Here is a 144,179-nt window from a genome sequence, read left to right on the forward strand (position 1 = left end):
ATTTAAATTTTTTTTTTTTTAGTCTATTTCACTACATGATTGATTGATAGGAGTCATAGGATAGCACGTTTTTTGCACATAGGACAGGCTGGATAGCACATTTTTTGCACAGTTACACACTACACAGCAGCACATGCTGCACAGTTGCACACTGCACGGCCTACAGTCATAGGACAGCACGTTTTCTTACTTTATCAATTATTATAAATTATCATACCAATTATTAATTTGATGTGTATCATATCAACTCATTTATATTATAGTGACACTAATTTATTGAACTATGTAATAAATTAATTTTTATTTGTGCAGGTTTAGACTTTAAAGTGGTCACGACTTTAGAAAAATTGCAACAACTAGGTCCTATTATTCTGTACTTAAAATTTTATTAATATTTAAATATAAAAAAATACCCCACTTAAAATTTTCAACTAAGACCTCCAAAGTTGTTGAGTCGGCCCTGACTATAAGACATTTGAATGACAATAACTTGACCCACATCTTGTTTTCTCTCACCATATACTCAACCTAATTTTTTTGTGAGGGCATTATTCATTTGTGACATTCTTCTTATACTGAAGACCTCCCACACATTTTGGTTTGCAAATATCATCTCATGCCCATACGTACGTTGGTTTTTCTCCTCTTTCTTGCCTCATAACAAGTCTTTAAGGAGAGTCAATTTTATTTCATGTTTTTTTTGTGGAAATTGAGAGGTGAGTCAGGTGACATTGCCTATAAGGGAGTCAGGGACGGAGCCAGGACTTTGAGTTAAGGGGGGTAACCTTGACCTCTAGCTCAACGGCTTCTTAGCCGTTGAGGTTTTTTTTTTTTTTTTTTTTTTTATGAGTTTTTGATGTGTGCACCTGCTGGGTAAAGGAAAAATTATTTTATTTAAAACTTTTTAAAGGGTCAGTTGTTTGTTTGAATAAAATTTGTTAATTGGACTTAATTTTTTTTTAGCTTTACTATTGGTGATTTTTGTTGTTGCACAAATGTTTTTGGGCCAGTATATGTTGTTTTAAATTTTAGATCTATAAATTTTTTAATGGCCTTTAAAATGAGAAAAGTGCTAAAGGTATATTGTTGATATAGTGAGTGATTATTGGTAAGTAAAAAAGTGATGTAAATGATAGGTTCATATGCGAACCAATAAGAATTTGTACCTCAACAGTATATAAAAATGTTATAGATAAGTTTGTAACTATAATATTACTCTAAAAAAAATTAAAGATATTGTTAAAGGGGCAAAACGTAATTTTATAGAACAAAATTGCTAAATTTAATGCATATATATACACTAATATATTTATAAAAAAAATTAGGGGGGGCGGGGGGGGGGGGGGGGGGGGGGGGCAATTGCCCCCTAAGTCAATTAATGCCTCCATCCCTGATGGGAGTTGTTGTAGCTGTTATTTTGATAAGACAAGTCCTTGAAGAATGGGAGAGAATTTTTTGTTTCCAACCTTGAACTTTTTGTTGTATCTTTTGAACCACTTGTTCCAAGGTTTTGCTTCTTGACACATTTTTACTTAATAGAAGGCCCAAATATTTCGAATGCATATCCATTGATTTTTTTTTTTTTTGAGAGAGTTTCAACCTATAGCGTTCACTCCTAATGATATCCATTAATTTGAGTTTGAAGTCTAGCTCTTAATTGTAAGGGTGGTGCGCTTTTATTAAACATTATGGTAGATTTCTTAAATTCATGGGTTGCCTAGACCAATACTTGTATTTAGAGAGAATCCCGCACCTCATTCTCATTTTCTTAGTAGGCTTTCACAAAGTTTATTTTATTTTATTTTATTTTTTTAAGTCATCTGTAAAATTACAAATGGCTTACATTAGGGCAACCATAGGCTAGACTAAATCCCTTTATGCTATCATCCATTTTACCCATGGTCTACTTGTTAACTAGTTGTCATGAATTGTTTATGTTGGCCAATAGACATAATAGATTCTCAACTCCCATAATCACTATTGAAAGATCTTAAAACTCATGAACCGCTTAGAGGTTAGATGCATATCAATATTCCTCAAACCTCTCCAAAAAAAAAAAAAAAGAATGGATAATTGTCCCACATTTCTTAAGAGACTGTGTTGTGTACGGTATAACTTGTCTCGCCCTCCCTTAAAAGTTACCATGGCTTTTAAATGGAGTTGTGGTGTACATTTGTATTGGAACCCCTTTTTCTCTCCCTTGTATGTGTATGTTTGTTTCTAAAAAAAGAAAGTATAATTTTTTTTTCTCACTAAGTTTTATCATCTAGTGCTATATGATTAGTATACTATCACATTTCAAAATGGAAGATTTGAAGTTCTACCCATGGTTATCAGTATCACGATCCACATCTTAAGATCCTACGATCCACATCACTATGATCTTTATTGAAGTGGGAGGTATATGGGATTCTGTTTCGAATCTTAGGATCTTATAGGATCCTAATCTCATAGTGATACTAAAGATTAGGGGTGTCCAGGCAAACCGGTGACCTGCCCAACTTGTCCGACCTATTGTTGTCCGACCAGTCGCCACCCGATCCGACAACTCCAGCAGTCGGACACGGTTTCCGACTTTGCTAACCCGACACCTAGCGGGTCGGTTATCGGTATTTCAATTCAAAACTCATGAAACCCGACTCGAACTGAAGTCCATTCAATATCTGGCCATTTTTTCTAGATTCCGGCCACCTTTTTTCTAGATTTTGGCCCCTTTTTGCTAGATTTCGACCCCTTTTTCACTTAAATCCGTCGATTTCTGGCACAATAAACACCAGATCTAGCCGAACCAGTGATTTTTCATCACGATTGGGCAGAAATCTCGCCGAATTCGACGGGATCTCACCAGATCTTGGATGGATCTGGCAAGATCTCGTCGGATTTGGCGAGATCTCGCCGCGTTTCAAAGGATTCCGGTGAGATCGGTTTCACCCGAAACCGACCACCACTCGCCGGCGACTCGAACCAACGAATTCGGTACTGTTACGGGTTGGTTGCGGGTTGAAAAACTACCCATCCGAACTGTTACTGGTCGGTTACAGGTTGGGCAAAAACCCAACCCGCCTGACCTATGGACAGCCCTACTAAAGATCTTGTGTTATGAAGGTTTTTTTTTTTTTTTTGTGCTTGTCTTAGACCTCCAAATGGAGCTTAAAGGCCCCACACTAATTTTATTATTAAAAAAAAAAAAAACCGAAATAAACAGGTTAACCTAACGACCCCAACCCAAATTGATAATTTTTTTTTTAAATGCAATAAAAAAAAAAAAAAAAAAAACCCTAAGTCTCACATCATCTTAACGACTTAACCTAATTAGAAAAATCACAAAAAAAGAGAGAGAGTGGTAATAAACAGGTTAACCTAGCGACCCCAACCCAAATTGATAATTTTTTTTTTAAATGCAATAAAAAATAAAAAATAAAACCCTAAGTCTCACATCATCTTAACGACTTAACCTAATTAGAAAAATCACAAAAAAAGAGAGAGAGTGGAGAGCGAGTGTGAGTATGGTGGCGCCGTTGTGAGAGACAATTAACTGTACTAATGGTGATTTTTTTTTTTTTTTTGGTAATTTCAATGTTGATTAGTTACTTAGTTGTCTAAGAGACACTCGTTGATTATAATTTCCCAACGTTAGAAAGATTATTTAATAAATCTTGCTATCTTAGTAATTGTTTAATGGAATTGTTATTTGCTTCTTTTATTTACATGAGACGTTATGTATTGCTATTTGTTTTGAATTGTTTATGTGATATATTATGTATGTTTGTGGTTTTAGAAATTAGAAATTGGTATTTGTGAGTTATAACTTTTAAATTTTGAACTTTATTTATGTATTTGTAATTTAGTACTTTGCATTTTATTAGTAATTTGTGTCCAAAAAAAAAAAAACTTTTTTTTATGTTTCTTTAATATGTATTATGAATTATAATATAGGTATTTTTTAATATATTTTTTTTAAAGACAAAGTTTAGTTACAAAATTGATTGTAGCCATAAACTACAACCTTACTCAATATCATTTTATTGAAGGTGAATTTTGACAAATCTACCATTAGATTACATCTTCTACTTATATCCTCCATGCTTGCAAAATTTATAGAAAATTAACCTTCTAATTATATCCTCCATACTTGCAAAATTTCTAGAAAATTAAAGATTAATAGCTATGTCATCAATAAATTGTTTAAATTGTAAGTTTTTGTAGTTTAAAATTATGCATAAAATATAAGCTTATAGATCATATAGTAAATAATATCTGATTGACACAAAATTTGACAAGTGTATTATGAGCATAAAGAACAAACAATTCAACAATTGAATTTTCAAAATATGTAGTAATATTTACTTTATTGAGTAAGGTTGTAGCCTCAGGCTACAACTATTTTGTAATTAAATTGTCATTTTTTTAATAAAAAAGTAGGATCTTACAGTCCTTAGGCCAATCTTGCAATTCGATCTTCAAACCCTCTCACTGATCTCGTGTAGGACCTCTATCTAAAATCATGATTAAAATAAGAAGGGATTTCAAATTTATTTTTACTGATTTTGGGCATTTTTTATATAAATAATGTTAGTTTAAAACTTATTTGGTAACAATTTTAGGTGAACTTAATAATACCCCAAACGTTATGGAAAGCTCTCGCTCTCTCGTGCTCTCAATGGAAGAACAAGATGAACTTTCTCGTAGTAATAAAAAAGTTAAGAAAATTGAACATGCAGGGTATCAGGATGGGCAGAATGGGCAGGACGTTCCATCTTCTCCATTGAGGTATGGCAATGGCTTTTGGAATCAAGCTGGGTCTTTCAAGGACAGACTGGTCAGTGAGGTATCGGGTGCTTACACCCAGGCCTTTAGCTTTGAAGACCACATGGAGGATGATGTACAATCAGATGAGGAGGTAGAATCTCTCCGGGAAGGCCTGGTGGCAGTGAGATTCTCCAAAAACTTCAAACACCAGATTCGAAACCCATGGACCAGAGCTCTCATTGTTAAAGTTTTTGGTCGTTCAGTTGGGTTTAATTATATTCAAAGCAAGCTCTTAGCTTTATGGAAACCTGCTGGGAGATTGGATTGCGTACCCCTTGGACAGGGCTTCTTCCTCATACGGCTATCGCTTAAGGAGGATTATGAGACTATCCTTAGAAAGGGGCCATGGTTTATTGGAGGGCATTTTCTTTCCATTAGACCGTGGGAGCCTGATTTCCGACCGACGACAGCCAATGTATCATCGGTGGCAGTATGGATTCGTCTAAATAAGTTACCAATCGAGTATTATAATGCGGAAGCGCTGCATCAGATTGGCAAATCGATTGGTAACGTGGTACGAGTTGACACTCACGGCCACTGAAACCAAAGGAAAGTTTGCTAGATTATGTGTACAGATTGATGTCAACAAACCATTGATCACGGCTATCCTAATAGGGAAGTTTGAGCAACCTGTATGTTATGAGGGTATTCAAACACTCTGCTTTGGATGTGGTAGAGTGGGACATCGAAAAGAGTTATGTCCATACACTATCCAGCAAGAATCACCTCGTGGAAGGATGGAGAAGACAATGGAAGGGAGCGTGGATTCATTCCCATGCGATTTGCATGCAGATGACAGGGTGGAGAAAGGACAAGGGACTAGTGAGGAAGGACAAGGGATTAGTGAGAGTGTGAAGGGTAGTGCTAAGAAGGAGGTTGCAAATAGTACGTACGGTCCGTGGGTAGTATTTACTCGTAGGAGGCAAGAGACAAGAAAACAGAGAAGTGGTAGGACCTCAGTGGATCAGGTGCGTGACTAACCAATTCAAGGTCTGGTACGGAATGAAATGGAGAAAGCAACGAAAATGGGGAAGCTGCAGACCGGGTCCAGTAATGGACCTGTAAAGGAAGTGAAAAGGAAATGGGCGCCCATCAGGGATATTAATGGGCCTATGTTGGCAAACTCTCTCCAACGTTTAGTGAAAACGCCTAGTAATGGGGCTGTTAAGGAGTTTAAGGAAAGCCCAAAAAACATGGGCCTGAAGAAAGTCACTAACCGGGATGGGCTTAGGAAAGAAAATGGAGATTTAAAGCCTAGTGTGAAGAACTTAGTGAAAGGTAAGAAAGCACTTGCGCGTGCTAGGGCTGGCCAAAGTAGCTCTTTAGGTTCTGCAAGAATAGATGAAGCGAAAACTCGGCCAACAACACAAGGTAGAGATGAGCTTCCAGAGTTGCGTGACTCACCGGTTTTTCTTCTCACATCCGCGCCGTGGCTAGAGATGGGGTATCAGTTTAGAGGAGGAGAACAACGAGATTCCGGGAAGCAACCTTGCGACGGTGCAAGCAAAGCTGAACCAAACTGTGGGTTCGGTCTGTGTAAAGCTCCGGCGAGTATGGAATTGCAATGGTCAATTGAAGAAGGTAATTGCAAGGGAAGGCTTCCCAGCAATGCCAAAATCAGTTTGGATGGATGTAAAGTTCATGTAGTGGATTGTATTGAAGGATATTCAGCCAATGGAAGCAGAGCGGTGCTGGAGGCTGTTAACACAGCTGGTTTCCACAAGACTCAGGGGGAAAATAGTGCACCAACAATCCAAGATGTTCAAGCTCTTCAGGGCATTGAAGAAAAGGGGTTTGGGAGTGCGGCACCTCAGAAAGGTATTGGTGTGGATCGAATGGAGCTAGAGGGAGGAGGCAGAGATGCTGTCTCAATCTGAGTTTGCCCCACCCTTGATTATTTTTGTCCTCATGAATATAATTGTTTGGAATTGTAGAGGTGCTCTTAAGCCCTCATTTCAGAAGCATGTTGGTGAGTTGGTTCGGAATCATAATCCAGTGATGTTGGTTGTAATGGAGACTCATGTTGGGGGCAATAGGGCAAAGAAGATTATTGACAGATTACCTTTTGATGGTTCAGTGTATACGGATACCATTGGATATTCCGGTGGGCTTTGGTTGTTGTGGGATTCAGATAGAGTGGATGTCACGCCTTTGGCAAATACCGAGCAGGAAATTCATGCTACAGTTAAGGTACAAAACTCTAATTCTAGCTGGCTATTTACTGTTGTGTATGCTAGTCCTAGATCTGCTGAAAGATTTATTTTATGGAATAACCTTATTAAAACTGCTGAGCTGCATGATATGTCGTGGATTTTGGCGGGTGATTTCAATGAACCTCTTTCGGATGAGGATAAATTCGGGGGAAGAGCAGTGAGTGTTAATAGGTCGCTTTTATTTAAAGAGTGCTTGGATAAATGTAACATGATTGACATAGGGTTTTCAAGGCCCCGGTTTACCTAGACAAATAGAAGGGAGTTCCAAGCATTAATCTAGGAAAGAATAGACAGGGTTTTTGTGAATCCTAGCTAGTGTGTATTGTATCTGGAAGCTAGAGTTGTTCATCTCACCCATTGTCATTCTGACCATTGCCCCATCCTCTTGGAGATGCAGTCGAGAACAAGCTTGGGGAAAAAAGGGCCTTTTAGATTTCAGACATGTTGGTTGTCTGAGCCATCCTTCCCATTTATTTGAATCATGCTTGGAGAGACTCTCCCACCCTAGGGGATGCAATGAATAGGTTTACTCAAGTAGCAATAAGGTGGAATGGTTCCCACTTTGGGAATATTTTTACAAGGAAAAAGAATCTGTTGGCTAGGATTAATGGTATTCAGCGGGCCTTATCAGTGAAACCTTCTGTTTTCCTGGTTAATTTGGAGAATGAGCTTCTTAAGGAGTTAGACCGAATGCTTAATCAAGAAGAGGAGCTTTGGGCTTTAAAGTCCCGTGTTAACTGGATGATTCAAGGTGACCGAAATACTAATTTCTATCATGTGTCTACACTTGTTCAAAGGAAGAGGAATCAGATCTTAGCCATCAAGGATCATATGGGGGAGTGGATACATGAAGAAAGTGTTGTTAAGGAGTTGTTTAGGAGTGGTTACAATAGTATTTACACCTCTTCTTTTACATCGAGCTCTTGGGCTGCACCCGTTGTATCCCAATGGCAGGCTAGGTTATCTGAGGAGGAGAAGGAGAGTATTGGTGGGATTGCTTCGGAGGAAGAGATAAAATCTGCCCTATGGTCCTTGAAAGCTTTTAAAGCTCCGGGTCCAGATGGATTGCATGCTGGATTCTTTCAAAGGTTTTGGTTGATTGTGGGCAAATCGGTAATTGATGTGATCAAAAAGATCTTTACAGAGAAAACTTTTCTGGATTATTTGAACCGAACTCTTATTACCTTAATTCCAAAGATTCAAAGTCCTGAGACGTTGAGCAACTATAGACCTATTAGTTTGTGCAATACGGTATACAAGATTGTGACAAAGATTATTGTGGCCAGACTTAGACCGTACTTGGACAAGCTTATCTCTCCTCTCCAAACAGCTTTTGTTCCGGAAAGAAAGGGCATTGATAATGCGATCATAGAGCAGGAAGTCGTTCATACCTTCAGTAAGAAGAAAGGAAGGGTGGGGTACATGGCCCTAAAGATTGATCTAGAAAAGGCGTACGATAAACTTGAGTGGAGCTTCTTAAGGGATATGCTGATTAGGGCCAATTTACCATCTGATTTGATTGCTATTATTATGAGTTGTATATCCATGGTCTCTACGTCTATTTTGTTCAATGGTGAAGCTCTTGATCCGATATATCCAACTAGAGGGATTAGGCAAGGTGACCTACTTTCGCCTTATTTATTCATTCTTTGTATGGAGTTTCTTGGGCATCTCATTGAGGAGAAGTGTAATGCCAAGCTCTGGCAGCCCGTGAAGGCTTCGAACAGTGGGCCGACTTTTTGACACTTATTTTTTGCAGATGATTTGGTGTTGTTTGCCAAAGCTGACCACACCAATTGTTCGGCTATTAGGGATGTTCTTGATGAATTTTGCAGCTTATCGGGTCAGTCTATAAGTGATGCTAAATCAAGAGTTTATTTCTCGCCTAATGTGGATAGGGATGCTAGGGAATCCTTTTGTGATATTCTTGGCTTTGCCTCCACCCCTTCCCTTGGAAAGTACCTTGGAATCCCTATTAAACATCCTGGATCTTCAGCTTAAGATTTTAATTTCATCCTCGATAGGGTGAAAAATAAGTTAGCTGGGTGGAAAGCTAATTTACTCTCTTTGGCTGGTCGAGCGGTCTTAATTCAAGTTTCTTCAGCAGCTATTCCCGCGTATGTTATGCAATGCACTCATGTTTCGAACAAAATGCTTGAGGGAATAGATCGGGTGAATAGAAATTTTCTTTGGGGGTCATCAAAATCATCCAAAAAAATCCATTGGGTTGGGTGGCAAAAGGTAGCGAAATTGAAGAAGGAAGGTGGGCTTGGGTTGCAAACCGCCAAGGGTAGAAACATTGCCTTGCTAGCTAAACTTAATTGGAGGCTACATGTAGAGAAAGAAGTCGTTTGGGCTAAAGTTCTAAGGCAGAAATATTGTAACCACAGAAGGTTAAATTCTACCAATGCTGATAGTCTTCCGTGTTCGCAGATTTGGAAAGGTATGAAAAAGGGAAGGGCGACCTTCAATGAGGGCAGTATGTGGACAGTTGGCAGAGACAGTAAGGTCAGTTTTTGGTGGGAAAATTGGACGGGTAAAGGTGCTCTTCGCTACATGATCCAAGGTCCTTTAACCCAAGGAGCTGATAAGTGGAAGGTGGGTGATATTCTTTCAGATAGGGGCTGGGATTGGGATCGGCTTCCTTTTGATTTTCCCTCTCAGGTCAAATCCTTAATCCAAGCAACACCCATTCCCTTCACGAGTAGAGGTCAAGACAATCTAGCATGGACAGGAAATCCGAGGGGAATTTTTGATCTTAGAAGTGCCTACTCTATTGCTACAAAGGAGGAATCAGCCCCTCCCTGCAACTATGACTGGATTTGGAAGCTTCAAACGCTACCTAGAATCAAAACCTTCCTATGGTTGTGTACACACAATAGCATAGGTGTTAAGGTGTGTCTTGCTAAAAGAGGGGTAGTGGTTGATGATCTCTGTCCTATATGTCAAAGAGAGCCTGAATCGATCATTCATGCCATGAGAGATTGTGCTTGGGTCATAGCTGTGTGGATTCAGTTGGGAGTGAGCATATCCAAACAGGAATTTTGGACAAGAAATCTCCAAGAGTGGATCACTTTCAATGGGAAAACAAACTTCAGCTCTGATCAGGGTAACCTCCCTTGGAATTCTATCTTTTCTTTTGCTGTATGGTGTATTTGGAAATGTTGAAACTCTTTTGTCTTCAATAGGAAAGTGCAAAACCAAAAGCTATCTAAGGAGATTATGAACCAAACTATGGAATTCTTCTGCTGTGTTCTTTCTCCTAGAAACCCAAGTCACAAAGCCTTAAGGGCTAGTAGATGGGAGAGACCCCCAGCTGGTTGGAAGAAGCTCAATACTGATGGGTCTTGCGTTGGTGGATCGGACAGAGCTGGATGTGGAGGTTTGGTGAGGGACGAGTACGACAATTGGGTTGGGGGCTTTACTAGACATATTGGATCAACTAATAGTTTCATTGCAGAACTTTGGGGTCTTAGAGAGGGGCTGCTACTCTGCTGCAACTTAAACATTGATTCTCTTGTTGTTGAAATGGATGCTCAAGCTGCGGTGGAGGTTTTTAAGAATGCTAATTATGTTAACAATGCCATTTCCCCTATGTTGGATGATTGTAGACACTTGACAGGTTGCTTTCATCACATTTGCTTCAACCATTGTTACCGCCAAGCCAATAGGTGTGCAGATTTGCTGGCTAGGATGGGTGCTATCCAAGATGTAGAGTTCATTTCTTCTAGTAGTCCTCCTATGGACATTTGTAATGCTTTTGAGGATGACTACAATGGTGTGTCATTCAACAGGATGTGTCATGTTCTTGCTATAGTTGTTTAGCTGTTTAATGCATCGTCTTTTACCAAAAAAAAACTTATTTGGTACGTATTGTTTTAAACTTAAAAGTTCAAGCACTATAAATCCACTGTCACTACTCAATATGTTGATATGACTACATGACGGCGATGACGCAATATTTTTCATGTTTTGAGTAGAACTCATGGGTAGCTCCACTTGAAGCACAAGTTCAAATGAACCTCTTGAACGGGTAAAAAATATATAATATAACCCTTTTTTTTTAATCCTTAAAATAAAATTTTAAAAAGCTTGATCCTCTATATATATATATATATATTTAAATTCAGCTAAACAAACTTGAATATGACTATCTTAACAATATCTTGATCTTTTTAAATACACACACAAAAACCCAATAACAAACCAATTTAATATAAAATTTGGAAAAATAAAATAAAATAAAAAGTCCAATAACAAAATAGAAATTCGTTAATCTTAAAGCTTAGAAAAAACTCTTTTAGATATTAAAAAATTTGAAATAAATCAATCAAATAAGAAATTAATGGATGAATAATTGTTTGGCTATGTACATAAAGAAGATGTAGATCGTAGGAATGATAATAAAAATATTATGCAATGATTTTAAGATATAAAACCTCATGAATTTGGGTTTTTTTTTTTTTTTTTTTTTTTTGTGACGTCAATATATTCAAGTTTTCTTTCATTTTAGATTTTGTATCATTTATGTTTTTTTATTGATCTTCTAGAAAATAATCTCAGAGCCATGAGACTCATATTTCCCTACGTAAAGTATACATGGACTCACGTCTAATTAGCATGTTGTGTTCGTACATGTGGTTCGCAAAAAACATTTTTAAAAAATAACTTACAATATTACTATTTGTTCATGATTTTTTTTTTCATGGATATAATTTGAATACATGTTCTTATTATATCATGTCCCGTGCACAAATGCAATAGACACAATTTCACCTTTTTTTTTTTGTTTCTTGTTTTTTTTTTTTCATAAGCCACATGAGTACATGACATGATCTCATTCGACAAATAATGAAATGCTTGTAGCCAAAGGAAAAACAATTATGACAAGCTAGCAAAAGAGTCGAATAGGAGGAAAATATAAGAAATGGGGGCCATTCATCTGTGACATTACATGTGACATCGCAGTAAATAAATTAAAAAAAGCCAATTATACTTTGTTGACTAATATTTATTTAAATTATTATTTTTAAACAAAAAACAAACAAACAAAAAGGACCTATTGGTTTTTGCTTTTGAATATTTTATTTTCACATATATTGTCTTAACTCTTAAGAGAAATTATAGTATCACGTAAAATGTCACAATTTTTGCCACAATTATTATATGTATCAGGTGATTGATTATTTGTTATTTTCATATATTTATCATTTTTTGTCTATCACTTACAATTTGTCATGTGAACAATTCTGACACAAATCATTGCATTTTATATGATTTTTAAAATTTTTGGTATACTAATAAAGTAATTATATATTGGCTCAATAAAATTATATATATAAAAATGGGTTTTTGGTGTACTAGCAGGTTCTGGAATGATGGTCGGCACTCCGCCTGCCCTAACCGCCCACGCAACCACATAGTCGCCCCGCTGACGTGGAAAATACACGAATTGAATAGACACGTCGAAAAGACCCAAAAATCCAGACTTGGACAGCTGCTTATCAGATAGGAGGCCTTTGTCGGATTCCATTCCAATTCCCACTTCAGACAAGATTCTTTTTCTTGGTCCCGTATTCCCTATTCCCTATTCTTAACCTAAAACCAAGAAAAGGATATAATATATATATATATATATATATATGTGACCAAACAAAAGCAATCCCAGAGTTCTCTGTTTGGGGATTTCCTTGTTTCATTTTGTATAGGTTTCATGAATTATGTATTGTACTCTTAATTTTGTTTTTCAATTATATTGATTTTATTAATTTCTTCTTTACAATTTTGAAATTACTTAATATTATTTATACCCTTATTATCATAAGTATACATCATTTAAAATCTTCTCCATTTCAAATTCTTTGACCTCCATCATTCATATATATATATATATATATATGTGTGTGTGTTAAAGTACTCAAAGCTGAGAAAAATATCAATAAATAACCCGAATTAGGTTATAATTGAACTTTAATTTTGTGCTAAGTGCCTTTTAATTGTTTAATAATTTGATGCCAAATGTCTCTATATTTTAAATAAGCTTTCAATTTATATCAAATGTCATTTCATCTCTCATTTTGTGCCAAATGTGAGATTTATGAATCTAAATTTAAAAATAAAAAAGACAATTAAAAAAATATTATATTTCATTGTTAAACTATTTTAAGTTTATCTAAAACTACTTTAGACTTATTCTTTTTTTTTTTTAATTTAGGAAAAAATTTCAAATTTTATTAAATAGAAATTAGGCTAAACAAAGCAATTGGAATGACAGAACTTGAGAGTTTTTCCATCCAAACTAACAATTTGTCTAAATTGCGAGCAAAATGAGCAAGAGCATGAACCATTTTATTGCATTCTAACTTCAAGCAAGAGGAGGGCACTGTACCTAATGTCAAGTACAAGATGACTAGTGGAGGCAAGATTATTTTTATTTTTATTTTGAATAGATGCTGGATGTTATCATTAAACTGAAAAGTTACACCAAAGAGAAAAGACAAAGATACAAGGAACCCATAAGGTTCTTAGCATATTGACCTATCAACTAGGAGTAGATTGTGGAGCCAAGGAGGATCAACCCCTATGCAAGTCCGTGATGTCTCTGTGCTTCTTGTGACTTGGGCTAACTCATGTGCTACCTTGTCAAGGAGGCAAGATTGACATTTATGGTTTGTTTGGAAGTTTAAAAAATGAGGGGGAGTAGAGTAGAGGGAGGGATAATAATTTAATTACCTTATTTGGAAGTTTTTTAAGGAAGGAGAGGGAGGAGTTTAGAGGGGTTTGGACGGGTTTCAACCACCTCTAACCCCTCATTTTTAATTTCCCAAAATTGGAGAGAGTTGGAGGGAGAGTAGAGTAGATAAATTATTAACTAGGTAAATTTCCTAATTTACCCATTCTAAATTAATAATAGACCAATGTTGCAAGTCCATTTTCAAATAGGAGTAAATTTGTCTATTTTAATCATTTCCTCTCCTCTCCATCCTAATTTTTAAAACATCCAAACAAGGGGAAGGGCTAATTACTCCCTTCCCCCTTACTAATTTTAAAAACATCCAAACAATGTGGAGGGAAACCATTCCCCTCTACTCTCATCCCTACTACTCTCCTCCCCTCTACTCCCCTCTACTCTCCTCCCTCTTTAAACTTCCAATCAGGCCATTAGAGATTGTAGATTATGTATAAGCTGCTGAGAGTCCCTTCAAAATCAACTTCTTGAATCCCAAATTTTGTGCAAAGACCACAACAAGAAGGCTTCTGTGGGGTCAAAGAATTTGACAACCCCAACCCACCTCATACTAAGCCCAAGGCTCACGCCGAGGAGAAAGAAATGGCCGAGGACGATTAAAGAAAGTCCAAGTGGCCCAGAAACGTAGCCGAGGACAATCCTGTCCTCGGCCAACCCATATCCTAGTAGGGAAGAACGGCCCGCCATCAACGACAGCCTCTTAGAGCGTCCCAAGAAAAATGACAAGTATTATAGGACAGCCACATAAGCATGGTGTAGGAACAGTTCAAGGAAAAACTGTCACCTCCGCATTAAATGCCCATAGCTAACGTTCTGGCTGCATTAATGAGGAAATGACCCCTGAACAGCGCGGTCTTGGTTGCCGCAACTCACTGGAGGTTTGGGAAGGTGGCTGATGGGACAAGCACTCGAGTAGTGACTTGCATGATCAACAAATGGAGGGCCAAAATCGACTGGGGAGGGATATATAATGTGAGAAATCTTCCAAAAAAGGGGGCGGAGAAAAAAAAGAATACGGGAGCAATTTGTAGGATTTTGTAAACCTTTGTAACCTAGTACTGAAGAAAGAAGAAGAACACTAAATCCCTCGGATGAAATGCCTGAGAACAGACTTTCATACTTTAATCCATGTCCTTACTGTTCAATTCATTCAAATCGTGTCTAGTTGTTGTAATCCTCACTAAAACCTAGTTCTTGAACCCATTCTCTATAAATTTATTGTATTGGGTTAGTTGGGTTTGAGTCTACTCATCCAATAGAGGAAGTATTCGAACCAGACCCTACAGCTTCTATTTAGATTCCAATTGAATCCACTTCTAATCTATTTAAAACCAATTCAATTTCATCACAAAGAAATTATTATTTGCTCAAATATAAATGTCAATGAATGTTCATATGTTATTTGAAAAATGCAAACATTAAATTAATTTATTATATCAAAATAACAAAATTTAAGTTACATCATAATATTTTTTTATTTTTTTATCAAATAAAATAAACAAGAATGGATAATTTGCATGTTCTATCAAATAATATTCATACAATTTTTTTTTTAAGAGTTGACAAAATATAAGAATGGTCATAAATATATTTAATTTATGTTATAATTTTAATTTGCATCTAATTATATTTATTTTTAAATGTTATGGGATTACGAGCTAGTACTAATAAAGATAAGGGTATAAATAATAAACAAAATAATATAGACAAAAATACAATTATTTAGACTATATATCATATTTCTCAATTATATTCAAATAAATAATTTCATTTAGTTTAACATTGTTTTGGAAGATAGCATTGTTTTGTACTGCATTGTAGGAACATATTGTACTACATCTAAGGAGTTATACATAAGTTTTACTAAATAATATTACAAAATTAATCAATTTATATGTAAAAAGAAACAAGATTAAAGTTAGGGACATTCTCCAATCCACACATTGTTTATGTGTCAACTTTTGATTGAATTTCAGCAATTTCACATAAGTCGATCTTATGTACTTAAAGATAGTGAAATTCAATTAAGAATTTACACACAAGCCGGATATGAACTTAGCACTTAGGTATGAAAAATGATGTGTCTCTAGCATTACTAAAAAATGGGAAAAAGTGAAGTTTTTAAAAAACTTTATGTATAAAAGTTAAAAACTAAAAATTAAACTTATAAAAGCTAATACCAAACACATCGTTAATGTTTCCAACCCCTATCTAGGGTCAGTTGGTTCTTCTCCCATTGTGATAATTATTGAATTATAAAAATAAAAAATAAGAAAAAAGCTTAACCTGGTTAACTTTGTCCCATAATTTAATAGCCTTACCCAGGCTAACTTCCCCCTAGGAACCAAACAGACCTGAAGCAGTAACTTGGGGTTTATAAAGGTCACTCATCAGTCATCAGTACCCAATTTCTCTTCCATTTTCAGCTCAACTCCCAATCTCTCTTCCTCAAAGCCAAAGCTTTTGTGTAAACAAACAAGGTACGTGTAGATCTATGTCTTTTGGGATTTTTCTATATTCTCTGATCTACAAAATTTTGTTAGCTTTGCATATTTGAAATCAGATTCTGACTGATCTATGTATGTATGGACATATGTACATGTGTCTACTAAGTAGATGTTTGCTTTTTTTGTCTTTGAAATTCTGTGTACAATTAAGAAAGAATTATTATTATAAAAAAAAAGAGAAAAATTTGTTGTTTTTTTTTTTAAAGGAGCTTGTGGGTTAGTGCTATTTATAAGATTTTTTAAATATTAAAATATTTATACATAGAGACTGGTATATTTGAAATCAGTGAATTTTCAATTTTGTGATTAGGTGAAGAAAAAAGCATTCAGTGGTGTGTTTGCTTGAAATTATTCTTAGAAATACTGTGAATGAAAATGAAAAACTAGGTAGCACGGACACTTCATTTAGGGTGCCGTACCATGTTGTTCCTGTGTCATACTGGTGTTGTACGGCCGTCAGAAATTGCTACTGTCACTGTATCGTACCTGTGTCCGTATCTGAACCCATGTCTATGACCGTGCTTCCTAGGTGAAACATACCCCGTTTTGAGGTTGAAACATGAAGCAGATTGTGATGGTTGTTTTCGTTTTTAAAGAAAATTGACATCTCAGAGAGTGATATATGTTATTCCGAAAAGTTATTGTTGTTCACTTGTATTTGTTGTGTTTCTGTTGCGTCTGACTTTATTTTAAAAAGCATCTGTTATGATCATTGACAGTGTTACTAACTGTTCTTTTGGAGGTTGGTTGAGAGAGTTTTGCTTTTTGTGCACCACATTTGGTGTAAAAGAATTACTGTTAGAAGCAGTTTTTTTTTAAAAGATTTGTTCCTCTATTTTCAATTGTAAATTTTTTTTTTTTGGGTAAAAATAAGTCCTTTTTTGGGGGGGGGGGGGGGGGGGGGGTTTACTAGTGTATCTATCTCTGGATCTAAAAAAAAGATGGGGCAATTATAAGGAAAATGCTCACTATTAAAAAAATACATAGAAAAAAAAGGGGTGAGGAAAATGCTCAAAAGATGCTTTCATTCACAATCATTTTTGGCATATTCTTTTTGCTCTTTTCTTTTAGAGATCCAAAAGGAGGCATAAGCTTGTTAATGCTGTTATGTGAACTTTGTATTATGGTTCGTGTCATTTGGACTGCTGTTAGTCGGACCTTGCATAGTAGTTTCCTTCTACCTCATACCATTTTCTTTGCACAGGGTTATCATAAAAGATGGCTGATGAGGATATTCAACCTCTTGTCTGTGACAATGGAACTGGAATGGTTAAGGTTAGTGCATTTTTCTTGTGCAGTTTATAGAGTTCATTTGTTTTATCTGTAACAATAAATCAAAATGAGGGTTTTACATCGCCTTGCATCATTTTGGTAATAGTTCCATTTTCTGCAATGGCTAGTGCTTTATATAAAGCTACTGAGTATGGAGTGCACTGTACTTATTAAAAAGAACAAAAGAAAGAAAAGAAGAAAAGAGTATGGAGAGCACTGTACTATGATGGTTGAATATTTTGCTTAATAAGTTCTTTGGCAACTTTTGCTTTTTAGAACGCAGTTATTCATTTCTACTGCCTTCTGATATGTGCAGGCTGGATTTGCTGGTGATGATGCTCCTAGGGCAGTGTTCCCAAGTATTGTTGGGCGACCTCGTCATACCGGTGTCATGGTTGGGATGGGTCAGAAAGATGCTTATGTTGGTGATGAAGCCCAGTCTAAGAGGGGTATCCTCACCTTGAAGTATCCTATAGAGCATGGCATTGTTAGCAATTGGGATGACATGGAGAAGATTTGGCATCACACTTTCTACAATGAGCTTCGTGTTGCCCCTGAAGAGCACCCAGTACTTCTTACTGAGGCACCACTCAACCCTAAGGCCAACAGGGAGAAGATGACCCAGATCATGTTTGAAACTTTCAATGTGCCTGCTATGTACGTTGCTATCCAGGCTGTTCTGTCTCTTTATGCCAGTGGACGTACAACAGGTTCGCATCTGTAGTTGTAGATGTCAAGTTCTGGTAATATTTTCAATCATGAACATTGGCAAGCTCAATTTAATTTTATCACTTAAGTGGAACACATGGATATATGGCTTATAGAGATCTTAATCTTTCTCAATCTTGGGCAGTGTGTGCCCATAAAAATTTGGAGTAGTGTTTCCTGGAGCAAATCTGGTAGCTAGCTTGAAAAAGTTGGAGGCCAAATGGAGTTTGATTGGAATTTAAAAAGTTTTGGAAGTGGGGAACAATATTAAAATTTTTGTTATAATGTGAAATATGTTGTTGTAATATAAGATAGAATATTAATAAACTAAATAGGGGATAAAGAAATATAGTACTAGTGGGTGAATTATTGTGCCATATGCAGTGAATTTGGTTTGTTTCTTGTCATTTTGTAATATTTTCAAGTTTTGGGAGATACTAGAATTCTTTACTAGGTTTGTGAACCCCCCTGGGCAGTCTTTAGTTTCTCTACTGTTTAATTGAATGCTCACTGGATTTTTGGTCTTGGATAGGTATTGTCTTGGATTCTGGTGATGGTGTGAGCCACACGGTGCCAATTTATGAAGGATATGCCCTTCCCCATGCAATTCTTAGGTTGGACCTTGCTGGTCGTGATCTAACTGATGCCTTGATGAAAATCCTCACTGAGAGAGGTTACTCTTTCACTACCACTGCTGAGCGGGAAATTGTTCGTGACATAAAAGAGAAACTTGCCTATGTTGCCCTGGATTATGAGCAGGAGTTGGAGACTGCAAAGACCAGCTCTGCAATTGAGAAGAGCTATGAGTTACCTGATGGGCAGGTTATCACAATTGGTGCTGAGAGGTTCCGTTGCCCAGAAGTACTCTTCCAGCCATCTCTCATTGGTATGGAAGCTCCGGGTATCCATGAAACTACCTACAACTCCATTATGAAGTGTGATGTTGATATCAGGAAGGATTTATATGGCAACATTGTGCTTAGTGGTGGGTCAACCATGTTCCCTGGAATTGCTGATCGGATGAGCAAGGAAATTACGGCTCTTGCTCCCAGCAGCATGAAGATCAAGGTGGTTGCACCTCCCGAAAGAAAGTACAGTGTCTGGATTGGAGGATCAATCTTGGCATCTCTGAGTACTTTCCAACAGGTAAACAATATGCTATCACATTTTGCTTTTCTAAAAGAATTGTTAAAGGTTTTTTGTTTGCTCCATTTGATTTGGTGATGGGGAGAATTGAGTGAGTGAGTGAGTTTGCAAATCTTACTTGGTTGCCTTGTTGATTTTTTCATTTCCTATGTTGCAGATGTGGATATCCAAGGGTGAATATGATGAATCTGGCCCAGCTATTGTTCACCGGAAATGCTTCTGAGTTGGTGAGGGAGAGATTGGCGGTGAATCAAGAGTCTACTTCACTTAGTCTTGTGTCATATGTGAGTTAAGTTTGGTTGACTTTTGAAGCTCTGGTTTTATTAATAGAGAAGGGATATTAGTGTATTGGATGCTTGGGGTTGTAAGCTTGGAACATGTTATGTGCTGTCTCGCTGAGTCTTAGAAGCCAACTTATTATTGGCAAAAGGTGGCTAGTCTTGGAACCTAGCTGGTAGTAGTCTTGTTTGCGCCTTTTTTTTCCTTTCATTTTTTATGTTTTAGCCATGAACTGAGTTGCCTTGAGTTAGAAACTGGTAAGTTTTATCATCTTTCCTCCCATGGTGGGATTTTTGAGTCTTATCTGTTTATATCTATTGTTGTAAGCCTAGTACAATTTTTATGTCAGTTTGCAAAGAACTTTTCCAGAGAACAGTTGCAGGGGTGATCATCTCTCTCTCTTTCTCTCTCCCCTTTTTATCTTTTTGGGCATTGGATCAGTTGCTTCTCTTTTAAGGGGCATTTGTTCCATTATTCTTTCTGGCCATATATAAATTTATGGATAAATCTGCATCATTGAGGATTTTTTAATCGCTGACGTTCTGCACGGGTCAGCAGTGTGGAGGAATGAGGACTAAACTTCATGCTGCATTTCATGCATTGCAGCCAAAGCCAATATTGTTGGAATTGGAGTTACTAGTGGGGAACAATGCTTATTCTCTAGGAAGTGTAGCTCCTGGAACTTCTGAATCTTCAGCTTCACACTGGAACTAACCACAGTATTTAGTGCGATAACGGATTTAGCTTCAATTTCTCATGAACGCGTGTATACTTGTCAAGATGGCTTGTGTTGATAATTATGTTGCTATTCTAATTCCAAAAACTGTTTTCAATTACTTAGCTAAAAGTCGATTCATACGCTGTGGATATTGTCCTACAATTCAAGTACGCAATTCATTCGTTATTTCCTCTTTAGGTTCTTTAAGAGTTCATGCTTCCATATGGTATGGAGATGAGGTTACACCAAGCATTATTTTTTAATGAAGCTTTTTAGTGACCAAATCTGTAAATTACAATGTAGTAATGTGTGGAGTAGACAAGGGCTTTGTAGCTATTTTGGTAGGTTTTAGTGTTTTCAACGGAGATTTCCTATGTTCAAATGCACCCTCCTTCGATTATTAAATTATCAACAAACAAAAAAAATATAGTCAATATAATATTCATAGAGTGGTGTTACGTGTACTACAAATTTTATCATACAACATGTATTAATTGATATGTCAACTTTTAAAGTGCATAATAAAATACTAATTAAGATATTTATTTATTATGTTGTTAATGTGGTATAATCATATTCATTATTGTAAGGATTGAATTTGAATTGGACCCAATATAGGATTAGGTTTTAGCCCAACAAGCCCAAACAATGAATTTGTAGAGCGTAGGTGAAAGAATTAGTTCTATTCGGTAAGTAAGACAATAACAGTTGTTTATTTAAGAGAATCAAACACAAGTAAAGTGAGAAAATTTGTCATCGGCATAGTCCGAGGAGCTATGTTATAATGTCAAGTTAATAATCAAGGTTACGAGAGTTCAAAGGATTATTACAAAGATTTCTTAGTTTTTCGATCCCCCTCTTTTAGGCCACCTCTCCGTGCTATATATTATAATTTTGGTATCATCCTTACTATACATGTGTAGGTTGGGTTCTAGAAACTCCTTCCTGTCCCATTCAACACCTCCTAGAACCTTCAACTAGCAGCTGTAAGGCTGCTTCACCACTGTTCAGGTATCACTTCCACATTAATGCGGCCAGAGAGTTAGCTAAAATGCATTTAATATGGAGGTAGCAACTTTTGTAGATATTTGTTACCTCCCTCTACTCCTCCCTTATCCAATGTTTGACTTCTAACTGTAATGCAACTTTGAATGATGTTTAGGATGACAAGGCATTTCTACTGACCTCGAATCTCTATTTCCGAGATAGCTTTTCTCCTCGGACATATTTTGAACTATCATATACAATCCTTATTTCTTCTTCTTCTACCATTCCCATAATAACTTTATTTGACCATCCTTGGACTAGAAAATATCCTCGGATTGGGCCATAGGCCCAATTCATATAATTTTAATAGTACCTTCTTGCTAACTGGCCTCCACAATAGCCCCTAAAAATCTTGCTTTTCGACTCCTCGGGAGGAAAGAAGGATTTTGATATCCTTAGCCCATCCCGTTTATGGTTATACCCTGTCTACTCGAACTCCCAAATGCCTTTTTACCTGCTCAAGGTACGCTCCTGACGCTTCGGCATCCAGAGCATGTCATCATTAAATTTTGGCGGCACTCTTGTACCCCACGTTCAACGGCAGGATGCAAATCCAACGGTGGAGGATTTCCTGGGTTTACAAGCAGGAATTTTCCCGCTTGTAACTTCTATGCCACTATAAATAACTTTTCAAATCAATTCTCTTTCCTACTTTCAACAATCACAGAGTCTTAGAGCTCATACACAAAACCTGTCACTTTCTCTCATTTCCCTGTGCGTCTACAAATACTAAAAATTTGTCCGAGAATCTTCTTTTCAAACCTGTAAGTTTCCTTGAACCCTCTTAGTTTTAATTTCAAACTTGTTAATTTCTCTTCAAAACTTCTTAAAAAATGGGTAAGTTCAAGCGTTTAGTTGAATTCGAGGAGGATAGAGAAAGGTTTAGGGCTAAGTACAGGATCCCACCAACAGTGGACATGAGACACGTTGCCCAAGGGGAATGGGTAGACGCTAGGAAAGAAGGAGAGGTGGTCATCCCAATGATCGCCTTCATAGAGGGAGGGATGACCATTCCCATGGGTAACATCACGAGGAACTATCTTCGGTTCTTTAGACTATCTCCCACACAATGCACCCCAAATATGTTCAGGGTATTAGGGAGTATAAAAGTCCTAAATGAGAGAATGAACTTGAATTTGACCCACCATGATGTGAACTGGGTATATAACCTACACCATTTGACGGGGTAGGGATACTACCTTAAGTCAAGGTATCTCGAAGTAAGGTTAATCCAATGCCTCCCTACATCAAACAAAGGGCTAAAGGAGGATTTTTAATCTTTTTTGGGGAATGACATGATGGCCTACCCTGTCTGACTAAGGAGGGAACACCAGGTGGGGGTACAGTCGTAAATTTATGCACCTTGGCTCATATTTCTCTTTTATTTCACACTATCTCTACTTCCGACAAAATTTCCTTCCATTTTAATGATTTGCAAACAAACGTTCTATCAAACCTCAACTCGACTTAGTGAACAGAGAGAGCCTAGATAGAATTCTACGATTTGAGGTGTTCGTAAATGAAGCCGACAATCAATTACGAGCAGCGCACGTAATCCTTGGGTACACACCTATTTCCTTTGCATTTCAAGCCCCCAAGTGCGTGATAAAAGCCAACGATCCTCGTCTCCTTCATATCAATGTAGCCTATGAAGGATTCATCGTTCCTGAGGGTATTCCAATTCCTGAGGGTACACCCTTTACCCAACCACTCTTTGTGGGCATCCCTTCAATAGGAGCATCATCATCCCAACCTGTTCCTAAGGAAAAGGAGGAAGAAAGAGAAAGAGAAGAAGAAGAAAACCCAGAGGGGATTGTAACTTTGTCAGACTCCTCGAACGAATTTGAGGTGTTCAACCAACCTCTATCTCCCAAGAGTACATCGGCTGACGTTGACTACTAGCAACAAGTAGACGTCATCACTTCGGACGAAATGGGTATCCAAAGGAAATCCCAAAGAAGTTTGTTGGACTTAATAGAGTCTCAGCTCGGAAAAGATGCCCCGGAGAAATCCACTTAGCCCAAACTTCCCCCTCCTCCTCCTTAATTGTCTTTGCCATCCAGACCTGAACTTGCTGACCCGAAAAGAAAGAGAGAGCAGAAAGGTAAGGAGGTAGTGGAGGCAAGGAGGTCTCGCCCTGTGCACGAAGACGAGACCCAAAGAGTTGCAAAGCAGCAAAAGACTGGCCAAACATGGCAGAAAGGCCTGGAGAGGGGAGATAAATAGCCACCTAAGCCTCAGGCTTGGCTTCCAGCTCCAATAATTAATGGTGAACCCTTGAGGGATAATGCATCCATCAGGGATTTCCATGGAGGTGCTGGGTGCCATGTGGCCTTGGCTTTGGAGGAGGCTTTTTTACTCCCCACTGATATGGCCGAGCTATGGTCTATCAGGAAGAATGAGGTTTTCCTTAACCTCAAAAGGTATCTAGGCATGGTATGATGCTATCACCCTTTTTATTTTTTTATTTTTTATCTTTATTGTTATTTATAAGGTTACTAACCCTTTTCTTTCATGCTGTCCAAGCCACTTTCAGGGTTGAAGAGATAACCAATTCCTGCTATCGACAGTTGGACGACGAGAGGAATAGGTGCGTAGTAGCTGTGGAGTTGTTCAACATCGCCGATCATTCCAATAAAGATTTAAGGAATAAGCTGAATGAGGAGGAAAGGGCCAAAAAAAGTGCTGAATCGGCTCTGGAGGGCGCTCAAAAGCAGGCTGAGGATCAAAGGCAGCTCCTGCATGATGCCAAGGAACAGTTGGCTTCTTTTAAAGAGCAAATAGCCACCCTCCGAAAGAAATTAGAAGAAGCCCAGAAGCTTAAAGATCAAACCGAAAGGTTGAAAGATGAGGCTGAGAAGGCAAAAATGGAGGCTGAGAAGGCTCGGGATGAGGCTGAACAACATGGTTACGACGTCGGCATAGCCGAGACTGAGGAAACCCTTAAGGTAGAGGTCCTTGCCGTCTGTCGAACCTATTGTGCTCAGACTTGGGATGAAGCCCTCAACCGAGCTGGGGTTGAGGCTTCTTTTAAGTTAAGAATACCAAAAAACATCTACTACCCAACAGCCATACGAGCCTCGGACCTTCCTTTCATTCAAGGTGAAGCAGCCTCTACAGTTGCTAACCCTACTAAAGAAACACAGCCTCAGGATCCTTTTCCTCCTAGTTAGCAGGAGCAAGCAAAAGAACCTGAAGCTTCCAAGGAAATACCCTCGGATAAGGCTGCAGAGGTTCCACAAGATAGGGCAGCTTCCCAAGGTTTTGAACAGGCCTTAGCTTCAGTTGCCATGCCTGTCGAGGAAGCCCCCAAAGAGAAAGAAAAAGTGATTCCTACTGAAGCAGCTAAACAAGCTAGCAAGACCTCAAAGGATAAGCTTCAAATAAAATTGAAACAATGAATCTTCATTTTTGTAATGTAGTTACAATTTATATAATGAAATTTCTTTTTCCTAAGACATGTTTTAATGAAATAGGCATTTTACTTTCTCAAATTTGTATGGGTTATTTTCTTCATTTATGCAATTTTTATTTTGACTGTTCTTTGTTTGAACATAACCATGTGCCATAAAAGTGCAAAGTTGTTTACACAAGGGAAAACAAAGTTTATACATATTTTTAATTGGTAATCGGAGTGGATCAAAACTATTAAATCCGTAGTACTATTAAGACATACTTTGAATTTATCAATTCTAACAAGTTTTTCAACTTTAAGAAAATATTCAAACGTTTGACCAAACAACAGCCAAGTCCAAGGCACCCTAAAATGCTTTAAATGATGCTCATGGGCTTACTTCGGTTTACATCTTTACTGGGTGATAACAAACCTTGTGATCCAAGAAAGGAAATCAGGAGTTTGCTTCTTTTAAATGCTTGAGTTAATGTTTGACTAACACTTTAATAGGTGTCATAGTGTATTAAGTTCCACTGAGTCTATGGTCCGAGGAACCTAACATGATTTAATTTCTATTTAATACTTCAATAGATGTCAAAGGGTATTAATTTCCACTAAGTCTGTGGTCCGAGGAACTTGACATGACTTAGTTTCTGTTTAATACTTCAATAAATGTCAAAGGGTATTAATTTCCACTAAGTCTGTGGTCCGAGGAACTTGACATGACTTAGTTTCTGTTTAATACTTCAATAGATAGGGAAACATATGATACATGATTGGAATGAATTAAAAAGGAACTAAACAGGGTTGTTTTTATTAATAATAATACCTCTTTAAGTTGTTTACATTCCAAGGATGGAGTATAGTTTTTTCATCTAGATCCTCCAAATAGTTTGCCCCTATTCCTACCACTGAAGTGATGCGATACGGTCCTTCCCAATTTGGTCCTAATTTTCCCCAGGCTGGATTCTTGGTAGTACCCAAAACTTTTCTTAATACCAAATCTTTTGGGGCTAACGGCATTAGCTTTACATTGGTATCATAACCTTGCTTGAGCTTGTGCTGGTAGTAGGCCAGTTGGACCATTGCATTCTTTCTTCGTTCTTCAATCAAATCTAGACTCTTTTCTAGCAGCTCATCATTGCCGTCTGAAGTGAATGAATTTGTTTTCAGCGTTGGGAAATTAGTTTCCAAAGGAATTATAGCCTCGGCACCATACGTCATTGAAAAGGGGGTTTCTCCGGTTGACCGGCAAGGTGTTGTTCGATACGTCCAAAGGACATGTGGTAATTCCTCCACCCATTTTCCCTTTGCATCGTCTAACCTCTTTTTAAGTCAGTTCACTATAACCTTATTAACAGCTTCAGCTTGCCCATTTCCTTGTGGATAGGCTAGAGTGGAATATCTATTCTTTATCCCCAAATCATAACAGTTCTTCCTGAAAGCTTTGCTATCAAATTTAAGGCCATTGTTTGAGATGAGAGTATGGGGAACTCCGAATCGAGTAAGGATATTCTTCCAGATAAGCCTCTTGACATCCATATCTTTGATATTAGCCAAAGGTTTAGCTTCGACCCATTTGGTGAAATAGTCTGTGCCAACCAGCATATATTTTTTATTCCCTACTGCCTTAGGGAAATGACCTACAATATCCAAGCCCCACTGAGCAAAAGGCCAAGGGCTAGAAAGAGGATTAAGAACTCCTCCAGGTTGATAAATGTTTGGCGCGAATCTCTAACACTGATCACATTTTTTAACATACTCTTGTGCTTCCTTTTGCATTCCTGACCACTAGTATCCTTGAGTAATGGCTCGGTGAGATAAAGATCTTCCTCCTGTGTGACTTCCACAAATTCCTTCATGTAGTTCTTCTAGGAGTAATTCTGACGCATCGAAATGTACACAAAGCAAATGTGGTCCAGAAAAAGAGCTTTTGTACAACTTTTTGTCCTTGGATAGCCAAAACCGAGGAGCTTTTTTTCATACTTTCTCAGCTTCTGACTTCTCCTCAGGCAATATGTCCTTTTCTAGGAATAGTAGTATAGGATCCATCCAGCTCGGCCCTATCCTGATTTGATGGACTTGGAGCAGGTCTCTCTTCATTGGGGCAGGGGTGCATAGGTCTTCGACAAGTATTACTCGAGGCAAATCTTATGCTAAGGAAGTGGCAAGGGTAGCCAGGGAATCTGCATCGGTATTTCCATTTCTAGGGATATGAGATAAGTTGAAAAATTCAAATTCTATTTGTATGCGCCTAACTTGACCCAAATATTCCTGCATTCTTGCATCTCGGGCTTCCAATTCCCCTTTTACCTGGGCTACGACCAATCTTGAATCTGAAAACATTTCCACTGCCTTTCCACCCATTTTCTGGACCATCGTCATTCCCATCAACAAAGCTTCATATTTTGCTTCATTGTTTGTAGCCGAGAATCCCAACCTCAATGATTTTTCAATGGTGATCTTCTCAGGAGATACTAGAACCAGCCCCACTCCTGATCCCCGCTGATTTACTGCTCCATCCATATATACTTTCCAAGGTGAGGGGTATTGTGTGAAGATCAGGCCAACTGATTTTTCATCTATGCCATGCTGCTTTACATCTACTTCTTCAGGAAGTTCAGCAAATTCGGCTACTAGGTCGGCGAGGGCTTGGCCTTTTACAGAGGTACGAGGCATATACTTGATATCAAAAGCTCCTAGAATCGTGCCCCATTTGGCAATCCTCCCGGTATAATCCGCGCTTCGAAGTATTGACTTGAGTGGAAACTGAGTTAGGATAACCACGGTGTATGCCTGGAAGTAATGGGGAAGTTTTTGTGTAGCATGCACTACCGCCAAGATAGCCTTCTCCAATGGTAAATACCGCACCTCGGCTTCATGAAGTGACTTGCTTACATAATAGACTGGCTGTTGTATGCCACTGTCTACTTGTATCAAAACAAAACTTAATGCATGAGAGGCTACTGCCAAGTAGGCAAACAGAACCTCATCCACCTTAGGACTGGACATGATGGGCCGTTGAGATAAGTACTCTTTAAGCTATTGAAATACTACAGCACACTCCTTGGTCCATTCAAATCCCTTCCATTTATGCAGCAAAAGGAAGAAGGGTTTGCACCTATCTACTGACCTGGATATAAATCGATTCAAAGCAGCAATCATCCCGGTCAGTTTCTAGACCTCCTTGGGATTCCAAGGTGATTGCAAGCCGTTAATGGCCTTAATCTGATCAGGGTTCACCTCAATTCTCCTGTGAGTCACCACGTAGCCCAAATACTTTCCCGAGCCCACACCAAACGAACACTTGGAAACATTCAAACGCAACTTTGTGAGAGACCGTGTCCCTGGCCCATTTTATAGGATGTTGGGCCAAACCCACTTGAATGGGTGGAGTCGTGTTATTGCCTCTCAAAATGGAGGTTCGACTAGTTATATTTTCCCCTTTAGATTAAAAGTTTTACAATGGAGTCGCCACTTATTTAATTATTGGAATAAATAAGAAAACTAAAATTGAAAAATTCCTCATTTATTAATCTGTAATTCAATTTACATTGATCATAGGAAAATTACATGGTTTTGGTCCTAGATACAATCTAAGATAAAGTATATGGCTTTGTTTCCTAGTTACAATCTAAAAATCAAAAATTATATGGATAAGCATTTGATTTACTAACCCTTGATCTAAGCTCGGAGGTTATGTTACAAGGTGGGAAAGTGTTAGGCACCCACCTTGCTCAGTGAAACCGGTTTTCTAGACTATGGTAGCCAACATTCATATCACATCATTCAATATGTTATCAATTAATTTTCATGTTGAATTTAAAGTGTGTGCATGTGATAAACCCTAATTCAATTTATTAAGCATGACATTTGGATTGAAAAATAAACTCTAGTGAATGTGTGTAGATAGTGATATTCTAGATTCAAGAATTTAAAAGAATTATTAAACAAACATCTTTTTCATATTTTTTGATATCGATTTAAGATTAAAGCTAGTGTTATACATGAACATATGATGAACAACCAAAAACATATGAAGAACACATAAGAACATTTAAGAACATTCAAATATATTCAAGAGAATTTAAATAGTTACTATCATGCCTTAATCCTAAATTTTCATCATGGCAACACAAAAAAGAAGTCAAGGAAAGGGATTATACCTTCATGCAAGATCGATATGGTGGAAGAGGAGATTCTTGGTAGAGGTCCTAAGGGTGGAGGAAAAAAAGAGTTAGGAGAGGGAGAGTGAGAGTAAGTCTCACTCAATACCTTGAGTCTCAGATGACCAAGATATGACAAGACTACTCAAAAAATATAGTAGTGGTGGAGGAAATATGAATGAAAAACCATTTAATGAGGGTTGACAAAGAATCATGAACCTAGACCTCATTTTAGCCTTTGGGGAAATCTGGTGCATTAAATGTGGAGATTGATGAGAGTGAGGAGCAAGCAAAGTTTGGTTTTCCCATAGCTGCTGTAACAGCCTGTAGAGCAAACTTTGAAAAATCATATCTAACTTAATTCTGATCGGAATTATCTCATTCTTGTGCTCAAATTGAAGCCCTAGATGTCTAGTTTCTGGGAAAATTAACCTCATTCACAGATTCAAAATATTCTGAGAGATATAGATGAAATGGTGAGCAGAGATCATTTGTTAGAAAATGGTTTTAGCACAATTAACATTAATAGGTCCCAAATTAGCTCCCAATTAATATTAAATGGCTCCAGTCACTCCCATTTCAGACTTAATTGGTTCCAAATTTACTCTAATTAAAAGATAATTACATAAATTACTCATTGAATAATTAGTGTTTAACTATCTAATTAATTAGGTGTATGCAACCTCACCATAAAATGTAGTCCTAACCAATCAAATTATGACACATCATTGATTTCAAATTGATTACACTTATAACCAATTGAAATCAATTATTTATAATCACATATAGTCAGACTCAATTTGTGATAGTGCATCTCAGCCATTAAAACTTGATTTGATGATAACTTTCAATCTGTTGGTCCGATTAGGGCTTATGACCAGTCGATTTGACCATTACAACATCAAGATCATTTTGGTGAAATGAGATTAAGGATCTAATGGCCAGAATCAAGATGTATATTTTCAAGGTGAAATTACCCTTTTGCCCTTCATGTGAGGTTAAATACGGATTGCAAAATAGGATTTCAACAAACTTATGCTTCCTCAGAATTTCAAAAATGTTCGTAAGGTCTCCCACATGCTTAGACACCACCTTACTCTTTACAACCATATCATCAATATAGACTTCAATACTCTTGCCCAATTGTGGTTCGAACATTTTAGTCATCATCCGTTGATAAGTAGACCCTGCATTTTTCAAACTAAAAGGCACCACTTTGTAATGATAGTTTCCAGTGGGAGTGACAAAAGCTGTCTTTTCTTGATCGTCCAGTGCTAGTGGTATCTAGTGATATCCTTAAAAGGCATCCAAGAAACTCATCTAAGGATGACTTACCGTCGCATCCACCAACTAGTTTATCCAAGGCATAGGGAAAGGATCTTTTGGACAAGCCTTATTGAGATCTATGAAGTCTACACACACACGCCATTTCCCATTTTTCTTTTTCACCACCACTGTGTTAGCTAGCCACTGAGGATAGAAAACTTCCTTGATAGTCCCTGCCTGTTTGAGCTTTGTTACCTCATTTCTGACAGCCTCGGCATGCTTTTTGGATAGACGCTGAGGTGGTTGTCTCTTCGGAGTGATGAAAGGGTTAGCATTCAAATAATGACAAATGAAACTTGGATCTACACCCGGGGCTTCGTACGTGCTCCACGCGAACACATCAACGTTTTCTCTAAGAAATTCAACCAATTGCTCCCTCTCTTGTAGAGGTAATTGAGCCCCAACCTGAAAGAACTTCTCTGGATCATCATCAATAATTACTTTTTCTAGATCTTCACATTTCGCTTCATTGGCTGGTCTATTGAAGAGTAACGCTAGAGTTTCTAATTGCTATAAACCATTCTCAGCAGTTGCCGAGATTTCAACCTCAAGCCGATATTAGATGGCCGCTACTAGGCATTGTCTGGCCGTAGATTGACTTCCTAATATTTCCAAAACTTGGCCTCCAGAGGGATATTTCACCGTTTGGTGAAGAGTAGAGGAGACAACTCCTAGGGTATGAAGCCAGGGTCTGCCCATAATGACCATATTTGGAGAGAAAGCATCTACAACAATGCCACCTCCACCACATCCGAGCCACTCTGCACGGACATTCTGATTTGTCCCTTCGGAATGACCATATTACCTTCAAAACTCACTAGAGGAGAATTGTAAGTTGTTAAATTCTTAGTTTCAAATTTAGCCCCTTATATAGGTCAGGATACATTATCTCAACTCCACTGCCTTGATCGATCATCACCCTTTTCACATTGTACCCACCAATTCTAAGTGTAACCACCAAAGCATCATCGTGAGGCTGTATGGTTCCAAGTTTGTCCTCATTTAAAAAACCTAACACCAGTGGGATGCCCATCTTGACTCTCTTCGGTATTGAACTGAATTCCTCAACTGGGTAACGAGATACTGACATGACTCTGGAGGGGCAAGATCCAGTCCTCCTTAAGGCAACAAATATGACATTGATCGTGCCTAGAGGAAGTTTCGAAGAAGCATTTCCCCAAAACTTTGAACCCGTTTGGCTCCCCCGGCCACTGGAATGATGCAAGAGTTGCTTTAATTTCCCTTCCCAGACCAGTTGGTCTAAATGGTCCCACAAGCTTCTGCAATCCTCGGTAGTGTGTCCATGGTCCTGATGGTATTGGCAATAAAGGTTTTGATTATGCCTTATAGGATCTTCTGCCATCTTGTTCAGCCATTTAAAGAACAGCTCGTTTTTAATCTTCTTCAAAACCTGTTGTACTGGTTCTCAAAACACAGCATTAACCACCTGGGTGTTGGCAAATCCTGGCTACCCAACAAAGTCTTTCCGAGGTCGGTTATTATTGTACCGGTTCGACCTGAAATCCCTCTTCTCTTGAGGGATCATCTTAGCCTTTCCTTTCCCCTGCAGTTGGTCTTCTTTTACCCTTCTGTACTTGTCAATCTGATCCATAAGTTAATGCACACTGGTAACAGGTTTACCAGTTAGAGATTTCCTCAAATCATGCTCGGTTGGAAGGCCAGCCTTAAAAGTACTAATGGCTACATCGTCATAGTCCCCGTCTATTTCGTTAAACATCTCCCAATATCTATCCGAGTAGGTCTTTAGAGTCTCCTCCTCTCGCATAGACATAGATAATAAAGAACCCAAAGGCCAAAGAACCCTGCTACAAGTGATAAAGCGAGCGCCAAAGGCCTGAGTAGGCTTCTTAAAGGAGTCAATGGAATTCGCCCTTAAACCATTGAACCACCTCATCGCCACAGGACCCAACCTAGATGGAAAGGCCTTACACATCAAAGCCTCATCTTTGGAATGAACAACCATCCTTTGATTGAAGTGACTGACATGTTCCACCGGATCTGTTCGACCATTATAAATGGTGAATGTGGGTTGATGGAATCGCCAAGGAAGACTCCCGCCTTCTATGTTTCATGTGAAGGGTGATTTAGAGATTTGACTCAACGCCTTGTTCATGGCATCATTCCCCAAGCCTTTGCCAGGCGGGCTCTTATATCTACATCTATGGTGGTATTCCTCGTCATAGGAGAAAGACTCGCTGGGTGGAGTTCTGGATCTCCGTCTATAACTAGCACCATCTGTCTCCTCGGAGGACAACTCGGAGTTCGGCGATGAACATCTTCGCCGTGCGTGGCGCAATTCCCTTTTCAACTCATCGATTTCACGTTGCATATCTCTATCGTTCTTTGCATGGGAAACACGGCTCTTCCCTCAAGACTGGCTTTTACTAGTATGAGCTGCCCTCACGATCTCCTCTCCGTTTGAGGCTCCTAAACGGATTGTTATGTTGAGACCTTCTTGATTCTGCTTGGTGTAGATTCATATCCACCTGGTGTGGACCTGTCACTACTTGGTGTGGACTTGCTTCTTCCATCTTAAACGTTGCACCTGAAATACTTTCAAAATAGACCAAGTTATTCCCACAGACGGTGCCAATTGTAAGGACTGAATTTGGATTGGACCCAATATAGGATTGGGTTTTAGCCCAACAAGCCCAAACAACGAATTTGTAGAGCATGGGTGAAAGAACTAGTTTTATTCGGTAAGTAAGACAATAACAGTTGTTTATTTAAGAGAATCAAACACAAGTAAAGTGAGAAAATCTGTCATCGGCACATGTGCTTAGTAGTGGTACACTCATGGTCGCTCCAGAAACTTATAAACCATGCGTGGGAAGGTTACTTAGGCGATGTGGGACTCGGGTGAGCCTAGGTGTCAATCACTTCATGGCAAAAATCCTTAGCTCCCACCCCTTCGTGACAAAACCGTGAGGGACTAGCTCCCCAAAGCGGACAAACACCGATTAATGGGGGGCAGGTACCCATAGTAATATTGTTATTAAATGATTTCATTCATTTTCCTCTATATTAATCCCAAACAAGGTTACTTACATTATGTTAATTTTCTTCTAAAAAAGATACATTATATTCATTTTCATTCATTTATTTTAAAACATTCAAATAAGATTACTTAATTTTATTTCATTCTTTTTCTGTACCATTATTTTCTCTTATTTAAATACATTTCACTCCGTTTCTTTGATAATTGATATTAAGTTTGTTTTTTTTTTTTTTAATTCAATCAACTTTGATTCTTACGTTTTCTTTCCTTCTTTTTTATTTATTTGTAGGTTTTGTTGATATCAACTTCTTTATTTTTTTTATGTTTTCATTATATAGACTCACAGTTGGGAAACTAATTTCGTATAAAAGATAAAATTTTACCATATAAGTTAAGTCTTTATGAGATAAAATGGTATGATACATATACAAGTGACTTTGCTTGGTTTTACTTAAAAATTTTTTTATTTTACTCCTACAAATTATTAATTAAAAAATAAGGACTTATATTTGCCACAGAATCCTACTACAAAAAGAATTTTTCTTCGTATTGATTTCAAAATGTCTCCTCCAAAAATAAAAGATAAAAATATAGAACAAATTTGGTGTTGGTAAGCACGAAATTTCACAAATAAAACAAAATGTCAAAACCTGGGCAGAGCATAGGCTTAATTAAACAGCCTAAAACATAAAACAAAGAAGAGGCCCAAGGCTCAATTTCAACCATTCACCCACTTCACATGTTTACCTTCAACGGTTCGACCCTTATTCACGTTTTTTACATATTCTTTGTTGGTTTTTTTATTTTATTTTTTATTATTTTTTACCTTTTCTTTGATAATAATGTAATGCATTACACATGCATAAATGAAATAATTTTTTTTTTTCCTTATTAGCGTGAACTATAAGAATTGTATTTGGAATTTTGAATGTAAGGATTAAATTTATTAAATTTGAAAATAGTAGAGCATGATTGTTTCAAAAATATTCATATTTCTAAATTTCATAATCAATTAATCATCTTTTTTGAAATAAAGTCTATTTTTTCTCTAAATTTTATTTTTTCAGTTTAAATAGAAAATTTTCTTACTAATACAAATCCAATCAATAGTCAAAGACCACTTCTAGGAAAAATTTTATTTTTATAAATGTGGGGACTATGGCCCAAAGTAACAAGTTGGGCCTTGGGCCCGTCCGAGGACACTGGCCCGTCCAAGGAGACGATGTGGCATAAGCGATTTATGTTAAGCCTATCATTTGAAATAAAGAAAAAAATGGTCCGAGGAGGAATTTCTTCTTGGACACTGAAAGTCCGGAGCGGACATACGTCCAAGCCATTGAAACTCATCCCCTAAATACGTACAAAGGAAGGAAACACAAAATATCTAAGCAAAAGCTGCCACCACCACATTGAATGCACTACAACTATTTTCCTGACCGCATTAATGTGGAGAAGACCCCTGAACAGTGTTACCTTGGCTACCACAACTCACAAATGACTGAAAGAGGTGTCTGATGGGATGGGTGCTCAAGTGGGAGCTTGGATGATCAACAAGTGTAAAGCCCAAATGATAAGGAATGGCCTATATAATGTATAGAAACACTCATAAAAAGGGACGAAAAAATAGGGAAGAGAATACTGTAGCATGCAAAGGAACCCTAATGTACTGGTCTGTATTCATAAATAAAATCTTTAGTCTCCTCGGACCACAAGATATTCCAGCATAATGGTTTTTGTCCTTGTCTATGTGTTCCTTTATCCCATGCAAGCCTCAGTTTAACTTATCTAGACCTAGTTCTTTAATCCATACTCTACAAAATTCATTGTGTTGGGCTTTTTTGGGCCAAAACTTCATAAGCTAAGGGTTCGGGCTCCAAATCATCTCCCTACAATAAATATGAACTAAGATGATTGAGCTTTGAAGCATTCAACAATGTTGTGGGAAAGCCATATATTCCAACTGCATTCTTTCATTATATTCAAGTTCTCCTCCCTTGGAATGAAGGGTTCCTCTTTTTAAAAATACTTAAATTCAAGATATAAGAAAAGTGTTAGCACATATGTTAGTCTAGCCCACTGGACTTAAGGCCAGAGTATTGTACTTGTACTTCACACATATTGTACTTATATAAAACTCAGTGTTACACAAACAGAACATATATCAATATATAGACTATTCACAGTCCCTCTCTTTTTATATTCTTCACACAATTTAACTTCCTCTTGTTAGAAACAAGAGTGTTCAACAGACACGCATTCAAAATACTTCCTAGACTGAAAAACAAAAATAGAATTGGACTCTAAATCATACTAATAGAATATAGAAAGTTTATATTTGATAGCCTTTTCTAATTTGGTTTCAACAACGTTCTAGATGATTGACAACGACAAATTCCCCTTCCCAAGAGTAATTTTGTATCAAAAGAAGTCTTCTCTTGCATCATGTAGAAGATTTCATTTAGCAAGCTCTTCATCGCATTTGGATCAAATTTATCTACCTAGTTTTCACTTTTCAAACTTCAAATCTTTCATTTCTATGAATCTTCAAAGTCAAAGAAGATATCGGAATCCAATTGCTTTCTAGTAGTCTTAGGATCATACTATGGTTTAGGAAAGCCATAATAAGGGAGGTCTTCTCTTTCCTTAGTAACTTTCTATTAAGGGTCAGGGTGCATGACTTCATTTGTACAACAAAGTCATAAGGAAACTTATTGGTCTTAGCCGAGCCTCAATCTTTGGCTCTTTGCTCTTTCTCGGAGAGATTTTCATGTGGCTTTATGATCCAATTCTAAAAGGAGGGGCTATCAATGGATAATTAGGAAATTCTAAGACCCATTGATCCTTCTTTCCCAAGCCCATTCCAAGAAAGTAAGGCATTATCTTCATCATTCATGGTGGCCACACAAGTGTTGTTGTAGGGGATCATAATACATCCTCTTGAAAAGTGTTCATCCAAGCTCATTCCAAAAGGCTTTATCAATCATTTCCATCCCAAAGTCCTTACCTTCTCTTTCATTTATTCACGTGAACTTTAGGCTCTTTTCAAAGAGTTCAATTACTCATGATTAAGCTACTAAATCTAGGAATAATGCATTCCTTGAAAGAATGCATGTCTATTCTAGATCTAGCACTTGATTAAAATCTTCAACATAACCAACTCTTTGGACCTTTTCTACCTAGGTCTTCCAAAGTTGCCAAACTTCCTCTCCCTTTGAGTCCTCTAGGTGGCCATAAACGGAAGAGCAAGATAGATCTTCCTTTTTTTTTTTTTTTTTTTTCTCCATCAAACACATCCATATGAATTAGATTGTTATTTCTTTCCAGAATGTTTACCTCTAACCCTGTATTCCAACCCAAAGTTAGTCCACCACTTAGACCCCATTCTTTGAACTTCAAAACATTCTTCAAATTCCCAAATTTTGAAAATCTTGCCAATGTTAATTTCCTTTTTCGCCTCAATTAGGAAACACAAAGAAGGCTTGAGTTCCATGACAATCTTTTTATCATTATGAAACTATAAAGGGGTTGCTCAATTCTGTGTAGTTCCAACGCAAGAGTTTCATGTTGACTTAAGTTGTGAGACAATTTTCCTAAATCTCTCACCGTGAGATGAACCAATAAAGTGACTGGAAAGTCTGAGATGTGATGTGAGTGTCCTCCAATTCTTTACCATCTCCGATCAATCTGTAACTTGTCATTCATCTTCCTCAACTAAATCACCACCCAATAATACATCGGCCAGGACCCTCATTGAAGTCGTGGCATCTCTTGATTCTTTTCACTTCTTCCAACATATCAATTCTTCATTTCTGTTTATTTCTATTTCCAACCTCACAATAACATGGAAACAGATCTTGCTCAATGTTCTGATTTTTCACCTGATTTAGTGGCCTTATGTTCCGAGGCATGTAATTCTTTCCAATTGTGGTGCAAAGCTGGGTAATTGGTACTCAAAAGGCACATAATGGAGTTGGACCTAAATGAAGTGATAATTTTAGTTGTAGCTCAGTAGTTTCCACAACTAGTCTGTGTCTAGCTTCATGGTGCTCTTCATTTCTGTTACTTGTTTAAGAGTTTTTCTTGTATTCAAACTCACTACTATTGGTTCAGCCTACTTCTCTTTCCACAAATCTCTCCACCATTGCCAAGCCTATTAGGTACCTCTGCAAGCTTGAATATTGAGGTAGCGAGGCTGAGGTCCCAAAAAGACCAGCAACTACCTGATTATAACACAAACTGGATGGCCATAGTCCATACCACCTTAAACAATCAGTTGGACCAACTTTCTTGAAAATATGAAATAAAGAGAGCCCCGGAGTAACCAAAAAAAGACTCATGCAACAGTAAATGGGCTACAGCTAGAACTAGAATTTCCACTGGATGAAACTTGAAAGTACAAAACTTAGGAAGAGTAAGAGAGGGTCAATTTGATGTTTTGAAATATTATTTACTAATTTTACAATGATGAATGGAAAAACCCCTGCTAGACATTGCGATATTCACCTTCTGTCCCAAATTGTTAGATTGAACCTAACAAGCGGAAAGACAAAATTGAAAACAAATTAAAGTTAAAAGGATTGAAAAACTGTTGGATTGAGCATAACAAGCGGAAAGACAAAATTGAAAAAAAATTAAAGCCAGAGGATTGAAATAAATAAATAAATAAAACGTAAAAGACTAAATTGAAAACAATTTATAATTTATTCAAGTTTTAAAATTGTTGGGCTGGACTGAAATGGAATCCATTTGATTCAATTCATCAGTTTCAGCCAGCAATCCTAATGCGTATTTATGAAATTCATAATCAATACTCTCCCACAGATAACTCAACATTGGTCACAACTATTTTTTCATCTACCATTTAAACATGGACATTGGTGTCCTAATACTGGATATCATAGTTGTCAAAACGTCAATTGTATCGTGAATCAAATTTTTTTTTTTTATTTGTATCGTGTATAATATCATAAGATATACAAATACCTAATTAAATTTGTAAAAAGATTATAGATATACACTGGTTGTTATACATAACGTCTCCCAACATTCAAATGCAAGGAAAATTACAAACCTACGCTTCCAGTTTCTGCATAAATAATCAATTTACTAGGCAGGACAACAATAGCAGCAACTAATTTTTTATACCCTTCCTCCAATTTCTCTTAAACTCTATGCAAACTCACCATATTCTGTGAGTTCCAAAACCAGGTCATATCACATCCTTAATTTCATGTAATGGGATATAAGCAGCAAGAAATAGCTAGCCAAACCAAACAAGCTACCGGTAGCAAAACCTGCAATGGAAGCTTCCCTGGCAAATTCCAAACAGTAATATATATAACATAGGAAGCATAGCAGGTGCAAACATTAAATCTGTACTGTTTTCAATGAACTGAACAAAATCCTCAAATCTCAAACAATTAACCACATCAGCCTAAGTAGCACAAATCTCTCTCTTACATCTATCCAACATTATCCATGAGATGACATATGGAAGAATATGTCTCAAACAAAGGTGAATGTTCAGAAGTATGGACTGTAAGGCATTCTGAATCTTGGAACCTTCATGCATCATAAATATTTTTGATGATTTACTCAAAAGATTTCAGGAAGTGCAGTCAAATACCAAATCTAGGAAAACATAGGGAGCAGGAGAAAACGACCAAGAGGAGGCAATCGTCAAGAAGCATACCCATATCCATAAGGGGAGAATACAAAGGGACCAGGTATAAGGGAGCTTCTGGATCGCATATTGGGGTTGGGTCGACGAGCACGATGTAGTTTCATCCCAGGTACATTGGTCCGTTTAGCAGTCACCTGCAAACACATTAAAAAGGTTCACATGGTTGAAAAAATAAATAAAGAGAGTATGGAACTTGCACCTGTAAAGGTTAAAAATCAAACACAAATCAGAACTGAAGCTCCAAAATCAGAATAATAATAACAGAGACCCTAAGGTAGTGCACCACCCATTTGTGTATAATGGTGATATTTTGTTGTAATTTAGACCGTTCATTAGGTTAAGCATCTCTTTACTAGAAAAATAGTTATTTTTCTAGAAAAATAACTTTTGAGTGAAAATTATCCTAATCCTTATTTGTACTTAAGAAATTTAACACAAAAAGAGTTATTTTTTGATGGGGCAGATGGAAAACTGCTGCTTTCACCTTTAATTGACGTCCACGTAGTTGAGATTCATTCAGCTGGAGAGCCAATTCAACAGCCTCTACTTCGAGGAACTCCACATAAGCATAACCCTTTGGTTGGCCATACTTGTCAGTCCGAATAGTGACTCTGTTCACTGTACCACATGTCTGGAAATGCTGTTGTACTTCTTCAGGAGTACAGGAATAATCCACCTGCAAACCCAGTTTGAGCCCAAAAGAACAATTTTGAAAAAGAACCAAGCAAAGAAAACAGAACAACCAAATAATACGCCTAATAGATCAATTTAGTGTTACAACTTACCTACAAGACAAACAGTGAAAACCACCTGTTACTAGTACAACCAACTACTTAACTCATTTGAGCAGAAAAACTACTTTAACTCTCCATTACATCAGATAAACTTCCTCCTCTCACAAGAATGGGTGGAGGATGAGATTGTGGATTCAAAACCCATTTTGTGCACATGTGACTTACTAATAATAATAATAATAAAATGCATTAATCTGATTCAGAAAATGTCCAATTCTGATGGGGTTTGAGAGATACCCTGTCCAATTTCCACCATCCCCCTCCCCTATTTGTCTAGAAAAGAGCTAAGAAAATAAAATAAAATTTACAATTCTGGCTTACAGGGTTCATGCAGCCAGAGTGGTCTGGCTCTCAAATTGAGGTAACAAGCATGTTCTTTACCAGCGTTATTTTTAAAATAAGACGTAAATGGTTATAATTAAGCCTCAATCCCACCCCTCCATCGATGTCCTTACACTTTTTGCTTGATTCAGTTGGATGAGTTTCCCACACCAATTTTCTATGAAATTGATTTAGGCTGAAAATTAGACATAGCATAGGTATAAAACAAACCACATACATTGCACCAAATAGGCCGTTCTTAGGAAACCTTAGATTTTCCACCAAAATATAAAAGATAGACAAAGATAGCTACCACCATATCAAAGGAAGAAAAGCAAAATTGGGGAATCTTGATCACAATTAACATTTAGTGCTCGTTTGGATAGGGCGTTTTCTTTGCTGCGTTTTCGTTGCTGCGTTTCACTCCTTTTTTTTTTTTTTTTTTTTTTTCTTTTACATTTCACGCGTTTTGCAGAACCGGGGGACAAACGGCACTGTAGCTGCACTGTAGCAGTACTGTTTATGGGACCCACAGCCACTTTATTCATTAAAAAATATTAAAAATGGGTCCCACGGTACTATTTACACATTTAAAAATTATTTTGCTACAGTATTTTCAGTTTTCAGTTTTCAGTTTTCAGTTTCAGCAACAATAAGTTCAATCCAAACACACCCTTAATGTTTTGGGTTAATTGAACATTTTACCTAAATATTTAAAGCTACGATGGGCCTAAAGTTTCTCATAGAATTTCTGATAACAGTTACATCAGATGATGACGAACAAAATCTAATATAGAATTCCCATGCCAAAACTACATGCACATGATTTGTAAGGTCTCTGGACAAAACTTTAATGTAAACATTTGTCCCTCAAAAAAGCATGTAAAATCTAAGTATTTTGAGCCAAAATTTAATACAACTCTGTAGGTTCAAGCCTCAAGGTCCTTGACACCAAGATAATGTGCTCAAAACAATGCCAAAAAATATAAATTAACTGCCCATGGAACTTCTAGAAATCAACAGGATAATTATTGACTGTTTGACATATATTAACTTTTTTTTGCTTTCATGTTTGATATATATCAACTTTTTTTTTGATAGGTTGTTTGATATATATCAACTTGTTTGGTTATTTTAGTGATCTTCTTTTCAGTAGTAAAAAGAAAAGCAAATAATAAAATTGGAAAGATATAGAGATCCCAATTTATTCCAAGGGAGGGGGAAAAAAAAGGAGATCCAAGACCCCTCACCATCGATAGAAAAACACCTAAACATTCCTCGAGCAAAATTCACCACCAAAAGCAGCAGCTGGCATTGCAAATAAGACAGATATACCCAAGCCTACTCCTTAATCTTCAAGGCACATTTCACCTCACAACTGCTTGAGTCTGGGTTAGGAATCTTGAACAATATCTGTTCCTCTGACCATCCCAGCCCAAGTAGAAGTGTTTACAGCAACAAAAGTGATTATAATCCAGTGCTTTTTTTTTCTTTTTTTAATATTTATCTCCTCCTTTCCAAATGGCAATTGATGAGATGCTTTTTTCACATTTTTTTTTTTTTCTCTTTCCCTCCTTTTCATTACTTTTATCTTCTCAAATTTTACTTTCGGGAACCTTCAGTTTTTTTTTTTTTTTTTTCCATAAAAATTTTAACAACACTCATTATTGTTTTTTTTCCTGCATTCCTATATTTCTTTTTTGTTCTCATTCTTTTTTCCCCCCTTTTCTCTTTCTGTTGAATTTCATTAATTATTTTCTTTTCCTAGCCCAGCTGTATTTCATCAGAAATACTTCGAACCCCAGCACCAGTTAATCAGAAAACTTGAAGAATGAAGCCTGACCTGCGATTTTAGTCAAACACAAAGTCAAAGCAAGATACTGAAACTTAGAAAATCCTAAGCGCACGTTCACACGCATATCTCAACTCAGAATAATCAACAAGAACATGAAAAATCACGCCCATCTAGTCAAATGGATTAAGTTCACTAAATATAGTACGATTTCAGAACTCTTCAAGGATGGGAGTAGCTAAATAACTCTAAATTGATAATTTTCTTAGCAGCCAAATACAACTGCACAAGCATGGAAAACGCAAAAAACATGAGAAGGCCAGTCTAGGATCTCAATCAAACTCACAAGATGACCATAATATCCAAAACAAAAAGGAACAATTACAAGAAACTCCAGGGTTGAAGCACGAGTCCTTTCTTGAGGGGAAAACTACCAATGGATACGTTGTTATCCAAGTTGAGGGAATGAAAAAAGATAGAGGAAGACCAAAAATCACATTGGTAGAAGTAATAAAAAAGGGCACGTCAATTAAGTGAGTAACGGAGAATATAACTTTAGATAGAGAAAAATGGAGGCAAAGAATACATATGGCCGACCCTAACTAATATATTAAGGATCCATAGACGACAAAAAAATTTTGGGACTAAGGCTTTGTTTGTTTTTGTTGTTGTTAAATAAGATGTGATCCAATAGCAAGAATCATTGGAACCAAAACCAGACATTTAAGAAAGTATTACTAACGCTGTTCAGATTTTGTACATCTAAAACAATTGACGGATTCGCTAATCCCCTATGGCATTTAAAAATTTTCAAAATATTGTTCAATTTTACTGTTTCAATCCAACATTTTAGGGCCTGTTTGATTCCTGTTAATAGGAACAGTAAGAGGGATGAAGAGGGGAAGGGAAAGGGAAAGGAGTGCACCTATTCCTCCTATTGTTTGGTTGAAAAGGGGAGGATTGGAAGGAGAGCCATAACCTTGTAGTCAAAATGTCAATTATGTTGAGCATAATAACAAATAGAGCATGTTTCTGGTTTTTGTTTCCAGTTTAGGACAAACAGAACCACTGAAAACATGTTTTATTTTTCTTCTTGCTCTCCGTAACAATTTTCAAAATCTGTTTTCTAAACGCATATACAAATAGGCCTTATTCTCCTTTTAACTTGCTTATATGAAAGTTGAATGTTAAAGTAGAATCAAGAATAAAACATTTAGATATTTTTCCCTCACTCTTATAAACTTACTCAAGCACAACTCCATGCAGAGTGTAAGCATGTAGTGCACACCCTATTTCAAAATAAGAGTACCAGCATATTCCGAAAAGGTTAATCTAGCTGCATTCGGTGTTTGAGCAGGAACTCTACCTGGCTTTAAATTTAAATTATTACCTACGTCAAACTTTGAAAAACTTCCATTTTAGTTCCAGCAATATACTTTCTTAATGTATAGTCCTATTTTTTAAAATTTTCTAATATGAAGAATAGTTTTTCTTTTCAGGATTCCATTTTTATGCTACTTGGAAGGAACTCAATTCTACAAAGCCAAACAACACATTATATAATAAAAAAGGGTACTTACATTGCCAACAAACACTGATCGAGAATCCACTTCCTCTCGATTTGCCTGTGATGCAGCTGCACTAGCAGGATCTAATTGCACAAAGATCTATTAAAAAACATAAATATTTTTTTTTTTTTTTTATAAAAAAAAAGGGGAAGAGGAAGAACCAAAAAAGCAAGAAATGTACAGAGATATGTGTGAATGTAGTCATCATCATCATCATCATTAATATAAAGTGATGCAGCCATCCATTTACACCAATGAACTCAATGCCTCTATCTCAACTGGCATTTTCTCCCCTTATAAGTTATAGCCTTATAGGTGGAGGGATGCATGTGTATCTTACCATTAAAACTAAATAGCCATCCTTTTTTTTTTCCCCTCTCTAAAATGAGGTTTTAAATTTCTTAGCTTACCCACAAAATATTTGTTTTCATTAAACACAAAAAAATCCCCCTAACATTATGACCAAATACACTACACTTTTGCGGGGTTTAACAGATGTGGTTGCAGCAACATATCGCTCGAGCAAAAGGCACATGCCATAGCACATCTCTTAAAGGTGTTGCTCTACATATTTCATTTTTTGGATAAAGAATTAGCTCAGATGAAAATTGATAAAAATAAGGATATTGGGGCTCCAAAAGGCTATCACCCTCAGAACCCATGATTCAAATTGAAACCATTACACCAATCTCTGGTATATGCTCCGACCCATATAATGATACTACTTCAATCTTTAACATTTTATTTTATAATTTGTCAATAAGAATTACCATGACCACCTTTTATTTTATACAATTAAAAGTATTCCAAGTACTCTTTAATCTTTGTCTTCGTAACGCATCATCCTAATCACTTTGTTTAGTTTCATCACACAGAAAAAAGGATTCTCTATGTCCGCAGGATGCAGCGAGACACTCACAGCACATGGGATACCACCTATATCACACATGTACCCTATCCAAGATTTTTAGGGGGAATAAAAGGTTAAGAGATATAGATGACATAAAATCCTGTTGATATTATTGAGAAATGAGAAACCCAGAGATGCAAATAAACACAGGATTCAACCATAAAAGTTTTGCCATCAGTTCCCCAAAAGTATGCAAGTAGTTCTTAGGCAAATTGGGCAGCATGTTTGACAAGAAAAATATGAAAAGAAAAGAAAAGGGAGGAGTAGTCAGTAAAAGGAATCCAAAAAAATGACAACAGCAATCTGCAGATAAAAATGAATTCAAAACCACAAGCTTCTGCCTTTGCTCCAGTGGCCTTACTTCCTAAAATTGATGACTTAACCTACCTCTCATAGCCAATACACCATCTTAAACATAGTGGGACTAGTTTTCAACTTTTATTTTAATTTATTTCATCTTTTTTAGATAAGAGTGGACTGTTTCCACATTGCACTATATCTTAAGCCTCCCAAAGCTCCCATTCCAGCTAAAGTAACATTTTGTCTATGGTAAATTTCATAAAAATATACGTGTCACAAGGGCATCTTGCCTTCAGAGTTCCGATTACAAGTTCAAATTGTTCATTTATTATTTTCTGCTAGGTCAATGACATCTCCATCTGAGACACCTAAGCTACAATGAAGATATACATTGTACTTGGAAGTCAGCAATGCTTTGGGTCGAACAATTTTCTATTTTCAGTGAACTTTCAATAACATTTAACTGCAGATGCACATGTATTAAGTATTAACCAAAAGTACCATTAGAATAATTGCCTTATAATATTGAATAAATGTAACAAAGAAGAAGCATTTTGTTTCTAGATATAGACGTAAGAAAAATTACTATCTAAAAGCAAATTAGCCATAAGCTTACCTGTTTTAAGGTAGGTGAGCCACCTAATTAGATGCTTAGTAAAAGGGGAAAAAATAATAAAATAAAATAAACCAATCTATTGACTTATACTATAAGATGAAGGATAGATGTTCATACAGAAAGCAAAGTTTTTGAAGCTTGCCCAATGTGGATGGAATCTGTCCGTTTAAATTGTTCAAGTAAAGATCCAAGCTCACCAAGTCTGTCAAATTCCCAAGCTCCTCAGGGATTGGTCCAGTTATGTTATTACTATAAAGTTCCCTGCCCCAACAAGATCATTTAAAGGTCTGTGCAAGAAAAAAGAAAAAAGAAAAAAAAATCTATATAGCACATTCCATGTTTTATTGCAAAAGATTGCAAAATGAGTCAAATTTAACATTCATAAACTTTGCTTCAGCAACATATAGAACAATGGCCAGAACCAATAAACCATTTCCTAGATTAGATGGCAAAAAGAAACTATAAGACACATACATAAGTTGAATATTGAAAGATATAATCCACAATAGGATGTATAAAAGACATACACCAAAAGCTATCAATTAAGACTAAAAAGAAAAATGTTGCAATGGCAGCCATCCAATCATATAATGACCTTAACAACAAAAGCTTCAAGTCTGAAATTGATTTCACACACTGTTCAACTCTTTGAGCATTTCATTGTCTCCAAAATTCACCACATAAGACATAGAGGAATTGCATTCCAGTGAATTGTTACTCATGTTATTCAAGAAAATCAACAAAAGAAAAACAGGATAAAACATGAAATATAATCCATCATATTCGTACATGTTTGTGTGTAACAATGTGTTCTTACATGGTTCATTAAAATATTATATCAGTTGGTGCTCCACCCAACTTCTTCCACTATATTACAGCAAAAATGGGAGGTCCAAACGGTGGGAGGGGCGGGTGGCAGCAGTCTTTCGGGACTCATCACAAAGTAAATAATCAAGAACCTAAAGAATACATTCCAATTAAGAGAGATGGGAGGTAGGAAGTTCTTTCAGTTAGAATCGAAATCATTCAAAATAGTTTTAGAAGAACGCACAAGAAGATACGGGCTTTGGATTATCAAATGGGGCAAAGGATTTATGAGCAAAAGGCTCTGAGGGAACAAGGGAGCAATTTGTTCTGCTCAACGTTATCAAGTTTAAATGCATCACGACCCTACCAAAGATTCCTTAAAAAATTTGAGGGAATCATGCAAAGCTTTTGTGTTTTAGAGATGTTATAGCAAATGAAGCCAGTTTTTATATGTGGCAGAGTATGGAAGGAATGACAGTCATGGTGAAGAAATCATACCAGATAGATGATACTTTTAGGGGTGGAAAGGATTTTTTTTAAGTGATAAACGAGTTAGTGGAGATCTAACCACACCCCAACAATATGAGTTTAAACAACCAAACTTCACCTGAAATGCACGACAACCATAAACACACTTTGAGACTTTGCCCATCACCATGGACAAGACTTTGGTTGCAGAACCAGCAGTTGGGGACATTTAATACAAACAAAAAAACACAGATCAGATGATGCAAGTATGACAAGGTGTCTGATTATGTCATGATGACAAGGACATGATGACATGGAAGACCACTCCACTAGGGCATGATGATGTGGCTGAAATATGCTACTCAAGGAAAGGCTTTCATTTTAGACATGATTAAATAATATGGCACATGGAAAATGTAGTAGAAGTTAATTCGAAATGTGACCAATTAATTTAGACATGTGAGATAAATGATATATAAGCTAAGTGCTGGCTATAACTTGTGATTTCTTTCAGCATGTGACTTTGTTACACATGCTAACTACTTATTATACAACATAAGCTAGTAACAGCTGGCTTTAAAAATGAACTGCATCAAAGGCGATGCAGAAAGAAATGGAAGATCTCAATACAAGGAAAATTCTAGTTTTTCACAGTATATACCTTCAAAGTTGGATCATGAAGAAGCTCACTCAAAGGATTTGGCAAGTACATAGGCGCACGCCTTATGAGGTATGGAAAATAAACCTAGTTTAATTGTAGCCATTGAGGCATATTGAAGTAAAGGGACACAAAAGAAGTTCTTAGAAGAAGAGTCCAAAACCGACCTTCAAGGGTCATAAAGAACTGAAAAATATGTCATGCTCAGTAAAATGAATATAAAAGTTCAAAAACAAGCAGTGATAAAAGTGACAGGGCATTACTCTCAACTCCGAGAATTTGAATATCATTTTTTGGAACATAGGAACTGAATGATGGAGAAAAAAGGTTGTGAATGAGAAATTTAATCAAGCTATGGAAGACTACATTGTTTGTTTGCAGGAAATGAAATCAAAACTCATCACAAGGTATGCTAAGAATTTTATGAGGATGTTAACAAGTAGACTGGTTGTATTTAGGTTTTTGTGGAACAAGAGAGTAGTAGCGAAAATTGATGAAGCAGTGGGAAATTTCTTAGTGTTATGCAAATAGAGGGTGTGGGAAACCAATTCAAATGGGCTTTTTACTAGATTTTATGGTTCAAATTATGATAGTGATAGAAAGCTTTTTTGGGATTCATTACCGAGGATGTAACTAGTTGGTGGGAGGTGTGTGTGTGTAAGTAGAGACTTTAATGTCATTTGCTATCCGAGTGAGGGACTGGGTGGAGATGGGTTTTCACCAGTCAAGACCTCTCTAATTCGATATGTCTGCATGGATTGTTGGAAATTTCTATGGACAGGGTAGTTTCACCTAGTCCAATAATTGAGAGAACCAATCAATGTGCAAAATTGATCAATTATTGTTTTCGCTAGATTTGGAGGATCAATATCTTAATGTGGTCTAATGGAGGCTCCCTCATTTGCTTTCCAACCATTTTTCCTATTCTTTTGGACTGAAGAGATATTCAAAGCAGTAAAACCCCTTTAGATTTGAAGAGATCTTGTTAAAAGTATAAGGATTTATGGAAAAAATTAAAACATAGTAGGAATACAATCATTTACAAGGCCTCCAAGTTACATTTTGGCCAATAAACTTAGAGATCTAAATATGGACTTGAAGAAATGGAATAAGGAGGTTGGCAAGGTGGAAATGACATTGAATGATTTGTAATACGAGGTTCATGATCTAAATGTAACGTAGAAAAAAATGTCCATATCATTTGAAAAGAAATCAAAGGAGGACAGAGCAAAAACAAAACTGGAAAGGCCTACATTTATGGAAGAGATTAATTGGAGACAAAATTTAAGAGCATTATGATTGAGGGCGGGAGACACAAACGCCAATTTCTTCCATGGTCTTGCCAACTCCCACCAATGGAACAATTCTATAGGTGCCCATTCAATAGATGCGGAAGTGACATGAAATCAAGAAGTCTCTTATCCATCCAAAAACACACACCAAAAAAAAATCATTAACAATATAACGTATAGATTTACAAACAATTATATTATGTAAATGGCGTTAAACATCCTTTGCTGGATGGATTATGGTTTTGAGCTATCAATGAAGATGAAACCAGCTGGCTGAAAATAACTTTGAAGAAGTTTTTAATGTGATGAGAATTATGAATGGAGACAAAGCTCCAAGTCCAAAGTCTCCAGACTGCTTGGCTTTCTTTCAAACTTGTTAGGACATAGTCAAAGATGACATCATACTTTGATACTATGATAAATTGGAGCTAGGTTGAAACAGGGTTCAATCTTAGGACCACCGACCGCCTGCTTTGATACCATGAAAAATTACAAATTGTCCCAAAAACCCCTTTGCCTTTTTATAGTTTTCTTTCTTAATGCATGCATACTTATCCACCAAAAGAAAAAAAAAAATCAAGAAAAATATAGATGGAACCCATTAGAATTTGGCTTCTTGAAACTTTTAAGTGTGTATGTACTTAATCAAATACTTTGTACAACAATAAACTATTCATTCTAAAAGGAACAAAACTCTATGTTTATGTCAAAACTCAATAACAAGCTTGTTCATAGCATCATACGTCATGAAAATCACAAAAAAGGAAATGATGCAATTCACGGTCTTCAAGTTAATAAGAGGAAAAACTATTAGAAAAAAAAAGGCTTTTAATTCTAATTTTTAAAAACTTTATCTTTCTTTTTTCTTTTCTTTTTTGATGGGTAGATAGGGGGAGGACATAGGTGGGGTTCAAACTAGTTATCTTTTAACATGAAACAAATAGTTAACATCATCATTTGAACAAAATACAGTCAAACAACTTGCCCTGCATGTGAAGATGACTTACAAATATTGCAGATTTAAAAGCTGACCAAGTTGTGGAACCAGTTGACCAGAAAGATTTGCATTTCCAAGATCACTGGGTGAAAAGATAATAGGCATCATATTTATAATAGTTAAAGTAAAGTGTAACTACAAGTCCAAGTAGCATGTCACATAAATAAATCTTACACTCATGTCACACTATTTTCGCTATCGCATGTTACCTGGAACCATGTGCAGGGATTCACAAGGGTAGGATCCCAACTTTGCAGAACATTGTTTGGATCAGCTAAATTGGTCTTCAAAGCATTCAAAGCATCGCCTCTGTTATACAAATGAGGCGCAATCATTAGATGCAAACATCAATTAAAGAATAGTAATTTAAGTTAACAATGTTTTTTTGATAAGGAAATAAATTGAATTAAAATAAATAAATAAACCACAAGGATGCCTGAGTATACGGGCAGTATACAACAGGCAGCTCAAAAATAAAACAAAGACAAAAACATCAAAAAGGGGGAAAAAAATCAGCAACTAATGAGAAGGCATGGATGCCAAGAAATCAAAAAACCCATCCACGGAGAATGAGGGAGTCGGTGAGGTCCTAGTCCATTCACACAGGGACTTCAGGAGAAGATGCTTCAATTTAACCACACTGATTCCACGAAAGTAACAATGTTAATGTGCAAGCTTCAATTCCATACCAAAATGAATCAACCTCTCTCGTCATCAGAAACTGCCAGTACTCACAATCTTCTAGTGAGATGCCATCCGGTTAAAATCACAGTTTTTAACAGTACCAGTACCAGGAAAGGAAAACAGGCTCAACTTAAGTGACTTTCCCATATACAACAACCAAGACCAAGTTGCTCAAGTGAGGCAGTGCAGTAAGTGCATAATGAAACAAACCCTATTACACAACTCCACACTGTACAAATACTAAGTAAACAGTCCCACACAACCATGGAATTTCAAATCCTATTACTCCTTATACCACAACAAAAAATGACACACAAGACAAAAGCAAAGAATAAACATTTTTTCAAATAGTTACAATATGCTGCTGACCCGCAACTTGAACCCTTTCTCCCCTAGACCCCCAAGCACCCTATGCATGTGGAGGCGCCAATTAAGGTACAAACCTCTTGGCAAAGCAAAGAATAAACCATTAGTACGATCCTTCAATTTGGCAATTAAAACATTACAAGAGCTATGGTAACTAGGGATCAACATAGGTTGCTAAGCTTTCTTTTATATTTTTGTTATGGGTACAACTTAGGTACTTTAGAGTTTAGAGATTCCTCAATTTTGTATTGTATTTAATTATCCTTGAAAACAATAACACTGATTGTATTTTATTGATCAATACAACCTACAACCAGCTGTTTGAATTTAATTTGAGAACCAACTGTACTACAACTGCAACTAAGAAATTGTACTTAAGTTACCTTATTTTTACCCTTTTGTTATTCCCCAAAATGAGTAGATTTGGCAACTAAAAAAGAAATAAATAAAAAAGTGAAAACCAGTGACACTCAAATTCCTTGAAAAACTCGGAATTTTAATTAAACATCGCAGCAAAGCAAATTTCCAAATACAGCAATTCGAAATTCCAACTTACAGCTAAAATCACAAGAACATAAAAAAAGAAAAGAAGAGCGAGAAAGAATCACTAACCTTCGGCATTAGCAGAAACCTTTGATACAAAACCAAGCGAAACCAAAGCCACCAACCGCTCCATTAATAATAATAATTCCATATATCCTTAAATAGAATTCATGAGTTGTTATTACAAAGTCCCTGAACCACTTCTGGGTTCAAAAATCATTAAAATTCTCGAACCCCGTTGACCGATCGTTTTGCTTGATGATAATTGGTGAAGAAACAAAGAAGAAAATGCATGCAGCAACAGAGAGAGAGAGAGAGAGAGAGTCAAATTATTTATTTATTTATTATTATTATTTTTATGGTGATATTTATTTTTGGTGTATTGTGATGGGTTTGGTATCATTTATTAAGGAGCACGTTGCTTTTTCAAGCCATCAAACCAACGAATCAATTGGGCCTCTTGGACACATGATACAGAACATCTTTCATGGCTTGCCATGGTTTCAATCTTAGAAAACAATCAGGTGGCAAATGAACTTGCTTAACTTAAGTCATCTATTATATGTATTTTGTTGCAGTTTTTTCAAAGCCTTTTGTACTCTGCCTAATCTTTTGAAGTTTGTGCATATCTTGTTGATTTTTTTCCCTTGGTCACTTCTTGCATAAAATTAAAGTCTAATTTTGTGGTTAGAAGCTTTAGATTTATTTTCTTTATGTGGTGCTCATTACAAGGAAAAAAAAATTTAATTCTAGCTATTAAATCAATTCTTAAAGTTTACCCTAATGCTTTGACAATATTTTAGATAGACACAAATTTTAATTTTTATTATCAACTTTTTTATATATGCATTGCAAGGTCCTAAAAAACATATCACAGATGGGGCACATCAGTGAAGATGCAAAGATGGTTGTAACAAGTTTGATAGATTGAAGCTTTCAACACACATTCTTGCATAGTATTCACAATACTTGGCTTGTTTTAGGGCTTAATTAAAAGATATAATAGATTGTATTGCCCATATTGTTAACTAGGAAGCTACTGCATTTGTTTTAACGGTCTACTATTCTCTTTATAGTTTAAGTTTTATTCTCTATTGCTTAGCATATTGTATCTCTTTGTAGTTAAAGCTTTTATCATCCCTTTGAAAAAACTTTTTTTGGTGAACTAGATAGCAAATATCATACTAAGCAGGTTTTTTTTTTTTTTTTTTTTTTTTTTTTTTTTTTCTTTTGTGCTACTTATTTTGTTTTGTTAATAATTACACAAAGAGGTTGAAATCAAATAATAGAGATTATTGTTCACAGGCCAAAAATGACCTACTATTGAAAGGTATAACTTCTCAATTCTCATCATATCTCAATGCTATATTTTCAATTGTGGATGAAAACTTATTACCAATGTCTTAACTCTTAGTTTTTCTCAACCAAAAAAAAACTTGAAGTTTATATCTATATACACACACACACACACACACATCCTCTTTGTTTATTATAATTTTTTGGTAGGGTGAAAGTTACTCAAGTTTTGGTGTCTTCTCCCATGCTTTCAAGGAAAATTATTAGGTACTCCCGAAGTATCATAAAGGCGTAATTCTTCTTCTCACATAAATGATGGGTCCCACCATGAATTTAATTAGTGGGACCCATCATTCACAAGAAAGGAAGGAGTACTCATTTATGGTATTCCTGGAGTACACAATAATTTCCCAACTTTAAAGGACAAAAATTAAATTTTCATGTAAGTCTCTCTATTTCAAATTCTTAAATGTTTATTAATTTAAATTGTTCTTAATTATTGAATTAATGTTTTTACTTAAATATGCTTTCAATAATTTTTTGGATAGTTTTTAATTACCAAATTTAAGATTTTTCCATTTAAATATTACTTGAGCCTTAAATTTTAGGTATCTCATTTCATATTAGTTACAAGCTATCTACCATCTTTCATTCAATTATTATATATATATATGCCTTTTACAATACATTAGTTTTACACAATATGCATTCATTATATAACTTAAAAGTAAAATAATCATCCCATCAAAAAAAAAAAAAAAAAAGTAAAATAATCATTTATTTTTATCATCTATTTTATAGTTTACATATGAATTTTGATTAAACCGTGCATCGTATGGGCATAATACTAGTACTAAAATAATTTAGATAGAAAACTGAGAATTTTCAAACGTACAGTTCAACAAAAGCAGGTAAAGAATAGAGGTGGGCTGGGCTTACAAGTCAATGTCTTTTTTTTATTTTTTTTATGGTGATAATTATTTTTGGTGAATTGTGATGGGTTTGGTATTATTTATTAGGATAAAATTTAAATACATAACCCTTTTTAAAATTAAAACAACAGTCCACTTACTTAACAGTATACTGCCGTCTCCTTCTCCGTTTATTTTATTTATTTATTTTTCCCCTGTTTCAGACTATATAAAGTATTCCAAAACCCCTCGAGAAAACTGAAAACCCCAAAACCCCAAGTTTTTTTCCCCTGTTTCAGACTATAAAGCATTCCAAAACCCCACGAGAAAACTGAAAACCCCAAAACCCCAAGCTCCTACCGTTCTCTCTCTCCCTCTCTATTCTTATTCTCAATCCCCAAGCCACACGACCTAAATCAGGAATAGAAACAGAAAGCTAGTTATGAATCAAGAACGAGTGATCATCTTCTGCGGGCATATGCGTGATGAACCTTTCGTCTTCTCAGAAGATGATGGATGTTGCAAGACTACGATGTCATGGTTTAGTATTTTGGCTCCAGAGATCCGTTCTCCTTCTTCGGGTACTGCACCATCATCTTCTCCTTTGAGAACTCTTAAGAGTACTCTATCTCCGTTCTCCGTCTTGAAACTTCCGAGGAGAACCTTTTTTACGGCAGTGGGCTCTAACATCTTCATTTTTCACGACTCTGTAAATAAAATACTTACTTTCAACAACTCCTCCGGCGATTGGAAGCTCGCTCCTCCAATGAATTATCCTAGAACATCCCCTCACGTCATTGTCCTGGATGGTAAGTTATACGTTATAGGTGGTTTAATACATCCTATAGGTGGTTTGAAATTTCCATTACCTGCCAACTATTGCTTTATGGAGTTTTTTGACCCTGATATTGGAACTTGGGAATCCTTGCCTAATCCTCCCTTTATGGATCAATTCGATCAAGATCAATTCCATCAGGATCAATTCCATCAGGATCAATTCCATCAACCTAGGGAGATGGTGACCGCCCTTCTTCGTGACAGAAAAATTCTTGTTACCTCCTACACTGAGTCTGTTTTGTACGTCTACTATATCGATTATCGCGTTTGGACCCTTTTTTCAGATTTGTCCTACCTATCTAAAAGGAATTTGCCTCATTTCCCATGTTTGTCCAACCTATCTAAAGGGAATTTTCTTTTGTCACCCGATATGGTTAAATCTGTTGGTGTTGGTGACATGTTGTATAGGGTTTCCTTTGACCACGTTGATCATCCCAAGCATTTGGTTATTCAGGCTTTTAATTTAGCTCTAGATCAGTGGTTTGAGGGCTGCCTGAATGTAGGAAGTGAAATTTTTGGGGAATTTAATGAAGTTCTAGAGGATGGATATCCTTGCTGTGGTCTTATCCATCTATCTGATCAGAAATTCTGCCTACTTCTTCAATCTTCCTACACAGAGGATGGCAACGGCAATGGCAATGGCGATTTTGATAGGAGGAGAAGCGCCTATTTCAAACCTCATTCTACATCTTCTTTTTACTTGTATTCTGTGGTTCTTGAAGTTTCAATGATATTAGACAAGCCCAGGGATCTCACGGGTTTCATGGGGTTGAATATTGTTGTTCTATCCACCGAAAAATATCGCTTGGTTAGTCCATTACTAATTCAAGATGCAATGTTGGTGTAAGTGTTTCTATATGTCTTTGTATTTTTTTTTTTTTTTAAATGTTTCACTTGTTCTAATGTGTATGCCTTGACTTGCAGGGATATTACATTTCATCCATCAAATATGCTGGCCTTGAGGTATATTATCTATTCCTTTCTTTTGTTCCTCCAAATAAATTTTTTTACAATTCTAATGTGTTGCAATAATGTTGCTTAACAGGTGCAATGAGTCGTTGCTAAATGAATTTGGGATGGCCCGACCCTCTAAGGCGGTGTGTGAGGAACTCCTGCAGCAGCATCTCGTCATTGCTAAACGAATTTGGGATGGCCCGACCCATGAGGAACTCCTATTTAATCTTTAAGTGTTTTAATGTTATAGTTCTAAATTAATTTTGGATGGTAGCTACTAAATTACCTGGCTGCTTGATTGACAAACAAATATTAATGGGAAGAATATTTGGCTTAAGAAAGGTTGTTGTTAATATTTCTAATATGCTTGTTTAATCTTGTGCTACGTGGTGGTGGACTAAATAAGTTTATCCACAATTGAATTTTGTGGGACCTAGATCTAAGATATTTCTTTGTTGTCCTCCAAAGAAGCTTGAATTAAGCTCATTTTGAGCTTACTATTGTGCAGGGCTGGCCCTTCCTTTAAGCAGTAAGGATTGTGGCATGTGCTCCTAGGCTCTGATTATTTGTTTTCTACATGTGAGAGTTGTAGAGTGTAGAGCTCATAATGTTCGAATACGCCTTCTAAAGCGGAAATCTCTCTCTCCCTCTCAACAAAGTAAAACTATTTATGTTTTCTTTTTCAAAATCTCTTTTTTTTTTTTTTTTTTTTAAACACATTGCTGAAAGTTTTGTTAAGCATAACAAAGTGATTTTTTTCAAGCTTTCTTTGCACTGTTGCGCTTTGGAATGTACTTTTTTGCACTATTGTTGCTTACCTCAATTGTATTTCTTAAATATGCATTGTACATACTGTAGTCTGCCTTGTGTACATATTAATGCTTGGTTGGTTGCATCTAAAAGGGAAAGTCTATGTATGAAATTCTTAATGCTTCTCTAATCTGGATATTGAGAAGGGAAAGAATTTAGTGGTAAAAGGTGCTTGCTATCTAGTAGGGGATGTGACTTCTATTAATGTGTGAATTTATAGAATTTTAAATTGGTTAGAGAATTTTAAACCGAAGCCTAGAGATGAATCAACCCCAATGAATCTTTTGATGGTGTTCGGCCTTGTTAAACCTTCCTTACATTGTTAGAAGAGAGACATGCTGACAGAATAATTTGATGATGAATCTGTCCAGGCCATTACAAAAAATTCTCATTCCCCTAAGACCTAAATCCAGTAGGCTAATACGGAATAAGTACCATAAAGGTCATTCTTCTGTCAAATCTGCCTATAGAGTGAGTCAAGCTCCATACTGGGTATTCCAACACTTCAAATTTGCCTTGGCAAAGATTGTGGAGGATTAAGGTCCATGAGAGAGTCAAAATGTTACTTTGGAGGATTGACAACCTACAACAGAGTTTGGAGATAGTTGATACAGGTTGTGGGAGGAAGTTCTTGAATTGCGCTGTGGCAAACGCAATCTGGTTTGGCTGCTGGAGTCTCAGAAGTCACAACTGGCAAATTTAATGTACCCAACAATACAGGCATAGTGAAGTTGATCTTAGATCCTCTAATCCGGTCCATGTTTTCTAGCCATCATTCCAAGGAGGTGGCAGAGGTATGTATGCAAATGACTCTTAACAGTGGATTCTATTTGTAACCTTCAAGCAAGGTTATTCTTAAAGCTTATATCTGCAATATTGAAAACAGAATTCAGGAGTACGTGCTGGCCTTAGAACAATCTAAGGAATTACTGTTTAACAAGGAATCCTCTTGGGAGACTTCCTCTGTTGTTGTAGTAAAATTTAATGTTGATGCGGTTGTTTTAAAGGATTTCACTATCCTAGCTGTGGTGACCTGAGATGGAGATGGAGAGGTGATTGAAGCTTGGGCTAAAGTATATGAGATTTGTGAATCTGTGCAGGCTAAAGTAGCTACAATTCTCTGGGCTTTACAGCTTGCTAAGTCAGAAAATCTACAGGGTATTGAACTGAAGGGTGATACAAAAAATTGTGTTGATGTTCTTAAAGACGGTTGCTTTCATGTTGCCTGACCTATCCTAACTCTGACTAGTGATGCGGTGGATCTTAGCATATCTTTTGCTATTTGTAAATTTAGTTGGGATAGGAGAGAAGTTAACACAACAGCTCATAGTTTAGCTAAATTTAATTTGCTGCTGCTCGTAAGTCTTCTTTTTTGCTGTAATAAGCGTATTCTTCATACTGAAGTTCTGGATCTTCGCATGAAGAATACTGCTGCTGTTTCTCTTTTATGAAATCTCGGTTTTTAGCAAAATAATAATAATCTATGGAACCTTGCAGTCAGAATGTATAGCTTGTAATCAAATCAAAGAAATTTTGAAGCCGACAAAAAAGTATGATCTCCCTATTGTAAAGAAACTGGAAAATAAAATGGCGAAGAAATTTACGTAGGAAACCTAGGAAAATCTAATAAAACCAGGTAAAGGCAGGTCACAGAGATTTTAAACTTTATAGAATTCTTTGATGACATTCTGCCAAGATAGGATTATTCAGAACCTTTTATACATGTGGGTCAAAAATCTGTACACACAACCATGCTGGATGCCAAGTAGCAAAACAAGGTACAAGCTATCCATATAATTACATAATTAACACAAAAGTCAAACATTATTTTGATAGCAACACATGGCTTGAATCCTAGTACATGCAGCTAGATATATATAGGAATCATCATTTAATTTGTTTATCCTCAGATTTGTTGACTTCGATTGCAGTGAAGGCTTCACTTCATCTTTCAGACCATTACTGACACACCAATATATATGTATATATATTAGGAGATAGAGAGAATGAGACCTCAAAACAGAAACAGAGCAAAGCCTCCTAAAATCCAATTTAGGCTACTTTTTGCCTCGATCCAGGCCTTCTCTTTCGAAGCCCCTCTGCAATGATAAAGGCAAGCTCTAGAGATTGAGAAGCATTCAGCCTTGGGTCAGAATGAGTGTGGTAACGTGAGCTTAGATCATTATATGTTATAGTTCGCGAGCCTCCTACACATTCTGTTACATTTTGCCCAGTCATCTCTAGATGAACTCCACCAGGGTAGCTTCCTTCTTGATCATGTACATCAAAGAATGCCCTCACCTCAGCCTAGAAGCAAAACAATATGTAATTGTTATTATTTTAATTTTTTAATTTTTTTACCATAAAGTAAATAGTAAATTCTTCATTTTTATCATCAGTGCAAGAAAACAAAAATATAAATACTTGCCAAAAAAAAAAAAAAAACCCATGGAGTCCTACCTTCACATATTGATGTGACTTTCTACATCCAAGGTAGAGAAAACCAAACCACAGATTAATTAGTGGAGTTCCAAAGTAGGCCCAAGTAAGGACATTGACTGAGTTATGTCTACACAAATTACATTATAAAGATGATGTGCCAGTCTTACATACAAAAGTTTCTTTCTGTTTTTAATGTCTAATCTAATAATTGGTAAGCAATCGACTAATTACTTTATGCCAGTAGAATATTTGAACATGTCATCAATAAGGACACTTACAAATGAGATCAGCCAAAAGATTCCCAATCATCAAGGGAGCCAAAGAATTATATAATAAGTAATGAACAGTTTCTTTTGAAAACTATTTTGCAAAGGCTCGTTTGTCAGCCTGGAAGATTTCTTTGAATACTGCTATAATATGCAAAATATGATGCATATTTACAGGCTGGAAATGGCAAGTACAATCTTCAGCATCTCACCCCCTGCCTATGTGAGAGATAGAATAAGAAGGGGAAGGGAGGGAAGGTAAGGTTATTCCAATTTCACAAGCAGTAGTATCAGGCAACCAATTTTGTCAGAAAGTAATCCAATCATAAAGAGGAATTCCAAAGTAAATGCAGCCTTAAGCAATTTTTTTGACTAGGCCAGCCAGAAATATTCCAAAAGGATGCCTTTGTTCCACCTACTATACATTTGTCATTATCTCTCCAGTCAACCTTATCATTAAGCATTTGAGTATATGTTTTATGCCAACCAAATATGCCACATCAATGACAAAAAAAATAAACTGTGAAAATGCTCAAAAAACACACTGGTCAAGGCAGCAAAAGATTACGGTTACAGTTTGAATGACCCACAAGAAATTTCTTTAGTTACTTGATTTGATGACTTATGCAATATACTTGCACAACAATAAAAGTAAAACTCAGCAATTAAATTCATGTGGCAGATGTAAACGAGTTAACTGATAACATAAATCATACCCTGATTGCATCGAAAGACCGGGTTTTAAGTCCACATGGAGCTTTAATGCTATTCCCATGCATAGGGTCACTAATCCAAGTGACAGCTCTGATCAGATGAGGAAGCTTCACTCTCATGTTCTCAGCTCCCATTCTTACAATTACTGCTATCCTTCCAAATTTATTTTTAGGGTTTAGAATATCTATGAGCCTAACAAGCTCATTTCGATCCATTTTGTCACTCACCTGCATCACATTGCAATCTTTTATTAGCTCTCTGATCCTTTGACATCAGAGCAACATCAAGTTATCACGTACAAAAATAACTTCTTTCATGACTGAACCAAGGTATATAGAAGTATGTAACAGGTAAAAATTACAATGAAAGAAAAAAGGGGAATTTACAAATCTGCAAGAGAAAGTATAACAAACAAAACATGGATTTGTTCAACAAGACAGAGCCCAAGGAAATTGGAAAACAAGAAGAAAAAACAGCAAACAAAAAAGATTTTGTTTAAATATAAATGAAGGAAAAACAATCTAGATACCTTGATGCCGAGAGGATTAGAAACTCCTCTCAAAAACTCAACATGGGCACCATCAAGTTGTCGGGTGCGTTCTCCCGCCCAAAGCATGTGAGCGGAGCAATCATAGTACAGCCCAGAAGTAGAATCCTCTCTTGTAAGTGTTTGCTCATAAGGCAGAAGTAAGCATTCATGAGATGTCCAGAAATCTGTTGTAGTCATGATTGGGTGGTCTGAAGTGAGTCCAGCAGCACCCATGAATCCAAGGGACTCGTCAACTTGGTGAGCCAGTTCACAGTACCTGTCAAGCCATGGCAAGAACATGCTAATTCCTGAAAATCTTCCTAGACTTATAGAAACAGAACTTAAGGTGTAACTCTCTTGAGAACTAAACTAAGTCAACTCATTGAAGAAGTTAATGAAGCCACAAGATGGAGTTCAGAAAAATTTATCTGGAAGTTAGTTCCTAGAAATCAAAGTAATCCATATTCTCCATTTTGGAGAATAATCATTTATTTAATTCTCAGCAAGAAAAGATACTACAAAAGTCACAAAAAGCTAAACAAAGCAAGCTTTTTCTTTGTCACATTTGCTTGGGATTAAAGATGGGAGGCCTGCAATTTTCATTTCATTTCCACCATCTTTTAAAGATAAAAAGAGCACTCAAAAAATGTTACATCTAATAATTATATAGAAATGAGATTTTTCAAAAATGCTATCCAAGGATTTTTTTTTTTTTTTTTTTTCTTCTGATTCACAAGTCTACTTACAAAAAATAACACAGACATCTGGTAACTATTTCAAAACAATATCTAACTATTTAATGTAAAAATGAACAAGCAGAAACACATGGAAGGTGAGATGAAGTCTTCTTAATTGTTTATTCCATTACATGGTTAAAACAATTTTAAAAAATTGTGCGAAACTTTAAATAAACCCAAAAACCAAGCTAAATAGCTAGTATATCTAATTAAACTATCTGAATAAGAAATATACCTATCCCCCTGCTCACTGTGCTCCATGAAATCAAGATTCCAATGGGTGACTCTCTGCATTGCTGCGTATCCTCCTGTGGCAAATGCCCTTAAGAGGTTCAAATGCATCACCATTGATATTGTCTCCTCTGTAACTTGGCAGCTTCACTCCATACTTCTCCTCAAATGGATCTGATCTTGGCTTTGCAAACTGACCCGCCATTCTCCCCACCTAAATAGTCATTCCCACAATTTTTTTCAAATTATTCAATGTAACTACCGTCATATAGAATTACGATTCTTAAATCAACATTCACTGAGAAAAACAACAAACAATTATCTCAGCTTTGCAAATTCTCTAGAATCACTTCGTACTTAAAAGAAATGCCAATATAACACATGATCACTAACTTTCTTACTTATAACATCTAAACATATCAAAATCCAGCTCAAAAGATGTTTCCTAAAAGTCACTATACAACTATGAAAACACCATAAACAAAGAGAAAATTCACCGTGATGATGATCCTAAGTTTTAAAAAAAGCCGACTTATTATTCTTCAATCCACAATTTCAAATCTTTCAACATAAGTTTCAACACACCACCATGCATGTATATTCCCAAAAACTATTAGAAACAGTGACATAGAGATAAAAATATTAGAGAGAAAAGAAGGACCTTGACTACGGGCATTTGGCCACCGAACATGAGAACAACACTCATCTGGAGAAGAAGACGGAAGGTGTCACGAATGTTGTTGGCACTGAACTCCTTGAAGCTCTCAGCACAGTCACCACCTTGAAGCAAAAACGCCTTGCCTTGAGCTGCCTCAGCCAAACGGTCCTCTAAGCTCCTAGCTTCACCAACAAACACGATTGGAGGGAATGACTCCAGGGTCTTCAGAACTGAGTCCAGCACATGTGCTTAGTATTGGTACACTCATGGTCGCTCCAGAAGCTTATAAACCATGAGTGGGAGGGTTACTTAGGCGATGTGGGACTCGGGTGAGCCTAGGTGTCAATCACTTCATGGCAAAAATCCTTAACTCCCACCCCTTCGTGACAAAACCGTGAGGGACTGACTCCCTAAAACAGACAAACACCGATTAATGGGGGGCAGGTACCCACAATATTGAATTTATTTATCATTATACTTTTTAATTACTAACTCGATATTTTTTTTTTTTATACAAGATATAAATTCTACTCTAATCTAATCTAAGTGTATATGTGTGTGAAACTCTCTTTTAGAGACTTGAACCCCGACTCTTGTCCCCCCAAACCATACAAGTACTTATACCTGTAAAGTAACTATCGCACCAAGGGTGTACGGTGATACTAACTTGATATTGGATTTGTTTAATATTATACTTTTTATACTTGTGAAATATCAAGGTCATAACTATAAAATATTGAATTTTAAAGGTTTATTTATTATCGAATTTTAAAATTTATAAAATAAAATAGTAAAGCAAATGATTAATACAAAATTTGGTGTGCATTTTTTTTATACTTCAAAAAAAAAAAAAATTATAGTGTACTTTTTTTTTTAGAATGATATGGTGTACTTGTTAAGAATGAAGAGAGCAAGTGATATAGTAATGATTTTTATAATATCAATCCAATAAAAAGATATTAAGTAATATAAAATTAGTTAAAAAGTAATACATGTGGGCTGTAGGGATAATTGGGGGGTAATGGATCATTAGTTTTGGGTACGACTTAATCCCAAAAACTCTTAAATTTAATCCACCATATTATTAGTTTGAGGTGTTTGTGTGAATGTGTATATATATATACACATATATTTTGATAGGGTCGGAGGTGTATATTTGATGAAGAAACATCAGCCACTTCCAAGTTTGGAACAATAAAAAAAGGTCCCCTTAGAGCACTCTCATCAGGTGTGCCAAATGCATTTGGCACACCAAACACCAAAAACTATCCCTCATCAGCTCTTCCAAATCTCAAAAAATTTGAGACATAGCTACAGTACCGTCTCAAATATGAGACGGTACGGACAGCCATGCCAAAACACTATTTGGCTTATTTAATTTGTTTTTTCTCTCTCCTCCAATCAGATGTCTCTCTCTATTATTTTAATATATTATTTTAATGTGTAGTAAATATTATTTTAATGTATAGAATTATAGTATAGAACATCTGATAAATGATATGTTATAAAATGATGTGCTAAAATAATAAAGTAGATTTTTAGTGTGTCAAAATGACATTTTTTATGAGAGAACTGATGAGAATGCTCTAATAAATGTCCTGAACGTTATACCACTTTGTTGGTTCCAATGTTAAAGGAACATTAAGTGGTATACCTTACGTGTGTCAGTGAGACAGACAGACAGAATGAATTTAAGCTTTATTTTATTTATTACTTTTCTTTCTTTTTTTTTCTTTTTTTTTTAAGACAATTTTAACTTATAACCTCCTTTCTTAATGATTTCTTAATAATAGTTATTTATTATCAGATCAAAACATCAATTAATTTTTGATATAAGTGAGGATTGAACCCTAGATTTTTTATTCAATTATAAAAGATTTTACCAGTTAAGTTAATTGGAAATCACTATTGATTCCTTATTGATTCCTCCGACTCACTGCCCACAAGAACGATCATCACTAATGGCATCTCACCACTTGTCATTCCAATCACATTACCCAAAATTTTCTCTCCTCTCATCAGTCATTACCAATTCTAGCTAGTTGATTATATTCCACAGACCCAGTTGTCATCAAAGTCTATACTATTCTCGAATACATTATATTCCTTTCTGTTCTTTTCTTAAAATCCCTGCTCACGTATATCAAATTATCAATCAAATCAGATATTCAAAACAAAGAAGCCATTTTCTTTTTTAGCAATGGATCATGCAGCTGAAGCTCATAGAACTGACTTGATGACCATCACGCGACATGTTCTTAATGAGCAGTCAAAGCACCCCGAAGCACGTGGTGCTGTCACCATCTTGCTCAATCACATTGTTCTTGGCTGCAAATTCGTGTGCTCTGCAGTTAGCAAGGTCTCATTTCTTCATTGCCTGTCATGTTTTTCCAATCTCTTATACACACACACATGTTCGTTTTCAGTCTTAATGCATTCTAAGTGATAAGTGATATGAAATTGTAGTCTTTTCGTTCTTTTTATGATTCATACACCGTAGTTGCAAAGATTTTGTCATAAAAAAGGTTGTATGTAGTGCACAAAGCTTCCATTTTTTTGCGGAGAATAAGAGAGATATGATTGGTTTGGTAGGTGGCCATGAAAATTTTTGTTTTTTAGATTAGAATTAATAATACCAGATATAAGATTGGGGGACTACTAATAGTTATTTAACATCCCATTTAAACTGTGTCCAAAATTATTCCCATTCCATAAAAGATATACTTTTTTTTCGCTTTACAGGCAGGCCTTGCAAAACTCATTGGACTTGCTGGTGAGACCAATGTTCAGGTGAGTTCATTGTGGTATTATAAGGGATTGATTGTTTAATGTTTGTGATATCCCATTTATCTTTTTTTTACTGCTTCAATCCTTAAACAAAGGTGATTTGGCTGTTCCATTTTCAGGGTGAAGAACAGAAAAAATTGGATGTGCTTTCAAATGAAGTTTTTGTCAAGGCGTTAATTAGCAGCGGACAAACAGATAGTCCATCCAAGTTTTCTGCCTCTATTGGAATTTCATCTAACCAATTATACCAAAGACTCTCACCAATTACAATTTTTTTGGACAAAGAACTAATTCAGTACACTTTGATTTAGATTAATTTGTGAGGGTTTCCGGGTAATTAAATTTGTGGCATATTCTTAAAATATGGTATTTTTGGGGATAGAGATTAAATGTGCATGACATTTAAGGATATACGAACTCTTTTGACAAATTTAGTTTACAAGATGTGTCATGAAGTTCAATTTATGTGCTTTTTTTTATTTTTACAATCTATCTTCAGTGACAAGGATCAAATAATGAATCTCTTCACCACTTTCACATTATCTAATAGTACATTTTTTTGACATGTTTTATTGAAAATTTTTTCAGAGCATCCTGATTTCTGAAGAGGATGAAGATGCTACATTTGTCGATCCATCAAAGCGTGGAAGGTATCTGCAAAATTTCCAATTAAATACTTCAATTATATGGACCCATACTCTATTATGTATTCTGAAACTCTTGATCATAGTACAGATATGTTGTTGTTTTTGACCCATTGGATGGATCGTCAAACATTGACTGTGGTGTTTCCATAGGAACAGTATGGCTCTTATCCTATAGCTTGCTCATTTTTTGGATCTCTTTGTATATATTTTCTAGATTTCAAGAGTGAGAAGTTGTATGTTTACTCTTTCATATAGATTTTTGGGATTTACATGGTGGAACATAAGAATGACCTAAGTCTTGAAGATGTTCTGCAACCTGGAGAGAATATGGTAGCAGCTGGTTATTGCATGTATGGAAGCTCATGCACGGTAGGAACAATTGCTGTTCTCTTGCATTGTAGACAATTTTTTTTTACACAAAATAGTTTGTTGGTTGCAAAGTTCTTCACTTCATCAATCATGAAGATCAAGAAGCACTTGGTTACAAAACCCTAAGGCGCAAAAGACGCAGTAGTTTCTTTCAGAGAGAATAAGGCATCGGTCACCTTTTGCATAAGTTCTCCTTGCATTCTCTTATGTGATGGCCTCTAAAATAAGTCTTATATAGATTTAGGGTTGTGAGAAAAGAAACCCTACACATACATAATATCATGTGCTGAAAATCATATCTGAAAATTTGAATTCCCGTAACCTCGATTGATCGGGAGGTGTCGAGCTTTAAACCTCGACAGATACAGCTATCGAGAAGCTGTCGAGGAGACAGAAGCTTTCTCGATCGATCCACCAACTATCGAGAGGTGTCGAGCTATCTGTCCGCAGCTGTCGAGAGGTGTCGAACTATCTGTCCGCAAGTGTCGAGCTATTTGTCCAGCTTTAATGAACAGCTTTTCTTCACTTGTTTCTTGGTCCAATCTTCATGGCTTTAATACTAGACTTGAATAACATGTTTCTTGAAGTATTAAACACATCCTAGATCTACCCAAATACAAGTAAAGTGCGTTTTGTCAAAGGATTATCCAATTACATAAATGAATGACATATGTTCTTAACAAGTGAAACACATATGTCCTAACAATATTCATTGTCATGTTATTTTGTAAATTATTTGTAGTAATAGTGACATGCCTTCCAATGAAAATAGTCAATGTTCAAATCTTCTCTCTCTTAATTATTAATTTATTATTATTATTTTTAAAATTGTACCTCCAAATTTCCATAATTCAAATTAAAATTGTATTGAAGTAAATGGCTAGGCCACTTGTCCATTTTTTTTTGCTTTTTTATTATTATTTATAAATCACAATGGCTGTAATATTGGGAAGTAACGATGTTATGCAATTAATAAACTTACTTTGTCAATGATATATTATTTAATAACTTGATATTGAATTTATTTATCATTATACTTTTTAATTACTAACTTGATATTTTTTCTTTGATATAAGATAGAAATTCTACTCTAGTTTAGTCAAGTGTATATGTGTGTAAAACTCTCTCTTTAGGTTCTTTAAGAGTTCATGCTTCCATATGGAGATGAGGTTCCACCAAGCATTATTTTTTAATGAAACTTTTTAGTGACCAAATATGTAAATTACAATGTAGTAATGTGTGAAGCAGACAAGGGCTTTGTAGCTATTTTGGTAGGTTTTAGTGTTTTCAACGGAGATTTCCTATGTTCAAATGCACCCTCCTTCAATTATTAAATTATCAACAAACAAAAAAAATGTAGTCAATATAATATTCAAAGAGTGGTGTTAGGTGTACTACAAATTTTATTGTACAACATGTATTAGTTGATATGTCAACTTTTAAAATGCATAATAAAATACTACTCCCTCCGTCTCACTTTTTTTGTCCTGTTTAAAAAGTCAAACTTTTTAAGGGAACATCATTTATTATCTTGTCTACCTTTTAAAAATGTATAAGTTTCCAAAACTACCCTTAAAAAAATTTATTAAAAAATTGAATTAGTAAATTAATAGGGGTATAATAGGAACATTAGTAAATTAATGACTTTTATTTTTAGAAACATGACAATATTTTTGAACATCTCAAAATGGAATAGAGGACAAAAAAAGTGGGACAGAAGGAGTAATTAAGATATTTATTTATTATGTTGTTAATGTGATATAATCATATTTGTTGGGAAATATAGACCCCGGTTGATAGAATTAACAAGTTTTAAATTCAAGTTGTTAATTAAATTTATTATGTAAAAAACTTGTTAAAACAAACAAATATCAATATCATGTCAAAATCATGCAACAGAAAAATAAATAAGATAAGATATGATAACCCAGAAAAACCAATAAAACCAATTAGTTTCATAGTAAAAAATCTGGGGGGAAAACCTTCCCAAAAAGCAATCCACTATAGTAAAGAGAAGTTTCAGATCTAGTATAAAACTTTTGTCCGTAGACTCTACAATCCTCGTAGATGAACTCATAACAGAAACCTTCTACCGCTTTAGAACCTCTGAACTCTTCAATATATGAACGCCACCCTTTGATGCACGAATCCCAATACATGACTAACCAATTGCGTGGATCCCAGTACGTGACTTAATCACCAACTAGAAGAAGATTGATGGCTGCAAAGTTCTTCACTTCATCAACTATGAAGATCAAGAAGCACTTGGTTACAAAACCCTAAGGCGCAAAAGACGCAGTAGTTTTTTTCAGAGAGAATAAGGCATCGGTCACCTTTTGCATAAGTTTTCCTTGTATTCTCTTATGTGACGGCCTCTAAAATAAGTCTTATATAGGTTTAGGGTTGTGAGAAAAGAAACCCTACACATACATGTCATCATGGGCCGAAAATCAGATCTGAAAATCTAAATTCCCGTAACCTTGATCGATCGGGAGGTGTCGAGCTTTAAACCTCGACAGATACAACTATCGAGGAGCTGTCGAGGAGACAGAAGCTTTCTCGATCGATCCACCAGCTATCGAGAGGTGTCGAGCTATCTATTCACAGCTGTCGAGAGGTGTCGAAAAGGTGTCGAGCTATCTGTTCGTAAGTATCAAGCTATCTGTCCAGCTTTAATGAACAGTTTTTCTTCACTTGTTTCTTGATCCAATCTTCATGGCTTTAATACTAGACTTGAACAAGGTGTTTCTTGACGTATTAAACACATCCTAGATCTATCCAAATACAAGTAAAGTGTGTTTTGTCAAAGGATTAGCCAATTACATAAATGAATGACATATGTTCTTAACAAGTGAAACACATATGTCTTAACAATATTCATTGTCATGTTATTTTGTAAATTATTTGTTGTAATAGTGACGTGCCTTCCAATGTAAATAGTAAATGTTCAAATCTTCTCTCTCTTAATTATTAATTTATTATTATTATTTTTAAAATTGTACCTCCAAATTTCCATAATTCAAATTAAAACTGTATTGAAGTAAATGGCTAGGCCTCTTGTCCTTTTTTTTTTTTTTTTTTTGCTTTTTTATTATTATTTATAAATCACAATGGCTGTAATATTGGGAAGTAACAATGTTATGCAAATAATAAACTTACTTTGTCAATGATATATTATTTAATAACTTGATATTGAATTTATTTATCATTATACTTTTTAATTACTAACTTGATATATATATTTTTTTAATACAAGATAGAAATTCTACTATAATTTAGTCAAGTGTATATGTGTGTGAAACTCTCTCTTTAGGTTCTTTAAGAGTTCATGCTTCCATATGGAGATGAGGTTCCACCAAGCATTATTTTTTAATGAAACTTTTTAGTGACCAAATCTGTAAATTACAATGTAGTAATGTGTGAAGTAGACAAGGGCTTTGTAGCTATTTTGGTAGGTTTTAGTGTTCTCAACGGAGATTTCCTATGTTCAAATGCACCCTCCTTCAATTATTAAATTATCAACAAACAAAAAAAAAAAATGTAGTCAATATAATATTCAAAGAGTGGTGTTAGGTGTACTACAAATTTTATTATACAACATGTATTAATTGATATGTCAACTTTTAAAATGCATAATAAAATACTACTTTCCCCTTCTCACTTTTTTTGTCCTGTTTAAAAAGTCAAACTTTTTAAGGGAATATCATTTATTATCTTGTTTACCTTTTAAAAATGTATAAGTTTCCAAAACTACCCTTAAAAAAATTTATCAAAAAATTGAATTAGTAAATTAATAGGGATATAATAGGAACATTAGTAAATTAATAACTTTTATTTTTAGAAACAAAACAATATTTTGGGACATCTCAAAACGGAATAGAGGACAAAAAAAGTGGGACCGAGGGAGTAATTAAGATATTTATTTATTATGTTGTTAATGTGATATAATCATATTCATTGTCATGTTATTTTGTAAAATATTTGTAGTAATAGTGACGTGTCTTCCAATGAAAATAGTCAATGTTCAAATCTTCTCTCTCTTAATTATTAATTTATTATTATTTTTTTTAAAATTGTACCTCCAAATTTCCATAATTCAAATTAAAACTATATTGAAGTAAATGGCTAGGCCACTTGTCCTTTTTTTTTTTTTTTTTTTGCTTTTTTATTATTATTTATAAATCACATTGGTTGTAATATTGGGAAGTAACGATGCAATGCAATTAATAAACTTACTTTGTCAATGTTATATTATTTAATAACTTGATATTGATTTTTTTTATCATTATACTTTTTAATTACTAACTTGATATTTTTTTTTTATACAAGATAGAAATTCTACTCTAGTCTAATTTAAGTGTATATGTATGTGAAATTCTCTCTTTAGATTCTTTAAGAGTTCATGCTTCCATATGGAGATGAGGTTCCACTAAGCATTATTTTTTAATGAAACTTTTTAGTGACCAAATCTGTAAATTACAATGTAGTAATGTGTGAAGTAGACAAGGGCTTTGTAGCTATTTTTGTAGGTTTTAGTGTTTTCAACGAAGATTTCCTACGTTCAAATGCACCCTCCTTCAATTATTAAATTTATCAACAAACAAAAAAAAATTAGTCAATATAATATTCAAAGAGTGGTGTTATGTGTACTGCAAATTTTATTATACAACATGTATTAATTGATATGTCAACTTTTAAAATGCATAATAAAATACTAATTAATATATTTATTTATTATGTTGTTAATGTAATATAATCATATTCATTGTCATGTTATTTTGTAAATTATTTGTAGTAATAATGACGTGCCTTCCAATGAAAATAGTCAATGTTCAAATCTTCTCTCTCTTAATTATTAATTTGTTATTATTATTTGTAAAATTGTACCTCCAAATTTCCATAATTCAAATTAAAACTATATTGAAGTAAATGACTAGGCCACTTGTCCCCCCTTTTTTTTTTTTTTTTGCTTTTTTATTATTATTTATAAATCACAATGGCTGTAATATTGGGAAGTAACGATACTATGCAATTAATAAACTTACTTTGTCAATGTTATATTATTTAATAACTTGATATTGAATTTATTTATCATTATACTTTTTAATTACTAACTTGATATATATTTTTTTTTTATACAAGATATAAATTCTACTTTAATCTAATCTAAGTGTATATGTGTATGAAACTCTCTCTTAGAGATTTGAACCCCGACTCTTGTCCCCCCACACCCTACAAGCACTTATACTTGTGAAGTGACTATCGCACCAAGGGTGTGCGGTGGTACTAACTTGATATTGGATTTGTTTAATATTATACTTTTTATACTTGTGAAATATCAAGGTCATAACTATAAAATATTGAATTTTAAAGGTTTATTTATTATCGAATTTTAAAATTTATAAAATAAAATAGTAAAGCAAATGATTAATACAAAATTTGGTGTGCATTTTTTTTATACTTCAAAAAAAAAAAATTATATTGCACTTTTTTTTTGAGAATGATATGGTGTACTTGTTAAGAATGAAGAGAGCAAGTGATATAGTAATGATTTTTATAATATCAATCCAATAAAAAGATATTAAGTAATATAAAATTAGTTAAAAAGTAATACATGTGGGCTGTAGGGGTAATTGGGTGGTAATGGATTCATTAGTTTTGGGTACGACTTAATCCCAAAACTCTTAAATTTAATCCACCATATTATCGGTTTGAGGTGTTTGTGTGAATGTGTATATATATATACATATATTTTGATAGGGTCGGAGGTGTATATTTGATGAAGAAACATCAGCCACTCCCAAGTTTGGAACAATAAAAAAAGGTCCCCTTAATAAATGTTCTGAACGTTATACCACTTTGCTGGTTCCAATGTCCCCTTAATAAATGTCCTGAACATTATACCACTTTGTTGGTTCCAATGTTAAAGGAACATTAATTGGTATACCTTACGTGTGTCAGTGAGACAGACAGACAGAATGAATTCAAGCTTTATCTTATTTATTACTTTTCTTTTTTTCTTTTAATTTTTTTTAAGACAATTTTAACTTATAACCTCCTTTTTTAATGATCTCTTAATAATAGTTATTTATTATTAGACCAAAATATCAATTAATTTTTGATATAAGTGAGGATTAAACTCTAGATTTTTTATTCAACCATAAAAAATTTTACTAGTTGAGTTAATTGGAACTCACTATTGATTCCTTATTGATTCCTCCGACTCACTGCCCACAAGAACGATCATCACTAATGGCCTCTCACCACTTGTCATTCCAATCACATTACCCAAAATTTTCTCTCCTCTCATCAGTCATTACCAATTCTAGCTAGTTGATTATATTCCACAGACCCAGTTGTCATCAAAGTCTATACTATTCTCGAATACATTATATTCCTTTCTGTTCTTTTCTTAAAATCCCTGCTCACGTATATCAAATTATCAATCAAATCAGATATTCAAAACAAAGAAAGCCATTTTCTTTTTTAGCAATGGATCATGCAGCTGAAGCTCATAGAACTGACTTGATGACCATCACGCGTCATGTTCTTAATGAGCAGTCCAAGCACCCCGAAGCACGTGGTGCTTTCACCATCTTGCTCAATCACATTGTTCTTGGCTGCAAATTCGTGTGCTCTGCAGTTAGCAAGGTCTCATTTCTTCATTGCCTGTCATGTTTTTCCAGTCTCTTATACACACACACACGTTCGTTTTCAGTCTTAATGCATTCTAAGTGATAAGTGATATGAAATTGTAGTCTTTTCGTTCTTTTTATGATTCATACACCGTAGTTGCAAAGATTTTGTCATAAAAAAAGATTGTATGTAGTGCACAAAGCTTCCATTTTTTTGCGGAGAATAAGAGAGATATGATTGGTTTGGTAGGTGGCCATGAAAATTTTTGTTTTTAGATTAGAATTAATAATACCAGATATAAGATTGGGGGACTACTAAGAGTTATTTAACATCCCATTTAAACTGTGTCCAAAATTATTCCCATTCCATAAAAGATATACTTTTTTTTCGCTTTACAGGCAGGCCTTGCAAAACTCATTGGACTTGCTGGTGAGACCAATGTTCAGGTGAGTTCATTGTGGTATTATAAGGGATTGATTGTTTAATGTTCATGATATCCCATTTATCTTTTTTTTACTGCCTCAATCCTTAAACAAAGGTGATTTGGCTGTTCCATTTTCAGGGTGAAGAACAGAAAAAATTGGATGTGCTTTCAAATGAAGTTTTTGTCAAGGCGTTAATTAGCAGTGGACAAACAGTAAGTCCATCCAAGTTTTCTGCCTCTATTGGAATTTCATCTAACTAATTATACCAAAGATTCTCACCAATTACAATTTTTTTGGACAAAGAACTAATTCAGTACACTTTGATTTAGATTAATCTGTGAGGGTTTCTGGGTAATTAAATTTGCAGCATATTCTTAAAATATGGTATTTTTGGGGATAGAGATTAAATGTGCATAACATTTAAGGATAGATGAACTCTTTTGACAAATTTAGTTTACAAGATGTGTCATGAAGTTCGATTTATGTGCTTTTTTTTTTTATTTTTACAATCTGTCTTCAGTGACAAGGATCAAATAAGGAATCTCTTCACCACTTTCACATTATCTAATAATACATTTTTTTGACATGTTTTATTGAAAAAATTTTCAGAGCATCCTGATTTCTGAAGAGGATGAAGATGCTACATTTGTCGATCCATCAAAGCGTGGAAGGTTTCTGCAAAATTTCCAATTAAATACTTCAATTATATGGACCCATACTCTATTATGTATTCTGAAACTCTTGATCATAGTACAGATATGTTGTTGTTTTTGACCCATTGGATGGATCATCAAACATTGACTGTGGTGTTTCCATAGGAACAGTATGGCTCTTATCCTATAGCTTGCTCATGTTTTGGATCTCTTTGTATATATTTTCTAGATTTCAAGAGTGAGAAGTTGTATGTTTACTCTTTCATATAGATTTTTGGGATTTACATGGTGGAACATAAGAATGACCTAAGTCTTGAAGATGTTCTGCAACCTGGAGAGAATATGGTAGCAGCTGGTTATTGCATGTATGGAAGCTCATGCACGGTAGGAACAATTGCTGTTCTCTTGCATTGTAGACAATTTTTTTTTTTTCACAGAATAGTTTGAGTTATTTTTTCTTTTTTAGATTTCCGTTAATTATTTAAATTGACCATTTCAGTGTTTTATGTGTGCTTTTTAACCCTGATGATTTGTTTACAAGTAGTTGAAATTCCTTGATTGGTTCTGTTTTGTTTTGTTTTTGGGACCAAGTCTTATTATCAGATTAAGTGTGTGGAAAATTTTTGGCACTTCAGTAACAATAATAATTGCATAATTTTTAATATGCAGTTAGTACTTAGCACCGGAAATGGTGTCAATGGGTTCACTCTTGATCCATCTCTTGGAGAGTTCATATTAACTCATCCTAACATCAAGGTATACATTAATTTAAATTTTTTTGTTAGAATAACTCATGTATAACATGGGACTTTCCAGCATGTTATTTCCTTTCAATTCTTTACATTATGCTTGGTTTGGTAGCCAAGGCAGAGGAATTACTTCTAGGTTTTTTCTTTCCTTTTATTTCAAAAAAAGCAAAAGTTGGACCATTGAAATACAAACTACTCTTAAGAACTTGTACCTCATGCCCCAATATGTTTCATAGTTCTAATTATATCGTAGTATCATGAATGCAACCTATAAAATTGGAAGTTGCACATTTGAAACAAGATTGTCTTAAATTTCTGCTCATGATTTTAACAGATCCCCAAGAAGGGAAAGATTTATTCAATAAACGAAGGAAATGCCAAAAACTGGGACAAGGCAACTGCCAAGTATGTGCCTTTCATTCCTCCTGTCATTACATCTAACTGATCTAAGTGTCAAAGTTATTGACATTCTTGATTTCCAGGTATGTGGAAAACTGCAAGTTCCCTAAAGATGGTTCATCACCAAAATCCCTTAGATACATTGGAAGGTATTTGAATCATCAACCTTAGATTTCAGTTATCTGTACTTTTAAGTGTGAAATTAGATATTTTAAGTTCACTTTTGGTGACTATCTGTAGTAATATGATAATGTTCAATACTACAGTTAATGCTAGAACTCTGCTACTATGAGATGGTGGTAATGTAAGATTTTCCAAGAAATTATATACCATACATACGTATGAATATGATAATAGCACTTCCCTTATCTAAACAAATGATTCAGGCATGTATCATCATTGTAACTCTTCTACGATGAACAAAATACAAAAGTTATCAGGGAGAAAAGGTGGGTGAAAAAAAGTAAATGGAATTCCCAAATGAGCAATAAAAACCAAGACGTTTTGGTTGTTTACCTTTCTTGCTTTTGTGTGAAACCAGGAATGATTTTTCTTATATATAGTTCTATCTACTATTTTGGGCATACAAATTATATATCCTTAACCGATTAATTACTTTACCTTGCTTTTTGCTAAGTCACTTTGGATTTTGGACCATGACCTTCCCTGCTTATTAACAGAATCACAAGTACTCTCTGCTAGGCTAATCATATTATTTAATGCAGCATGGTTGCTGATGTTCACCGAACATTGCTCTATGGTGGTATCTTTATGTATCCTGCTGATAAGAAAAGCCCAAATGGAAAACTACGGTATGTCATGCTTGCTGGTTAGAATCCTCAGAAGATAACCTAATCTGATAAAAATACACAATAAATTGAACATGATTAGCTATCCCAATTAGTTGTTCAAATATATTTTTTTTAGTACGCTTTTTTTTTTTCATTGCAGTTGTTTGTAAATAATAAGGATTTAACTTCCATAAAACAGTCTTCTCTATGAAGTCTTTCCAATGTCATACATGATGGAGCAAGCGGGAGGTCAAGCTTTTACTGGCAAGCAACGGGTATTGACAAATCTCCTTTGAGCACAGCTTTGTTTTGCTTAATGCTTATCACTGCTTAGTTTGTGTAAACAAGTTTCTATAATATTTTCTTCTCTTTTGGTTCTTTGCTCGTAAATTGGAATCATAAAACTAATACTTGAAGTCTTGATCTACTCGTCCTTGTACCACCTGAGCTAAAGCCAAGGGGCCATAACTTTATATATTTTTATATTCAAACTTAACAAACTATTTTCTTTAAATGGAAGCAATGAAGAATCTCGTTCTCGAACTTTTTCTTGCTTTTAATGAGAAAACTAAATCAATTTCAACATTGGAAATTCTTGTAATGAATTTTCCACATCTCTTTCCTCTTGTTGGTTAATTCATCAAAGTGGTTGATACTGCAGGCACTTGAATTGGTTCCAAACAGCATACATGAAAGGTCCCCTGTATTCCTTGGCAGCTATGATGATGTTGAGGAAATTAAAAAGATCTATGCTGCTGTTGAAGAAGAGAGCACATAAAGTTGCATGTCCATCAATAACTCTCCCTCGTGTGTATTAGTTTGATAATCAATTCAATAATCAGGGTCAATTTGTTCTCATTTTTCTGGGTGAAACATAGGAGGAAACCAGTTCCCAGGAATTGATTTATAAACTCATGTATATTGAGCTTTGTGCCAACAAACATGTCTCACAATTTTTCAGAACATAAACATATTTTGGCTAAATTAATAATGTATTGTAATCCCAGAAAGCTAAAATTCACCTAGCTTTTTGCCCTTTCCTGTAGGCTATAATAGCATTCTTCTTAGAAACTGGCACCTTCTCATTAATCATTATCATTGCATGCTTAGAACTTGGAAGTTCTTGGTTTTCATCTATCATCTTTTCCCTTTACATTTTCCTGCCCTGGAACTTTTTTCCATTTGTATTCTTTGAATTTACAATACAAATGTTGATTTTGTAAACATTGTTAGTAGAGCCTCTATTATGAAACTCATTATTGAGCGGGGATACCCCAAAAAATTCAGGTTTATTTTTTTGACTACCACATCTGCCTATTAAAAGCATTCTCAAAATCTCAATATCATCTCCTACTTGGTCAAGATAGGTTTTTTGTCCCCAATCTATTAAAAGCTTCTACCAAAAAGTTGATAAGCTCATCATATCTTTATACTTGAATCAAAAAATTTATCAGTTATAAATACGTAGAAGGATTTAACTTCATCAATCGATCGTATGATTTTATACTTCTCCTTGAAATGACTACATTAAACATAGGGGGAACACAATCCAAATGGTGTTTTGTTAAGCTAAAACTTGGTTTATTTGGATTAAAAAAAAAACCTCGGTTTATTTTAAGACTAAACTACAATTTTGGTTTGCGTACATGGTCAATTTCTAAGTATAAAATTGATTTGATCTTGAAGATTGAGGGGAAAAACATAACACAATAAAAATATATAGGGATGAATTTTAAACTATCCTATTGTTGGAGGATTGAAAGTGACCTTAGTTTAATCCTGAGTCAATACTAAAATCAAATTACAGAAAACTATTCTTCCTAGTTTTAATTTATATGCAATATTTTCCGTATATGTTTTTTCACCCAAAAAACATATACAGAAAATATTTTACACTCGACTAGGTGTTTGGGTGGACCGGAAAATACAATCAAATTGAAATCAATTTCAGTTTAACTGTAAAATTGGGGTCTCTTTAGTGTAAAATATTTTACCTTCAACTGAATTACATTTCTATTTTCTGGCCTCTATCAGAACAAAGAGAGAGAGGAGCTCCAGCTGAGACACCGTCCGACATATTTTCTAATAATAATTTTATGTGCAAACCAAACACTGGAAACCATTTTTTGGCGTATTTTCTAGAATACAACCAAACAACTAAATATTTTTTCACCTGAAAAAATTTTACACTCGGAAAACATTTTACATTGAGCCAAACACAGCCTGCCTAAATGTAGTTTTGAATGTGTGTGAATAAGAATAAGTATTTTATAATAAAACATTTAAAATTTATTTAAGATGGAAAAAAAAATATTCCATTTATTTATTTTTCACTTTGTTCTCTCGCCTATAGTTGAATCCAATTTGGATGAAAAATGCGAGGAATTATTAGTCTTGTTCTTTTCCACCTTTCTCTTCTAAAATTGCAAGCAAATAATAAACAAAACAATAAGTCTAGGGACACAAAAAATTTCTCCGTTGACGAGTTTTAAAATTACTAATGGTCAATGATAAAGTGATGGTAATAATGAAATGAGAAGATACGAGAACTATTAAAAAACCCTAATGATCATTTTTATTTATTTATAAAAAAAAAAAAAAACTCATCAATTTAATTATTGTAAAATATGGTAACCTTTTCTTCATACAAGGAAGCGGTGCCCAACTTTTGGCAAGTCAGACAATTTCCCCCAAAACCTCATAGACTGCTAATGTTTATGAAAGAAAGAAAATTGATATATATATATACACACACACTAGCCTCATCACATGCACGTGCAATAAGGCTCTTATTTTGAGTTTAGTAACCTATTTATTCATTCATACCAATTTTTGGATGATGACACTAAGTGGTTATCTTAAATAATAATTGCTTGTAGATAAGGATAACGTGGGAGATGTGAGTTGAGATGTGTTTAGTGTTTACACATATAAATGCTTTTTTTTTTTTGGGGGGAGAAATAAACTAACAGTTAAACACACACACACACACTTAATTACACTCTCTCACCAAGCTCAAAAACATTACTTGCTTTATTTTGAGATAGATAATTGCTTTAGAAAAATTGTTTCAATTTGAATTTGTCTTTTGTTACACCGGAAGGGATTTGTAAGAAGCTAAAATTTAGGATTTTAAAAATGAGTAAACCACTAGTTTAGTATGTGCTAATGTTTAGGGAAAAAATTATCAAATGTGTGTGTGCTAATTTTTAGGAAAAAAGTTTGTATTTGTCTAGTGGGAAGTTAAAAAAAGATTTCTCAAGTAGTTTTTTGTTTTTAAATTTTGTTAACTTACGATTTTAACCCCATTTATTTTTATTTTTTAGGAATAATGACCATCTAATTAGATTATGGGTATTTTTGACATTTTTTAGAGTGATAACTGATAATCATTTAGAAATATACACATCTTTTTAAGAAAATTGAAATTTATATATCCTTTTAATAACAAGAAAATTGAAATATTGGAAACTATCATTGACACAAAAGTATAAACAAAGTTTCTCTCCAAACTAGTTTGGAGAGAAATCCTTCAAACTCTTCATTTATCTTTATATTGAATGTGAATTTTGAAAATCTAAACGTTGTATTGCATGTTCTTATTATTTCCTTCATGTTTGCAAAATTTCAAGAAGATCAAAGATCAATCCCTATGTCATCAAGTAAATGTTAAAATTTCAAGTTTTTATGATCTCAAATTGTGTATAAAAAATAAGTTTATTGATCAAATAGTAAATAACATCCAATTTGAACAAAATTTGATATGTATGTTAAGAACATAAGGAGCATGAAACTCAACGGTTAGATTTTCAAAATTTACACCTAAAAAAGAGATATATGAGAAGTTTAAAGAGTTTCTCTTCAAACTAGTATAGAAATATAGAAAGAAACTTTGTTCCAAAAGTATGAAAGAGCATAAAAGGCTAAAAGCAGCTTAGAGCAACCACTCAATGAAAGAGCATAAAAGGCTAAAAGCAGCTTAGAGCAACTACATGAGTGGTTGCAGAATCTTGCAAAATAGAAAAAGTAGTTCATTTTACACATTTTGATTATAAAAAAAAAAAACCCCATATCAGTAGGTGTAAAATTGTGCATAAATGCACAAGTGCTACAGTAATTGTGTATATATGGATAGTTACTGTAACTCTTGCATTTAATATTTTACTTTTTTTTTCTCTCTCCTTCACCTCACTCTCTCTTTTTCTATCCGGTGCTTCTCACTCTCACTCACCGATCTCCGAAGCAAGTCGCCATTGATGATCTTTGAAGCAAGACGCCACTGATGAACGAAGAAGCAAGCCGTGCCACCTTTGCTCTTGCCATGCCGCCGCGATCGCTGTTGAAGCTTACTCACCGATGTGAACTTCGAAGCTCACTTGCTGAAGCTCTCGTCGTGCCACCACCAATCGCTGCTGAAGCTTTGTTTAATCAGTGGGTTTTGGGGTTTTGATCATTTTTAATTTTTTGTTTGATCACTGGGTTTTGGGGTTTTGATTTTTTTAATTCGTTGTTTGATCAGTGGGTTTTGGGGTGATGGTGGTTGATGATGGTGCTTGGTGATGGTGGCTAATGATGGTGCTTGATGATGGTGGTTGATGCTAATGCTTAATGATGGTGGTTGATGCTAATGCTTAATGATGGTGGGTTGATGATGGTGGCTGGGTGGGTTGATGGTGGCTGTGGATTGATCGTTGATGGTGGGTGAAGATGAATATTTTATTTGAATAAATGTGTATAGTAGACAAACTAATGTGGGTGTTTTGTAAAAAATGAGGGTGAAAAATAGAAAAAAAGTAGGTTATTTTTTGCAAAATTTACAAAATTTTTGCATCAATTCATGTGGATGCTCTTATGCCCAACACAAGAGTGGGTCCAACTCCAACCCAAAATCAATCATCACTACTCATCATCTCCAAATTTTTTTATAAAAAATTATAGTATCATAAATAATGCTATAACTTCTTCTGCAACTTTTTATATAATTAACTATGATTAGTGAAGAAAAAGTAGTAAGTTTATCAATTCAGTTGGATACTTAAACATATTTTGTTTACAACTAAGTTGGAATATTAGTTTATATATTAATATATATTTTGTTTATCAACTCAGATGACAAGTGTGATATATTTTTTTCTACTAAATTTAATAATAATAGTAATAAAAAAAATAGTCCAACCCATGGGTTCAACTTGACTCAACTCATGTGAGTTGGATTAGGTTAAATTTTTTTTTAATTTACCATGATGGGTTGGATTAAAATATCCCCTTAATCTGACTTAATCCGACCCATGTACACTCTTATAAGTGACCGTCAATAACCCAAAAAAAAAAAAAAAAAAAATGCCACGTAGAGAAAAGTTGTGGCATTATTTGCGGTGCAAAGAACTCAATTTTAAATTTTCCATAAAGCCCTAGCCAATTTTCCAATCCAAAAGTAACAAAGCGGGAAAAGTCAGTCAAAAACAAAAAACCTCACTAGAAGAAGAAAGGCGATCGTCGAAACTGGAGTGAGTGAGTGGAAAAATGAGAGGCGCAGGAGGGTGGCGACACCGTCCAAAGGAGTCCTTAGCGGCGGCACAACCACCGCCAACTCCAGTGGATCAGTTCCGTCAATTCAACCAATCGCGAGACTCAGACGCAAGCTTCGGCAGCAGCCGTCCTTCCTCCGTCGGAATCCCTCGTTCCTTCGATCTCCTCTACAAGGACCGTTCGCTCCAACAATCGGCCCTCTCCACCATCAACTCCTACTTCTCCTCTCTCTCTCACCCTCCCTTCAAAGCCTCCTTGCCTTCCGCCAAAGAAATCACCGACTCCCTCCGCTTCCTCCTCTCCCGTCTCCAGTTCCCTTCCTCCTCCAAGCTCGACGAAGATCTCCCCTTCTTGCTCAAATCCCTAAATTACCCTTTCAAATTCAACAAATCCATTCTCAAGGCCCCCGGTACTCCTCACCACTGGCCTTCCATTCTCGCCATCATTCACTGGCTCGTCCAGATCGCTCTTTTCAACGACAATCTCTCCGCTTCCGCTTCTTCTCCTCCCGCTCTAGCCGATAACGATCTGAAGTCCTATGTTCTCCAGAGTTACTTGCACTTCGCGCGCGGCGACGACGACTCCGTCGACGCCTTGGACGGCGATTTCGTCGAGAGATTGGAGCGGAAGAAGCTTGATTTGAAGGAAAACGTCGACGTTTTGTCCGGAAACGTTAGGGAACTGGAGGCGAAGGCTGAGGCTTTGAGGTCTGCTCCTTCTCAGAAGGAGCTGCTCGAGAAGGACAAGGGGCTGTTGGAGGAGGATGTGAGCAAGTTCCACACCATAATCGGGGAGTTCACGGAGCGCATGGGTTCAATGGAGAAGGCGTTGGAGGAAAAAGAGAAGGAATTAGAGGCTAAGGTGCAGGAGAGGATGAGGATTGCTGAGGAGAACGAGGAGTTGAAGAGGAGGGTCGAGACGCAGACTTTGAATGCGCGCGACATGGATAGGATGAGGAGAGAGTTGCAGGCCGTGGAGAGGGATATTGCCGAGGCCGAGATCGCGAGGAACAAGTGGGAAGAGAAGTCTTGGGATCTCGACACCAAGATTGGACATCAGTTTAAGGAGCTCGAGGCGCTCGCTATGGAGTGTAACCAGGCCATGAGAAGGTTAATTGTGCCACTTTATATGTCTATTCATTGATATTTGGTGTGTGTTTATACTGTTATATATATATCATTTGAATTCAGAACAAGCGGAACTTCTAATGTTTTAGACAATTCAGCTTTTTCTTGCCATAAAATGAATTGGGAATTTTGGTATTGCAGGGTTATATAGTTTTGCCCACTGCCTGAAATGTGAAATTCCCATAAAATGTTCCTAGTGTTCTTATGTAGTTCGTGAAGATAGACATTTGTGATTGAGATAGAGAGCAGTGAGATTCCTTTGATGCACTTTCACATTAGTCACTTTTGTTTTCTTGATCCTATGCGTGCTTCATCCTCGCAAAGGGAATGTGCTTCTTTGTACTTTGGTGAATATTTATGATAGCAATCTTTAAGCAGCTAATAAAGTGTCAGGGTGTTGTTGATCATTTCTTTATCTTTTTGTTTTTTAATTCTGTCTTCTACCTTGTGTTAAAACTGACCCAGTATGTTGGTTTGATCTTAAACTCTAATACGACTGCTCCATCTGTTGTGGTTCTAGGTTGAAGCTTGGTAATGATTTTCAGTATGTTTTAAATGCCAAAGGGTCTACACCTGCAGAGATAATGGGTATTGACTACAAATCAAAACTTAAGCCTTCACTTAATTCCTATGCTGATGACATACAGAAGAGTTCTATGGAAAAATTAGAAGAGTTGATTTCCCTTCAGCAACAATCGAAGGAAAATGCTGCTAAGATTGAGGGGAAAAGAAATAATATAACAGCGCTTCAATCCCGCATTGAAGAAGTAAGTGCATCAGGACTTGGTCTTTGCACTATGATATTGATGGGTAGATCTTATATATTTATTTTATTCTACTGTTATGTTCTCTAATACTTTGAACCCACCACCTAGTTCTCATCGTTCTTTTTTCTTAAAAAGAAGAAATAGGAAAAAAGGTAAAATATGAGTAGAACCATCACCTGTGGTGAAATTGTGAAGTAATGAAGATAAAATGGCCCGAAATAATTATGAAATTTAGAACTCATAAAATTCTTGATAGAAGAGTTTACAAGGGTTTTTTTTTTTTTTTTTTGGGGGGGGGGGGGGGGGAGGGGGGATGGGGCGTTTCATAAATTCCCTGTGTTGGTGGAAGGGAGCCAATCTCTATACATTTAGTTCAATTTGTATCCAGGAATTTTATTCTCAAATGCAGAATTGAATATCATTTTTGGCGATGAACAGCCTGCTATGACATCGTATGAAATATGGTACCATTTCTTAGATTGACTGGGAAATTTAGAGTGCCATTGGTGATATGCTGGTGCATTTTACTCTACTTGAAGCCGCCAACCATATTAAGTTTTTTTGGAGGATGCATAACTAAAGATGCTGTTAAGTAGGTAGTCGAATTGTTAGAATTCATAATTCTCCTAAAGTCCTAATTGAGATAGATTCAAACATTTTTCAAAACAATTTCTATAGGTTGTCACTTTGTCATGAGTCAGGTTGCATATTGTGAAGGGATTTATTAAACAACACTTTTGTTTCCTGCTTTTGACAATTTCCTTAGCTAATTGTGTGCGTATGTGCTTATTTGCTGGGGGTAATGGTTTACTAGTTTCTAACTTGTGTTTGATATTTTCCTTAATGCATCGTTGTGTGTGTATTTTGACATTAGAAGTACTATTAGCATGCTCTTCCTCATGAATGCATGTAAAAGACTTAATTAAACTCTACCCTTCCCCAAACAAACAAATTAACACGCAGATTTAAGGAGGTCTGATCTAAAATGATAAAAAATTGAAGAAAAAGAAGGAAAAAGGAAAAGGAAAACTTTTATAAGAACATCTGCGTGTACTATTCAGTTTTTTTTTTTTTTTTTTTTTTTTAAGTAAAAAATTTTCAGTTTCAGCTAAATAAGCTGTTCTAAAATAGACTCAGAGTGGGTTGGAGGAATTTTTCGTCCAAAAAACTGTCCAAAGAAAAATGTGGGTAGGAGGAATTTTTCGCTCAAAAAACTGTCCAAAGAAAAATGTTTAAACTGTTAAGAGACTTAGAAAGAGAACTGTAACCACAGGGTTAAATATAATATGTTGATCTAAAGTGGCTGCAATTCTAGCTCAATTGGCACCTCTTCCCTTGTAAGTGTCAGGTGGAGGGTAAGGTTGTGGGTTCAAGACCCATTGGGTGCGTGTGTAACTTACCTTTCAAATAATAAAAAAAAAGTTGCTGCAATTCATTTTTCAGGTTGTTAAATGATGTAATGAATCATCTGATTTAATATACATGGGTGGTTTTCTAAATCGCTATGTAATGGGTTGTAGGTGATTCCTCCAACTTGGTTTGGAGGAAAATTGTGTATGAAATGTCAATAATCTTTGCCATAAAATGAGAATATCTCCTTTGGTGGAATGGCCTGGGATGTATTTGTAGCACCAACCAATTTTGTTGTATGGAGATTATGGTTTTATTCTTTTGGACAATGTTGATTGGCAACAAAGTATTTGTGTATCGTATCCAATCTGTTATAGTTAAGCTTTGCTCGGTTGATTTGAGTCCATTACTCCATTTCCAGGAAAATATAGAGTAGACAGAAAAGACATGTGGCACTGAATCAATCTTTGAGGTTCTGAAAAATAATAGTCCAATTTGCAAAAGCCATTAGACGACAAAGAGATTGATGATTTACGAATAATATGTCAAATAGAAAATGGAAACTGGTTAAAAAATTTAGCGTAATATAGAAATAGGAATCGCACCAGGAAACTAGTTGAAATTACCATTCACAGTTTACGTCTGTTTTGGAGTTTGTTTTACTAATCAAATTGGAGTCCTAGTTCTACTAGACAAGTTGAAGATCTAAACAAAATGTGTCATTGTACTTATTATGTTTAAACTATGAGAACTATGAGATTTTTCTAGGAGATTTTAAGTATCTTGGGTAGATTTTTATTTTGAGTACAAGTTAGGCTTTAATTACCTTATTAAGTTTTTAGTTTCCTAGTCTAATTAGGAGTTTATTGATCGGTAAAGTAGGAATTCTAGTTCTACAAGAAAAAAGTTTAGATTTAAAGTCTATATAAGTGTGTCACTGTACTCAAATCAGTAAGTGTTGATTAATAAAAAATATTTAATGTTTTGAGTATTGATACATGTAGGCCTTTGTGTGTTCTTTTTATTTTAACCTTTTATCTTCTTGTGTTTCTTGTGGTATTGTTTATTGTTATTGTTAAATTCAATGCTTATTAGAATAATGGTTAAATGATAAATTCACCATTTTTTTGTCTGCTTAAATTATTGGGTAAGTGATGACTGATCATGGTATCAAATTAGATGGTTTTTGAGTTCAATCTTCACTCTACTTTTCATTCTAAAATTAAAAATTACATTTGTTGGGACTTATTAAGGGGATTCCAGGCCCATTTATGAAAGAGAGTGTTAGTATATTGGTTAATTGATTATATTCACATTTTTCTTATCAACCTATGCTTTTTTGGGATAGGTGTGAGTTTATCAATCTCAAATCAAGTCCATGCTCTAACGTATTAAAACCCTAAAACCCACCACTGGCAAACAGTCAGATTTCCTCAGCTTGTTGGCATTGTCCTACCCCAATAAATACGGTGTTAGTTGTAGTGGCAGGGTTTGGGATGGTGGAGGTGGATGTGGTTTGTTCTTGTTTTTTAAATTTCTTCTCCTTGCCCTTATTTCCATTTTGCTTTCTAAAGTTATATGTTACATCCCCCCTCCCCTCCCTCCCCTACAATTGAGGCTATGGTTGCCTCTAGGCTTTTTAAAAACGAGAGATCTTGGCTTGGTCATTCTTTTCTAATGGTGGTGTAGAGGAACTGGAAAAATAATAATTTTATAAAGATCTCTAATTTGATGTTTATCTTCTGCTGCATAAATAATTTTAATTTCAGTTGGAAGCTCAACTGAGTTTGCTGAAGAAGGAAACACAAGAGTACACTTATAGCTGTGCAGCAGAAGCTAAGAAGATGGTGGAGGAAGTTCAAATGGAGGCTCATAACTTAGATATTGTGGAAAGAGAAGCAGCAGAGGTTCTGAAGGTATTTCCTCATTTATTGCTTGGTCAAACAGTTAAGGCATTACATTGTGAGAATGATTTTTAAAATCTGACCAAATACTATAACTTTGTGGGTAATTACTTTGTTTTTCTCAAAGTGGGTAGCTTTCACTTTGATATTAATGATCTTTTTAAAATAAGTTTGATATTACTAATCTACTCATATCATTAAGTGAAAGAGCATAACGTGCTAGATGCGTCCTAATTAATTGTCATGTTTTTGCAAAGACATCTGAGTGGAGGTTGCAGGAAGCAGTCAGACAAAGTGAAGAAGAAATTCAGATGTGTGCTCGTGAACTCTTTTCATTGGTTGATTTTGTCTCGAAATATAAAGAATATGTGGAGTCCAGAATTTCAGAAATGAAGAGCAATCTTTCAGAAACTGTTGTTGCCGTATCAGATGCTTACAAGAATTCCTTACCTGCACACCTCCAACTTATGAAAACAAGTTTGTAGAGAAGTTTGCCCTCTGGTTATGCGCAACAACGATTCATTGCTTACTGTCTTTGCTAATGTCTAGTATAAACACCTCTGTGAATCCAATCTCTTTTGTTAGGGAGCTGTGATGTCAAACTGACGTATATAGTAGTACAATTGCCCTTTGTGAATTTTCCCTTGTTGAGCTATGTTTTTATTGGTAACTTATGTAGTGCGTTACTCAGTTAGAGTTGGGGATACCACCTACCCGGCATGGTTGGTAGGGGTCCTTGTATTGCTTTACATGATACTTGGCAAGAGTTGAGAAATTTGAGTAGTGGCGCATCAATGAATGTGTTGTACCCACGATGATAGCTTTATCAAGGTTCTGTGGTATACATGTATTACTCATTGTCATTACATGATGTGGAGTTGATGAGTTTATATCAAAGATCTTTTTTATTTTTTAATTCAGAAAAAAGAAAAAGAAAAGAAAAGTAGGGAATGGCTTTTTGATTAGGAATTAGGATCCATTTGGATTCATACAAAGAGTAACATTATCATTTGATAATGAATATAATCATGAAAATTTGAAAAGTTATTGGAAAAAATGTCTTGAACTAAAAGATTAATGAAAAAGGATACATTTTTATTTTTTAATTTTTTGGGCATTGTGTTCGTGGCAGCTGATCATAATGAAACACTTGTAGGTCTCCAAATGGACTCTTGAACACAAATGGAAAAAAAAAAAAATAAAAAAAAAAAATCTTTTTTCGTTGTACAAAACCAACGTAGGTTCTTTTACAAGTTTACTCTCGTTTTCACTAATGTAATTTAGTATTATGTGGATATTCAGAATCCGATGCCCTCTCAAAAAAGAGAATCGGAAAAAAAAAAAAATTAAAACCTCTGCAAAATAAATAAATAAATAAATTTGCGGTATTTCTTATACTTATGTTTAATTTGTATATTTGGAAGAATAAAAGAACATGTTTATGTTGTAATGGGCCAACTTTGTATGCCGAAGGACTGGAACAATTTAGATTGTGGATGGAGTACTTTTTCGATCCCAACTTCAATCCATGGCCACCATCATTGGGTACATTGATATATTCCATACATTGCATCATATAGTTTAGTCATAGAGTTGAAATCGTGAGAAGTTATGAGAAGTAAGGAGCAATTGATGCTTGACATTTGCTTACCCTTGATCCTATCACAAAATTGTAGGTTATGTTTGGTAACCTATTTGGTTTTTTATTTTTAAAAATTTGTTTTTGGGAATAAAAAAAAAAAAACAATTTTCTTGTATTTTTGAAATCAAAAACAAGTTTGGTTAGTTGAAATTAAAAAAAAAAAAGTTTTTTGAAGAAAAAAAATAAAAAATACTAAAATATGTTGTTATTAGGATTTGAACTTTAATGCTAACTTATTAAATGAGACAGATTCATTTAATCAAATGCGTGTTTTTTTTTTTTTTTTTTTTTTTTTTTTTAACTAGAATCTGAAAACAGTCTTTTGTATGTTTTCAGTTTCTTTCATAAATGGAGTTTTGAAAACAGTTTTTGTTTTCTGTCCATTTTGAGTTGCCAAACAAGTTTTTTAGTTTCAAAAATAGAAATTGAAAATAAAGGGGAAAAAAAAGTTACTAAACATATCTGTAGAGGCACCAAGATATATTGTTTTTGTAATCAATTATAATATTTGTAAGGGCACGTTTTTGATCCCTGAGCCCAAAGGGTTAAAAGATTTAGGCCCAAAGAGTCTAATATAATGAATTTGTAGAGAATGAGTTAGAAAACTATGCTCTAATGAGTTAGACAACAATTATAGTTGACCTAGGTGACAAGAAAGCAAAGATAAACTAGTTTTATACAAAGAAAATCGTTCTCGGCACAATCTGAGGAGATCAGTTCTTGTATATATCTCTTTTGAATTTGGTTACAAGTTCAGTTCTTGTTCCTACAGTATTTTTCTCTTAATTCTTTGATCCCCTCTCCTTAGGGTATTCTTTATTTTTTATACTGTCTTCCTTCTTTCATCTCCACCCTCCACATGTAGACCAAGTTTTTGATGTTGATTCTTGTTCCATCATCACCTTCCTGAAGTCTTTTGGAGTAGCTGTAAGGCAGAAAATTACTGTTCAGGTATCATTTCCACATTAATGTGGCCAGAGAGTTAGCTACAGAGCATTCAATGTGGTGGTAACAGCTTTCTCTTAGATATTTCATAGTTCCCCTTTGTCCTGTGCCTTCATGACGTGTATCCTTATCAGGAGAATCTCCCGAAACGTTGCCCTGGATGACAAACCACACTTTCAGACCTTTGCTTTGCTTAGTTGAGAAGGCATTCCTCCTTGGACCACCTTCTTGGACTCTTATGACCAAACCCCACCTCTTCATTCACTAATGCAGACTCCCATGACAGCGTTTACCCGTCCTCGGACTATTAGATGTCCTTGGATTAGGCCCTCGGCCCAACATATATATAGATATATACTATTGGGCCTACCACACCTACAATAGCCCCTCAAAATTCTCCTCTCTTACTCCTCAAGAAGAAAGGAGGATTTCGATATCACTACAATTACCCCGCTCTTATCATACATCTCTGTCTGCGCAGTACCTTTTTAACTACCCAACGCACTCTCCTGACGCTTCGACATCCGAGACGTGCCTTCATTAAATTTCTGTGGCTCCATGTTTCCCACGTGTTACGGTGCGATGTGGATCTAACGGTTGGGGATTTTATTGGAACTCGGGCGGGAATTTTCTCTCTTGTCCCTCTCTCTAATATTGCTTGAACACTTCATTCACTTCACTTTTGCACTTATTCACTTCACTTGCACTTATTCACTTCACCTTTGCACTCATAAATATCAAGAGCCAGTCCGAGGAGAGTTTCTTTCTTTGCATAAGTCTTTTTAAACCTTTTCATTTACTTTTCCTTCTACGTTTCTTTACACAGAGCCTTTTTCTCCTCGACCCTCTTAATTTCCCTTTACCATCTTAATACCTCCAACCCTCTTTCATATATGGGTAGATTCGCTTACTTGGTAGACTCCGTGGAGAGTATAGAGAGCTTTAAAGCTCAATATAGAATCCCGCCATGAGTCTCCATTAGATATTGTAAGGAAGGGGAATGTCACATCCAGAGGCAGGAAAGAGAAGGGGCAATCCCGATGATAGCTTTTATGGAGGGAGGGATGAGAATCCCTATGGGCACAATCACTAGGGATTACTTAAGGGTTCATAGATTAGCCCCCACCCAATGTGCACCAAATATGAAAAATAAACCGGGTACTCAAGAATTAAGATATAGTAATCTTCAAAGTGGCAGTCTATATTCATGACTTTGTATTACTATGAATATTTTATGAAGGGGTTGCATGTACAATAAAGTCTTGGGATATAATTTATTAATAAGGCCTAGAGTGCAATTATATTTATATAGTGATATTAAATATAATTAATGGTAACTTTAGATTTGTCAAGAGTTGACAGAAAAGTCCAAGGCCCATTGGAGTTAGAGTCTTATTTGTTTCATTTTGGTCTCACTCCAAGCCACACACTTAAGCTCAATTGGAATGGCTCAAAAGACTAGCCCAATTAGATAATCAGTTAGATATAAAGGGAGAAATATACAAAATTTTATGCGACACTAATTGTGTAATGAAATGGTGTGTGTGTGAGTATAAACCATTCTCTTTTTCTCTCCCCTTGGAAACTGATTGAGAGACCACACTTCTTGGGCACAAGTGGAATTGGATTGAAGATTAAAAGTGTTCCCAAGTACTTCTCATCTTTGGTTTTGAATTTCACCACACTAAGTTGCACTCTCTTGTTCTTATACTCTGAAATTTACATAGTACATGATATCAATTGCGAATGAAGTATATTCGTTAATTTTTCGCTACGTATGTTTTGTATGCGATACAAATATGTATTTTTTTCAACAATTGGTATTAGAGAGGTCTTCAATTTCGAATTTGTATAACATGTTTTGTGAGTTTTGCAATTAGAGATAGTAATTTCATGTTGTCAGAAGATTATATATTTAATTTTCTGCATGGTTGTTGAAATTATTATTTGATGAAAACTGATATTGATGTTATGATGTTGTTTAAATTTGATATTAAGTATGTTAAATTGAACTTTAAGGCTATAGCATCAATGAAATTCAGTTTTGATGTTGTTGAGGTCTAAAAAGGATCATAGTGAAGGAAGCCCAAAAGAATGAGTCAAGCCCAAAAGGAAAAATCAAGCTAAGCCCAAAATAGCAGATACAAGAGACCCATGAAGGAATAAAAAAAAAGGCCTAGAGGATCTCGAAGCCCAGACAAAGAAGCATCCAAAAAAAAGAGAATCACGGTAAGGGATAAGAAGCAAGGATCCTCAGGAACCATCAAGAGGTGCGGATCCCTTCAGGCACAAAGGCAAAGGAAGACTAGGACAGCTCGAAAGAAAAAGACAGAAGAAGAAAACAAGAAACAAAAGCAAAAAGAACGAGAGCGCTAATAGAACCCAGCGACCTCTCATGGTACAGACAGAAAAAGCCTCGGGGAATCAGAACGGGGAAGCACAAAAAAAAGAATGATAATAAGCGGCTTTCAGGTTGGTAGAACAGGATTTCGCCCAGATGGGAAAGAAAAGGGAAAAGAGGAAAACGCCAGAAACGGGGATGCCGAGAAGGGCATACCTCAGCACATCCCAAAGAAAATGGCCAACCAGGAACTTTCGAAAGAATCAGAGCTGAAAGAAGGAAAGAATGAGAAAAAACGGAAATGGGACTTACCGAGATGATGGGAACAGGACGTGCTCTGTTTGCAAAAGGGTAAAACAGGGGAACCAACGGTTCCCCGGGAAGACCAAAAACTCCATTATAAAAGGAAGGGATGGGTCGTGAAGAAAGAGCAGCGAAAAAAGAGAGAAACACAAAAAAGAAGAGATTTTCTAGAAAAACTATCAGAAAAATCTGTGATGACGAGAAAATACTAAGGGAAAAACAAACATTGCTTCCCGGTATCCTGTAAAAGCCACTATTGCACATACTCGGATTCAACGAGAATCAAACTTTGCAAGTTTTGAAGGCTGAAATAGCCATTCAAGACTGTAATTTTTAAGCTTGATTGAACCTTGTATCACGTCCTAGTGAGCTTTTTGTAATCAAACAGACAATGTATTAATGAAACATGCCTCATATTTCCCAGGATCCTTTCAGCATTAATTTTTATCGCTTTGCTAATCCTGTTTCTTTCCTTCTGAATTTACCCTGTTAATTTCTTTTGGCATTCCTCGATACGAATATCCTTGCTTGTCAGTTTTTTTTACATTGTCAGGAGCATCCCCTGTATTCCACTTGATTCTTAAACAGCTCGTTAGCTACGGTGAGTCAAGGCCCGGTTCACCAAACCTTTTCATTTAGGCCCGGGATCCTTGGGCCTGAGTGTCACGAAAAAGGCACTCTCACAGATGTCAATCTCTACCTATTATGTTCATATGAAGGTTGTTTGTTCATGGAAAATTATTGAAAACTACTTCAGAAAAATTCTGGAAAATTTGAGTGAAACAATTTGCATGTATTAGGAAAATCAGATTTGCATCTTAAGAAAGATGCAAATCAGTTTTGATTTGAGAAAAATTTAGATCTGTTTCTCATAAAGATGCAGATCTCTTTTTGTTTGAGAAAACTCAGATCTACATCTAAGGAAGATGTAGATCTGTTTTTATATTGAGAAAAACTTTAGATCTACATTTTATAAAAATGCAGATCTGTTTTTGTATTGAGAAAAATTCAGATCTACATTTTATAAAGATGCATATCCGTTTTTGTATTGAGAAAAATAATTGGTTATATGTAGATAATTGGAATTAAGAAAGAGAACATAACAAATTATATAAACACAATCAAGATCATGCTTTAACAAGACAATGATTAACAACTCATGCTATGGATAAAGGAAAACATGCATCATCATAAACATGAAACATAAAAGAGAGAGGGTGATTGAAAACAACCTCTTGCGTGAGCACTCCTTATTCTTGAGAGGATGTTTTAGGGTTTAAAGAATTTTGTTCAATTCTCTTTAAAAACTAAAAACCCTAATTTAAGCAGCAACACTTAGAGAGGGGATTAGAAAATATGAATGGTTTGAGAGTAAAAAACGTATGCCCTTTAGAGTGTAGAAAAAAAAGTGCTGAATTATGAGGTTCAGTCTCTATTTATAGAGGCTAGAAGACTCTAAAAAATAGGTACAAACGATTAGGGTTTGAATCCAGATGCATCATTTTGCAAAAAGATCGAAAAGGGTATGCATAATCGCCACTCGAAAGCCGTTGGGCCAAAGCCCACATCAGGGAAATTCGGCCCTTTTAGAGTGCCGTTCGGCACTCCAAAAGTGCCGAATTGGCCCTATGGCTCCAAATGCACTTTCGTGTTCGAGTGCCGTTTGGACTCCTCTTCTAGGGTTTTTTGGCCGATCCTTGTACCTAGACGCGTTTTCATCCTCCACCTATGATTTTTCATCTTTTTTTTTGGATAATTCAGGATATTTAAGAACAATTATCTTGTAGATAAATACCCTAAAATAAATCTTGATAAAATTTAGATTATCCACAGTTTTATTGTTATCCAATCATCCCTTTTATTCTCATGCATGCATCCCTATTTTAAATACTAATTATCAACCAATCACAAAATTATTTAATTAATTTTAATTGTTTAACCAATTAGAATTAATTTAAATTGATCATGTGTTGTCGATTCTACCTAGACATAATGCATGCTAACCATGCAAACTTGATCATGCGATATCTTTCGATCCGATAGTCCGATTTGATAACCAGAAACACCACTGTGACCGTTAGAATCTCAAGATCATTTTTATGATATGTAATGAATGAATTAATGCATGTAATGTAAAGACAAGATGATGCATGTAATGCAAGAACAAATTGATGCATGTAATGCAATTATGATTTTTGGGGTACATGGATTGGTCATTCAAGTCATTCTCCTTGATTAAATAATGGGTGCAAAATTGAGTGTCTACAATGATTATAAATGTTTGAAAATTATCTACTTTGTTTTAAATTTTGTTTTTTTTTTTTTTTTGCTACTCAAAATGAAATTAATTTTTGGTGAGGTAAAAAAAGAAAGTGGAGGATTCAAATGTGGTTTATTTTGCTATATTTTTTATTAAAAAAAAAGTAAAACTCAAAAATGGGTTGGGCAACTAAAAGTTGTAGAATTTTATTATTATATTACTAGTTTTATTACACGTGCGATGAGGTTTTTATTTTTTATTTTATTTTATGGATTTATTATTTTTGATTTAGTGTAATAATGTTTGTACGGTCATTAACCCCAAAAGTGGGGCATATTGGATTTGCTTTATATTGAGCCAATCTGCCATCACCACATGTCGAAGGCATAGCAAGCATGTAGCCATTAGTTGAGGTCCATGTGTCCAAGAAAATGGATAAAAGTGATAGCAAGATCAGTCAAGGACTATTACAGCTGCATGCTACAGGTTTTGGGAATATTACAGTAGAAGGCTAGCTTGTTGAGGTAGCATTATTGCTTGTAGTACAAGTATAAGTACACTTGTCAAAGAAGCACCAAATGCATGTGGTCCCATTTTGTCAAGACTCTACTTTGTTTTTCTCCAATGGGAAGGCGACACCTTACCCATTAGGAAAGTGACACATACCCATTTCCATCATTATTGAAGAATGACAAAGGGATAGACACAACAAGAAGATAGAGAGAAGATGCACTTTTTGACAAGGATAGACATAAGAAAGGATAGACACAAGAGAAGATAGACCTAAGAGATAGACACAAGATACACTTTTTGACACTACGGTGGAAGCTCTCTTCCCACCTCTTCTTTCTCTCCTATCTTCACTGTTTTCCTTCTCTTTTTCTCCATTGTAACACAATACCTCCATTGTAACCATTTTCAGAAAATGATGGAATATTCGACAGGCTTGTGCCCGTGGTTTTCTCCCTCTCCCAACATAGAGGGTTTCCACGTTAAAAAAAACTTGTGTATTTCTCTTACAACTTTACTCTCATAATTTTCATTTTCTTACAAACACAATAGACATCATTTTTGACAAAGATGATGTCTAAATGTACTGTTAAGGTTTTAGAGATCTTTACAAGATAATCTCCAAAATCTTAACTTGCACGTACAATGTTTAAAAATAAGATTAAGATAGAGATAATGTCCAAATTTTTAGATTTCTCTACGTGATTTATTTTATTTTATTTGTACATAAGAAAGGAAAAGCCAAAAATTTAGGAACTTTTTTTAAAATAGTAAATTATGCTTTCAACAAGTTTGTGTTTTTAAATTTAAAATTATTTAACTAAAAGATAGGGGTATTTTAGAGAGTATAATAATTTATGTGAGGATATATTAGTACGCAAAATGATGAAATTAATTCAAACAAAGAATTTAGTTATTAGTAGTATAGATTATTATTACTTAAAAAATAACCGTGCTTGAGTTTAGGAGAAGTTTCTTGCAGTTTTTAAGACCTAAAAAGGTGGATGTGAGAGAATTTTGGGACAACAAAAAAGTCAACCCCTTAACCTAATGAGAAATGTTACCACAACATTTTCAAAACACTTTCATAACAAATCATAAGTAGTAGGTTATTATTGGTGGCCAAAAAAGTACCACCTATGATTTGTTGTAAAAATGTTGTAGACATAGTACTTCTCCTAATCTTTTACTAAAAAAAAAAAAAAATGCAACCAGCGTTCAAATCTTTTAAAATGGAATCAACAACCAACAAGAAATGGCACTATGAGGAGAGAGATGTAACCAAATTTAAAAGACACCAAAAGTTCATTCAAATTAAACATGGCTAGATTCAAATAGGATTTTGAAATAGGATTTTGAATAGGATTTTGAAAACAATTGAGAGGATGTTTCCAAGATTTAGAAAATATTTTTAATGATATAGTTGTAAATAAACTGAAAACAGTGGACTTCACAGATTTTCCAAACTCTTCTATCTCCTAAATTAAGAAACTTATCTTTATTTAAAAAAAGTTCTCGTACTTCAAATTTTACATGAGCTCTATTCCCTAATCATTATAAAAAGAAAAAAGAAGAAGAAGAAGTAATCCACACATTACTTTTTGTAATTTAAAAAAAAAAAAATCTCAAAAGTAAAAATGGTCTCTCAAATATTATTTTTTTGTTTTAGAATTTTGAAATTTTTTCTTAAAAGTGGAACCCAAACATGTATAATGTAAAAAAATTTATTTGAACACTAGTTTTAATTTCAATTTTTTGCAAATTATTTTCTTAATTTTTTGAAAATAAAAATAAAAATATATCCTCCGGCCAAACAGACCTTAATATTTTATTCTCAAATATTTGTTTGTAAAAGTTACAATGACTCTCTTCACCAAGAGTCACTGTAACTCATCCAAGACTTATTTCTAAGATAGAGAGAATGATAGAGCTTCATTTTGGAGGTTCACTGTCTAAAATGGAGAGGATTTTTGGTTTGCCTAATTTATTGTAGATGCTTTTAGGCGTGTTGGGTGAATTTACAAGAGCATGGAGACTTTGGGAGGTGTGAAATAGGGAGGCTGGATCAAGCCTGCGTAATTTTTGAAAAGAATCTCAATTTTATTGGATTTAAAAAAAAAAAAATTATGATTTTGGAAATGGACTGAAATGAGACTTTATGACTTTTGAATAATTAATTTTACATTTTGACTATGCTTTAGATCCAACCAATGGGTTCATACATTGGCACAGAAACTAGTTTCATCGTTTTAGTTTTTATTCAACAAGTAAATAATTAATTGTTATATAAATTTATATTATGCTCCTAAGAACTTGCCATTATACTGTAGTTCCATTGGTATTTATATTAAGGGTAAGGTTGTGGGTTCGAACCTATTAAGTGTGTGTAACTTCTTAACTTAAAAAAAAAAAAAAAAAAAAAAAAAAAATCTTTTCAAAACATTTTATTAGGGAACTTTAATAGGGATGAAAACGAGATAAGACCAAATCAGATAAGGAATGTTATATCCTTGCTTCGTCCCTTCCTTGGGGAGAGAAAAACCCATGTAGAATGGATTTGAGGTATTTTATCATCCTAATTTTGGCAGAATTATGATTATAAACACATTTTGATATAAAAATTTTGATTTTAGGGAGGCTGGAAATACCAACTGGTCTAACAAGTTTACGTTTTAGAGCATTCACATCATCTCATGCAATTTTGTTTTCTCTATTTTGTTATAAAAACCTACTTTTTCTATTTTGCGTATTTACTTTTCAAAATACCTCACATTAGATTATTTATTTTTACATTACATTTTAATAAAATTACAAGTTTTCTATTTTTTTTTTAATTGTCTCTATTTTTTCACATGCAACACCATCATCCACTCTCTTTCTTTATCTTTGGGATACATAAAAAAAGAATAAAAAACAAAATACAAAATAAATATTGTCAATGTAAATTTACACAGTTATTATAGCAACCATATATTTTTATACAATTTTGCATGACTTGATGTGAGTGAATTTTGAACTTGGTTGGCTAAAATATAGTCCCTTTTGTATTAATACAAGCATTGATGCAAGTGCTCCATTTATAATCTATACCATTAACAATTTAACTTTTGGGGTGAGGGAAATTGACTAGCTAGGATATGTTAGAGCACTAGCATCAAATTTGCTAAATGCTAAATTTTTAGCATTTAGCATACCAAACACCAAAAACTATGCTATATCATTGTGGCACATCCAAAATATTTTTAGCTTATGCTACTATACACTTCTATTAGTAGAAGGGTAAGGTAGTATGTGCTAAAAAGAAAAGAAAAAAAAAACATTTTTTTTTTTTATATATTTCCATCTCTACAGCCAGCCCTCTCTTTGTCTCTTAGGGATGGCAATTTCTCCCCCTCCCCCCCTCGCGTCTTGGCTTGCATCTCCCTACCACGGGGAAAGGCGGAGATGGTTTAGACATTTTAGCCTCGTCTTGCATTGATAAATGCTATAATTTTAAAATTTTCATATCCTAAATCCCTATTATTATTATTATTATTTTTAAAATCGATACTAGCTTATTTAAATGCATGGATATTATGATTTTTTATTTTTGTTGTGATATTGTCTTATTAAACATTTGAATAATATTATTCAGTTCTTAGTAAAAATTAGTTTAATTTGATACGGAAAATTTAGTTGTAATTTCAAGTATATTTATATTAATAAAACATGTTTTATTAAAAAAAAATTATAATAGTTGTGGGGAAAATTAACACGAAGTCGAATTTTACAGGGCGGGGATGAGGGAAATAAGTTTTCCTTGTTATATGGGGCGAGCAGAAATAGGGCAAGATTAAACTATGTGGGGCGAGATGAAGATCCCATTCTTCTACCCTACCCCTCCCCATTGCCATCCTTACTCACTCTTGTCTCTCTCCTCTCTTCCTCTTTGTCTCTTAACCTTCCTCAACAACAAACCCATCTCAGCCATCGGTTTAAAGCTACTACTGCTGAAAATTGCAGCCACCCATCTTAGCCACAATCATCACTAGATGAGTTTGGATTTTTTTGGTTTTTCTTGTTAGATTGCTTGGTTTTGGCTTGAGAATTAGGCGAGCGTGGATTTTTCTTACGGGGTTGTGGGCAAAGGAGGAGAGACCGTGTGTTTTGCTTGTTGGTTTTCTGGGTTTTTGTTTCGGGTTGATTGGGTTAGGTTGATTTTGATGGTGGTTGGGTTGTGGTTTGGTGGTGTTTTTTTTTTTTTTTATTTTATAATTTTTTTATCTTTCTATTTCAATTTTTTGGGTTTTTTAAATTAATTTTTTTTTTGGGGAGGATTTTGTGGTTTTTGGTTGTTTTTCATGTGATTTTGGTTGGTTATTAAGATTTTCTTTGACTATTTTTTTGCAAATTTGGTTGAATTTTAGGGTATTTGAGTTGTGGTCACGGTGGCTATAGGTGGATTTTGGGTTGTGGTCATGGTGGATTTGGGTTGTGAAATAAATTTTTATTGGGTTTATGGGCTGTGGGTATAGAAATAGAGATAAGAGAGAGACACAACAAAATAAAATTTAAATGAGTTGATTATATAATTTTAATGTGATGTAATCTTAAAATGAAAGGTGTGATGTAGGGCGTATTGTTAAATACTATAATGAAAATAGATAAAGTAGATTTTTGTGTATTAAAATAACATTTGATTGTATAACTAATGGCCTGATGCTTGTGCTCTTAGGATCTAGGGAACTTTGGAAGTATTTTATTTATTTATTTTATATATATAAATATATGATCATAGGTTTTATCCTTGTAATTCAAGGACACGTATAGAAGTACAACTGTGCAAGTGGATTTGATATGCATGTGAGGTGCACTACATACAACTATTGCACATAAATTGTTTTACATACACCGCAAACTTGTTCCTCAGCCACATACCTCAGACTGGTTCTCCTCAACAAACTGCATTGAGAGAAACTCTTCTCAGTGAGTGCAATTGGGCCGAACGAGGCTCCTTGGTATGTATGACCCGTGGCTTGACGGGTTGGGCCTGAGTGGGCCTCCTTCGGCCTTTGACCAACATAAATCCCTTACAAATCTCTATTACCCATTGGGCCTTCGACCAATGACTTAATGTTGGGTGGAAAATTTATAACCCCTCACAAGTCATAAATCCATTACATAAGAAGTCATTTTATTAAGTAGGGAAAATTAAACTTTACCTCTCTAAATTATACCCCTTTTATACTTATCTATAAACTATGGGAATACATACTTGACCCCTTAAACTATTACTCATGTAACACTTTGCACCCAATCCTATTGATAATTGTTTAGGGAAGTAAGTGTTTATTCTCAAATTTTAGGTGAGTAAGTGTAAAATGAGGTATAGTTTAGAGGAGTAATTGTAAAATGGGGTATAGTTTAAGAGGTAAAGTGTGTATTCTTATAGTTTAGGAGATTAAGTGTAAAAGATGGTATAATTTAGGGAGGGGTAAATGTAAAAGGAGGTATAGAGGGTAAATTTTCCCATTTTGCATTATAACAAGGGTTTGTACAGTTTAAAGTTAACCATTGCTATTATTTAAAATTTTAAGACTTCTTATTTTTTTTTTTCTTAGAAAAATAATGTAATGCTTCTAAAAATATATGTTTAATTTAGTAGCATTCCTAAACTATGGAGTTCGAAATATAAGGTGGTTTTTTTATTTTATTTTTATTTTTGACTGCTAACATATCTACCTTTTTTTTTTTTTTTTTTTTTTGACTGCTAACATATCTACCTATAAGTGTGATCCACTTCTCTTCTTGGTTTACTTAATTTTACACTTTGACAGTAAAATTTTACACCCAAACAATTAAACATCATAAAATTTGTAAAATATTTTCCGGAAATATTTTACTTTGAAACAAATAGCACATTACTGAAAAGAACAATACAAAAGAAAAGACATATCAATATATCGTCATTATGTTATTGGAAAAGGGTATATGGTTTAAAGTTAATTTTTTTGTTGTTGTAAATTTAAAGTTTAATTTGAAACTTCTGAAAATATGTGTATGCTTGCTTATTTATTTATTTATTTTTTAAATGCAAACAACATATTGACCTTAAGTACGATCCACTTATCTTCTTGGCTTACTTACTCTAAAAAAAAGAAAAAAGAAAAAAGAAAAAAAGACATACCATTTAATTAATAGTTGAAAAAAAAAAATCCATCGATTGTAATATTAGAAAGATCCAGAATAAAATCCCAAGTTTGTGACTTGTGAAAGAGTAATACTACATGGCAACAACATATATAACATGATGGCATTGTCATAATTAAGCATGAGAGGCTAGCATATATAGATATAGTATCTACAAATTCATCAAGAGGCACGTACGAATGATATTCACTTCCCTCTCCAATCGTGGGGTGCCACACTAATGCACTAGACTATCTCATATATATATATATATATATATACACGTACGAATGATATTCACTTCCCTCTCCAATCGTGGGGTGCCACACTAATGCACTAGACTATCTCATATATATATATATATATATATATTTATATTTTTGGTAAATAAAAATGGGGGATTTATGGTTATATTACACTCCCGGGTAGGGCGCCAGGTGAACCGAATTTATGGTTACTGTCTGTGCGGGGTTTTAACTCCACTAAGGATGCCCACCAATGGACTCCTGCGGGCAGCGGGACTCGTACTTAGGTGTGTTGTACGAAGTGCTCGAGCCTTACCCACTCAGCCAAGCTCCCGTTGGCCACTACTAGACTATCTCATTTATTATACAACATACCTAACAAATGACAACTGATATTTTCTTATTTCTTTTGACATAAATTGATTTTCCTTTATATATATATTATGAGGTTAAATTCTATAAGTATCAGAGTTTTACCCATCCAAGTTTAACATACCAGATCATCATATTATTCATAACTTTTAATTTTTTATTAAATTGTGTAAAATATGGGTTTTATACACCATTCTTACCAAATTTAGACTTTCTATATATACTAATACTACTAATAAAATAGATTAAATTCAATAAGAATGTGGTGTAAAATCCAAGTTTTACCCCTCCAATTCTAACATGCCACATCATCATATTACACATTAAAGAATGTGCACAACTACACTCAATCAATTCTAATATCCATTTGAAAATCCAACTTAACTGTGAATTTATTGATATGTTATTATGTGTGATAGAATGTATTGAGTTTTAAGTAAAATGATGATGTGATGGATGATGTATAAAACATGAGTTTTACACCACATTTTTACCAAATTTGGACTCCTAACAAAATTGCAATAAATTTAAGAATTCTTGAATCTAGACATACGAGAGAATCTTGTTGGTTCAATTGCAATACAATTTCTTATGTTCTTTGACTTTAGAGAAAAGCTATGTATACAACATTTTCACAACAAGTTTTAAGTGGTAAATTGTTATTGGTCGAGATTGGTGAGCAAAAAAGTAATTTAAGTTATAGATTCAAATTATAACAAATAACAATTTATTATCTATGATTTGTTATGAAAGTGTTTTAAATATATTGTAAACGTAGCACTTTTCTTAACTTTAACCGCCAAAAAAATACAATTGGCGGAGGCAGTAGTGGAATGTTCGAAGCCTTGAAGAGCCAAAACCGAATATCTAAAGCTCACAAGAGCCAGACGAAATATTTTTCTATATTTAGGTGAATAACAATCAATGAGAAATATAATTATTAATGTTTTATTTGAAAAGGAAAATGAAAAAGAAATTAGTTGGTTGATGAATGAATAAAAAATAAACAGGCTGTTTTTGAGAATCACACAGCTGTTAAGAATACAACTCATGAACGAGAGCTAAATATACATATAATCCAACTAATAGCGACCGTTGGCTGTCCTCAAAAATTTCTAAGCCATGGAATACGTCTGGCACCTGAAACTGAATCAAACTGCCCTTTATAAACCATCTCATGTACCACCATATGTCTCCCACATCATTTTTCTTTTCTTGCTTTGCTTTTGTTTCTCTTTTTCCTACATTCTTTTTCTCCTCGCTAAACATATATAATTGCTTAGCAAGAGAGTGAAAGAGAATTTAAGATCTATAGCAAAGCAAGAACTCCTTCTCAATAATTAATTTACTTCTTGGGTATTCATATTTTTTTTATAAATAAAACATATACATTATGGGTAATTGTGGTAGTTTACCAAAAACCAAGGGTGACAATGATGCGGTTCCGGCACCGGAGCCGGTTGAGGAGGAGGCAGTAGTGAAGGAGGAGGTGAAGCCTCAGATAGAAGAGGTGAAGAAAGATGATGCAAATGTTGAAAAACAGACTGATGGTGGCGTCAACCCTGCCGATGACAACAAGGTCTCGTCTCTTGGCTCCTTGTTCAGCAACAAGGTATTCTACATATATAATTTTTTTATTATTGTTTTAGATAGACTAAGGTATATCATATATGAGCAATGTTTTTCTCACATCTACTTTTTTTACATACGCTGCTTTCTTTATTTTTATTTTTATTTATTTATTTTTATAATTCATATCAACCTTGATATTTTAAATATTGATATTTTCTTTTTACTTTTTCAAAATGTGTATATCAAAGTTACAATCATAGATATTCTATAAAAGGCAAAGTTTGGTTACAAATTTGGTTATAACCTAAGATTATAATATTCACTCAAAAAATTAATATTGCTACATATTTTAAAATTTTAATTGTTAAATTGTATATTCTTTATGTTTTTAACACGTATGTCAAATTTCGTGTCAATCGAATGTTATTTATTATTCTATCTATAATATTATTTTTTATGAATAATTTTATATTACAAAAACTTGAAATTTAAACATTTGATTAATGATATAATTATTGATATTTGTTCTTCGGAAAATTTTACAAGAATGAAGGGCTTAAAAAGAACTTGTAATCCAATGGTGGATTTGTCAAATTTCATATTTGATAAAAAAATATTGAGTGAAGTTGTAACATATATGTATGTGTGTGTGTGTGTGTGTGTGTGTGTGTGTAGGCTATATCTCTATTCAATATCTTTTTATCAAATATGAATTTTAAGTTTCTTTGTTTTGGGTCACGTTTAGCTTGCTCTATTTGTTTTGACATTAACATTTTTTGAAAAATGAATCATTTTTCAAAAATCATTTTCTAGAAAATTATTTTATTTTCTTATATTTAGTAGCGATCTTAAAATGAGTTGGAAAATTATTTATTGACTTCCCTTATTTAGCGTTATTTAGTTTTGTGTAAGATATAATTGTTTTCCTTATTTAGTCGCATGAGGTAAAATTTATTTTAAGATAAATTTAGCCAAAAACAACTCTATTTCATTCCAAACTAAATAAGGGAAGTTAAAATGATATTCTCAAACACAAAAAAATGATAAAAACTACTTTCACATAATTTTTTTCATTGAAACAAACGAAGTATTGAAAACCTTTATAAATTGAACTAATTAGAATGAAATGGTTACCTTAAATTTTTATTTTTATTTTTAATTATTATAGGATTTGAATCTATGATGTTTACTTTACGATGATTTTTTTTTATTATCATATCAAAACACCAATAAATTTTTGCTATAAATTAAATTCAAACTTAAATTCTTTATTAGACAACCCAAAAAAACTTTATAAATTGAACAAATGGAGTCTTTGTTTTATTTATCTATGACTTAATCATGTCCCACTTGGACATGCTTAACGCAAAAGAAGGTTGTTTATATGTGTTGGGAATGATCTGTAATTTATTAGCAGACTGAAGAAAAGAAGGAAACAAAAGAGATTGAGAAGACCACCGAAGTCTCATCAGAGAAAAAAGAAGAAACCTTGAACAAGGAAATTGAAGGGAATGAGAAAACCACCGAAGTCTCATTAGAGAAAAAGGAAGAAACGTTGAACAAGGAAATTAAAGAGAATGAGAAAGCCACCGAAGTCTCATCAGAGAAAAATGAAGAAGCGCCAAAGAAGGAAACTAAAGTAACTGAGAGGGCCATCGAAGTCCTATTAGAGAAAAAAGAAGAAGCCCCAAAGACAGAAACTAAAGAGAATGAGAAGACCACCGAAGTCTCATCAGTGAAAAATGAAGAAGCACCAAAGAAGGAAACTAAAGAGAATGAGAAGACCACCGAAGTCTTATTAGAGAAAAAAGAAGAAGTCCCGAAGAAGGAAACTAAAGAGAATGAGAAGGCCACTGACGTCTCATCAGTGAAAAAAGAAGAACCCCCAAAGAAGGAAACTAAAGAGAATGAGAAGACCACTGAAGTCTCATCAGTGAAAAAAGAAGAACCCAAGACCACTGAAGTCTCGTCAGTGAAAAAAGAAGAACCCAAGACCACTGAAGTCTCGTCAGTAAAAAAAGAAGAACCCCTAAAGAAGGAAACTAAAGAGAATGAGAAGACCATCGAAGTCTCATCAGTGAAAAAAGAAGAAACCCCAGCAAGGAAGGAAACTAAAGAAAATGAGAAGACCATCGGAGTCTCATCAGTGAAAAAAGAAGAAACCCCGAGGAAGGAAACTAGAGAGAATGAGAAGACCACCGAAGTCTCATCAGTGAAAAAAGAAGAAACCCCGAGGAAGGAAACTAGAGAGAATGAGAAGACCACCGAAGTCTCATCAGTGAAAAAAGAAGAAACCCCAAAGACTGGGGAGGTAAAGGGGGAACCAGCAGAGAAAGCATTTCCAGCTGCAACGCATGCAAAAGAAACCAAGAAATAAGCAGATAAGTGAGAACCTGCAAAGTGCATCAATGTAATTTAAGAGGGCTTGTAACAGTGGCCCAAGAAAATGCAACTTTAGTGTCCATTTTCTTCTGATAGAAGATAGAAATTGGGTTGGTTATAGAAATTGAGACTTTTGAGTTTCTTTGTTGTTCATTAGTTCTTGGAGAATATTGTTTTTCCAAAAGGTTGTTTTTTTTTTCCTTCTCCATTGATAATTTTTTGTTTATGTATGAGCCTGCGTGCAATTTATCAATAGTAATATAAAAACCTTAGCAAATGTGAAGAATAAAGGTGTAAACTCTCTAGTATGGTTGTTAAAAGAAATACTTTATTAGTTACACTGTTTTTTTTTTTTTTTTTTTTTAGAAATATTAGTTGAACTAATTAGAATCTACTGTCACCCATTAAATTTGAGAAGAAAGAAATTGAAGAACTGGACCAAATGAAATACCTCATAATATCTGGCCTTACTTCGTACATATTTCTAAATTAAGCAAATTAGAACAATGTATATGTCAAGGCAGTCAAGCATGCTTAAAGAATTATATAAAATCTGGAAATTGTATAATTACAATAGAATAATGGTGAAAAGGTTCTTTATTAATAGGTTAAAAATTTTGGACGCACACTTTCGAATAGAGCAGAGAGAGGGAGTATTTATAGCATTTTAGTATTTTTCTTAAGGTTAAATAATATTTGCAAGCAGTACTTGAACAAAAAAAAAAAAGAAGAGCTAATTAAATGAGTATGGAGGATGAAAAGCAGTAAAATTTGCTGGACAACGGTAAAAATTTAATTACATAGATCCTATAAATGAATTCATTTATTACATACACTAATAGGACCTCCCAGTTAGGCTCTTTTGGATATATACCACTGTTAGTTTCTTTAAAACATTTTTCTCTCTCCCTGTGTGTGTTAAAAATACTTAATATTCTATATATAAAAAAAAAAATAAAAAAAAAAAAGATAGAACCTCCCAGTTACTAACAGCTTAAAGAAAAAAGATAGAACCTCCCACCAATAAAAGCTTGACATGTGTTAACATAATTAATTAAATACTATCATTATTGACTTATTAATATTACCATTATTAATTAATGATAGAATTTAATTAATTATGTTAACACGTGGCAAGTTTTTATTGATGGAGTATAGAATGGAGCAGAAAAAGTGGGACAGAAGATTTGAACTCGACTATATCAATGCCCATGTGAATTTTAACTAACAACTACTCCCTCTTATTTATTTATTTATATTTTGGAAAAATTACATTTTACTACCTCAAACTATTCGGATGCACAGTTTGCACCTTAAACTATCACTGTTGTTACACTTTAGGTCTTGATATTAGTTTTACTATTAAATTGGATGATAATATGAAGCATATGACTTGAATGTGTGTATTGCTTAAGTAGCACAAATTTAAAAGACCAAAAATCCTCTGTTTCCAATCAATTAAAAACAAAACTTTTTTTTTAGCTCTCTCAAGATATGGGCACAAACATGATCAGAGCTATCAAACCTTGAATCACTCTTCACAAAGTTAAATCAAGGTTATGAAATGGGTTGTCTATTAATCCATGATAGGACATACACCCCTGCAAGAGGAGGAATGACCTTGGTTATGAAACTTGGACTAGATCATACAATCCAATTCGATTAACTGGAATCGTTCACCAAAATGGTTCTTTTAACCCAAAAACCGTTCTATGCAAAATAGTTAGTGGACAATGCGAACCACGCTTGAACCTCCTAGGTATAAAAACCGTGGACGATTCTCACAAGTTTAGGTTAGAAATATTTTTTTAGGTACTTACAACCATTGTTGAAGTTTCAACCACCATGATATGTTGCCAGACCTTGAGATTGCATTGCCATTTCTTCTTCTTCTTCTTTGTTGAAGTTTTAACCACCATGATATGTTGCCAAACCTTGAGATTGCATTGCCATTTCTTCTTCAATCAATTGGATGATGCAAATGGTGGACTACTTGGCCCACTAAATGCTTGGTTGTCAAACACCTTTTTCTTAAATTGTCTTGGGCTTGCTAGTATTTAATCAATCTTTTAATGGGCAGATGAACCAATGTCTGCCACTCTTCTAGCTTTTATGATTTTGTTTTTTGTTAATTTCATAAACGTTTAACTATTCAAATGGGTTTGGGCATATATATATATAGAGGATAGTCAAATGGGCTTAGGTAGAACTTAGGATAATTTAGACATAGCTTGCATAAAAAAGAGTAGAATATTGAGCTCTAACAAAAATGTTAAGTATATTAATTTCATATGAATATTCACAATAATCCTAGAATGGTAAATTAATATTGACTAACACTGAAATGTTGCATCACCTTCACTAAATTAAAATGACTTCCATCATGGTATTAACTCCCTTGATATTAAAAAACTCAATATCTATTTACGTTTGTTTGAGTATGTGACTATTCACTCGGGTGTAAGCAATCCCCCATCCGGATTGTCCCACACACACTAGATTATTACAAAGAGAAATCCCATAGGGAGGCCTTAAGATAGTAATAAGAGGTTTCGAATTTAGGATCTTACGGATATCATATATAAGGCCTTAGAAACCAGTTTACCAATCTTTTGGGGTTAAACCTTAGTCCAATCTTAAAAACTTTGAATCTCTATATTTTTCAATTTTTTGAACAGTCTAGATTTCAAAACCATGGTAATAACTCCTTTTGTCAAAGTGAATAATTTTTCAATTATTTGAATGTAAACAATGGTAGAATTGAAAATTGAGACAACAGTGAATTTATGGGAAAGAGTAATATATATATATATATATATATATTACTTATAGACACAAACTATTTAGGCTTTTATTTTTTAACAACTCTCTAAAATAAATAAAACACATACAAACAAGTGTTTTGTATATTAATTGGTTAGCACTTCCCGTTATTTCTCCAAAAAAGACATTTATGATTCAAATCCTTCCTCCTCTAATTATCAAATTTTCAAAAAATAAAAATACAAACCTGTTGATGTCCATTTTTTACAAAAGGCCCAATGGTAGAAGAAGCCTAACAATAGGGAAATGTAAGAGAAAAAGGGAAGTGGAAGATTTAAAAGTAAAGTAAATGAGCCGTGAAAACCCAAGAAAAGAAGTAATAAACCCAATGGGCCAACATGGCAAGAATGACAGCTAGAAGGTCTATGGGCACAATAAGTGGCAAAAGAAAAGTAAATGGGCTGTGAAAGCTCAAGAAAAGAGGTAATAAACCTAATAAGCCAACATGGCAGGGATGACAGCTAGCAAACCCATGGGCACAGTAAGTGGCAAAAACAAAGTAAATGGGCCGTAGAAGCCCAAGAAAAGAGGTAGTAAATTCAATGGGCCAACATGACAGGAATGACAGCTAGCAGACCCATGGGCATAACAATAGGTAAAAGTAAAGTAAATGGTCCGTGGAAATCCAAAAGAAGAGGTAATAAATCTAATGGGCCAACATGGTAGGAACAACATCCAACAGGCCCATGGGCATGACAAGTAAAGGAGCAACAGGCTGGATCGGTAGGAGCTTCTGCCAAGACAATGCCCAGGCCCATGAAGGAATAAAAGGAGGCAGTACAAGCCCAAGAACCCACGCTCTTCACACTGTGGGGGAAGAGTACAAACCTAGGACACGCAGCAGAATGAGACAAGGCAAGAATGGCAGAAATGACGTGGGAGTAAAAGAAGACAAACGCAGAGGATAGTGGAAGTCACACAAGGGCCAGAGCACCACCTACTTGTACCTAACCAATACAGGAGAGGTAGGTCATTGGTCAAGGGATTCAGAGGGTGTGATTTGGTGGTGGGAAGAAAATAGCTTTATTTTAGGGTTCTTGCTGAGACTCCTTTTAGGGAAAATGCCTTGTTGGGATGACATTTCACCTAAAAGAGGGAAGCAATGTGTTGGGGCCACTTGATGCATGCCATAAGGGTAAGTAGAGAGAGAGAGCTTCCAATCCTTATCCATTTGGGTAATGTAGAAAGGGGGAGGGGGAGAAATAAAATAAGGAGTTTTGTCCTAGAATGAAGAGTGGTGCAGCAAGCACACTCTAAGCAGTAGGTAGTGGCCGAGCAACCATCGGGTTAGTGGATAATCCTGGAGAGATGCCCACAAGAAACCAAAAATAGTTGATGAAGTCTTAGGAACAAAAGGTAGAAATCCCATGGAATCAAGCAATATAAAAGGAAGGGAGGTAGCCATGAATAGGAGGGAGGAAGAGGAGAGTAAGAAAAAACTTAGATTTAGAGATTTTAAAAAAAAAAAAAAAAAAAAAAAAAAAAAAGGGAAGAGAGGACATAATAGAAATAGAGGCATGCATCAGTAGAACATCTTTTATCTTCCTCTTGACATTCACACTCTTTAAAACTCTATAAATTGGAACCCAAAACCATTTAGGTCCTTTCTCTAGCATGAGTAACTTCAATGGTAGAAACCTGTAACGAGGTTACTCGTGTTGGCGTTTGGTTCCCTTCTTGGACCCATTCCTGCTAAATGACTTGGCCTAGGAATGGGAGAGCGTGCTAGCACTATTGCACTTGCTTAGAATTGTAGTTATCCCCCCTGCAACGACATGTTTTAGCTTATTTGATATTCACGTTGTTATTTATTTTACTGCAGTGTTTCACATTATTAATTATTCTGCTGTGACATCCCTTACTCTATTTGTTGTATCAATTGTTCTGCTGTATTGTCTTTTATTTTATTTGCGGTATTAGTTTTCTAGTGGTAGTTTCTTTTATTATAATTTATTATAAAAGTCGCTTTGCTGTAGTCTCTTTTGATGTGCTCACTATAACAGTTATTCTGCTGTGACTACATTTGCTACATCCAACTTGCCGTATCATTCCCTACCGTTTAAGTATTGGGCATGCCTGATTTGCGCACAAGTTGGCCTACAGTATAACCCTACAAGGCCAGTCTCAACTTCCTTACTCATTAACTCATAAGCCTTTGTGTAGCAAACGGGCTTTGGTCCATTAATGTGAAAAAGCCCCCACAAAACCTCACAACCCTAAGAATTAAAAAAAAAAAAAAAAAAAAAAAAAAAAAAAAAAAAAAAAACTTATATATATAAAACCGTCCTAATAATGACTACTGCCTGATAGAACACCCATTGTGTATCAGTGTATGTGCCTCTCTGTGGGCATTTGAGGTAGAACCATCTTAAGGGAAGAGAGTTCTAAATAGATCACGGGAATTACGTAGAAAATTAAGGAGACAAGCAATTATATATAAGGAAATAATTTCCATTTTTAAGAAGATTTTCTCTCTTTTGGCATACTCCTAAACAATGATTCAACGATGGATCTTATTTTACAGTCTGTAATCAGTCATGGTATAATAGACAATTAGACATAAATGACCAATTGAATAAAAAGTTAATGAAAAAGTAGTATTAATTTAGTAACCCGCTACATAAATGAGGACTGTATCTGTAACCCCCGAAATTTTCTAGGTTTTCTGAAAATCTTAGCGCGAAAACCTTACAAGTACAAACCCTTTTGTATAAAAACCAAACCCTAGCTACCTTGAACTGCCTCTCTCAAAATCATTAGTTCTCTCTCTCTCTCTTGGTTATCCTTGAACATCTCGTTCGATTTTGATCGAAGCCATGGGAAATCATCTTGGCGCTTGTGCAAACTTGTCCCTGCCTAAGAAGCTTGGCAAGTCCTCAAAGCCTAAAGTTGAGCAGGAAAGCCATCAGTGCATGGCTACTGAAAAGGTCCAAGAGAATGGAAAGGAGGCAGAGATCTCAATTGACAATGGAACTGAGCCTGAAAAGCCAATGGCCGCCAATGAGAGTGCCAATGAGAGTGTCACTATTTGCCAGTCTCAAGAACCCTTAATCAATATGGTAATAGTTTATTATACTTATGATAGATTAACATTCTTTTCTCACTATTATATATGTTAATTGTTAGTGATATCTTTGTTTTAACATTTAATTTATGTATATATTGTTTGATGCAATAATCTTATACTTGTTTATTTAATTTCTTTGCTCTATCTATAATTTCTCACTTAATTTTATTTTTTGTTTTTATTAATTTTTGGGTTGTTTATTACTTTTCTTCCTGAATTATTAGACCTTTCTTGAACGAACACTCGATTATACATATGGACCCTTGCATACAACACACAAAAAAAAGCAAAACCTTTATGGCTTTATGTGTTTTAACATCTTTTGTTTTGCTTTGCTCTGTTTTATTATTTTAATTTTCTCTTCTTGATAACATTTTGTTATTTGTTATTTCCTTTAATGTTAATTTTGACTCCGGTTGGAATATGTACCAGATTTTTACTGTACTGGCTTCAAAATCCTGATGTTTATGTGTAGATGAGCTTGTTTTGCTTAAAAAATAAATAAATAAATAAAACTCGTTTTCAAAAGGTTAAGAAGCATAGTTGATCTATCTATTTTGTAATGTCATCCAAATTGGCAAATCATTCATTAATTATTATGGATTAAGTGAAGGAACAACTATAATGTTTTGTGCTTTTAAAAGTAGATTTTGTAAAGTAATTTGTGCTTACGGAATTTGTGCTTACGGTTGATAGATTTTTTTAAGATTATTTTTTCCTTAACTTATAGTAGTAAGGGTTGAGATTGAAGCAAACGTACTAGATGCCCATAGTTTTATTTTTTAATTTAAAATTATAAGGTTGAGATTGGTGTAATTGAATGTAAGGGAAACTTAATTAATTTATTTATTTTCATTGTAGTGTAGTTATTATATCTTTACTCTTATTATTTTCTACTCCTTTTGGCAGGATGAAGTGCAGAATACATCAAAGTGTGCCACTATTGATGAAGAAGCGAAGGCTGTAGAGGCAGCTGAACATCCTGTTGTCACCATTGAAGGAAGATGAGCAAGACTCTATTAAAGTGTTCGGTTGATTGTACTAGGGTTAGAAGCTTTTAAGTTAATTTTAAAGATTAATAGGTTAATGGTAGGGTTAGAAGCTTTTACGTTTTAAAGATTAATAACAATGGATAATGTCCACTTTTGATGTTAGCTATTTTCTAGAGAGAACTTTTGTGAATGCATAAAAAGTGTTTTAATAATTTATTAATATAGTTTTTTTTAGAGGAATGAGTTCAACTAACTCATCATTCAACTTTATTTTTTGTTAGAGAATTATTAGGTACTTTCGAAATATAGTTTTACTTTACTCCTTATACTTAAAATACTTAATGATTATTACTGCTTTTTTTGTTTGCCATACTTTTGTTATTCTTCTGTCATTCTTTCGTTATTGTTTGTGTGCATTTGACATTGGCTCAAAAAACCAGTTTTTTTTACTATTTAGCTTATTTTTGCTACTATTCATAGGTTTCATTGCACTTTTTGGTACTATTCCTAGGTTAAACTGTACTATTTTAGCTACCTTTTAACTTTATCTACAGTACTTTCAACAAAAAGTTTTCAGTTTTAGACTTTCAGTTAAATGAGCTGTTCCCAAACAAACACTCTCTCTCTCTCTCTCTCTCTCTCTCTCTCTCTCTCTCTCTCTCTCTCTCTCTCTCTCTCTCTCTCTCTCTCTCTCTCTCTCTCTCTCTCTCTTTGTGCGCACGTGTGTGCATGTGCATTCATTGTATGCAAAAAAAATAACAACTACATATCTTGTAAAAAGAGATGTGAGAAACTTAGATAGCTACTCTTTTCTTCAAGCCAAGAAACAAGGAGAGAGTTTACTTTAAAATATATATATATATATATATATACACACACATGGGCTACTTTTTTGTTGTCCCAGGGAAACTATTTACGTACTCCCTGGGAAACTTTTTGCAATAACTGATGGTATACTACTCCTTCAGCTTCACAATTTATAAGGCAACAAGTGAGGGGAGTTGTCTTCAATGTGGGGTTGCAAAAAGTTTCCTAGGGAGTACGCAAATAGTTTCCCTGGGACAACAAAAAAGTAGCCCACAATAAAAGGAGCTTCTTTTATTGTGGGGGCCGTTTTCATTGCACTTTTTGGTACTATTCATAGATTACACTGTACTATTTTAGCTACCTTTTAACTTTATCTACAGTACTTTCAACAAAAAGTTTTTTGTTTTAGACTTTCAATTAAATAAGTTGTTCCCAAACAGACACTCTTTTATCTCTCTCTCTTTGTGGGCACGTGTGTGCATGTGCGTTCATTGTATGCAAAAAAAATAACAACTACATATCTTGTAAAAAGAGATGTGAGAAACTTAGATAGCTACTCTTTTCTTCAAGCCAATAAACAAGGAGAGAGTTTACTTAAAAAAAAAAAAATATATATATATATATATATATACACATACATGTGGGCTACTTTTTTGTTGTCCCAAGGAAACTATTTGCGTACTCCCTGGGAAACTTGTCCCACATAGAAGACAACTCCCCCCACTTGCTGCCTTATAAGCTGTGAAGCTGAAGGAGTAGTGTACCATCAGTAGTGTACCTTCAGCTTCACAGCTTATAAGGCAACTAGTGGGGGGAGTTGTTTTCGATGTGGGACTGCAAATCCTTTTATTGTGGGGGCCATTTTTGTTTTGGAGTGGGAAACTCTTGTACTCCCATCCTTTTTTTTACGTGCGTCCCACATTGAAGAAGACTCCTTCCTCCCTCTACCTTATAAGTGCGAGTTGAAGAGAAAGGAGAGAGGAGGGTAGTTTCAGAGGGAAAGTGGCATCCTTGAAAATTGAAATTGTAGGACATAAGGCTGTAAAGGAATTCTGCTTTGAAAACTACTTCTTAATATTTATTTATTTATTTATTTAATGAGTCAATCTTATACTTAAGTTTAAACTCTTGATTATTAAACAAGTCGGGCTCAAATATAATAATGTGATAACAAAATAAACAAACTTGTGACTTGTGAGTATGAAGCTTAGTTAATGTATATATAATATGATTTGTCTATATATATGTATAAATTAATGTTTAATTATATTTATATATACCTTAAATTGGATTATGTAAGTTTATAAATAAGTTATTGAACTAACTATAATTATAAGATATATATGTGCTTTAATTATTCAAGTTTGTGCTACAGTATCCACTAAACTCATGTCTGGTCAATCAAGGTTTCCGCTCTGCCTGGTTAGTATCAAGAGCTCCCCTTGAAAGCTGGAATCCATTGGATAAGCCAATGCCAATTAGCGATTCAAGAGACAACTAAACTGCCGATCAGGACAAACTACATGTATCCCAATCAACAGTTCATCTCTTTAAGGTTGAATCTGCTTGTTATGACTCCTCCTTTAGAGCATAAGGAGAGGGACATGTTGCAGCTGGTGATCCCTATCAAAGTTCTAGTTCCAAAAATATGGATGCTCTATTTAGCTCATTCAGAAATTTGTTTAAGATAAAGTTTAGCTACAAATTTGGTTGTAACCACTGTTTTAAAAACCGGACCGATCGGTCCGACCGGTTCAACCGGGAACCAATCTGGTCCGGTTAAAAAGCTCCAAAACCGGTCAATAACCGGAAAACTGGTCAAAAACCGAGGTTGAACCGGAAATTTTTAAAAAAACGGTTCTATGACCGGTTTGGTTTTTAAAATCATGGTTGTAACTTAAGGTTACAATCTTACTCAATATTATTAATATTACTGTATATTTTGAAAATTTAACTTCTTTAAACTCTTAATACACATGTCAAATTTTGTGACAGTCAGATATTATTTATTATATAATCTATAAGATTATATTTTATGCATAATTTTAAACTACAAAAATTTGTAATATAAATAATTTATTGATGACATAATTATTGATTTTTAATTTTCTAGAAATTTTAAAAATATAGATAATATAAAAAGAAAATGTAATCCAATAGTGGATTTGTCTAAATTCACCTCCAATAAAAGATACTGAGTGAGATTAAAGTTTAACACTATAACTAATTTTGTAACTAAATTTTGTCTATCCGTTTATGATCAAAATAGGAAATTTGTCTTTTACCATTTCCTGCAGTCAGCAATGTATATGCATCTAGTTTAATACAACACGCCCTGACTGTACACACAGATGATTTGCACTGTAAGAGAGAAATCACATGCGCGCAAATCGTAGGACCCGGTCGCTGAAAACCCAAATTTGATCACTGTGCTTAATTACACAGACAGAGCATCAATCTCCAAGCTAGCCCATATTTGACTCAGGCCTCAAATCATTGAAATATATCTTTGAGTCATCATTCAACCCAAAAGGGCCAAAACTCCATTCTTGTAGTAACCCCAATACCATCATAGACAATGAGTGGGGTTACCGCACTGAGGAACAATTAGAGGAAATCTTTTGAAAAACTTGGAGTTTTTAAATAATGAAGCTATATCTAATTCCAACATTGCCTTCTCCCATTGTCAAAGTATAGTTGATCTCTCAAATTGGTTCGACTTGTTCAAAATTGCAGATTTCAATTGTTCTTATTATTATTGATGGGATTGACGAACTCAATTTACCTGGACGATATCATCAAATACACTCATCCACTTCGGTGCGACACGAACGAGGACAGAGAAATCATTAATGAGAGCATTCAATACTTTAAACAGTTACCAAACAATTGACAGACCGTTGGAGCCTCATCAAAACCCATATTCATGAGCTTTGAGGCGTTACAAAGAAGGCACTAAAGCCACAATCAAGGCCCCCAATGGCTAAGGACCACAAAGCTGTATATATACACTTCAAACAGCTACAAACCAGGGACATAGATACACACATCCAAAAGTACTCATAATCATTCTGATGTTTTATTGTTCTCAAAAGGCTTCCTTGTACTAACTTTGGCATCGGAGACGTTGTGACAAGCACCACACCGGTGACCACCTTGAGGGAGCAATCTCACTGTATTTGCAGGATCCCAAACGAAGACCCAGCTCCATCTGGACGCACTCATAAGGACTGATGATTTTGGCATCATCAATTATTATTTTTATATCAATTGTTATTATTATACCTTACTTTATTGCACAAGTATTTGGAAATTTTTCTTCTGGTTTTTTGTGATATCTTGATGCTCTTTTTGTCTATATATATATCTACGACTTCTCTAAGATCTTTCAATTGTCCTTTTAAAATTGGACCTCATGCTTTTATTTTTTTTTATTCAAAAGAGAAACTTAATCTCTATCTACTCTAAATAGATAAGATTTATTCAAAAACCAACCTAAAAATCTATGCTATCCTTAATCTAATTATCAAACTCCTTATAACAAAAAAAAAAAAGAAAAAAAAAATCTTGAAATGATAAAATAAAATAAAGGTACATAACACAACATGAAAACTAGGGTAATTACGCTTTATCATCCTAAATTATATCCTAAATTACACTTTATACTTTAGACTTTCAGAATACACAATTAGCACCTTAAACTATTACTTGTGTTACATTTTTCACCCCACTGTCAATTCTGTCGTTAGTTTGGATGGAAAACTAAAATTTAGGGTGCAAAGTATAATCATGAGTATACTTTAGGGTGATAAAATGTAATATCTTATTTATTTTTAAGGGATTGAGCAGCAGGGTAATTGCGTCTTTTCATGTGGTGTTATAGTTTATAGTACTAACTTTGCATTTTGAAAATTTAGGATGCAAATTGTAACTTGTGGTCTAATTTAGGATAGTGTTGAGGTCTAAAAAAATGATGACACAAGGCCCAAAGAAATGGCACATTGGGCCAACCCCATGGGAAGTAACATTAAAAAAGGGGTTGAGCTCACAAAAGAAAAGGGCCCAGCTCGCCTAGATCAGAGGACCAAAGAGAGTCCAATAGAAAGAACTAGGCCCGAGATCCCTAGGACGTGTAGCGCAGCCAAAGTGGGATTAAGACAGCTCAAGAGGCGAATCAAAAAGCACAAGAAACGAAGGACAGATGTGTCCTCGAGCACACAATGATGCAGCAAAGAACCAGAGGGCTTGGAGAGCAATAACTCACGAGCAAAAGGCCGGTACTTTGGGTAACCCAGAAAGAAGAACCACAAGGGCAAGTAGCTGGGAAAACCTTCGACTGGGCAAGGAAAGATTCGGCTCACTTGGGAAAAATGACAAGTCTAAAAAGGTAAAAGTGTGGAAGCATTGGAGGAAGAGAGATTGAAGGACAGCTCTCCCAAAACATCCCAGAATGGAAGGTCAGCGAGAAGCTTTTGGGGAAACAGCACCAAAAGAAGGAAACTAAGAGAAATAAGGAAAGAATCAGTCGTCAAAAGGGTTGGACTAATAAGGGCTTTGGTACCCAGCGAGCCAGGGGGGAGGGGGGGAATCAGTGGTACCCTGGGGCCCTAGAGTGACATTATAAAAGGAGAAGTGGCCAACATTGAAGGGGACAATTCGGCAGTAGTGAACCATAACAGAATCCTTGAGAAAACTCTATCAAAATCTAGAGAAAGTAGTAAAAAGAAAGAGAAATACCCCTGGTATCCCAATACATATCTACTGTAAAACATACTCGGATTCAAAGAGATTCAAATTTTGTAAGTCTTGGAGGCTTGAATAGCCATATAAGTCTGTGATTTTTGAGTTTATTTGGACCTTGTAACACGTCTTAGTGAGCACATTGTAATCTATAATTAAGAAAATAATCAAATATTTTCATATTGATTTGAGGATCCCTAACAGTCATTGTGTGCTTTTCCCTATTACATTGTTTTTCCTTTTGCTGTTTTCTTCTTGCTGTTCAATACATATATTCCTGCTTGTTAGTGTATACGTGTTGCAGGATCCTTGCCCTGTGCACCACTTGGTTTGTAAACAGCTCATATAGTTGCAGTGAACCAAGCCCAGTCCACCAAACCATAAGTATTTGGCCCAGGATCCTTGGGCCTAGGAGCTAAGAAAAAAAAAAGCGCCCACACAAATAGTAAGGTATAATTTTCCCTAAAAATTGTCCTAAACACAAGTTAGTAAAGTGTAATTATTCTTAGTAATTATGTACTTATACAGTGATGGTAGAAGGATTAAAGCACATTATATGGTATACATCGATGAAAATAAAAGAAAATCCCTTAAGTTATATGATATACAAATTAGAAGTGACAAAACAGGTAAGTCGAGTCAATTAGGTCCGGTTAAAACAGGTAATTTTGAGCGAGCTAGAAATGGGGAGGGTCGAGTCGAGTAGTATTTTTCAATTGAATTTAAAAAAAAAAAAAAAAATCATGTAGTTTTTTTTATGAGAAAAAACATATATATATTAGTTATGGGAAAAAAATTAATTGATTTTTTTGACATGTTTTTATAATTTCCATAAAAGTTGTATAAATTTTTTTTTTTCTAAAATGATCAATTAACAAGGCCCATTATAAAATTATTATTATTATTTGAGAGGAATTATTATTATATATTTGAAAGGCAGTATTCAAAAAATGTTTAAAAAATGAGAAATGCTATGTCCATAACATTTTCATTACAAATCTTATGTGGTAGGTTGTTACTTGCTGTTATTAGTGGGTAAAAAAACAATTTCAGTTGTAGATTTAAATTAAAAAACCTGTAACAACCTGCTAATTAGGATTTGTTTTGAAAATGTTGTAGACGTAGCACTTCTCTAAAATGATCAAATCATGGATTAACCCATTTTTACTTTGAGTCAAAAAATTTGGATTTAGGTTGAGTTGTTGAATCATGACCCGTTTTACCACATCTAATAAAAGGATCATATAAGACTGCATAAGTTTCTAACCAAACAAAAATTTTGTTGAAAATGTTTTAAGCATACCAGTCACCACTATATAACAATGTTAATTGTTCGTTTAGGGCTATCTAGAAGACCTGACAACCTATTCAACCCAGCAAACCCGCTCGCCACTTGATCCGATGACTCCTTTGATCAGACACAGGTTTCGAACTCAATAAGCTGACCCCATGCGGGTCGGTTGTCAGTTTTCCATTTCAAAACCCGTGACACCCAACTTGAACCGAACCTTTATCCATTCTGGCAAAGTATTACAAATTTCCAACTAGATCCGACGAGATCTCACTGTTATCCGACGAAATCTAGGCCAAATCTCGATGGATCCGGCCATATTTCTGTCCAATCTTGACAAATCCCGTCAGATCTCGATGGATCTGGCCAGATTTAGGCTAGATCTCGACGGATTCGGCCAAAAATGGTTCCCGAAGATGAAACCTGATACCCGAATCGATACAACCCGAAATCGACCAGACCCGAACCGAAAAATCCGACCAGATCACTGGGTCGGTTTCGGGCCATATTTTCCTCCACCCGAATAATTCGGGTCGGGTCCGAGTTGGGCACAAACCCGACCCGTGGACACCCCTACCGTTTAGTATGATTAATTTTGCTAGTTTATTTTACTATTTAGCTTATTTTTACTACTATTCTTGGACCCTATTGCACTTTTTGATACTATTCATGGGTTTCACTATACTATTTCAGTTAACTTTTATCTTTATCTATAGTACTTTTAGCAAAAAATTTTCAGTTTTAGTAAAATAAACGAATCCCAAATAGATCCTTAGTATGTTATCAACTTATTATTACAAACAATATATATATATATATATATGTAACAGTTAAAATATTGAAATACATGAGGTAAACATGGTAGATAAAATCTAGTTATTATTACATGATATGATATAATAATAAAAAATCCCAGTTCTCCTATTCAGTATTAGGTGATCAAGCATATAAAGTAGTAGTAAAATCTAGATACATATTTCTCTTCTTCGTGGAAGGCTAAGATTGGATAAACCCTTTAGTTCTACCAAAGTAATAAGCTACCCGTGATAAATATGTCACTGGGGCCATCATGATTTATGGACTGAACTTTGACGGTGAAATCTCACATACCTACACTACCAATAAAGGGTGAGGGTTGGTGCTATCCACGGGAGTATAGAAGGGAAGCCAAACTCCAAATAAATTGAGCACTAAAATATTTTCCTTTTTTTTAAGAGTTTATTTTGATGTGAAATGTTGTGTTTAGTATATAGTAAATCTTACGTTGTAGATTAAACAAATGTATATAATATTATACACTTTCTACAAATGTATGCACATTTATTTAATTTACAATGTAAAAATCTTAGATTAATAAAATATAAAATAAGAATTTTCTTCTGATAAAGTGATGTGAGTAATGAATAAAGTAAAAATAATAATTATCTAAAAATCAACCTTAAAATCACACCTTACAAGTGGGGAAAAGAATTATAAAAAAAAATTTAAAAGCTGTGGCCATACAATGCCTGGAAGCACCCCACAGGTAAGTGAAATAAAACGTACATAGGAGGTGACGTGGTGAAAACTCCACAACGGTTTTGTGGATGAATATTTTTGCTGCTACTTTAAAAAAAAAAAAAAAAAAATTAAACTTTCTTACTTAAAAATACAAATTCTCTATACCACTTTTTGTATTCTACTTTATATTCGACCAATCGTAATTTATCATATATTTATATAACTTTCTTTATAAAATAACCAACATTTAGAATGCAAAAAAAAAAAAAAAAAAGTTATAATTGATAAAATGTAAAATAAAACACAAAAATGATACATAAAATTTGTATTCCTTTAAAATTGATCTGTATTAAATGAACCTAGTTTACAAACAAGGTTGAAAAAAGCCTAACTAGCGCACTATATGATGCTTAATGTAAATCGTCTACGTCTCTGAATTGAAAGACCCAAGAACACTCTCCAACTATTCTCTAAAAATTGCACGAGTGCTTTAATAAGTAGGTGATGAAACCGGCATATACGCATGTGATGACGCGAGGCAAAAGGCACAACTGTACAGTGATGAGGATCTTGATAACAATAAATACCCTGAAACTTTGTCACTTCTTCATTCACTTCCATCTCTTTGGTTTACAACAGCTCTCACTCTCTCTCTCTCTCTCTCTCTCTCTCTATTCAAAACACAACTACCCCACGAGTCATTCGCTCCCTTCTGTTAATTTCATTTTTGTTTTATTTTTTATTTTTATGATATATTCCAAGTTTCTGAAATATTCAAAATAAACAAGTAGGTTGATTTGTGCATTGAGTATAGGACCTTTTTTGTTGTTGTTAATATTCAAAACAAACAAGAAAGAAAAGGATTGCCTCTTGATTGAATGATTGATTGTCTTGTTCTACCTGAAGATTGTTTAATTTTAGTAGAATTAGTGGGCGGCAACAGTGACGGTGATGGAAAGTGCGTGTAATGTATTGCATGGGTTGAAGCCGACCATTTTAATGGTGGTGGTCCAGTTTGCATTTGCTGGGGTCAATGTGTTCTACAAGCTTGCCGTAAATGATGGAATGAACCTGAGGGTTATTGTAGCTTATCGCTTCCTTTTCGCATCAGCTTTTATTGCTCCTCTCGCCTATGTTCTTGAAAGGTACTGGTTTGACACTTCCACCATCCATGTTATATATTATTTTATTCTATTTCTTCTAGATCTCTTTCTTCCAAAAAAGCCATCAACGTCGCCAAATCATAGTATTTGATCATAATTTATATAATATTTTATGCATGGCGACTGGCGACTATTTGCTTCTTCTCATCAAAAGCCATCAACGTGGTCCTAAGTTTTTCCTTTATAATTTCATATATTTTCCTCCATTTCAAAAGCTTTCATTTCTGCCTGGTATTGGCTTTTCAAAAGTTGTTTATATTACTTTGTGGAAATTTCAAGAAACTCCACAAGTTGATATTCTATTCAATAACTTTTATTTTATTTTATAACAAAAAATCACAATTTTCTAACTAAAGGTTCTGCCTTTGTACTCATCTATGTACTAGAGATCCGGATGTGTTTTAACGAATGTATAATCTTATTTTTTTGGCAGGAAAAGCAGACCAAAGTTGACACGGGCAGTACTCTTCCAATCATTTCTTTGTGGCCTATTTGGGTAAATTGCATACATCTTCTTATATTAGTTCCCTAATTAATTTACACCTACATGATGAGGATCTAAAATAATGACAAGTAAAATATTTCAGGGGATCATTAGCTCAAAATTTATATATTGAGAGCCTAGCCTTGACATCTGCAACATTTGCGTCAGCCATAGCTAATCTTGTTCCTGCCGTCACCTTAATTTTGGCAGTCCCATTTGGGTATGACCCTCTCTCTCTCTCTCTCTCTCTCTCTCTCTCTCACAAATCAATTCTATAAAAGAAATATATTTTATGATGCTAAAACTTTGTTACTACATCTGTAAAATATGATCCAAGGCGACAAATAAATTAATCAACTAGAGCATTTTATAGTAAACTTGTTTAGATTTTGATTGTAATCTACACAGGTTGGAGAAGCTAAATCTGGGAACAATAGAAGGAAAGGCTAAAGTGATGGGAACATTAATGGGAATAGGTGGGGCGATGCTGCTTACTTTCTATAAAGGCGCAGAAATTGACATTTGGTCTACTCATACGAACCTTTTGCATCACTCTCAACATGGTCAGAATGGACACTTGGCAACTGATTCTAGTAATCGCCTTTTGGGCTGTATTTTCGCTGTAGGAAGTTGTATGTCGTACGCCCTCTGGTTAATCATTCAGGTGATTTTTGAAAACTTTTTTTTTTTTTTTTTTTTTTATAATCTTAATCATTATCAAAAACAAAAATTGATCCCTTAATGTCAAAAAGTTTCACATTACTCTCACACTTAGAAAATATTTTTTGATAATTTGATACTTGGAAGTAAGTTATTTGAATCTTGTAAATTTCTGATGAAAATATCAAAATATACCCATTGAATGATAAGGTTCTTGACAACTCACCACAATATAAAAACTTTAAAAGTGAAAAAAATTTTGCCTAAATTTAGGAGGTTTTAGACTTTTCTATTTTTATTTTATGGGTCATGACAAAATATTAATTGTTTTTTTTCCTATAAATTTGTTTTTTAAAATGATTCACTAACAAGTAACAAATACTATTAGAGCATTCATTAATTTTTTCCTTGTTTTATTATAACATTTATTGCTTCTTCCTCTTTATTTATTTATTTATTATTATTTTTATTTCTATTCAAACTCAAGTAATTATTGAGTACTTATAGAGTACCATAAATGTGTATTCCTCATTCTCACATAACTATGGGTCCTACTAATTAAATTTATGATGGGACTCATAATTCATGTGAGATGAGAAGTACGCATTTATGGAACTTCCGAAGAATTCAATAATTTTCCTTCAAACCCCAAGAAATTATTATTTACACTGGGAGGACTACTGATGTGGTCCTCTTTGAATAATGAGATGATGTCATTTATGCAAATGTATGTGTGAGTTTCCTAATAAGCACAAGGAATAAAAAATAAAAATTACCGGATGATGTCACATTTGCATAAATAACAGTATTTTATTGGTTGGAAGGTCAGGGAGGACCACTAACGTGGTCCTTCTAGTGGACCTAATAATTTCTCTCAAACCCCACTTAAAAAATCTCCAGAATTTTGTTCCTTCCATCTTAGTACTTCCTAGCTACTTTCTATGGGTTACTAATTAATTGATAGAAGACAGGCTAAAATGAGTGAGAGATATCCATCATATTACTCCGGCACAGCTTTGATGAGTATAATGGGAACAATCCAAGCGTTTGTTTTTGCCCTATGCATGGAGAGGGATTGGAGTCAGTGGAAGTTGGGTTGGAATATTAGGCTGCTTACAGTGTCCTATTCGGTACGTTTTAATGGCAAGTTGTAGTTTGTGACCTTTGGTTAGTGTAGAAACATTAATACTGATTATTTATTGCTAATTTGACTCATGTTTAATTTAGGGAATTGTGGCTTCTGGACTCATGGTAACATTCATTGCATTGTGCGTGCACATGAGAGGCCCTTTATTTGTCTCTGTCTTCAACCCTCTAATGCTTATTTTAGTTGCCATTATGGGGTCTCTAATACTAGACGAAAAGTTGCACATTGGAAGGTACATTATTTAATTTTTAGGTCTATTGTCTATTGTATTATATATAAAAGTGGGTACAAGTTTTCAAAATACCTTCTTTAATTTAAACTTAAAGCGAAGGAGTGTTGTTAATTTTATAAATAAAGTAAATGGTATGTTAAGAAATTTATTTATTAAATTTTTAAATAGGACTTTTTTTTGGCATATCCTAAAATGAAATAGAAGAGTAACAAATTGAGACAAAGTAAGTATGACTTTTTGAAGATTTGAGTTCATTATATACTCAATCTCTTAATTACCTCTATGTATCAAACATGAAATTGTGTTACCATCGTTTCTTCCCCGTTTATATATAATATAAAATAATGGAATAATTAACTTATAGTATAATGGGTCATTTGAATGTATATTTTTATTTTGGTTTTTAGAAATATAAATAATATAATACTAAGCTATAGTAATTTAAACTGATCAGAACTCATATTTTTAAAGAAAACAACAGCAACCCAACTCCAAATAAATGCTGATTAAATTAGGTTTGAAATTCTATAAAGAAATGCAAATTAAATTCAGCATATACTTTTCTATAAATTCTGCAACTTTATTTATAGTTGAAATGAAAATTTTAAGGAATACTAAAATTGTTCCTATGTTATTACTCCTTTACCGGAAAGGAGAATAATACTAGTAAAGTGTACTTGTTAAAAAATGGGGGAAACACTCTTGCTTCTTCTTTTTCCCCCCTAATTACTAGTATTATTTAAATGCATCTTTTGATTGCATCATGAAATGAATTACAAGTAACAAAGGATTTCCTTTCTCTTTAGTTTTTTTTGGCTAAACTTTTGATGAGGTATTTGATAATTCATATCATTGTATAATGTTATTTTGAACCCAAAAATAAATAATGATTTTGTCTTTCAAATGACAGCATTATAGGAGCCACGTTGATTGTATGCGGGTTATACGTGGTGCTGTGGGGTAAAGGCAGGGAGATGAAGAAGATAACTCAACTAGCACCCTCAGAATGCTCCCCAGAATCTGACTTGACCCATATTGTTATTACGTCTCCTATGGATGGCGACAATAACAACAACAGTGCAAGCGTTAAAATCAATGGCCTTTCAACCCCTATTGCTTCTGTAGATGACAGCACATTTGAAAAAGGACATGAAGAAAGTCATGAGCAAAAAGAGGAAAAGAAAAATAGTACTCTTTGAAGCTCTAAATACAATGCAGAAAGCAAATCTTTTGTTCCAATTGCCCAATCTTCACGGTGATTTTGATAGATTTGGAAGTGGAACACACAGATTAATCTTGACTGTGTGTGATTTTGATAGGATTAGAGGTGTAAGACATGAATTGAAGCCCACATAATTCTTAGAGTAACTTCATTGTGAAGTTCTTGTAGTTTTATTCATCCATTTTGAAATTAGTAAATTAGAATTTTCCAGGTCATCCACATCTAATTTTGACCATCACAATTTTTGTATCTGTTTAAATTATTGATGATGTGATAATTTAATCCATGTATAAGTTGTTTCCAAATTAATGGAAAAAAATTTAAGAATCCCCATAGCAGATAGGAACTCTAATCAAACTTAAATTGGAGGACAAAATTAATTATCATGGAATTCAATTTTCTTTCTTATACACTTCTTAGTTTTATTTTTTCAGTTAATTAAATGAACAATTTACTTTGCTTTTCTTTTAGAGAAATGATATGTCTATAATATTTTTACAACAAATCCTAAGTGGCAGGTTGTTACTGGTTGTTATTGTTGGGGCAAAAAAGTAATCTTAATCTTAGGTTCAAATTTGAACCAATAACAACTAACCACCTGTGATTTGTTGTAGAAATATTGTAAAAATGTTGTAGTCGTAACATCCCTCTTTCTTTTATGGGAAATATTTTTGCCTATTGAGATATAAGTTTTACCAAATAAAACTACTACTGTTACATGAAATTCACTTTATGTTCCACTTATGAATTGAGGCCCCACATAATTTTTAGATTAACTTCACTACGAAGTTCTTATAGTTCTAATCATCCATTTTGAAATTAGTAAATTAGAATTTTCCAGGTCATCCACATTTAATATTGACCATCACAATTTTTGTATTTGTTTAAATTATTGATGATGTGACAATTTAATCCATGTATGAGTTGTTTCCAAATTAATGGAAAATATTTTAAGAATCCCCATAGCAGATAGGAACTCTAATCAAACTTAATTTGGAAGACACAATTATCATGGAATTCAATTTTCTTTCTTGTACACTTCATAGTTTTATTTTTTCAGTTAATTAATTGAACAATTTACTTTGCTTTCCTTTTATGGGAAAAAAAATTGGCTACTGAGATATAAGTTTTACCAAATAAAAGTACTTTCTTCTATTCCACAAAATTCACTTTATGTTCCACTAGTTGCATAATGTCATTCTTCTCCACCAAAATATATATATATATATATATATATATCTTCATATTTAAATGGGACATACAATCTAACAAAATAAAATGGTCACACCTACGTTCGTATTGAAAATAATAAATAATGATAATTGATAATAAAATATAACAATTTTAAGATATGAAAACTCGTAAAAGAAAATTGTAAAACTTCATGTATTTTTTTTTTTTCTTATCAATAACTAGATATATTTAAGTTCTTTTTTTTATTAAATTTTATTAAATTTAAATTTCTTAACAAATCCTCTAAAATAAATTCTTGAAGCTGCCACTACTTAAGATGTAAGACACCTCATATTATTTTGTGCAAATCCAAAAGTGATAATGGGAAACGATATGGATGCTTATTGCTTGCCTCATTAGTCAATTTAGAAACATTCTAAAACATTAAAATACAAATATACTAGGATTTCGTGGGTTTCAAGCCAAGATATAAATATATATATATATATATATATATAAGCAACCCTAGGCATATTTTTCAAGACTTTTGGAGAGTCATGTTCAGCATACAAGCATAGAAGTTCCTACAATCTCTCTTAAAGCATCAATTGGAGATCCAAGTTCAAGTTTTTGAAGATTTGGTAATCAAGACAAACTTTTTGTAGTCTGGTTACATCCAAGTTGCTCGAATGAATCTTCAAAAAAGTACCTGAATTGGTGAGGGGTGTGTTCATGTACAATGAAAATCACTAGTAGAAGAGTTTGTGAATTCAAAGTTACACATGATTACATTAGTGAGTACTCTACAAGAAGTGGTGAATCAAAATAGGTTTTATTATTTGTAAAAATTCAATTCTATATAGTGGATTGATTTTTGCCTTTGGGGTCTATAGGTTGTACCCTGATAAAATCCGTGAGTGTATATGTACCGGAGTTTCTAATCTTAAGAAAGACTTTATTGTAAGTGACTTCAACAAAGAAGTCCTAATTAGTAGTGAGCCAACTGGTCTCTCTCCTGCCAATAGAACCCAATGGTCCCAAAAATCCTTGTTTGAAATAAGTACAAGAAACGAGATCACATAACAGAGACTGTGATTTTTGGACTAACTGAACTTATTGGTATGCAAGACAAAGATAAAATGGTGATCATATTTGTAAGAAAACAAATTACTAAGCATGTAAAAGCTAGGCTACATGATACGAGGATTTTTGCCTTTGGGATCTATAGGTTGTACCCTGATAAAATCCGTGAGTGTATATATATGTACCGGAGTTTCTAATCTTAAGAAAGACTTTATTGTAAGTGACTTCAACAAAAAAGTCCTAATTATTAGTGAGCCAACTGGTCTCTCTCCTGCCAATAGAACCCAATGGTCCCAAAAATCCTTGTTTGAAATAAGTACAAGAAACGAGATCACATAACAGAGACTGATTTTTGGACTAACTGGACTTACTGGTATGCAAGACAGGGACGGTTCCAAGATTTTTTTCTAGGGGGTCAATAATGTTGTAATTTTTGTGCGCTAAAAGTGGTGTAATTTTTTGCTAATGAAAAAGAAAAATGCAAAGAAAAACAATTCCATTTCACGGTCAATGGCAAAGTAAGTTAGAGTTGGAGAGAAGGTTTATTTATTTACTTATTTTTTAAAACAAAATAGTAATTTTAAGAGTAGAGCTACTGATACAATACTTTCACAACATATTAATCTAGGTGGCAAATTGTTAAAGATATGTAAAAAAGTGATGTCATTTGTAAGATCTAGATAAAAATCAATTAAAATTTGTCACTTAACCTTTATTGTGAAAATAATATTGTGAAAGTAGTACTAAAATGATCATATTCAAGTTTATTTCAACTGGAATTAAACAAAATTTAAGATTAAGGTGTTCAAAATTTTATTTTAGGAGTCAAAATAAATAAAAAATAAAAAATTTTATATATAGTTTTTGTTTTTAGGCCAAGCCTGGGGGTTCATTTGAACCCCTGAGCTGGCTGTAGAGCCGCCACTGATGCAAGACAAAGATAAAATGGTGATCATATTTGTAAGAAAACAAATTACTACGCATGTAAAAGCTAGGCCACTTGATCGTACGAGTATATATCCTTGGGAATTAAAAGAAATGACAAGTGACATACGAGCTACATATTTAAAATTCGAACAGTCAATAACATCATGAATTCATGATCAATATGAATATCATTGTGGTACATGAGTCATACAAACATATCTGGCACTGTCTGAAAGTGGTATTCCTTGAAAATCTTTCCCATTTATATATATAATTATTTGGACAGAAGAGTGGAAAAATAGAAGTTTTGGATAAAATATACAAACAATTTGAACTGTTATACTCAGAGCCGTGTCTTCTACTCTTTTTTGGCTCAATCTTATTTTTTTTCAGCCTTTTTCCCTGGTTTCCATTCTTTTTCCTTATTCTTTCTGTTAGGTGGTTTTTGCCTTTATTGAGTTAGCGTGTCAAATCACGTGAAACAATGCATGGTCCAATTAAAATCCCAACCTCCCACTACCAATAATATATTGAGATATACGATTATATGTATATATATAAAAGAAACGGTGACTTGGAGTCTTCATGAAAGTTAATCATAGAAAAAAAAAAGGGAAAGACTTGTGGACATGTGTCTGCAATCCAACATGTCCAGTGAAAATTTTCACTGGACACAAGCCGAACCCGGGAAAAAAAACCTTTTCTAGAGGGTTAGGTCTAAAACCAGAACCCTCAAACCAAACTAGCATACATTAGTATCACTGTTATTGTACATTTTTAGTTATTCTATTCTCAAACACAATTACTAAAGTATATAGTAAACAGTTAGTGATTAATGGGTTCTTAATTTCACATGGAAACACAGGTTGTCCAATGGTGGCAGTGGCAGCAATTTTTTTTCTTCTTGTTTACTAATATATAGAAAAGGACGAAACAAGAAGGAAATTTTAGTTTCAGAAACTTTTCAGATTTTGATCACTAGGCACCAATATATAAGATTAGTATGTATTTAATGTCAACAACAAAATCAAGTCTTGTACGACTATCCAACTGAGCTTCTTTTTTTTTGTGTGTCTTTCACTCAAATTAAATACAAATCAAAATATTGCATGTTTCTTTTGCTTTTCCTTAATTTCCAAGGCAACGATAAAATTAGTCAAAAAGGCTGTTTCAAGATCTGTCAATTTGTGCTTCCACTATAACATGAGCGATATGGAATACTTTGAGAGTCCAAGGAAGATTCTCTTACGTGTCTCTTGGCAATTATACGTGGAGGCTAAGTGGAGTTGAAGTGACGTGAGGGCATAGCATGCACCGCATGAATCAGGCCTCTCGATCTCTATAATAGCTAAGCCTATTAGATATCCAAATTGCTCTCTCTCTCTCTCTCTTAGAGTACTATACAATATATGCAAAAGATGGGGTACCTATGTAATGTAATACAAAGCTCGAAGCCAGGGATTTTAATGGTAGTAGTTCAGATAGTATATGCAGGGATGAATATACTATACAAACTTGTATCAGAAAATGGAGTGAATTTGAGGATCCTCATTGCCTACCGTATGTTGTTTGCCACTGCCTTCATGGTTCCTCTTGCTCTCATCTTTGAAAGGTGTTGTTCTTCAAATACATATATAAAGGCTATTTCTTTGATACAAAAATCCCATTAAATAAATATTGCATTCTACTTTGATGATATATCTACTTGTTCAAAATGTTTTTGGCATTTTGAAGATATGCCTTCTAATGATTTTACATTTTGTTAATGTAATCTGTAACCTACGAAAATTAAAACATATATAGGAAAGAGGAAAAATGGAAGCTATATTTTATGCCAATGTAATCCCATTAATGATTGGTGTTTACAACTTTTGCAGGAAAACCAGGCCAAAACTAACATGGGTAGTGATGTTCCAGGCTTTTCTTTGTGGGTTACTTGGGTAAGTTTCAGACATGATACTCTCAACATTGTAATTGGCTGGAAGCCAAATTTTTGCTGAGCCATAACAAGTTAAAATGTAATAAATAAATTGTGAGATTAATCCTATTGTATCTAAAAAAATCATGGTGGAGAACTAATTGAAATATCACATCTTCCTTCTCTCTCAAAAATAAAGGCATTATATGGGGGTAATTATCCTCAATTTTTATAAAAATTAGAAAAGCTTAATCTAACAACTATATCTTGAAATTGAGAATGAATGAAATATAATTTCCAACACCCAAACATAAAAAAAGGCAAGCTTAGTCCTTTCCAGGGAAAATTTAATCCAAATTTTAGACCATCTCACCTGGATTGGAAGTGAGTCACCTAACCTTTAGGGCACAACTATTCACTTTTCAAGTTAAATGAAAAAAATACCATCACACATCCTTGGCATGGTGATATATAGTTAATCAACAAGTTTTCAAGAGAGATTTTCACACACATATACCTAGATTAGATTTCTATCTATAAAAAATAAAAATAAAAAGTTGAGTGGAAAAAAAAATTCAAATTTGAAGGAAAGTTTGAGATATTACTAGTTTATTTTTCCTTGCAAAACAACATAAAGGTGATTACTAATTTAACATTGAAAAGGAAACTACCAAATCCTAATAATGATACCCATAAATTAGAAAATGCGTTATAGCAGCATATTTCAACACCAAAAATATTACAAATCAAAATAGTTCAAGGAAACAATGCTACTGATGGAATAACAAGGATTTTAATTCAGATTCACCACCAAATCAGACTTGAAGAATTCAATTATACAAAGTATCATATCATAAAATTGTATTAATAAAAAGGATATTAGGTGATGTAAAATTTGTATAGAATTATATTATATGTTTAACGTAAATTTAAATTAAATCAATTGTATTTGTTTATATATACTGCAATAATGAAGATGAACTCGGGCCAAAGTTGAAACCAGCCACCAGGAATATTAATTTATAATATGTTCAATTGCAGGGGGACATTGGCTCAGAATCTATATTTTGAGAGCTTTGCCTTCACATCAGCTACATTTGCTGTCGCCATGAGTAATCTCAATCCAGCCATTACCTTCGTTCTAGCAACATCTGTCGGGTACTATTCATAAGCAATAGTTATTCTTTAAAATAAAAAATAAATATTTATTATTGAAATGATTGCATTAACTATTTCTTAACTTACATAATATAGCCTTTAAAAAAAAATTTAGAACTCCACAGGCTAATACTCGCTTCCAATCCAATGGTTCTTTCTCTCTTCATCAAACATAGGTTTTATGTTATTGATATCTGAAAATTAAATTGTTTATTTAAAGTATTTTTTAAGTGACCATTTTAAAATTAATCTGGTTTAATCTTACCGAGTTTATCAAAGATGTACTAATCTTTTGTAACCTCATAATTTTTTTTTATTTATTTAAATGTGGTTTCAACAATTATTAGTGTTCATTTCAATTTTTTTTTTTCTTTTTCTTTTTCAGATGGTTGGATTAATTTTTTAAAGAAATGCGTAAATAAAAATCTTTTATATGATATCATGATATTCAAGCAAGTGAATTTTGACTTTAATGAACATATAAGATATGCTTTTTTTTTTCTTTTTAAATATTTTTTGAGATATAATTTTGAACAAAGTAATAGTAATTATACAGATTCTCAATTTATACCTAATAAGATACTAAGCTGGACGAAAAAAAGAGTAAATATAAATTTACAAACAAAATTATATTTTTGGAACTTTGATTGGAATGTGATATTTATAAAATTTCATTGAAATATCATTTCATTCCACCATCTTATCATATAACAACTAAACTGTGGAGTACAGATTTAGGTGTTTATTTGTGTGTCACCAAACAGAAGAATAGTATAGTTATTTCATTAATTTTTGTACTATAATATTTATTCATTTTGCAATAATATAATTACCTTACTCTATATCAAACTTGCCCTCAAAGATTTTGTTAATTTTATTTTAGAGGAAAGAGGTAACGAAAATAGAAATATAATAAGTGAAGAGAAGTTTGTAATATGTTCTTTATATAATTTTAAAATATTGTTTTTTTGTTTGGAAAACTACTAATAAGCGATAAAATCTAGGGATAGTTACACAATAAAAATTTCAAAATTTTGATATTATTTTTATTAGCTTAAATTCTAAAGTTATAGGTTTATATATGTTCAAAATATAGTTTTAAAATTGTAACAATTTGAAAATTTTAAGTCTATATAATGGAACTCATTATATGAATAGTCTAGCCTAGCCTAGATACTAAAATTCTTTCCATATGAATCATTTGTAGAATTCCACCTAAATATATAATTTCAAAATGAATCTTCATCATATTTAATGGATGCTTTATTTTTTTTACAAATTTTCTTACATTAACATAATATTACTATCATTGTCATCCTTGCTGTGAAGATCATTCTATAAGTACAAGTTCTTATAAGGTGTGAGGGGGAGGGGGTAAGAGCCAATGTTCAAGTCTCTAAAAGGTAGTTTCACACACATACATTTAAATTAGGTTAAAATAATATTTCTATCTCAAATTAAAATTAAAAAAAAAAAAAAAAAAAAAAAAAAAAAAAATAATATTGCTTAATCTTCAATTGAATTATTTTTTATCACCTGGATTGGTCTTAAGAATCATATAAACATATATGTGTGTGGGGGTGTGTGTATATATATATATATATATATATATTTATTCCTCAAAATAAAATCTTAACTCTGCAAGTCTCATACAATAGTTAATTACAAAAATAAGTAAATCTGATGTAGTAACCACAAGATAAGGATTAAGAGTTTTGAATCAAGAACAATTTCTTTAAGAACAAATAAACCAATAAACCTTATTAGGGTTAAAGTAGATGTTTGAATTTCAATTAATTTGATATCAATTATCAGGTTGGAAAAGCCAGCAGTAGGAACATTGGGTGGGATGATGAAGATTGCGGGGACACTGGTAGGAATAGGTGGGGCAATGCTATTCACTTTATACAGAGGTGTGAAAATTGATTTGTGGTCAACGCATGTTGACCTTTTACATCATCAACAACACGTGGCACCATCACACCCAGGCTCTAGTCAACATGTAATCGGCGCCCTATTGTGTTTGGCATGCAGTTTATCCTATGCAATGTGGTTGATAATCCAGGTCAGTCAGAATTCCAATTACTACTATTTTACAATAATTAAATATTAATTAATGCCCATGCAATTTTCTAATTTTTTTTTAATCAGTTTTGTTCTATTGCCATTGTTTTAAATACAGGGAAAAATGAATGAAAGATATCCATGCCTTTATTCAGGCACAGCTCTCATATGTACAATGAGTTTCTTGCAGTCTATTGTTTTTGCCTTATGCACTGAAAGGGATTGGAGTCAGTGGAAATTGAGTTGGGATCTTAGGCTCCTTACTGCAGCTTATTCGGTACTTCACCTTTCAATTTTTATACACTAGACTACAGGATTTTACACTATACACGTATTACAAAACCTTTGTGAACATATCTAGTAAATATATTACTAGATAAATTACTTTTAAACCTTATAATTAGGGGTGTAACAAATTAAATCATATTCTTTCAAAAGTACGTATCAAATTAAATATCACCCATTTAATTTGAATTACAATTTTTTTAGAATTTAATATTGGCTGAGGTTTTAATTTTTCTTAGAAACTATATAGTTTAATTTGTTATTTTCTATAGAATTTAATTATTCTTACATTTTTAAATTTATGTTTGGAAATATTTTACCCAACTTTCTTTTTTTTTTTTTTGTGGGAAACTGTTTTACCCAACTTAATTTGTAGGTGTAACCTCGAATTTGATTTTTTTTTTTTTTTTCATTGCTATATATAAACTTAAATTTAGAAGAATCTTTGACAGTTTTGGAATTTGTTTTGGCTCTTGACTTTTAGGGGATTGTGTGTTCTGGCGTGGTGGTGGCTGTAATTGCTTGGTGTATACAAGCAAGAGGTCCAATGTTTGTCTCAATTTTTAATCCTCTTTCGCTCTTAATCGTAGCACTCGTAGGATCTTTAGTATTGGAGGAAGAGCTGCACCTAGGAAGGTATATATATTTTCCAACTTCTAAATATATTAAAGCTGTTTTTTTTAGAAGAACTAAATATATTAAAGCTATAAATTACTTACAAAAAATTCCAAATTATTTTTTTTAGCAGGAAAAAAAAAAAACATGGGAATACATAATTCCAAACAAATTAAATCTTAAGCTTTTAGTTGTTCAATTTATATTTGAATTTTCAAAAATCCTACAATTCATCCCTTCTGTCCATCTCCATTAACTTGACATCTAATTGATGTCTATCTCCATGTTTCAAACCAATCACTCCCTCAGTCCCTCTCCCTCCACCTTGAATTTTGAATCATAGCGAGTACTCTAATACTACTTATGACTAATTATAAGTTACCCCTAGTTTTTTTTTTTTTTTGGAGAAGATAGTTAATAATTGATTAGCCTGAAAATTAAGAGCATCCTATAAAAGTATATCTAGATTAAAGTTACTAATTTATATTATTCTTTCACATTCAATTTCAATGCAATAAGATTCTCAAAGAAAAAAAAAATCAATCCAATAAGGTTAGTCCAGAGTTGTCCACTAAATATACTTATAGTTATGGGTGTAAAAGAGTAATTTTAGGGCTTGTTTGGATTGAGAGGAGAAGGATGGGAAGTGAAGAAAAGTAGAGTAAAGTTTTGCTAAAAATTGACTAATTTTGATCCAAATCCACTCTACTCCCCCTCCTTTTCCCTCCATCCAAACACTTACAACTAAGATTTCAACCCAGAAATTTTTCTTTAGCCGTTCAGCGCTTCCAATGCTTTATTCAAATTTTTCTGAAGTTCAAGTAACCGAAATGAAGGGTTTCCTCAATTGAAGTGTTATCTTAAGTAGCGAGGTAGGGCTGGAATGCTGTTAAGGTTCCGGATGAGTGACTAGCTGTAGGTTAATGGCTAATTTCAAAGGAGCCATGCCTCCTCAGAATAAATGGGAGAATTGAGAGAGGATTGGGAAATACTTTTTTTTCTTTTCTTTTTTTAATTAATGATCATACAAGGCTAGCAAGCCATTTACACGAGAAATACAAAGGGGGAGAAGCTTTGCTCAACCAAGTCTTCTAACCAGTTGGGGCAGCTAGCATAACATCCTACAACAATCGAAAACCCTATCAATTATGCATAGACACAAAACAAAACACATGGAACTAAGCCTAATATGTTATACACTAACCTTAACCACTAACACATGCTGAGATAACTAGCAATAAAACCTTAAGGTCCTCACGAGTACATAAGAATTTGTATTGGTAACTAGCAGTTGGCCCAAGGTTGCTTGCAACTGTACCATCAGTATAAGTTGGCAATTGTCATAATCAGCACACCTAGTAGTGACATTCTCACTACCATAGCATTATACATAATGCAATAACATCATGTAGCATTAACAGCACAATGCGCCCGGTAACACAATGCAACAATAACATCACCAATAGGATCATAACAACATCCATTAAGGCATAACAGTATAAACTAGGGCACCTTGAAAGTTTTCTAACATACCCCCCTCCTGAAAACACCGTGTCTATAACGTGTGGAAACTAGCTGCAGTGTATGCAAATTTAACCAAGTAGCATCTTCCTTAGATACCCATTGATCAATGATAGTCCTGTTTCTAAGCTGATGGGATCTCTCTTGAAACATAGCCAATGTTTCAAATGAAAGAATGACCTCTTGGTTCACTAAAGGCAGAGTAGGGAAAGGACTAACATAATGTCCCAACTTGGCCTTGAGATAGAATACAACTGACCCATATTTTTTTATGAACCAAATTTCAACCCAAATGTTTGTTAAGTGTATACAAACAATTTATAATGAACATAATCTTTGGTCAACATGCTCGATTAATTTATAGTTAAAACTGGAGAGTAAATATGTTTTGGCTAAAAGGGGTAGTGGCCTCTTTTAGTAAATGTTGATTGCTGCGTTCATTGAATTATTGTAGATTATGCAAAATTTGTAAAAGCTTTAATCTAAAAAAAAAACGATAAATTCTTACATTTGCACTTTTATGTTTTCAAATGACAGTATACTAGGAGCGACTTTGATCGTGTGCGGGTTGTACATGGTGTTGTGGGGTAAAAGCAGGGAAATGAAGATGAAAAATCAGCCAGAGCCATCAAAAAGCTCCCAAGAATCTCAATCTCAATCGAGTGAGATTGCTACCGCTTCTGCAATAAATAATAACAACTATGGCAAGGCAAGAACTCCGAAGAGTGCGCAGCTACAAAATCATCTAGTTCTAGCCTTCCCTCCCTCACTCAGCTCAGCTCAGGATGGAATCTCAGGTGAAGCACGCAGTCGTGGTGAAAGTTATGGGTCGGACTGGATCCAGAGGTCAGGTGACTCAGGTCAGAGTCAAGTTTCTGGATGATCAGAACCGGTTCATTATAAGGAATGTTAAGGGACCAGTGAGGGAAGGTGACATCCTTACCTTGCTCGAGTCTGAGAGAGAAGCCAGAAGGTTGCGTTGATGGGCTCGTTGGTTTCACCTCCTATCCTCTCAGTTTTGGCAGCTCAGGCAGTACTGCTTTCATGATGTGTTAGTTAGTTAATGGCTTTATTGTTGTTGTTGACATGTTTCCACAATGTTGTTTTTAGTTTATATTTCTGAAATTAAGTATAACAACTTGAATTTTGAGATGAAATGTTTGTATTGGATGCTTCAATCTTCAATATTTGAAAGACTAAGTTTGGTTTGACATATTCGTATTGCAAAAAAAAATAACAACTATGGCAACAGTAGAAGCATTAAAAATATTAGTTCGAATAGCCTTACAACATTAAGCGTAGCTATTGATGGAGATTCATCATAAAGGAGATTTGAAGAAAATGAAATGAAATAATAGGAACGCAATACAAGAAGAACTAAAAAATGACATACACATTTGTCATTTAGAGTTAGAGGCCCGAAATTGAAATGGAGGAGATAGATACTACAAGTTGGTTTTTCTCGTAAATGATACCCAAAAAAAAAAAAAAGTTCTTACTGCTAAAAACAGTTAGAAATAATCTCCCAATGTTTATAGATGCTTAAATATCAAGTTTTAGAACCAATGGCGAAGCTAGAAATTTATCTTTAGGGGGCCATATATAAGTTTTTTTTTTTGTTTGTATGAAATGTAAAATAGTAATGTGCAATACTTCATAACTCAATATATGTTGTAAACAAAAATGTATTTAATTAAAATTAAACAATCATGAGACAAGATTGACAAAATGATTTAATATCTTTAATCAACTATGAAATAGGCAAAGTCGCAAAACATACAATAACATAAAAGTTAAATATCTTTTTTCAAAACTGTAACCTACACTCTTTAGGGGATCTAAAGTCATCAAGTATAATTGAGTCAGTAGTGAAGTTCTCAGCAATTTCCCTTTCAATATAGACACCTAAGTTATCTAAGAGAAACTCATCCTTCATTTTGTTGCGTAGTCTTGTTTTAACAATTTTCATAATTGAAAAGGCTCACTCACTAGTTGTTGTGGATACTAGAAGAGTCAAAACAAGACGAATCAATCAATCAATAAGAGGATATACCTATGACTTTTCTGTCTCTACTAACCTTCGACATAATTCTGCTATAGATGACAAATTCTGAAACTTCAAATGATTTTGCACATCATGCTTAAATAGCTTCAATTGAATTTTCAAACCAATCCTATCACGCTTAGAAAAATCAAGAGGATAATATTTCTCAACAAGACAACATATGTCATTCACATTAAAGGATTTGTTAGCATCCTTTGGATCCAAAGCTGAGCAAAGTGTCAAGAGTTCTATTGGTTGTTCACCAAGCCTATTGTCAAGCTCTTGCAATTGAACATCTATTGTAGCATTAAATATATCAAAATGGTAATGATGCTCCACTGTAACATGATCCCTTTTCCTACGACCTCTACCTTCAAATATTTTGGAGAATCCTATGACACTCTCAAGAAAATTATCCCAGCCATCTACTCTTAAAATTTGGATGAGTGTCTTTGTTGCTGAAACTAAATTTTGGGCATTTGAGATGTCTAGAGATTTCTGCTGCAAAGCTTGACAAAGAACATCAATAATACTCATGATTTCCTTCATTAGATGTAAACTAAATATAAACTCAAATGAATTAATCATTTTATGAGCTACATTTGCATCTCCACGTTGCAAGTAGGTGGACCCGTCTTCCTTTGTATTTTCAAGCACCAAACAAGTTGGACCAAACATGCTCATTAGGCTACAAATAGAATTAAAATGAGACCCCCAACAAGAATCACCATCCCGTTTTAGAGTCCCAACCTGGTTTGCTCTTGCTCTCGTTTCAAGTTCATCAATAGCTAACATTCTAGCAATTTCTGCAACTTGAGCAGCTCTTAGTTCATCATTACGTTTACATGAATAACCAACTTTAGTGATAATGAAATTTAAATGCAAGAAGAATTCATGGATAGAGATTTCCTCTCTTGATGCAGCAACTAATGCTAATTGTAACTGATGAGCAAAGCAATACACGTAGTATGTATAAGGACAATCATTAAGAACTAAGGCTTGCAATCCTTTCCATTCACCACACATGTTGCTAGCACCATCATATCCTTGTCCATGAATATTTTGAATGTCAAGACAATGACGAGAAAGAATAGCATATATTTCGTTCTTCAGAGTCAATGCAGCAATGTCTTTAACATGAGAAAGATCAAAAAAGCGTTCTTGTATAAAGCCTTCATTGTCAGCAAATCTCAAAACAAGAGTCATTTGCTCTCTCTTTGACTCATCACGTGACTCATCAACAATAATACAAAATTTTGAATCCCCAATGTCTTCACAAATCTTTCTCTGCACTTTACTTGCAATAACATGCAAAATCTCCTTTTGAATTGTAGGTGAAGTGTACTTAGCAAATTTAGGAGCATTTTCCAAAACAACTTGTTCAACCTTATCATAATAAGATGCCAAAATTCTAATCATCGCAAGGAAATTTCCCCAATTTTTTTATTCAGGGGTTTCATCATGACCTCTAAAAAGGACACCCTTGAAAGGTGAGCCACCGAACAGTATCAATAGAAGTTTTCACCCGGAGTCAATTATTTAGAATTTGTTCAGAATTCTGCACATTCATCACTTTATCTATATGCATTGATTCATTCAATAGATCATCATAATATTTCACGGCATTGTTGTGGGGTGAACAAAGATCCTCCCTAACATGATTCAAAAAGGCACAATTCTTTCTATTATTGACTTTTTTCCAATTTTCAAAACCTATGAAAGTAAAAGCATCATAGCCAGGGCGTCTACTTCTTTCCATGGTAAAGAGATAACATGGCAAACAGTATGCAGCATCTTTAGTAGGAGAATACTCCAGCCAAGAAGAAAATTGAGTGAACTAAGAAGCTTGAAAGCAACGAGGATGCTTTTCTCTAGAAAATGGATAGTTTGAAAGATGGATTTGCTATGGTTTAGCTTTTAAATAAGCACGTCTAACTTAATCATGTTGTAGACACTCGATTTTGCACCCATGATTTAATTAAGGAATATGACTGGAATGACCATTTATGTACCCAAAATTCATGATTACATTACATATATTAATTCATTCATTGCATATCATAAAAATGATCTTGAGGTTCTAACAGTCGCAACGGTATGCCCGGTTTCCAAATCGGACCGTCGGATCGAAAGATATCACATGATCAAGTTTGCACGGTCAGCATGCATTGTGTCTAGGTAGAGTCAACCACACATGATTATTTTAAATTAATTTTAATTGACTAAACAATTAAAATTAATTAAATAATTTTGTGATTGGTTGATAGTTAGTGTCCAAAATAGGATTGCTTGCATGGAAATAAAGGAGATAGTTGGATAACAATAAAATTGTGGATAATCTAGACTTTATCAAGATTTATTTTAGAGTATTTATCTACAAGATAATTGTTGCTGAAAAGACCTAAATTATCCAGAAAAGAGTTAAAATTTTAGAATACAGATTAAAAAACACGAAGTGCAAGTCCCAGCTCCAGAAAACCTAAAAAATGAGTCCAAAAAGCACTTGAACATGAAAGCGTAATTGGCATCCAAAAGTGCCATTGGAGTGCCGATCGGCACTTTCAAAGTGTCGAATGGCACACATTAGGGTTTTGGCCCGACAGTCTTCGAGTGACATTAAAACACATCATTTTCAACTTTTTAGTAGAAGGACGCATCCTGGTTCATATTCTAATCGTCTAAGCTATTTTTTCAAGTCTCCCAGATTTCAACATTTCAACACACTTTTTCACGCTCCCAAATTTCTCATATTTCTGACTCCCCTTTATGATATTCTCTCTCTTACGTTAAAGAGATTATGGAGGCTTTAGTCTTAAGAATTTCTTTTTCGTAAGCAAGGATTTTTAGGTTTCAAAGACAATTGCATAAATTTTTTTGAACCCTAAAATATTCTCTTGAGAAAAAAAGAGGACGTCCATGCAAGAGGTAGCTTTTCTTTACTTCTTCTTTTATTTCTTTTAATTTTGTGATGCATGAATAAATATGTGTTTAGTTTGATTTTCCAATGTTCATCTCATATGCTGTTAATATTTTCTTTATTAGAACATGTTTATGATGCTTTTATTGTTGAGATCTATTTTTTTATTTAAAAAATCTGCTTGTTATCATATCTTTTATTAATCAAAAAACTAATTTGCATCTTCATTAGATGCAAATCTGGATTTTTCTCAATAAAAAAACTGATTTGCATCTTCCTTAGATGTAGATCTGGATTTTTCTTAATCAAAAAACTGATTTGCATCTTCATTAGATACAGATATGGATTTTTCTCAATCAAAAAACTGATTTGCATCTTCCTTAGATCCAGATCTGAATTTTTCTCAAAAAAAAAATGATTTGCATTTTCCTCAGATGCAGATCTGAAATTTTTCTCAAATCAAAAATTGATTTGCATCTTCATTAGATGTAGATCTGAATTTTTCTCAAATCAAAAACTAATTTGCATCTTCATTAGATGTAGATCTGGATTTTTCTCAATCAAAAACTGGTTTGTATCTTCCTTAGATACAAATCTGAATTTTTCTTATTTAAAAAACTAATCTACATTTTCTTTAGATGTAGATCTAATTTTTTAGCATAGCAGATTTTGAAATAAAAAAGGGATCATGAATAGTTGTGTTTGTTTTGTTTAGTGCATATAGCATAGATTTATTTCATGAATAAAGTCCTCTTCTCGAAAAATCTTTTTCTTATTTTTCTTTACACATATAAAAACAAATCTGATTTTTTTTAAATATACAAATCTGATTTTTTTTTTATTTTTTATTTTATCATAAGACAGATCTGATTTTTCTTTCACCAAAAAACCAATTTTTTTAGTTCTAAAAATTAGATCTGATATTTTTTAAAACCAAAATACTTTGATTTATTTAATAAATACAAATTTGATTTTTCTCTCCAAAAACTATTTTTTTTTCTACACATAAAAAACAAATCTCATTTTTCTAAACCAAAATCAATTTTTATCACAACACAGATCTGAATTTTTAATAAAGAAGAGGATGCATTCATAAATAAACTTATGTGATTTAGTTTTGTTCATGTGTGCAACATATCATTCATATCATGCATAAAGGGGTACATTGGTCACAAGAGTCTAGAAGACCAGACTTTGTATAGGCAGAATAAGTGCCTAACACCTTCCCATTCCGTAACCTAGCCTCCGGATTTAGTGTCTTTGGATAGGTAGAACTAGGCTTTTTTTTTTTTTTTTTTTTTTATGGGTAGATTGTAACTAGGACAAAAAGCCATGTAATTATTTGGCAGTTTGTAACTAGGACCCAAAGCCATGTAATACTCAATTTATCAAACATGTATCCTTTTTTTATTCAATTAATGAGAATGGAACAATTCAGTCATGTATTTTGTATTTAGTTTTTTTTCTTATTTTTTTGTATACAAAAATAAGTGGCGGCTCCACACCATTTACCCAAAAAGAGAGGTGTCTTTCAAAGCACCCAAAAATCTCTTTTTTAAGAGGCACTTTTGCAGTCTCTCACAGATGTATATTGGTTGGATAGTTACACATTTCAGTGTGTTCTCCTAGATCTCATTTTAAAATTCTAACATCAACTTCATGAATTAAGTAGTGAAAATTTTAAATGAATTTCTTCAAGGTCCACTTCCACCATTGACGGTCTAGAAGGATGTTTTTAAGGATCAATCCTTGGAGATTTGGAAGGATGCTCATTGATAGTTGACCCTTCAACATTAGAACCCAAAAGTGTACTGTAGGGACACGATTTTTAACAACCCAAGAATAACGTTGGTCTTGTATATGAAAAGGCCCGAACAATATAATTCATAGAGAGTGGGATAGAAAGGCTGGACCTTGGTCGTTGGATGGCGGTTTAGTCATGATTTTCATGGAAGCCCATATGAAGGTGGATTTGGCCTATATAGCTAAGCCTTACACGGATGTGGTTTGAAAGGTGTGTCTCAGGAGCGTCTCATTCTCACCATTCTCCTCTTTTCTGGCCCCCCCTTTTTGTCTCCGCTCTCTTTCCCTTTTATACTAGTATTTACTTCCCATTCTTCACCTACGTGTCAGTTTTTCCTTCGTTGGGGTCAGTACCATACGTCAGAGTGGTTGGGGGTGGTTGGGGAAAGTTGAATAGGAAGGTCTGGAGTATGGGCTTGTCAGGTGCTGGGCTCCACATTACGGCTTGGACAGCTTTCTTCATTGTAATGCTTTTGTACTGAATTTGTCCTTTACTTCAGGCGTTTTGTGAGGTGTTGAGCGTGAGATCCTCCTCGGCCACATTCTTGGGCCTTTAAGGGACTTTCATCATACGTCCTGGGTAGTAGGGCTCCTCGGCCTGGGCTTTGGGCCCTTAATACAAGGTGGGCTGGGGACCGCAGATTTTGGGCCCCACATGTACTATTTTCTGAATTACAGTCTTCATTTGTTTTGAAGAATGAGTCAATAGTCCTAAACTTGCCCATGAACCTAAATTTATCAAATTAAATTATCACTCATTAAATAAAATGACTGAGACTTAAAAAAAATGTACTAAAAAAATACTAATAGTTCAAAGATTGCTAAATAAAAGACAAACCATCATTCAAATGTCAATGCATAAAAAAAAAAATAATAAACAACAACTAAATAAAATTTAATATAGTAGTATATACTGTATATAATAGGCGAAACTACAATATTAGTCCCTCAAGTTTAAAAAATGAGTTGTATTAGTCTTTTTACTAACTACTATTAGTGGTGCTACTTAAATGGCTAACGGAACAATGATTTGGCATTTTTTTAATGATGTGGCATTTTTTAATTAATAAATTAAAATAATTAGTTGCCATGTCAAGTCTAATCTAATAAAGCAAACTAACCCAAGTTTAAATCAAATCTAAAATCACAATCCAGTTCCAAATAAAATCACATATGTTTGTGATTTTGGATTCACAAACGCACAACGGTGCGAGAGAGAAGGGGGAGACAAAGATTGAGGGACCTTAGCTGCCGTCGGCAACGTTTTATGTCTTCTTGCTCGCATAGCCACCAAAACCATGTCACTCCTCTCTTCAATAATGGATCATCATTCACCAAAAACTCAGGAAGAAATCCTAATAATATAGCATTCCTTGGGTCAGGTGTTTTCCTCGACAGGATAAAGGGATGGCCCATGTTCCATTGCATCTGATAGGCATTGCTTTTCATTTGGGGGAGGTTGGCCATCAACTTTTGATATGGAATTCTCGTAGCCTATAGCTTGGCCACTACTCACTAGGATTGAAGCTCAGTTTGAAGACTTTGAGCTTGATAAAGTGTGAAAAAATTACTTGGCGTCAATTAGGTTGAGATTAGCCCGCTCTAGAAGAGGGATACAACATTGCCGCCGCCAGCTAGGGTCCCTCAATCTTTGTCTCCCCCTTCTCTCTCACACCGTTGTGCGTTTGTGAATTCAAAATCACAAACATATGTGATTTTATTTGGAACTGGATTGTGATTTTAGATTTGATTTAAACCTAGGTTAGTTTGCTTTATTAGATTTGATCTGATATGGCAACTAATTATTTTAATTTATTAATTAAAAAATGTCAAATCATTGTTCAATTAGCCATGTAAGTAACACCACTAACAGCAGTTAGTAAAAAGACTAGTACAACTCATTTTTTAAACTTGAGGGATTAATTGTGCTTACTTGAAACTTGAGGGACCAATTGTGCACACATAGTAAACTTAAGGGACCAATAGTATAGTTTCGCCTATATAATATATTGATTATTATAATAATAAATAATATATTATAAAGAAAAGAAAAAAACAATGAAAAGTAAAGCAACAAAATAAATAAATAGTACCTGGAAGGAGTCCAAGAGTTAAAAGCAATGGGTATTTAGAG

General features: G+C 34.3%; 11 protein-coding genes, 1 long non-coding RNA gene and 1 pseudogene across 17 annotated transcripts; 9 read left to right on the forward strand and 4 right to left on the reverse strand.

Annotated features, from left to right (window-relative positions):
• Nucleotides 1-6,717: 6,717 nt before the first annotated feature.
• LOC126704806 (uncharacterized) lies at nt 6,718-7,269 on the forward strand. The gene has a single exon (XM_050403807.1). It carries the CDS (start codon nt 6,718-6,720, stop codon nt 7,267-7,269), a length of 552 nt encoding a protein of 183 aa, XP_050259764.1.
• Nucleotides 7,270-16,095: 8,826 nt separating this feature from the next.
• Nucleotides 16,096-20,057, forward strand: LOC126707422 (actin-7-like). The gene is made up of 5 exons (XM_050407045.1): nt 16,096-16,250; nt 17,482-17,552; nt 17,866-18,259; nt 18,790-19,403; nt 19,561-20,057. The coding sequence occupies exons 2-5, from the start codon at nt 17,496-17,498 to the stop codon at nt 19,624-19,626; spliced, it is 1,131 nt and encodes a 376-aa protein (XP_050263002.1). The 5' UTR covers nt 16,096-16,250; nt 17,482-17,495; the 3' UTR covers nt 19,627-20,057.
• Nucleotides 20,058-38,321: 18,264 nt separating this feature from the next.
• On the reverse strand, nt 38,322-43,752 carry LOC126704807 (polyadenylate-binding protein 2-like). Its single transcript, XM_050403808.1, has 5 exons — nt 43,692-43,752; nt 43,523-43,593; nt 39,520-39,711; nt 39,045-39,169; nt 38,322-38,663 (listed from the first exon to the last, which is right to left on the reverse strand). Exons 1-5 carry the CDS (start codon nt 43,750-43,752, stop codon nt 38,567-38,569), a joined length of 546 nt encoding a protein of 181 aa, XP_050259765.1. The 3' UTR covers nt 38,322-38,566.
• Nucleotides 43,753-45,631: 1,879 nt separating this feature from the next.
• LOC126706680 (uncharacterized) lies at nt 45,632-52,352 on the reverse strand. 2 transcript variants are annotated; one of them, XR_007648684.1, is made up of 4 exons: nt 51,221-52,352; nt 49,733-49,867; nt 49,569-49,640; nt 45,632-47,356 (listed from the first exon to the last, which is right to left on the reverse strand). It is a non-coding gene; the product is annotated as an uncharacterized LOC126706680 (long non-coding RNA). The 2 variants fall into 2 exon arrangements; XR_007648685.1 differs by having other exon boundaries at nt 49,768-49,867; nt 51,221-52,339.
• A 1,223-nt stretch (nt 52,353-53,575) lies between these two features.
• On the forward strand, nt 53,576-55,490 carry LOC126706678 (uncharacterized). 2 transcript variants are annotated; one of them, XM_050406210.1, is made up of 4 exons: nt 54,021-54,167; nt 54,350-55,038; nt 55,120-55,158; nt 55,241-55,490. In XM_050406210.1, exons 1-4 carry the CDS (start codon nt 54,165-54,167, stop codon nt 55,380-55,382), a joined length of 873 nt encoding a protein of 290 aa, XP_050262167.1. In that variant the 5' UTR covers nt 54,021-54,164; the 3' UTR covers nt 55,383-55,490. The 2 variants fall into 2 exon arrangements, with proteins under 2 accessions (XP_050262166.1, XP_050262167.1); XM_050406209.1 differs by having other exon boundaries at nt 53,576-55,038.
• Nucleotides 55,491-57,601: 2,111 nt separating this feature from the next.
• LOC126704808 (phospho-2-dehydro-3-deoxyheptonate aldolase 2, chloroplastic-like) lies at nt 57,602-63,519 on the reverse strand (annotated as a pseudogene).
• Nucleotides 63,492-76,063, forward strand: LOC126706679 (fructose-1,6-bisphosphatase, cytosolic-like). Of its 3 annotated transcripts, none has more exons than XM_050406213.1 (12): nt 63,492-63,895; nt 64,279-64,326; nt 72,538-72,612; nt 73,010-73,071; nt 73,157-73,223; nt 73,324-73,437; nt 73,723-73,809; nt 74,137-74,207; nt 74,285-74,350; nt 74,927-75,013; nt 75,192-75,267; nt 75,654-76,063. In XM_050406213.1, the coding sequence occupies exons 1-12, from the start codon at nt 63,737-63,739 to the stop codon at nt 75,768-75,770; spliced, it is 1,029 nt and encodes a 342-aa protein (XP_050262170.1). In that variant the 5' UTR covers nt 63,492-63,736; the 3' UTR covers nt 75,771-76,063. The 3 variants fall into 3 exon arrangements, with proteins under 3 accessions (XP_050262170.1, XP_050262169.1, XP_050262168.1); XM_050406212.1 differs by lacking the exon at nt 64,279-64,326 and adding an exon at nt 72,374-72,421; XM_050406211.1 differs by lacking the exons at nt 63,492-63,895; nt 64,279-64,326 and adding exons at nt 71,530-71,990; nt 72,374-72,421 and having other exon boundaries at nt 75,654-76,060.
• Nucleotides 76,064-80,397: 4,334 nt separating this feature from the next.
• Nucleotides 80,398-86,306, forward strand: LOC126705561 (kinetochore protein NDC80 homolog). The gene is made up of 4 exons (XM_050404615.1): nt 80,398-81,630; nt 82,169-82,415; nt 85,535-85,681; nt 85,927-86,306. Exons 1-4 carry the CDS (start codon nt 80,516-80,518, stop codon nt 86,152-86,154), a joined length of 1,737 nt encoding a protein of 578 aa, XP_050260572.1. The 5' UTR covers nt 80,398-80,515; the 3' UTR covers nt 86,155-86,306.
• Nucleotides 86,307-101,592: 15,286 nt separating this feature from the next.
• LOC126707261 (FK506-binding protein 4-like) lies at nt 101,593-104,705 on the forward strand. 2 transcript variants are annotated; one of them, XM_050406851.1, is made up of 2 exons: nt 101,593-102,067; nt 103,442-104,705. In XM_050406851.1, the coding sequence occupies exons 1-2, from the start codon at nt 101,849-101,851 to the stop codon at nt 104,402-104,404; spliced, it is 1,182 nt and encodes a 393-aa protein (XP_050262808.1). In that variant the 5' UTR covers nt 101,593-101,848; the 3' UTR covers nt 104,405-104,705. The 2 variants fall into 2 exon arrangements, with proteins under 2 accessions (XP_050262808.1, XP_050262809.1); XM_050406852.1 differs by having other exon boundaries at nt 101,594-102,067; nt 103,445-104,705.
• A 15,558-nt stretch (nt 104,706-120,263) lies between these two features.
• LOC126706270 (WAT1-related protein At1g68170-like) lies at nt 120,264-124,785 on the forward strand. The gene is made up of 7 exons (XM_050405665.1): nt 120,264-120,774; nt 121,226-121,288; nt 121,380-121,496; nt 121,685-121,940; nt 122,908-123,066; nt 123,164-123,315; nt 124,226-124,785. The coding sequence occupies exons 1-7, from the start codon at nt 120,581-120,583 to the stop codon at nt 124,512-124,514; spliced, it is 1,230 nt and encodes a 409-aa protein (XP_050261622.1). The 5' UTR covers nt 120,264-120,580; the 3' UTR covers nt 124,515-124,785.
• A 4,401-nt stretch (nt 124,786-129,186) lies between these two features.
• LOC126704810 (WAT1-related protein At1g25270-like) lies at nt 129,187-135,872 on the forward strand. The gene is made up of 6 exons (XM_050403809.1): nt 129,187-129,332; nt 129,598-129,660; nt 130,680-130,796; nt 132,612-132,861; nt 132,979-133,137; nt 135,819-135,872. Exons 1-6 carry the CDS (start codon nt 129,187-129,189, stop codon nt 135,870-135,872), a joined length of 789 nt encoding a protein of 262 aa, XP_050259766.1.
• Nucleotides 135,873-135,966: 94 nt separating this feature from the next.
• LOC126706271 (40S ribosomal protein S28-like) lies at nt 135,967-136,494 on the forward strand. The gene has a single exon (XM_050405666.1). It carries the CDS (start codon nt 136,067-136,069, stop codon nt 136,262-136,264), a length of 198 nt encoding a protein of 65 aa, XP_050261623.1. The 5' UTR covers nt 135,967-136,066; the 3' UTR covers nt 136,265-136,494.
• An 840-nt stretch (nt 136,495-137,334) lies between these two features.
• On the reverse strand, nt 137,335-138,744 carry LOC126704811 (uncharacterized). Its single transcript, XM_050403810.1, has one exon. It carries the CDS (start codon nt 138,742-138,744, stop codon nt 137,335-137,337), a length of 1,410 nt encoding a protein of 469 aa, XP_050259767.1.
• Between the last annotated feature and the right edge of the window lie 5,435 nt (nt 138,745-144,179).

This window comes from Quercus robur, chromosome 11, assembly GCF_932294415.1.
Source record: "Quercus robur chromosome 11, dhQueRobu3.1, whole genome shotgun sequence".
Taxonomy (NCBI): domain Eukaryota; kingdom Viridiplantae; phylum Streptophyta; class Magnoliopsida; order Fagales; family Fagaceae; genus Quercus; species Quercus robur.

Coding starts and splice junctions, on each gene's coding strand:
- LOC126707261 (XM_050406851.1), top strand. CDS start 101,849: ATGGGTAATTGTGGTAGTTTACCAAAAACCAAGGGTGACAATGATGCG. Junction 102,068..103,441: donor GCTCCTTGTTCAGCAACAAG/GTATTCTACATA, acceptor GTAATTTATTAG/CAGACTGAAGAAAAGAAGGA.
- LOC126705561 (XM_050404615.1), top strand. CDS start 80,516: ATGAGAGGCGCAGGAGGGTGGCGACACCGTCCAAAGGAGTCCTTAGCG. Junction 81,631..82,168: donor TGTAACCAGGCCATGAGAAG/GTTAATTGTGCC, acceptor TTGTGGTTCTAG/GTTGAAGCTTGGTAATGATT. Junction 82,416..85,534: donor TTCAATCCCGCATTGAAGAA/GTAAGTGCATCA, acceptor TTTTAATTTCAG/TTGGAAGCTCAACTGAGTTT.
- LOC126706678 (XM_050406209.1), top strand. CDS start 53,801: ATGAATCAAGAACGAGTGATCATCTTCTGCGGGCATATGCGTGATGAA. Junction 55,039..55,119: donor ATTCAAGATGCAATGTTGGT/GTAAGTGTTTCT, acceptor CTTGACTTGCAG/GGATATTACATTTCATCCAT. Junction 55,159..55,240: donor TCAAATATGCTGGCCTTGAG/GTATATTATCTA, acceptor GTTGCTTAACAG/GTGCAATGAGTCGTTGCTAA.
- LOC126704811 (XM_050403810.1), bottom strand. CDS start 138,744: ATGATTAGAATTTTGGCATCTTATTATGATAAGGTTGAACAAGTTGTT.
- LOC126704810 (XM_050403809.1), top strand. CDS start 129,187: ATGGTAGTAGTTCAGATAGTATATGCAGGGATGAATATACTATACAAA. Junction 129,333..129,597: donor CTTGCTCTCATCTTTGAAAG/GTGTTGTTCTTC, acceptor CAACTTTTGCAG/GAAAACCAGGCCAAAACTAA. Junction 129,661..130,679: donor TTTCTTTGTGGGTTACTTGG/GTAAGTTTCAGA, acceptor GTTCAATTGCAG/GGGGACATTGGCTCAGAATC.
- LOC126707422 (XM_050407045.1), top strand. CDS start 17,496: ATGGCTGATGAGGATATTCAACCTCTTGTCTGTGACAATGGAACTGGA. Junction 17,553..17,865: donor ATGGAACTGGAATGGTTAAG/GTTAGTGCATTT, acceptor TGATATGTGCAG/GCTGGATTTGCTGGTGATGA. Junction 18,260..18,789: donor TGCCAGTGGACGTACAACAG/GTTCGCATCTGT, acceptor GGTCTTGGATAG/GTATTGTCTTGGATTCTGGT.
- LOC126706271 (XM_050405666.1), top strand. CDS start 136,067: ATGGAATCTCAGGTGAAGCACGCAGTCGTGGTGAAAGTTATGGGTCGG.
- LOC126706270 (XM_050405665.1), top strand. CDS start 120,581: ATGGAAAGTGCGTGTAATGTATTGCATGGGTTGAAGCCGACCATTTTA. Junction 121,497..121,684: donor ATTTTGGCAGTCCCATTTGG/GTATGACCCTCT, acceptor TAATCTACACAG/GTTGGAGAAGCTAAATCTGG. Junction 123,316..124,225: donor GAAAAGTTGCACATTGGAAG/GTACATTATTTA, acceptor TTCAAATGACAG/CATTATAGGAGCCACGTTGA.
- LOC126706679 (XM_050406213.1), top strand. CDS start 63,737: ATGGATCATGCAGCTGAAGCTCATAGAACTGACTTGATGACCATCACG. Junction 72,613..73,009: donor TAATTAGCAGTGGACAAACA/GTAAGTCCATCC, acceptor AAAAATTTTCAG/AGCATCCTGATTTCTGAAGA. Junction 73,438..73,722: donor TGTATGGAAGCTCATGCACG/GTAGGAACAATT, acceptor TTTAATATGCAG/TTAGTACTTAGCACCGGAAA.
- LOC126704807 (XM_050403808.1), bottom strand. CDS start 43,752: ATGGCTGCATCACTTTATATTAATGATGATGATGATGATGACTACATT. Junction 39,170..39,519: donor TACGTGGACGTCAATTAAAG/GTGAAAGCAGCA, acceptor ATGTGTTTGCAG/GTGACTGCTAAACGGACCAA. Junction 38,664..39,044: donor TTCTCCCCTTATGGATATGG/GTATGCTTCTTG, acceptor GGAATTTGCCAG/GGAAGCTTCCATTGCAGGTT.
- LOC126704806 (XM_050403807.1), top strand. CDS start 6,718: ATGAATATAATTGTTTGGAATTGTAGAGGTGCTCTTAAGCCCTCATTT.